The sequence below is a fragment of the Aquarana catesbeiana genome, linkage group LG01, assembly GCF_042186555.1.
Source record: "Aquarana catesbeiana isolate 2022-GZ linkage group LG01, ASM4218655v1, whole genome shotgun sequence".
In the NCBI taxonomy this organism is placed as follows: domain Eukaryota; kingdom Metazoa; phylum Chordata; class Amphibia; order Anura; family Ranidae; genus Aquarana; species Aquarana catesbeiana.
This window is the reverse complement of record NC_133324.1, coordinates 349,429,010-349,573,188: the sequence shown is the minus strand read 5'-3', so window position 1 is coordinate 349,573,188 and position 144,179 is coordinate 349,429,010. Positions and strand designations below refer to the sequence as shown.

General features: G+C 43.4%; 2 protein-coding genes across 4 annotated transcripts; both read right to left on the bottom strand.

Moving 5' to 3' along the window:
- Nucleotides 1–10,290: 10,290 nt before the first annotated feature.
- On the bottom strand, nt 10,291–44,936 carry HAUS4 (HAUS augmin like complex subunit 4). Its single transcript, XM_073632456.1, has 9 exons — nt 44,720–44,936; nt 23,551–23,690; nt 21,349–21,480; nt 21,125–21,259; nt 20,955–21,051; nt 19,144–19,289; nt 18,896–19,026; nt 18,713–18,781; nt 10,291–10,620 (listed from the first exon to the last, which is right to left on the bottom strand). The coding sequence occupies exons 1-9, from the start codon at nt 44,742–44,744 to the stop codon at nt 10,437–10,439; spliced, it is 1,059 nt and encodes a 352-aa protein (XP_073488557.1). The 5' UTR covers nt 44,745–44,936; the 3' UTR covers nt 10,291–10,436.
- Nucleotides 44,937–56,940: 12,004 nt separating this feature from the next.
- Nucleotides 56,941–131,601, bottom strand: LG01H14orf93 (linkage group 01 C14orf93 homolog). Of its 3 annotated transcripts, none has more exons than XM_073632438.1 (7): nt 131,462–131,601; nt 106,161–107,231; nt 98,963–99,295; nt 82,076–82,137; nt 81,750–81,853; nt 60,308–60,420; nt 56,941–57,547 (listed from the first exon to the last, which is right to left on the bottom strand). In XM_073632438.1, the coding sequence occupies exons 2-7, from the start codon at nt 106,698–106,700 to the stop codon at nt 57,146–57,148; spliced, it is 1,554 nt and encodes a 517-aa protein (XP_073488539.1). In that variant the 5' UTR covers nt 106,701–107,231; nt 131,462–131,601; the 3' UTR covers nt 56,941–57,145. The 3 variants fall into 3 exon arrangements, with proteins under 3 accessions (XP_073488539.1, XP_073488531.1, XP_073488546.1); XM_073632430.1 differs by having other exon boundaries at nt 131,385–131,539; XM_073632445.1 differs by lacking the exon at nt 131,462–131,601 and adding an exon at nt 130,731–130,848.
- Nucleotides 131,602–144,179: the final 12,578 nt, after the last annotated feature.

Below are 144,179 nucleotides of genomic sequence, written 5' to 3'. Positions count from 1 at the left end.
AGCAGGCACCTCCATGGCAGGATCACCGGGTATTATTGTAATGAGAGCAGCAGCTTTAGAAAGACTGAAGCTGACTTTCGAACTGACATTCACATCTATTGAAAAAGAGTACCTGTCACTACCTATTGCTATCATAGGGGATAGTTACATTCCCTGAGATAATAATAAAAATTATTAAAAAAAATGAAAGGAACAGTTTAAAGAAATAATAAAAAAGCAAAATAAATAATAATAAAAATAAAAAAAGCACCCCTTTCCCCCCAAGCTCACGCGCAAAGGCGAACGCAAGCGTTGGCCTGGTGTCATATGTAAACAGCAATTGCACCATGCATGTGAGATATCACTGCGAAGGTCAGATCGAGGGCAGTAATTTTAGCAGTAGACCTCCTCTGTAAATCTAAAGTGGTAACCTGTAAAAGCTTTTAAAAATGTATTTAGTTTGTCGCCACTGCACGTTTGTGCGCAATTTTAAAGCATGTCATGTTTGGTATCCATGTACTCGGCCTAAGATCATCTTTTTTATTTCATCAAACATTTGGGCAATATAGTGTGTTTTAGTGCATTCAAATTTTAAAAAGTGTGTTTTTTCCCCAAAAAATGAGTTTGAAAAATCGCTGCGCAAATACTGCGTGAAAAAAAAAATGAAACACCCACCATTTTAATCTGTAGGGCACTTGCTTTAAAAAAATATATATAATGTTTGGGGGTTCAAAGTAATTTTCTTGCAAAAAAAAATAATTTTTTCATGTAAACAAAAAGTGTCAGAAAGGGCTTTGTCTTCAAGTGGTTAGAAGAGTGGGTGATGTGTGACATAAGCCTCAAAATGTTGTGCATAACATGCCAGGACAGTTTAAACCCCCCCCAAATGACCCTATTTTGGAAAGTAGACACCCCAAGCTATTTGCTGAGAGGCATGTCAAGTCTATGGAATATTTTATATTGTGACATAAGTTGCAGGAAAAAGACACATTTTTTTTTTTACCCCAAAATGAGGTCATTTGGGGGGGGGGTTGTGCCATCTTGGCATTTTATGGCCTTCAAAACTGTCATAGGTAGTGTGGAGTGAAATAAAAAATTTACGCCCTTGAAAATCCTGAAGGCGGTGCTTGGTTTTCGGGGCCCCGTAAGCAGCTAGGCTCCCAAAAAGTCCCACACATGTGGTATCCCCGTACTCAGGAGAAGCAGCTGAATGTATTTTGGGGTGCAATTCCACATATAACCATGGCCTGTGTGAGCAATATATCATTTAGTGACAACTTTTTGTAATTTTTTTTTTTTGTCATTATTCAATCACTTGGGACAAAAAAAATTAATATTCAATGGGCTCAACATGCCTCTCAGCAATTTCCTTGGGGGGTCTACTTTCCAAAATGGGGTCATTTGGGGGGGTTTTGTACTGCCCTGCCATTTTAGCACCTCAAGAAATGACATAGGCAGTCAGAAACTAAAAGCTGTGTAAATTCCAGAAAATGTACCCTAGTTTGTAGACGCTATAAGTTTTGCACAAACCAATAAATATACGCTTATTGACATTTTTTTTTACCAAAGACATGTGGCCGAATACATTTTGGCCTAAATGTATGACTAAAATTGAGTTTATTGGATTTTTTTTATAACAAAAAGTAAAAAATATCATTTTTTTTCAAAATTTTCGGCCTTTTTCTGTTTATAGCGCAAAAAATAAAAACCGCAGAGGTGATCAAATACCATCAAAAGAAAGCTCTATTTGTGGGAAGAAAAGGACCCAAATTTCGTTTGGGTACAGCATTGCATGACCGTGCAATTAGCAGTTAAAGCGACGCAGTGCCAAATTGTAAAAAGTGCTCTGGTCAGGAAGGGGGTAAATCCTTCCGGGGCTGAAGTGGTTAAAACAGCTAATTTGCATGTTTGTTGTCAAAAAGTCCGATCGTGTGTATGGGCCTTGAGTTGTTAAGATCAGTCTATCCGGAGGTACCAAGGCTCCCATACCGCCTTACAAAACCTTACTTTCAAACCACAAAATTGCTTTCATTATTCAGTGACAAACTTTCTCGTGTACAATAAAATAAAACAAATGTGACAATCCCAGATGACTATAGTTCAATTAGTAGTGCTTTTCTTCTTTTAAATATTTTTTCCCTTTAAATGTGCTTCTCCTATCCCACAGTTTTTCCACCTTCACCCTTGTGGATTTTAGTTAATACAATTGTGCAGTGACTCCCACCACTGCGCTCACTTCCAGTTTACAGCTGCTTGCGCCCAGGTTCACACTATAGCGAACACAGACATCCCATGTGATTTGCACCCGCACTCCGGTGCCGATCACATGCAATGTCTGTGCAATGCGAGTTCAGCCATACAGTTGTATGGCTGAACTCGCATTGGATTCGCAGGAAAATAGTGCAGGGAATTTTTTTTTCCCTGCACTAGAATCGGATCACATTGGTGTTCTCACCTATACAATCTTATTCCTGTGCGAGTTCACCGTTCACACTGCGATCTGTGTAGCATTCTGGGGGTGTCATTAACATTGTATTGACACCCGCAGCGGTTCGCAGAGGGCAGTGTGAACTGCCTGCAAGGGAGATGCGATGCGGGAACTGGCTCTGGAATCGCTCTGGTTCCCGCATCGCGTATATGTGAACCTAGGCTCCAGGTCTAAAATCGCCTTCCCCTGCTCCGGCTAATTCCAGGCTCCTCAGCTGTTCAATCTCCTTCTACTCTCCTCACTGAGCTGGCTTTATATGGACTTCCTTTCCTCCATGTCCCCGCAGTATAAAATATACACTCCCATTGTGTAGTATAAAAAGGTTTCACATTTATTGCATAATATGCTCTTTCCAGTTCACACTGGAACTGGCTGCGGATCGCACAGGAGCGATGTGCATCCATTCCCCATTTCAGGGACAAATCTTTGCCTGAATTTGGCCCTGAAACGGAACCAAAGACGCACAGCGTTTCTGTGCAGTGCGCTCCGCAGCCGGAACGGAGATATGTGAATCGGCTCCAAAGGGAGCCAGTCACATTCTCCTGCTATGCAAATTGGATGCGGGGAAATCCGCATCCAATTCGCATAGGTGTGAACCTAGCCTAAAACTTAAGACAGTGCGCTTTAAAAGATCATCCAATGGGGCAGCAGCTGTAGGTATATGGAAGCTGTTGCCCCGTCGGATGATTTTTTTTTAAAGCGCACGGTCTTAAGTTTTAATCTAAGAGGTGGCAGTGATGGGTGGCACTAGTGGGCATTTATAGGTCAGACATCCCAAGTCTCCCACAAATTGTGGGAGTCTCCCGTATTTGACTGCGGGCTCCCGGACACCTGTGAGCGCCGGGCGATCTCCTGCTGGGCCTGTCAGTCAGCCACAGACAAAACACAGAGCGGCCGAATGGAGTATGGCCGCGGTGCCTGCTCTGTGTTCTGTCTGAGTGACAGGCAGAGGTGCTGTGAATGATTACCAATCATTTTGGCTGACTCAAGTATTCTCCTATGATCGAAAGATTTCAGTGGGAAGGAAAAGTCACAAGCCAGAGATATGAGCTATATATAGGCAAGCAAAATGTTGAATATGCATGTGTTAATCCATTTCTATTGTGCTGGATACTGTTGTTAGGGAGACAGAGAAGATAATTGTGAACATAATATAATTAGGAGTTTTAGGTGCACTCATCCAAAATGAGGTGGTCTGGCTACTCCTGACACATTCTTAATATAAAATAAATGAACAATCATAAAAGTAGAATGGGCTCCTGTCATAATGGCAGTGGTGCAGAAGAGCAGTCTGGTAAGGCTGCATTTTATTGGCACTGATCAGGCTGCATTTAATTGGCACTGATCAGGCTGCATTTAATTTAAAGCTCTATTTGTGGGTACAACGTTGCACGTTCACGCAATTGTCAGTTAAAGCAACGCACTGTCATAGCGCAAAAAATGGCCTGGTCAGGAAGCGGGTAAAAGCTTTCGGGGCTGAAGTGGTTAAGCATCTGTACAGGAAAAAAGCAAGCACATCTTTCACATTAAATAGATACGTTTTAATATTTACTCCATAATGCCAGCTCGCTGATCACACCAATTTTGTGAGATGTAGAGCTGGACATTATGTCAGTGGTTCCTCAAGATCTCAAACTTTTTGTTAAGAGTTCCTCCAAGGTAAAAATGTTGAGAAACCTTGCTCCAGATTGTACATATCAAATTCCTGAAGTCTTTCCTGATATATTTTATCCCTCAGACTTTTCACCAATTTGTTACCCATCTCTGGGCTTGTTCTATCTCATCAATATATTTTTGTAAGTGATTCTTAAAAAAAAAAAAAAAAAAAACAAGGATCTACATAGGTGAATCAGGAGCGTTTTCCTTCTGCTGGTGATCCATCTAGTGATATACCCTAGCATTCGGTTCACTTTTCCCACTGCCTGGCCACACTGCTTAATTTGCAAGCACTTGCAATATGTACTCCCAAATCTTTTTCCTCTGTAGTGTGGTCCAACACTGTACCCCCCCAATATTGTACTCTATTAAAATGGTTGTAAATCCTTACATACAGTGCATGCGGAAAGTATTCAGCGCTTCACCTTTTCCACATACAATAACCCATAATGACAACGTGAAAGATATTTGTTTAAAATCTGTGCAAATTTATTAAAAAGATAAAAAATCCAATGTACATAAGTATTCACAGCCTTTGCCATGACACTCAAAAATTGAGCCCAGGTGCATCCTGTGTCCACTGATCATCCTTGAGATGTTTCTACAAATTATTTGGAGTCCACCTGTGATAAATTTAGTTGATTGGACATGATTTGGAAAGGCATACACCTGTCTATATAAGGTCCCACAGTTAACAGTGCATGTCAGAGTACAAACCAAGCCATGAAGTCCAAGGAATTGTCTGTAGACCTCCGAGACAGGATTGTAACAAGGCACAGATCTGGGGAAGGGTACAGAAAAATGTCTGCAGCATTGAAGGTCCCAGTGAGCACTGAATAGCCTCCATCATTTGTAAATGGAAGAAGTTTGGAACCACCAGGACTCTTCCTAGAGCTGGCCGCCCAGCCAAACAGGGATCAGGGGAGAAGGGCCTTAGAACCAAGAACCCCATGGTCACTGACAGAGCTCCAGGGTTTCTCTGTGGAGAGAGGAGAACATTCAAGAAGAACAACCATCTCTGCAGCACTCCACCAATCAGGCCTGTATGGTAGAGTGGCCAGATGGAAGCCACTGCTCAGTAAAAGGCACATGACACCTGGAGGACTCAGACCATGAGAAACAAAATTCTCTGGTCTGATGAAACAAAGATTGAACTCTTTGGCCTGAATGGCAAGCGTTGTGTCTGGAGGAAACCAGGCACCGCTCATCACCTGGCCCATACCATCCCTACAGTAAAGCATGGTGGTGGCAGCATCATGCTGTGGGGATGTTTTTCAGGAGCAGGAACTGGAAAACTAGTCAGGGTCGAGGGAAAGATGAATGCAGCAATGTACAGAGACCTCCTTGATGAAAACCTGCTCCAGAGCGCTTTGGACCCCAGACTGGGGCAAAGGTTCATCTTCCAACAGGACAACGACCCAAAGCACACAGCCAAGATAATAAAGGAGTGGCTACAGGACAACACTGTGAATGTCTTTGAGTGACCCAGCCAGAGCCCAGACTTGAACATCTTTGGAGAGATCTGAAAATGGCTGTGCACCGATGCTCCCTATCCAACGTGATGGAGCTTGAGAGGTTCTGCAAAGAACGGGAGAAACTGCCCAAAAAAATGTGCCAAGCTTGTGGTATCATACTCAAAGACTTGAGACTGTAATTGGTGCTAAAGGTGCTTCAACAAAGTATTGAGCAAAGGTTGTGAATACTTATGTACAGGTGATTTTTTTCATTTTTTATTTTTAATAAATATTCAAAGATTTCACACAAACTTCTTTCACGTTGTCATTATGGAGTATTGTTTGTAGACTTTTGAGGAAAATAATGAATTTAATCCATTTTGGAATAAGTCTGTAACATAACAAAATGTAAGGCTTTGTGAATACTTTCCGGATACACTGTATACCCAGGGAAGTGGCTGGCCTCAGGTGATACCCAGAGATTAAAAAAAAATCCTCCTACATAAGTTGTACCTATTTATCTGCAGTCTTCTCTACATCTGTTCAAAGTGCAGAATTTACAGCTTGTCTGGGAGTTCCAAAAAAAAAAAAAAAGGGGGGATGGAGATCTAAGGTTTTCACTCTGCAGAGCTCAGTAAGGCGAGCTCTGAAAGCTGATTGGAGGAAGAGACACACAGCTCACAGGAACAGAGCTGAGGCTGTCCATCACCTGGGAGGTCCCTCCAGTCACCTTTTTTCTCTTAGTGTTAGGAAAAATTGTCAGAGGTGATTTATGCTAACAGAGGGATGAAGCAGCAGACTGATCCACTCAGTTTGATTGATTCTAAGTTAACCACTTCCGGACTGGCGCACGCCGATATATGTCCTAACTTTGACGGGGGATATCGTTGCTATGGCAGTAGCTAGCTGCCATAACTCTGGTTTCTGATAAGAGTGGTCTCTGCGGCAGATTCGCTGGGAGATCACTTTTATCGGCAGCAGGAGAGGGCCCCCCACTTACCGGAGCCATCGGCAGTGGCGGAGGGAATCGGATCTTCACCCTGGCTGGGCATGGAGACGAGTGAGGGGAAGATGGCCCCCACCCATCTCCATAAGAATTCAGGGCGGAAGCGACGTCAATACGTCACTTCCGCCCACAGCTCTTAAAGGGACATTTTTTAAATTCTTTTTTTAAATGACAATTTTTTTTTTATTGCATTTAAGTGTAAATATGAGATCTGAGGTCTTTTTGACCACAGATCTCATATTTAAGGGGTTCCATCATGCTTTTTTTCTATTACAAGGGATGTTTACATTCCTTATAATAGGAATAAAAGTGACGTTTTTGTTTTTTTTAAAAAAAAAAAACAGTGTAAAAATAAAAAAAGGTAAAATAAATAAGAAAATTTTTTTTTTTTTTTTAAACACGCCCCGTCCCGCCGAGCGGTGTTCCAACCACACGTGAGGTATCACTGCGATTGGTAGAGCGAGATCAATAATTCTTGCCCTAGACCTCCTCTAACTTAAAACATGCAACCTGTAGAATTTTTTAAACTTTGCCGATGGAGATTTTTAAGGGTAAAAGTTTGTCACCATTCCACGAGAATTTTGATCAAATCGCACATGAGATAATATCAAAGCGTGTGGCCATCATTAGGCTGACCATACAGTATATAATCGGATTGTACAATCTGCTTTAGATCATGATTGATGCTTGATCTGCTTTAGATCAAGCATCAACTATTTAGTAGAATAGCCTGCTTGACTGGATTTAAAGTGAATTGATTGTTTAGGTTTGTCTTCATAATATATAGATTCAGTACATCTAAAAGAGATTGTACAATTACATTGTATAGTGTATGGCCAGATTGGATGAAGAACTGGCACCCTATGACGCAAGCTACACAAATAGCAATCAATTTCACATCATTACACTGATATATGCCTGCTCTTTACAAGATGCAACTACATGCTACTTTTGTAGTTCACTCCATAGGGACCCATCTGCAATCATTTGTTATGCCCACAAATTACCGTATATATTGGCGTATTACACGCCCATTAATTTTAAGAGGGAAGTTTCAGGGGAAGAAAAAAAAAAAAAAAAAAAAAAAAACTTAAATTTTAAATAAGGAACTTTGAAGTAAAATAAGGATCAGTGCCCATCTGCAGCCTCACCATTGCCATGAATGCAGCAGCCTCACCATTGCCATCAATGCACCCTGATCAATGCCCATCTGCAGCCTAGATGGGACAGGGGGGGTGGGACGAGCGCAGACAGATTACATACAATGAGAATCTCCTATGATAGACAGAACAGTGCCCCAATGGTTTCCCAGGAGATGGGACTTCCTATTACAGAGGCCGCCAAGTAAACAGGAGATTCTCACTGTATGTGATCTGACGGTGCTCGTCCCGTCCCCTCCAAGGCAGCTAAAATTGAAGTATTGGTGTATAACACGCACACTATTTGCACCAGATTTTCAGGGTGAAAAAGTGTGTGCTATATGCCAATAAATACAGTAATCACTGGTGATTATAATAGCAGGTTACAGCTACTAAAACGTGTAGATCTAGCCAATTCAGGTGATTGCCAGCAAGTAGTTACATCTGTCAGTAGCAAGAGATTAAATCACCCATGTACCTCTAGTCTACCCTGCTGGACAGTTTAATACTATTATTACAGATATTAACCACATACAGCTACCAGAATATAATGTTTTTCTCTATAGTGCGCCTATAATCCTTATCACAAAACAGAGCGAGTGCATTCTAAACATCAAAAAGGATGTTCATACTCTCGTCTGCCAAGAGAAAATTATCAATGTGGTAAATAAATACAGAAATAAAAATAAAAAAAATTCCCCTTCCTGTTGGCATTTTTGGTCTATGCTTATTAGAAGGCTGATGTGATTAGTAAAGCAACCTTAGTTGAGCAGGCTTTTGAGAATTTGATTATAAACTAGATGTGTTGCTGGCTTGTGACATTGAGGAAAGTAGGAGGCAAGCTACTTAAAGTGTTAGTTCACCTTTAGACCCCCCCAGCTTACTTCTGGGGATGCGGCGTTGTCCATGTCCCCGATTTTAAATCCCTGCTCTTCTCCCTCTCCCTGCTCTTCTCCCTCTTCTCTGTGCAGCACTACTGGATGGACCAGTGCGATTCTGATTGGTCAGTGCCAGCCCAGAGCATCACTCTGGTTCATCCAGGAAGCGCTGCAGAGTTGAGGAAGAGTGGGGCTTTACAACATAAAATTTGGGTGCATTTTCTTGCTAGGGAGTCAGAGGTGCTGTTTATAGCCACCCACAGGAATCAATGGCTGTATACCAGTACTTTCTTAGACATGCACATGTTTACAGATATACGACTCTGAATGCAGACTGTCTGCATCCAGGGGCATCTGGCCGTATGCATGGGTGTGTTTATGCAATTACTGGAGTATACCCATGTACAGCCATTGATTTACATTGGCGACTGTACACAGCACCTGTAGCTCCCAAGAAAGAAAATATGCCCAAATTTTACAGCTGCAGGCGACCATATGCATGAGGCCTTACAAGTGCCTTGAGAAAAGTTACTAGTAGCTCTTAGGGTACTTTCACAGTGGGGCGCTTTTCAGACGTTTTAGCTCTAAAACAAGCACCTGTAAAGTGCCTCTCATGCCTCCCTAGTGTGAAAGCCCGAGTGCTTTCACACTGGGGCGGTGCGCTTGGAGGACGGGAAGAGAGTCCTTCAAGCAGCATCTTTGGGGCGGTGCAGGAGCGGTGTATACAGCGATCCCAAAACGCCCTGCCCATAGAAATGAATGTACAGAGCTGCCGAAGCGTCTGCAAAGCACTTTTAACCCTTTCTTCGGCCACTAGTGCGGGTTAAAAGCTTCCCACTAGCTGCCGAAAAGTGGTGCTAAAACTAGAGTGAAAATCCCCTTAGACACTGCACCTATAGTAGTGCCTTTAATTATAGCACCAAGAAATATGCTTTAACAGATAAGCTAGCACCTCTTACAAGAGAAACATGGAGCTTACCATGTCAGGCCTCCCCTTTTAAAAATGCAGGTTCCCTGGCTGTCATCTGGTTTCCTCCTGTTGCAATCCTGAGAAGCAGGAACTTTGAACGTTACAGAAAAATACTTTTTCCAGACTTTACTGATCTGCCTACTTATTCTAGGTTGGTGACTCAAAGTGCTGAAGCCTACCAAATAGCAGTTTCACAAGTAGGTCATACAAAGCAACCCTCTGTCAGCACAGTGGCTAAGTGGTTAGCATTTCCACCTAACAGCACTAGGGTAACTATAGAAATCCCAACCACGGCACTGCCTGCCTGGAGTTTGCATGTTCTCCCTGTGCCTGCTTGGGTTTGCTTCAAAGACATGCTGGTAGGTAACTTGGCCCTAGTATTTATGAACTTGAAGTTAAGGGCCCTAAAATGTAAGCTCCTTGAGGGCAAGGAATGATGTGAATGTACAATATATAGATGTAAAGCGCTGCATAAAATTGACAGCACAATACCAGGTACCTCGAATAACAGTAAATTAAGTTATTTAAAGCAAAATTTTATGTGCAGATTGTAACACAAAAAGATTTCTTTCATAGTTCTCCTTTTACTGGACCAAAATGTGAACAGACCCACCGTGGCCCCACCAAACAAATATAATAAACCATTGTGTAGACAACTCTTTTGTGCTGCCATTCTGTTAAAAGTTCCCAAAAAAAAAAAAAAAAAAAAAAAAAAAAAAAAAGGGAATACCATATTTTAATTTAGCTTCCACATTACATCACATGAAACAAGAATTTAATGCCAGCTCAGATATGCTCTATTAACAGAAGGAAAGCCTTGTAGATTTTTCTTCTACAGACAGTCCGCCCCCTCAACTTCATTTTGCTCAGGGTAACGTCTTGCTCAGCTCTTGAATTGCCCAACGATTATCTTTAATTTTATCCTTAAGGCGAGTATATTCCTGGACTAGCTCCTCAAACTTTGTGCCAAGGAACTCATATGAAGAAAGAATCTGCTTCGATGCAGCTAGTTCATTCTTTTCCGTCTTCACTGCAGCCTCTAAACTAGACCTGTAGAGAAGCAAAATCAGTTGTGAAGATAAAGCATCACTATCTTTTAGGCTGGGGTTGCACAAAGCGGCTCACAGCAGGGGTCCAGTGCGTCCCTGTTCAGCCAAAAATGTGGACTGAAAAGGTGAATTCGGACCTGAAATGGACCAGAAGATGCACAGGACTCCGGTGTGATTCGCTGTGTGATCCGGCTTCATTGAGAGCGGGTCACAATCTCCTGACATGCGAATTGGATGCAGGGAAACCCACATCCAATTTACAATAGTGTGAACCCAGCCTTAAAGTGTAAATCCTAACAATGAACTTCTTTTAAAAAAGGCAAATATACCATTAACGTTAGTTTGATATTTACATAAAAAAAAAAAAAAAAAGCTAAAAATAGGTGCATTTCTAACGCAGCATTCTACAGCTAAAGCTACTGGCGTTTGTGTAACGTGCAGTGTGCGTGAGTCCTAAAAGGGTAAGTTTAGCCTTACTGGCTCTCATCTTAAATTACAGAAGGGGAGTGGTTGTATAGTTTAGCAAAAGACACTGGGCAAGGCCGACACTACACAGTCTACAAAAAAAAAGAGAAAAAAACAAAAAACAAAAAAAAAACCCATGTGTTGTCAGTCTTTAACAGAAGTTTAAAGTGGAACTAAACCCATATTATATATTTATAATTTACATATTACATAGCTTGCATCTAACCCACTACCAATGTTTCCTTTGACTGCATTGATATTATGTCTTTGTACCCAATATCATTTACAAACGTTTTTATTAACATATTTGAGCAAGTACAAAAATATAAATTGCATGGAGAGTGAACATTCAAAGGCCAACCTATAATTGAACAGGTGAATAGCCCTCCAAAGATCGTTGGGTAAGAAAAATAAATGGATTTTTAAAACAGCTTACCTGTAAAATCCTTTTCTTGAAGTACACCACGGGACACAGAGCACCATAATAATGACTATGTGGGTTATACGCTTACCTTTAGGTGATTGGACACTGGCAACCAATAGTAAGACTGTTCCTCCCATATAACCCCTCCTATACCGGAAGCACCTCAGTTTTGTAGCAAGCAATGACGATCCCAGAAAGAGGGGAGGGACCTCTGTGTCCCGTGATGTACTTCAAGAAAGGGATTTTACAGGTAAGCGGTTTTAAAAATCCATTTTTCTTTATCGTACATCACGGGACACAGAGCACCATAATAATGACTATGTGGGATGTCCTAAAGCAATGCATCTGAGGGGACACACACATACACATTATCCCTAAGCCCAACGGGCCTGAGATTATAAAGCTGCCTGCAACACGCTGTGGCCAAAAACAGTCTCCCCTTGAGATCTCACATCCACCTGGTAAAACCTGGTGAACGTATGAACTGAAGACCAAGCGGCCGCTTTGCAAACCTGAGCCATAGACACCTGCTGGCGTACTGCCCATGATGCACTAATTCCTCTAGTGGAGTTTGCTTTTAAATCCCAAGGTGGAACCCTGCGCTTTAATCCATACGCCTGGATAACAGTCTGACGAATCCACCTGGATATAGCTGAACTAGTTGCCGGCTGTCCTTTTTTAGGACCCTCAGGCAAGACAAAAAACAAAAAAAACAAACAGTCAGTCAGTCTTCCGAAAGGGAGCTGACATTTTCTTTTTTTCCCCCCCTTTTTTTTTTCTCACATCAGCGAACACAGCTAGAGAGCAGAATCAGCTTAACGTTCATTAACCGTCGCCTTCGCAAATTCACATCATTGTGGTATATGCTTTTCCTCTTTTCCAATTGAAAAATCACTGTATGAAACTTTATTAAATGAGCTTATTAAAAACCCTACTTACTTATTCTCAAATGCCCAGTTTTAATCGAACTGAGAGCAATGAGACAAAAAAAACAAAAAAAAAAAACACCTTGACTCTTGCCAACTAAAGTGTCTGAGCTAATAATACAATAGGGATACAGCGAGCCACCCTATACAAGAAAAAAAAAGAAAAAAGAAAGGAAAAAGAAAAGACTGGACTAGTGGGCTCCCCACGCCCACCACCTAGTGGTAACGCCAGTGTTGTACATACCAGTAAAGGGACATAGTTACCCCCTTCCCTCCCTCTCCCCCCATCGCCCCCCCCCCCCCCACCTTCCCAAGCACCACTTAAGCTAAGTACATACCCAAGAACCGGAGCTGACATTTTCAAGTAAACTTTGATTGCCCTCACCACATCCAGTGAGTGAAGCGACCTTTCCTCCCTAGTCTTAGGGTTTGGAAAAAAGGAAGGTAAAATGATATCCTGATTCAAATGAAATTTGGAAACTACCTTCGGTAAAAAATCCGGACGAGTGCGCATGACCACTCTGTCCTGATGAAGAATCATAAAAGGTTCTTTGCAAGAAAGGGTGGCCAATTCTGACACCCTTCTAGCCGATGTTATAGCCACAAAAAAAAAAAAAAAAAAAAAAAAAATTTTCTGGTCAATAGGACAAAATGATTATGCCTAATAGGTTCAAATGGTTGGCTCTGTAAAGCTGACAGTACCAAATTTAGGTCCCAGGGACATAAAGGTGATTTAACCGGCGGCCTTAAGTGTGTTACTCCCTTGACAAAGGTTCGCACCAAAGAATGGGATGCAATTGGTCTTTGGAAAAAAAAACGATAAGGCCGAAATCTGTCCCTTAATTGTCCCTAAAGCGAGCTTCAAGTCTACTCCTGCTTGAAGAAAGGCCAGAACTCTTCCAAATCATATACCTACGAGGGTTCCATTTCCTCTCCTCACACCAAGAAATGTACGACTTCCAGACTCTATAATAGATAGCTCTAGAAACCGACTATCTAGCGTTTATCAAGGTAGACAAGACTGAATCCATAATACCACGGTCTTTCAACAGTCTGGTCTCAATAGCGAAGCCATCAAATTCAGCAACCGTAAAAGAAGGATGGAATATGGGACCTTGAGACAACAGGTCTGGACGGCATGGAAGGACTAATGGGTCCCCTACTGCCAACTTCACAATCTCCGACTAACAGGATCTCCAGGGCCACTAGGATCACTGGTTTTTGCTCCTCCTGTATTCTGCGTAATAAGTGCGGCAGAATTTGGATCGGGGGAAAAGCATATATCAGAGAATACTGATCCCAAGGAACTACTAATGCGTCTATCCCGACCGCAAGCGGATCCTTGGTCCTGGATAAGAACCTGTTCAGCTTGGCATTGAATCTGGATGCCAGTAGATCCACATCTGGGGTCCCCCAGTATTGGCAGATCTGTAGAAAAACCTCGGGGTGCAGGGACCATTCCCCTGGCAACAATTTCTGGCGACTTAGGAAACCTGCCTGCCAATTGTCCACCCCCGGGATAAACACTGCCGAAAGGAACGGCACATGTTTTTCTGCCCAAGTCAATATATGGTTCACCTCTCTCTGGGCTGCCCGACTCCTGGCACCTCCCTCGTGGTTGATATATGCCACCACCGTGGAGTTGTCGGACTGGACTCTGACAGGAAGCCCCCGCAATCTGGATGTCCAGAATCGCAGAGCCAGACGAGCTGCCCAAATCTCCAATAGATTGATGGGCAGGGTCCTTTCTGTCTGGGACCATATTCCCTGAACAGATGCCTCCTCTAGGACTGCTCCCCAGCCTAGAAGACTGGCGTCCGTAGTTACGACCTTCCAAGCTACTGGTGGAAAAGATTTCCCTTTTTTCAAATTGCTGGTTCTTAACCACCAAGAGAGGTTCCATAGTACCTGTGGAGATAGAACCATCGGCTGATCAAAGGTTCGAGCTGACTTGTCCCAGGCCGTTCGAATACTGTTCTGGAACTCTCTGGAGTGGAACTGTGCATATGGCACTGCGCTGAAGGATGACACCATCTTGCCCAGTAACCTCATGCACAGGCGAATAGAAGGTGTTAGTTCGCTCATCACCTTCTGGACAAGTTCCACTATGGAGACGACCTTTAAGGAGGGCAGAAACACCTTTTCTTGGGCGGTGTCCAAGACCAGACCCAGATACACCAATGCTTGGGTCGGACAAAGAGCTGACTTGTTCAAATTTAGAATCCAACCTAGTCTGTGGCCAGACTGAATGGTAGTGCCACGAATTGAAAAGGACTGCCTTCTACAGCAAAGCGTAGGAACCTTTGATGTGGACCGAAGATTGGCACATGAAGGTACGCGTCCTTGATATCTATGGACACTAAATAGTCTCCCTTCCTCAGGGATTTTACTATCGAATGAACAGACTCCATGCAGAAGGGTCGAACGTTTATAAAGACGTTGAGAGCTTTAAGGTCCAAAATGGGCCTTACTTCCCCATTTGACTTCGGCATAGTGAATAGGTTTGAATAAAACCCTCTGAACCTTTCCTCGTGCGGAACCTTTACAATTACTCCCCGCTTTAGCAGATGCTGTAAAGCTAGGAATAAGCATCTTCTTTTCTTTGGAATCCGATGGAACCCTTGAGTACAGATACCGATTTGGGGGGAATTCCCGAAACTCTATTCTGTAACCGTATTTTACAGTGGAAATGACCCATCTGTCTTGAACTAGTTCTTCCCAGGCATCCCGAAACAGCCGAAGCCTGCCCCCCCACCCGTGACAGCGGAGGCGCCCCTTCACAAGGTAGAATTGGAGTTGGGCTTGGGTGTCTTTTGGGTCCAGGGTTTCTTCTGACCCTGGGGTCTTTTAAACCCAGACGGCTGAGGCCGTCGATACCGCTTAGGGGAAGAACCACTAGGTCCTGGAGCATTGGGAATTTTATAAGAGGGTTGCTTCCCTTTCCTTTTTATTAGGGAGTAGGGCACTCTTTCCTCCAGAGATCTTTTGGATATATTTATCCAGATCCTCGCCAAACAAGCGCTCTCCATGGAAAGGAAAAGCTGCGAGTAGCCTTTTACATGGCGTCTCAGCAGACCAGTTCTTTAGCCACAAGACTGCGCATATGGATTGACAGTAACGCAAAACGAGACATCTGTTGGATTGAGTCCTTCAATGCGTCTACTGCAAAACATAAGGCATGAGGAATCTCCGATAACTCCTCGGCAGATTCCTCCTGGCAAGGTATGTTCTCTCCCAACCTTTTAAAAGCGATCCTTTAGGGATTGGCAAATCCCAATAGCTGCAACTGCTGGCTGAACTGCTGCACCAGCCACCGAAAAGGAGGCCTTTAATAAGGACTCTAGTTTTTTATCAGCCGGATCCTTGAATACCTGGGCATTATCCACTGGATAGGTTAAACTTTTATTCACAGAAGATATGGCAGCATCCACCAAAGGTGTGCCTCATTTCTTCCTGAACTTCTCCTCCATAAGATATAAGACAGAAAACCTTTTTGGAGGTAAGTATATCCTGTCAGGGTGCTCCCAGTCCACGTAAACCACCTGCTCCAGTAACGGATGCAAAGGGAACGCTTGGGAAATTTGCTGAGGTCGCAAAGATCCCAAAGTAGAACAGGAGAGTGCAGACTCCTGTAACTTAAACCCAATTCGTACCATCTCAATTTGAGATTGGATAAACAATTTTTGGGAATGGGAGGCTGAAATTGGCTCTTCAGAGCCAGAGTCCTCAGCCGAGGATCCGTCAGCCTCTCCTTCCTCTCGGTCTTTTATGACCACCTCTTCCAAATCCTCTGCCCATTCTGGTTCCAGATCACCTGGACCCATCTTGCTATAAGTCCTGGTGCTCCAGTGACTCTCCACTTGGCCCAGGCTCAGGGGAGGGAGATCTATTACGCTTCCTCCCCCCTGTATTACAGAGGCAATCACGCCAGCTATTTTGCCCTCAAGGCCCGCTAAGGCAGATGCCAAATCATCCTTTGTAACATAAGCCGAGGCAGGTATATTGGTAGTGGCCACTATGCCTGACAAATGCAAAGGCTCAGCAAGGCCAGATGCCGCAGGTCTTTCAGGAGAAACTGAGGCTGCATCAGCATGGGGTTGGTCTCCTGTTTTTAGAGGAGGTACTCTTACCCCTGTGCTAGCCTTGTTCCCTATACCTCGTTTTCTGGAAGACATTGCTTACACACGAGGAGAAAAGGAGTACTCCCCACAAACTACAACCAGCCTTCAACCTGTCACCACTGTGTCCAAGACCTCCAGACTCACGTGCCCAAATATTGCTCTGTGCTGACCACGCGCACGCCAGGAGCTCCATCCCTATAAAGCCTTAGCTTGAGAGTGAGCGTGCGCATCAGCGGCATACCCGCCGCACGTGCCGTCCTGACACTCGCGGCGCATCTGTGATGCGCACAGCAGCGGCGCACACACATGCCGGTGGCGAGCACGCAGCGCACACCCGATCAAAATGCGCGCCATACCAGCCATCTGTAAGACACAGGTTTCAAGGTTTACCAGCAGCTTTCAGAGGGAATATATATATATTCCCCAAGGAAGTACTCACCATCCCAAGCAGCAGGGCCTGTTTTACCAGGCCCAATCTTCCCCCATCACAAGGGATAGCGCCTTTAATGGACCTTCAGGGACCGGGTCCCCCATATTTTGGGGTCCACACCCCTGGACAGCACCCTTTCTGGTTTTACCTTGGGCAAGATTGACCAGGAATACCAATTTAACAAGGGTCCAGTGCCTATATAGGACACATTACAAGCAATACCTCAGTTCAAGAACGAGGTTCGGGTACCATTCACTTTAGCTTTTGTTATGCCACTTGAATGGATCCGATTATGACGTCCTCAGTGGGACATCTTTGAAGAAAATTGAAGAGCTTTAACAGCCATGACCATCACCTTCAAGACACTGGCGAAAAAAACTGAGGTGCTTCCGGTACAGGAGGGGTTATATGGGAGGAACCATCTTACTATTGGTTGCCAGTGTCCAATCACCTAAAGGTAAGCGTATAACCCACAGTCATTGTTATGGTGCTCTGTGTCCCGTGATGTACGATAAAGAAAATAAAACTTTCAGAATAGAAAATAATCTAAATAAAAGGTAACAAGGTAGTTTCTGCATTATAAGTAGACGGGGTACATAGAAGGTAAGCTCTAGACGGGAATCTTTCTACATACTCGGGGTTACCAGATCATCTGGAGAACTCAACTGGGGTAATAGGGAAACCCCCCTTTGTACCCAATATCATGTGGTTTACATATATGTAAATATTAAATCCATCATTTTAACGGTTTCCCAAAACATTAATATTCAAGGCATGCCGCCGTGAAGGAGAACTGTTACAATTGCTTATTCTCTCAATGGAACCGTCAAGCCATCAAATGTCTGTAGTCATAGCTGATCACATGTGTAGCATCATGGCAAATGCAGATCAGACATAGGCTAAGATGACAGCTTCCTTGGCTGTAAAGGATAGGAGTATTTAGATTCGCTTTACAAGTCAAATCCATTTCTGCCAAATCAACAAGCATTTTTACTTGAAGGCGCAGAACTTTACCCATAACAACTTGATAAAAATAATGTTTTTTTTTTTTAGCAAGGAACATACATCCCACATTACTAATTATGCTACCAAAATTAGTGTGTGCTGTAAATTGCCTGTTTCTTCTTGCAGGAGGCTGCCATTTTGCTGAAGCCCAGAGCCCCTGAACAGCAGTAAATCATAAAGTGGAACTAAACCCATAGATTTAACAGTTTCAAAAGCCAGTTACGTTCCTGGGATGTTGGGGTTGCTAACTGTCACATTTGCTTGTGTCCTCAACCAAACTGTCAAATCATGAAATGGTTGATGGTAGCTGATCACATGTGCAGCACCATGGCAGATGCAGATCAAACAGAAGCATCTTCCTTGGCTGTAAAGGATAGGAGGGTTTAATTCCATGTTAAGGCTGTCAGCAGATCGGCCTCTACAAATTCGGCAGTGCCTAAGAGAAAGCAACTGAGCATGTGCAGAGTACGGTGAGACAGAGCATTACTAGATTTTAAACAGTATAGGCACTTATTTTTAACGTTTTACATAGCTATACCTGCAAAAGGGGCCAGCCTGACATGATCTAGCAGGACGTAATTGTCTGACTAAAAGTTCCACTTTAAAAGTAATGAAACATGGGGAAATGTGCATGTATTGCAGAGGCCTACAACTTTTTTTTTTTTAATGTTGTTCTTTTTCCTTAACATATGCTTTAATATAAGCTTAATATCATGACCTACCTGATGTACTTATGAACATCAACTTTCTCAGGGGAGTAAGTGTCAGTGAGGACTTGCAGTTCTTCCACTCTGCATTTAAAAAAAAAAAAAAAAAAAAATTTACATAAAATGATGGTGCGTTAAAATGAAGTAAGATGTCTCAATCACCATGCAACGGCACAAAGTGGTCAGAGCACATCTTACCGGAGTTTTAAGAATAGCGCATTACTCTTGGCTTCCAAGTATTCGGCATTCATGCAATCAATTTCTGATTGTGCTTGCAGACGAAGATCAGAAGCAGCTTGTCTAAGGAGGGAAAGGCAGCGCAAGAGCACCTTAATATAAAAAGTAAAAAAATAAAAATTGAAAAAAAATAAGGGCATTTACATGTGTCTGCTGACATATATTGGTTCTTAAAGAAATATAAGCCAGGAAATACCCAATATACGCACATGAGGGTACATTTCCTGCTGCCTTTCCAGTAATGCTCCTATTTCTTGGTGCTTCTCCTCCTCCGTCTGCAACCTTCTCTTTTCGTCTTCCAATGTACTGGCCAAACGCAACGCTTTTGCAGCCCGAAGGACTTCACTCTCTTCATCTGAGGCAGAAAGACAATACAAATAAAACAGGATTGAATTTAGAAGCTTGGAACAAAACATTAGTTTCCTTTCTGGCCATATACAATGGAATTTGATCAGTAAGGAAACTGCTAAAGTAAAATTATACCCAGAGAAAAAAAATATGGGCTGTTATTGCGGTCCACTCCTGCTAAAAATGCTAGCTGCACAGTTGGTATAGTTACGCAACGTCTAATACTTTGCTATTCACTATGGAGGATAAAAACAAACAATTCTGAACCGTCGCAAACTCCTTTGCCATCTCTGCTTGTTCCAGTCCAAGGACTCAAAGTCATAAAGCTAGACACAGCCAGGCAACTAGCAAAATTCAGCAGGAGATCATAAATGGCAGAATTTGTATCTCTATGTCCATGTTTTCTTTGCATTCTCATGATCTGGCAGTCCACTCCTTAGAACAAGGTTTCCAAACCAGGTTTCCATGGAAGTTGAAGGTTCCTCCAGAGGTTGCTAGGGGTTCCTTGAGCAATTTCTGCCCCTTAGACAAGTTCCCACTGACACCATTAATCTTTAACTATCTGTAAGGGGCTAATTCTTCCCAATGACAAGTGTGAGGAGCATTCTTCCCACTGATCATCACACTAATGTGTCACGAGTTGTAGGTATAATTATTACCAGGGGTTTCCAGAGACTGGAAAGATATTTTAAGGATTCCTCTGTGTCGGAGAGGTTGAGAAAGGCTTTAAAAGTATATTCAATAATAATTAAATGTATGCATTAAAGTCTATCATGGGAGATGCCGTTTGTGACCTGTGCTTCAGATAATGCTAGTTGCCTGCCTGTCATCCCCTTGTTTCCTTGCTTTCAAGTCTGTGACACAGAACAAGTCAGCAGATAAGGACTTCTGGATTGAACACCGTGCCAATCCAGAGACTCAGAGGGGCTGATTTACTAAAACTGGAGAGCGCAAAATCTGGTGCAGTTGTGCAGAGAAACCAAACAGCTTCCATTTTTTTTGTCAAAACTTAAATTGAACAAGCTTATAGAAGCTGATTGACTACCATGCACAGCTGCACCAGATTTTGCGCCCTCCAGTTTTAGTAAATTTAGACAACTATTTTATTCTATTTTCTGAAGTCAGTCAGAATCGACAGTTTGTTTTTCCCATGACATTTGTACTTTAAGATATAATATATTTCAGCTTTAATTTTGAGCTTCCTGACAGGTTTAATTCACATGATGGATTGCAATCACTCAGTGAATTCATTGACATGACATCCCTTACCAGAATTCCCTATTCTACTCAATAGCAAAGTAATTTACGTAGTAGAAAAGATTTTACCAAAACTTCTTCTGCTCATCATTATTACAATGTCTTCCAGGACCAAACAACAACAAAGGGGCTAGGATGCTGCTTTGTGATAGCATGGTATTAGCACCCCGAAAGTGTAGCTCATAAGACCCGATGCTTTTATACAAAAAGGGACAAACAAGGATGTAAAGCTTTCCTGTGACCTAAATCAATGGCCACTTGGTACAGCTTATGTCACCTCTTCAACTTCATCTAAAGCAATATTCCATATTATGTTTATTTGAAATCACATTCACACCAAAACAGTAATTACTGGAATTTGATACCCAGCTGTGGCAAATTAAAAAGATTGCATAGGTAAAGAATGTGAGCACACCTGTCTCAGGCTGATGGAATGATAAGAAAGTGAAACATTTCTTCCGCAGAGCCTCCTCCAGCTGCTTATGTAGTCTCTCTCGTATCCAGAGAATATCCTAAACATACAGAGGGTGGTTAGTCATCAAAATATAAAATCCAATTTTGTCTAAGATTTTGAGAATATTATACCGTGTTTGAAGGTAGAAGGTTTAACAAATCTTGTTTCTCCAACCCAAGAAGAGCTATAGATCCTGCATCATTATTGGAAGGCAGGAGGCCTGAACACTGCGTGACCAATAAGCACTGTTGTAGCCCATCCAGAAACTGTACAAAGAAAGCAAGGGTGAGACATAAATTAAAAAATATTGAGACAAGAACAAAGATAAAACATGGAAAATGAAATTGAAAGCTACCTTGTTCTCCTCAACAGTTGTCTTGCCTTCCTGCTTCCTGACCAGTAAATCCAGTAACATCTCCTGTATCAGCCTGTGAAGGACTTCTGATCTCAACCACACCTTCCTCTGCAGCCGTAGCTCTCTTTGCACCTTAGTATAAAAAAAAAAAAAAAAAAAAATGTATACAAAAACATAGCAAAATTAAAATTCCTACTAAGGAAGTGGTTATTAAAAGATCACATCCTGTTCACAAAGTATGATGCACAGTTGCTATTCACGTATAAATTACATTAAGCCATTTCATCCATGACTCCATGACCAGTTATTATACAGGATATATATAGTGCCAACAGTTTGCGCAGCGCTTTAGAACATGAGGGCAGACAGTACAATGACTATACAATTTAATACAGGAGGAATCAAAGGGCCCTGCTGGTTAGAGCTTACAATCTAGGAGGGAGGGTCAAAAAAAAAAAAAAAAAAAAAAAAGTGTAAGTGTGTGTGTGTGGGGTGATGACCTGATGGAGAAAATAAAAGTACAGTTGTTAGGTGTGGGTAAGATAGGCTTCAGAGGAGGGTTTTCAGGGATCGTCTAAAAGCAAACTAGCAGATAAATCGGACAGATTGGGGTAGGGAGTTTGATAGGATGGAAGAGGCTCTTGAAAAGTCCTGGAGGCGAGCGAGCATGGGAGGAGGCGACGAGGGAGCAGGGGGTCTTGGGAGGAACAAAAAGAATGATTAGGTTGGTATTTTGAGACTAGGTTAGTAATGCAGGTGGCTGATTTTAAGTGTATATGTTACCCCAAAATTTCATATTCTTGATGTGTGCAAGTTCTATCCTATACTTGTGTTAAAGTATCCTGTTCAATTTTAAACTGACCATGCTAGGCATAAGAGCACATCTATCCAGTGTGGTCAGTTTTCTGGCTGGGCTAACAGCCTGCTTGCACTCCAATGGCTAAGACTTGTGCTGACCCCCTCTGCACAGCTCATCACTGGGGAAAAAAAAATAAAAAAATAAATCTGTGTTTGGCTCTCTCTGCCACTGAGAATAGGTATGTGCAAAAATACATATAACAAGCACTCCCCCCCCCCCTTAAAATCAGGGGAAAATCGTGTGCGCGTTATACGCCAAATCATTTATTTCATTTTGCGTTTGTGTCACATCTCACCAGTTAGTATGCTGGAAGTGTGTTATTTACATTTTATGGTGAAGGATTTTTTGAATTTATATGTTATTTCACTATCCATATAATAGTTTGTTGGAGCACTGTGCAGTATTAGAAAGTTGATATTCAGCGCATTATTAACCCTCACATTTATCACTATTTTGTGTTATTAGTACACAATTCAATAATTGCAGCTTTATCATTTGGTTATCTTTTAATATTTTATCACAAAATTTTATATATTCACTTCAGCGCTTTAGTAATAGCTACATTTTTTTATACGCCAAACAGCTGCCTCGGAGGGGAAGGAGGGAACGAGCGCTGCCAAAATAGACAGAGCTGAAACTCCTGTGTACTCGGCTCTGTTCGCAGTCACACCCAGTCCCGCCTCCTAGCATTGACATCCCGCCATTGGACCGGTGTTATGTCCATCATAAGAGCCGGGCCAAGGGGCGGGGCTGCGAGCAGAGTACACAGGGATCCAGGTCTGTTTATTTCGGCAATAAAAGGGCTGCAGATGGGTACTGATCATACTGCAAAGATGGGCAAGGCTGCAGATGGGCACTGATCAGACTGCAATGATGGGCACTAATCATGCTGCAATGATGGGCAAGGCTGCAGATGGGCACTAATCATGCTGCAATGATGGAAAAAAGGAAGAAGGATAGACAGACACATGTTTTGCCTTGCATTTCTATTTTAAACTGAATGGGTTGTTTTACAAGGTCCATATATATATATATATATATATATATATACACACCTCAATATCTAATCATTTGGGCTCAGTTTCCTGTGCCTTGTTCTTTCCATATAAATAGGGATATATTACACTGGATCTTTTATTTTAAGATTCCTCATAACAGGATAAACAGGTCACTACACCATGTCAAGCAGAGTAAGATTTAAAAGACTAACAGTATTCTTTACACTGATGGGCTAACGTTTTCTGACACCGGTAGCAAACAGTTTCCACGGTTTTTTTCCCCCATAGTAGAAAAACCATAAAAGTGGACAGCAAAAAAAAAAAAAAAGGAAGAAGATTAGTTACCTCTTCCAATTCACGACTTAAGGTGGTGCTTTCACCACTTGGCTCCAAAATCTGACATAGTTCCAACAAAAGCTTACTAAACTGTGGATTTTTCTCCAGATCCTCCTCCTCAAGCTGGAGCATTGGAAGACGACCGTTTACTGAAAAATACAAGTAGAATAAAAAAGGCAATTAACAGATAGAACCTGATATTTTCTCTTCGTTGAAAAACATTGGAAACAATTTTGAACGCACTGAGGACAGAGGCACACCCTTCTGGGACAAGATTGGGTTCACATACGAGTACGGAGCGGCTCACAGCAGGGGTCCGTTTAAGGTTCGATTTCAGCCCAAATTTTGGTCTGACTTTGGACCTGAAACTGATCAGAAGACGCATGGGCTCCTGTGCAAATAGCACTGGAGCCGCTGCAGAAATATGTGAACTGGCTCACAATCTCCTGCTGTGCGAATTGGATGCAGAAAAAATCCGTATCCAATTCGCATTAGTGTGAACCCAGCCTAAAGCTCGCCATACACAAATTTTGGCACTGCAGATTCCTCCACACACACTGTTTGGAGTACATGGGGAAATCCAGTAACTTCCTAATGCGTATCGCCAGCTTAAAGTAGAACTATAGACAAAACTTTTTCCTGGTGCATCCATGGGAGCATACTAGTGATATTAACTGTCCTGAGGGCAGAGCCTATCATAAAAAGAAAAGGTTAGTGACTCCATCATTCTCCTTTTTTTCACCTCATACCTCAGTGACATCGCGATAGTCCTTACCACTGCCTCAGGCAGCTTCCGTCTGGGTTCAGTCTCTCCCAGATGCAGTCCTCAGTCCTGGGCCTAGGCTGAGGAGTCCCTTCTGTGGGTCTTTTGGGACCACAGCGGCTTTCCTAGCCAGGAGCAATTTGCTGTTTTAAGAGTCAGACTGACCGGTGACTCTGCAAGTATCTGACTTTTTACCCTGGTGTTAGTTTCCCCTCCTTCTTCCTAATTTCTTTTCTCGCTGTTTTAAAGCTCCGCAGCACACACGCTGGATAACCCCCCCCCCCCCCCGAGTATAAGGCTCTGCTCCATTCTTTCCTTTTCAGCAGGAGCGTGAATTTCTTTGAGTGTATGACGCCGGCTTTTGTGAAGTTCCCCCTTGCCATCCGCACTGCGCGTGTGGCATCGAGTGGCGAGTTCAGTCGGAGCTCCATCTTGTACGCGCTGTGCGCATGCGCAATCCGCAGAGAGGCCGTGGCAGCCATCTTGGAAGGGGGCAATAAGCCTTGCCAGTGGGCGGTACTCTGCTAATCAGGGCCGCCCACTCCTGTACTAAAACGTGGAGGCAGGTTCATTAGGCAACCTTCTAACGGAGGGTTGCCCGAGTTAAGCGCCTGTCGGTGCTAGAACCTGCCTCTGTGCGGTAGGTTCTTGATGCCGATATCGCTTTAAAAAAAATAAACCAAAAAAAAAAAAAAAGGTGTGTGTGTGTGTTACATTTTCACTGGGACTCTTTTCTCCCTAGTCCCGTATGCCCGTGAATGTCCAAGATAAACTCCAGGCAGGATTCTAGAGACACCAGCCAAGACCGTCATGGTCACTCGTCCAGATGCCATTCATCTGGTGGTCACAAGTCCTCAGGGGGCCATCGCGCATTCCATTCAGTTGGCCACAAAAGATCTAGAAAGTACTGGGCATGCGGTGTAACCCCGCTGGCTGACAAGCTGGTCCATCAAAATTGCTTTAGAGACTATGCCGCAGACAGGGAGTCAGAGGGCCAGCAAGTATCCGATCTGCTGAAGAAGGTGGTTAAGGATTCGATCGCTGAGCTTATGGCTTCCCGGCCATCGCAGCAAGCTCCTCAACATGCGGAAAACGAAGGGGCCATCTACGGGCGGAACTACCTTACCAGCAGTAGATTCACCCACAAAAACCCCAGTGGACCAAGATCTTTCAGAGGATTCTTCTGATGAAGCGGACCCAACCGACTTCAGTTTCACCTTAGTACAACCCTACATACAGGCAGTTAAATAGGCAATTAGATGGGATGAGCCTGAGGAACCCCCTAAAAAAGCCAGAAGCCATTTTCCGTTTTTGAGAAAACCCTTGTCTTTCTTTCCTCAAGAAACAGAGTTTTCAAACAAGATAGGGATCCCAAGAAGAATTTGGGGAGCACACAAGCAACCTTTCTGAAAACAAACGGGTCCTTCCTAACCCTCAGGATTCCTCCAAGTCTTTTTAACTCTGACCTGTCCCAGGTCGGTGCCAGACTTTAACTGTTCTCCAAGATTTGGAAACGCCGATGCATGGACCCCTGGGTAGTCTCCGCAGTGCGCTTTGGCCACTTCTGGACCTTCACAGACCAGCCTCAAGACTTCTTCTCTCCAATGAGAATCCTGAATTCTTCTCCAAAGGCGGAAGCCCTGCGCAATTTCCTAGTTTCCCCTTCATGCTCAAAGTAGTGATCCCAGTTCCCTCGATAGAAAGGTTTTCCGGTTTTTTACTCCACGCTCTTCCTCGTCCCCAAAAAAAGATGGGGGCTGGAGACCGGTAATTGACCCGAAAAGACTAAACCAGTACATACATCTGGATTCCTTCAAGATGGAATCACTCCATAAGATCACACAGGCCGTTCAACCAGGAGACTGGATGATATCCATAGATCTCAAGGACGCAAACTTACATGTTCGGATTCTTCCAGATTTTCAGAAATATCTGAGATTTGCAGTGGGATAACTGCAACTTCAGTTCCGGAGCCTGCCTTTTGGGCTCTGCACCTCAGAGAGCATTTTCAAAAAAAGGTACCAATCTTGATACTTGCTCCCATAAGAGAAAGGGGTCTCAGTCTTACACGGTTTAGGACAACATTCTTCTATTAGCAAAGAACCCAACCCAGCTGTTGGGTCACAGGAAGATTCTCACATCAACCCGTTCGGACTTCGCATGGTTAAAAAAAAAAAAAAAAAGCCAGCTTACGCCTACTCAGGAGATGGTTTATAGCGGTGCCCTTTTCAATATGGTGCAGGGGACAGTTGCCTTACCCCGCCACAAGAGAATATTGATTACCTGGAAAATGAAATCACTCAGGTCAACCCATCTCTAAGCTTCTGTATGTCTGAGCTTGATCGGAACTATGGCAGTCTGCATCCCGATTGTGCCATTGGCACACTGGCACCTGAGGCACTTTCAGCTAGGCTTCCTGTCTCAGTGGAAGAAACGGTCTGTCACAAATGATATTTCTCACAGGCCTTATGCAGAGAAGCCTCCAGTGGTTGTCCAAAGTGGATGTGTCATCAAGACCATACCAGTTGGGATACACCTCAAAGATCATAATTACAACAGATGCCAGGATGAAGGGCTGGGGAGCACATTGCGGTCAGACCTCAGTACAAACAATATGGCCTTTTCCCACCAGTGGGATTGTATCGAACATTCTGGAGATTCGATCAGAATTCTTGGCACTGATAGCTATGGCAGCGCAGATAAAGAACAAGCCAGTGTTACTATGCATGGACAATCGGGCGGCTGTATCGTACATCCAACGCCAAGGGGGAACACACAGTCGGGCCTTATTGAGGGAAGTAGAACCCATCATGTTATGGGCAGAGAGAAACTTGCTGGACTTGAAGGCGGTTTATCTACCGGGTTGATTGAACCAAGAAGCCGATCACCTTTCGCAGAACTTCCAGGATGCCAACGAATGGTCTCTCCATCCCCTGGTCTTCAACTGGCTGGTGGATCTCTGGGGACTGCCAGAGCTAGACCTCTTTGCCTCGGCCACCAACACCAAATTACCCAGGTTCATCTCACATCTTCTTCATCCCCAAGCAGAAACAGTGGATGCACTACTGAGCCCATAGAGATGCACCCTGGCCTATGCATTCCCACCTTGCTCTCTTATTACGAGATTCCTCATGAGGTTACTAGTGGAACCAATAACTGTAGTCGCAGTCCTCCCATATTGGCCAAGACACCCATGGTTCCCCTTAGCCATGCATCTATCCAATCGGCCAGTCAAGATTCCAATCATGCCACACTTGCTCACTCAGGGAAACCTCTCACATCCCAATCCTCTCAGGTTGAATCTACAGGTCTGTATACTGAAAGGCGGAAGTTCCAGTCATTAGGGTGTTCATCAAGAGTAATTTCCACTCATGAAAGCCAGGAAACCACCAACAAATAACATGTACGCAAAGGTTTGGGACAAGTTCAAACCCTTTTCTGTCGGCAAGGGGGCGGACCATTCTTTTCCCATCTACCTTTTTACTTTTGGACTTTCTCCAAGCAGGCCTTGACTTAGGCCTAGGGCTTAGCACTCTTAAAGTCCAGGTTGCAGCAATTTCGGCTGCCACACACAAAAGATGGGTGGAAGACCCTCTTATAGTACAGTTCGTCAAAGCGGTAAGGAAAATACGCCCCAAGTGGGATCTGTCCCTTGTGTTGGAAGTATTATCAGAACAACCCTTTGCTCCATCTGAAGGGCCTCTGTGTAGAATTAGACTCTGAAACTAGCCTTCCTAATAGCAATAACTTCAGGCCGAAGAGACTCGGAATTGCTAGCCCTAGGGGCAGAAGAGGATATCGTCCTCTACCCAGATAGAGGAGAATTGCATACCATACGTGGTTTTGTACCAAAGGTTTCTACTCCTGCTTCCCTGGCGGTTCCATGGGCTTTACCAGTTTTTCCAGATTCTGCCTCAAACCCACTACATGAATTAGATGTGGTTCATGTTCCCAAATGGGATCTCAGCCTCACTTGCCCCTTTAGAAGATCTCCAAACCTGTTTGTACTCCCAGGAGGCAAGAACAAGGGTAAGGAAGCCTTAGCTAGGACGATCGCATCGTGGATAGTGAAGTTAATCCAAAGAGCTTACAGGGCCAAAAGGACTGGATTCTCCTTCCTCGGCCAGGGCCCACTCAACCAGGGCAGTCTCATCATCTTGGGCCACTAGAGCGAATGTCTCCCTGGATACAACCTGCAAAGCAGTGACGTGATCTTCTCAGCACACATTCATGAGACACTATAGGAGAGACCCAGAAGCTCTAACCACTGAACCTCTAGATTTTGGCAGGAGGACAATTGAATCTGCTTTTGTTCTGTCCAAATAAATCTCTCTTTTTCTAAGCATTACCCACCCATCTCAGCTAGTTATTTATCACTAGTATGCTGCCATGGATGCACCAGGAAAATGGAAAATTGTTTCATATTTACCGTTATTTTCCTTTCCTGGTACATATCCATGGCAGCATACGCACCCTCCCTCGGTATTCTATATTACGGAGAATGATGGGGGGGGGGGGGTCACTAACTTTTATTTGATGATATTCACTGTCCTGAGGCGGAGCCTATCACTAGTATGCTGCCATGGATATGCACCAGGTAAGTAAAACAATTTCCCCATTTTGGATAGATCAAGGAAAGGTTATAACCCGTCAGATTTTTTTTTCACCATCTTTGTTCCATTGCAGAAATTTCCCTTCTCTTCCTGTTCCAGCGCCAAAACAGAAAGTGAAAGGAAATCCCTTGGGGATCCCCAGGTCTCCAGAACTATCCCCTCTAATAATTTTCTGGGGACAACCCAAAATGTAGGATTTTCTTTTACTTTCACTTTTAATGATAATGGAAAACAGGACAAATAAAGACAAGGAATCTCCCAAACGGCAACACAGAGCAATAAAACCGGACAGGCGATCTAATCCATCTTCACTCTAGCCAAAACTGAATATATATAAAAAAAAAAAAAAAAAAAAAAAAAAAAAAAAAAAGGGGGGTTTTCCCTTTAGTTATACTTTAAGACTGGAACACTGAAGTGGCAGACCACAGGCATTTAAAACCTTTTTACACTAAGACCCCTTTCACACTGATAATGGGGTGCTTTGATGCTTAGCACTATATGGCCATACGGTGTGACCAAATCCCCATATTTCTGAATATGTTTAGGTGTGTTTTAACCCCCATTCCCGACCAGCCGCCGCAGTATGGCACTGCTGCGCGAGCCGTCGTAGCTGTACGTTGGCTCCTTAAGACGCTGTAGCAGGCGCGCGCCCACAGCATGTCCCCGGAGCCGATCGCTCCTGACACAGCGAGAATTGGGATCTGTGTGTAAACACATAAATCCCGGTTCTGTCAGTGGAGAGAGATTGTATGCAACTACTAAGGCTCCATTCACACTAATGCGTTTTTTGATGCATTTTGCATAAATGCATGGGAATTTTTTAACATGGGTTCCTATGGAACATGTTCACATCAATGCATTTTTGTGCCTCTGCGTTTTTGGAAAGGGTCAGGGACTTTTTTCATGCAAAATGCAGCGTTTTGCATGTAATAGAATTCAATGACCAGCATCAAAAACGCAAGTACAGCGTTGCTACGGCTTTTTTATTTTTAACACTGTATAAAAAAACAAAAACGCAAAACATGGCAAAAACGCTGTAAAAATGCTGCTCAAAAACGCGGCAAGCACCGCAAAAAACACTGCAGAAACGCTCAAAAGCAACATGCATAGATGTGAATCAAGCCTAAGTAGGAACAATGATCTCTCTCCTGCTCTAGTCAGCCACATTTCCCCCATAGTTAGAACACATCTAAGGAACACATTTAACCCCTTGATCGCCCCCTAGTGTTAACCTCTTCTCTGCCAGTGACATTTATACAGTATTCAGTGGCTATTTTTAGCTCTGATCGCTGTATAAATGTCACTGGTTCCAAAAAAGTATCAAAAGTGTCTGATGTGTCCGTCGCAATGCTGCAGTCCAGAGAAAAAAAAAAAGACATAAATTTTGTTTGGGTACAACGTCGCACGACTACGCAATTGACAGTTAAAGTGACGCAGCGCTGTATCACAAAAAAATGGCCTGTCAGGAAGCTGAAGTGGTTTAATAGCCTTGCAGGATTTAATGTAATTTTGTATACAAGTGCTGTAATCTATTGTTCGGTTCCATTTCACACTGATGCGGTTTTCAGGCTTTTTAGCGCTAGAAATAGCGCCTGAAAACCGCCTCCCATTCATTTCAGTGTGACAGGGGCGGTGCGCTTGCGGGACGTTAGGAAAAGTCCTGCAAGCAGCATCTTTGGGGTGGTTTAGAGCGCTGTATATAGCGCTCCCAAAAAAGCCCTGCCCATTGAAATGAATAGGAATCGCTTCCAACGTGATTCAGAAGCGCCGCAACACAGAGCTTTTAACCCCTTCTTTGGGGTTAGAAGCGCCCCGCTAGCGGCCAAAAAGCGCCGCTAAAACGAGCGGTGCTTTAATGCTAACACGGCCCCAGTGTGAAAGGGGTCCAAGAGTTTACATACAAGATACCTGCTGTTACCAATAAGCGCCATGAAAGGTTTGACTGGGTCGCTTTCTAATTTAGTTTCACTTGACTAGGGCAGAGCAGTGCCCGATTTCATAGCCTATAACTGTCACCTCTTTGTCCAATCAGAGTTATCTTCCGAGCAAGGGAGCAAGTCTCACTGGTTGAGGAACAGCAGCTGGTGGAGCTTCGAGAAAAGTCTGATATAATACAACCCCAGCAACAGAAGCAGAACCAAATAAGGATACAGTCAAAGCTACAAGCAACCAAATTCACTCAGTAAAAAAACTGATGGCGCTGGGCAGAAAGTTGTCAACTGAACAGCAGTTTTATCCAAATTATATGCAGCCACTGTTGGGGTATTTTGACAGTTGGTCAGGCTGGTTATCCACATACAGTAGCCACATTAGGAGATTCACCCATGCATGCTGTACAAGGTAGATGGATAAATCTGTCAAAAACCCCCGTTAGACTTATCGGTAACAGTATTTCCATGAATCTTCCAGGACAGCTACTTTAGAGATGATTGGCTCTGCCTTCTACAGGAATCAGACAATTAAAAAGGGCCCTCCCTCTCCTCTGACCCTCAGTTGTATGAAGATCAAGTAAACCACCAAAAGTGAACTCGGAAGAGGAATATTAGAAACTCACTAACACACGACCACCAGGTTAAAATTAAGGGGACCATTGAATAAAGAATAGGGTGGGAATATAGACACTGTCCTGGAAGATTCATGGAAACACCATTACCGGTAAGTCTAATGGGGGTTTTCCCCCCCCTTCATCTTCCAGGACAGCTACTTGAGAGGATAAGCAAGATTCTATACCTTAGGGAGGGATGACAGCCTGAAGCACTTTCCTTCCAAAGGAGAGGTCCTGGCTGGACAGCATCTGGACTCTATAATGCATGAGAGGACCAGACAGCAGCTTAGGAAATATCTTCCCATGATGCACCCGTTCTTTCTGCCCAAGATGCAGCTAGAGATCTAGAAGAGTGAGCCCTAACTCTGGTAGGAGGGGATTGCCCTGAAGATCTGTAAGCTTCACAAATAGCTTCTCTAATACATATGGCAATGGAACCCCAGGATGCTCTGGAACCCTTTTTGGGGCCACTAGAAGAAATCAGTAATTCGTAAGCTTTTCTTAACTCACTAGATACTTCTAAATAATGCAGAAGACATCTTCTCACATCTAAGAAACTACATCTTTCCTCCTCCGAATTCATGGGGGAGGAACAAAAGCTAGGAAGAACCACCTCCTGGGATCTGTGAAACTCAGACGAAACTTTGGGTAAATACAAAGGGTCAGGCCTAATCACTACCCTGTCTAAAATTCTTAGGAAAGGATCTTTACACGAGAGAGATTCTAAATCAGAAATCCTTCTCCCTGAAGTTATGGCCAAAGGAATAGCCATCTTTAAACCACTTTCTGCACGGCGGCCGTCATATGATGTCCTTGACTTTGTGCGGGTATATCTGAACGATGCCTGCAGCTACAGGCATCATTCAGATATCGGCTTTTTCAGCTGGAGATTCCTGACACCATAGGAGTGATAATAGCAGCTGTTCTGCCGCTTGATCTATCTTATGTGCGGCGAGAGGGGACGGCCCCCCCCTCCCGCCGCTTCTACCGGTGAATCAGAGACAGAATCTGCTGGACCGAATGTTTACCATAGAGATTTCCGGTGGACCAGATGGTTGCCGGAGTCTCTATGATCGTTCGGAGGCTGGGCGTGATGTTATGATGTCACACCCAGCCTCTGCATTCGAACAAACAGCGCAGCCTCAGCTGGGAAGCCGAGATCATTTTTTTATTTCACTCTTCCCAGCCTAGAGGTGAGATGTGGAGTCTTATTGACCCCATATCTCACTGTAAAGAGGACCGATCATGCCATGCCTTGTAATCTCCAGCTGAAAAATCTCCAGCTAAAAAAGCCAATGTTTACATCCCTGAACGCTGTCCACCTGTAGTGCTGTAATCCTAGCAGCACATCCCCAGCACCGTGACATACCGAGCCGGTCCTTTGAAAGGCTCGGCGACCGGAAGTGCATCACACAACTTCCGGTTCCATCTTGCCGCGTCACCGGAAATGCGACATCCGATGCCATCTTGATAACCCCAAAGGAGAAATACACAAGGAAGTGCTCCTCCACTCCCCCAGGTACTCAAGAAGCCGGACAGCCACGCAAATGGTTGCAAAGGTGTCCACAAAAGCAAGTAATGACAAAAGAGGGGGCCCTTCTCAGACTGCAAAAAGCAGCAAATACTGCAGACATGGCCACAACCAGTCTGAGTATTACTGAAAAAAGGGGGGTCCGCTAACCACGGTCACCAGACCTAAAGAAAAAAACAAACATAATGGTGCGTATTCCTGGAGGTCTGGAAACACAAAACAACTGAGGGTCAGAGGAGAGGGAGGGGCCTTTTAAATTGTGTCTGGTTTTTGTTTCCTGTAGAAGGCAGAGCAAATCAGCTCTCAAGTAGCTGTCCTGGAAGATGAAGGGGAAAACCCGTTAGACTTACCGGTAACGGTATTTCCAGGAACCTTCCAGGACAGCTACTTGAGAGATGATCGGCTCCGCCCTCTACAGGAAACACAAATTAAAAGGCCCCTCCCTTTCCTCTGACCCTCAGTTGTTTAGAAGATCAAGTAACCTCCACCGAAGGTGCACTCGGCAGAGGAAAAAAAAATAGACCATAAAACACACCACCAAGAAATCATGGTTGACCAGTGAAAAAAATAGAATATGGTGGGAATATAGACGCTGTCCTGGAAGGTTCCTGGAAATACCGTTACCGGTAAGTCTAACGGGGGTTTTCTCCCCTCACCTTCCAGGACAGCTACTTGAGAGGATAAGCAAGATATTATACCTTAGGGAGGGACGACAGCCTGAAGCACTTTCCTACCAAAGGAAAGGTCCTGGCTGGAAAGCATCTGAACTCTATAATGCTTGACAAATGCATGAGAGGAGGACCAGATGGCAGCTTTAGAGATATCTTCCCATGAAGCTCCCGCTCTTTCTGCCCATGATGTGGCCATGGATCTCGTTGAATGGGCCCTAAATCTAGAAGGAGGGGTGTGACCTGACGCTTTAAAAGCCTTTCCGCATTTTTGGGAGAGGTGCAGAAACTAGGGAGGACTACCTCCTGGGACCTATGAAAGTTGGAAGAAACTTTGGGTAAATAGAGTGGATCGGGTTTAATCACCACCCTGTCCTCTAAAATCCTCAGGAAGGGATCTTTACAGGAAAGAGACTCTAGATCAGAAATCCTTCGCCCTGACGTAATAGCCAAAAGGAAGGACAACTTCAAAGAAATCATTTTCAGGGAAGCCTCATGCAAAGGCTCAAAAGGAGCCCTTGTTAGTGCACTTAATACCAACGACAGATCCCAGGGAGGAACATGTTTGAGGATCCTGGGTGTATGCCTAGATCTGGCTAAAAGGAACCTCCTGACTAAGGGATCTACCGCTAGTCTTCTCTCTGAAAATAAAGATAGGGCAGCAACCTGAACCCTAACGGTGTTGACAGAGAGCCCCTTTTCCACTCCCTCCTGCAGAAAATCTAAATTGCAGGGAGTGGAAAAAGAATCTAAACCAGATTTCCTTTGCCAAGAAATAAAAGTTTTCCAAACTTTCCCATAGATTCTTCTTGTGACCAATTTACGGCTGTCCAGGACAGTCTGAATAACCCCCTCTGAACATCCATTTAACTGTAGGATACGCCGCTCAGCCTCCAGGCCATCAAATGGAAGGTCTGAGGGTTTGGATGCAATACCGGTCCCTGATGGAGTAGATCCTTTCGAACTGGAAGGGGCCAGGGAGGATACACAGATAGGGCCTTCAGAGAGGAGAACCAACTCCTCCTGGGCCACCAGAGGGCAATCAGAACGACTTCTGCTCTGTCCTGAATAATTTTCCGAACCACTAGGGGCAAAAGGGGAAAAGGAGGGAAGGAGGGAAGGCATAGGCCAGGCTGAAGTCCCAAGGGAAGGACAGTGCATCCGTCCCCAAGGACTCTGTTTCTCTCTCCAGAGAGAAGAACGCCGCTAGTTTCTAGTTGAGACTGGAGGCAAAAAGATCCACTGTGGGGAGACCCCATCTTAGCACCACCTCCTGGAATGTGCCTTGATGTAGTTCCCAACCATTGGAACTGAGGCTCACCCTGCTCAGAAAGTCCGCCAGCACATTTTCTGACCCCTTGATGTGAACTGCCCTTACTGAAGAGATATAGATCTCTGCCCAGGACAGAATCTGCTGCGTTAACAACAGAAGTGATTCTGAGCGAGTGCCCCCTTGCTTGTTCAAGTACGCCACTGTTGTGGCATTGTCTGAAAATATTAAAAGGTCCTTTGAATAGACCCTCTCTCCCAGAGACATAAGTGCTTTCCTCACAGCCAGAAGTTCTCTGAAATTCGAGGAGCGACCTGCTTCCTCTGGCAACCAGGCTCCTTGAGCCTGCCAACCCTGTGAGTGAGCACCCCAACCCCACAGACTGGCGTCTGTGGTAATCTTGACCGGGCAATTTTGTGCCCAATCCTTCCCCCTCTGCAGATGTTCTCGCTGCTCCCACCAGGCGAGATCTAGAAAAATTCCCTTCTGGTAGTTTTACCAGCTGATCCAGAGAATTTTTCCTGCGATCTCAATGGAGCAAAAGAAAAGCCGGAAGGGGTCTTGAGTGCAATTGAGCCCAAGGCACCCCTGGAATGGCTGCAGTCATTAGGCCCAGCAACTGCATGATTCGCCGAAGGGAGGTCTGAGGGAGCAGTTTGAAGATCCGCACAGAGAGAAGAATTTTCACAATTTTCTCTTTGGGAAGAAAAATCTGTAGGGCAACAGAGTCTATTAGATAACCCAGGAAAAGTATGCTCTGTGAGGGTACTAGGCAAGACTTCTGTTGGTTGACCTTCCACCCTAATTTTTGAAAGGTCCGCAAAACCAACTGTAGGTCTTGAATAAGGGACTCCTTGCCCTGAGAAAAAAAAAAAAAAAAAAAAAAAAAATCAAAAAATAGTCTAGATATGGGACGATTGATACACCTTGAATCTGAAAAAAGGCCATGATTTTTGTGAAAATCCTCGGTGCTGCCGAGAGACCAAAAGGAAGGGCACTGAACTGCCAATGAGACGGCTCGTTTCCCACGAGCACTGCAAACCTGAGGAACCTTCAGTGGCTCTGGCAGATTGGTACATGAAGATAAGCGTCCTGAAGGTCCAGGGTCACCATGAAGACCTCTGGTAACAACAGATTTCTTACTGAATAAATGTTCTCCATACGAAAACGTCTGTAAACAATGTATTGGTTCAGGACGCTTAAATTTACGACCATCCAAAAGCCGCTGGAAGCTTTCTTGACCAGAAAGACGTGAGAATAAAATCCCCGGAACTTCTGATCTTCTACGACAGGAGAACTAACTCCCTCTGTTTCCCACACAGAGATCAAATTTAACATGGCTTGCCGTCTCTCGGCAGGTGGGTAAGAAAAAACCTCGGGGGGGGATTTTTGAACTCCAATCTGTAACCCTTTACCAGTGTTTGAAGGATGAAGGAATTGGTGGAAATCTCTGCCCATTCCTTGATGAAATGGCACAATCTTCCCCCTACCCCTAACCTGGTGTCACTGGGTATTCTTGGAAGGGGCTGAAGGAGCAAAGGGAGTTCCCCCTTTGAGTTTGTCTTTGTTAAAAGACCATTTCTTTTTAGCCTGTTGGCTTTAAAATTAGCCTTGTTTTGGAAGCCACGAAAAGGCCTCTTATTCTGGGGCTTATTCCTTTGGGAAGAAGGGAATCATTTACCTTTCTCAGAGGAACGAGATAAGACTTCTTCCAAGGAAGAACCAAACAACAGTTTGCCTTCGAAATGAACACCACAGAGCTTATTCTTGGAGGTAAGGTCACCTTCCCAAGATTTAAGCCAGATAGCTCGCCTAGCTGAATTAATGAGAGCAGAAGCCCTAGCTGCGGATTTCACTGAATCTGCTGCTGCATCAGCTAAGAAGGCGACTGACTTGGCAATGAGTGGGAGGGATTCTCTAATCTCTTCCTTGGGGGTGTCAGATGCCAGAAGATCATCTAGACGCTGAACCCATACGTCTAAATTTCTAGCCACACAGGTAGATGCTACCGCTGGGCCTAAAGAAAAAGCTGAAGCATCCCAGGCCCTATGCAGTAATGAGTCGGCCTTCCTATCCATTTGATCCTTAAGGACCCCAGAATCCTCAAAAGAAAGATCTGATCTTTTGGACACCTGCGACATAGGGGCATCTAATCTAGGACACTTAAAGAAAACCTCCTCAAAGTCAGGCTGAAAAGGAAATCTTCTTTTGTGTCCTCTGGATTGGAACAACCTTTTTTCAGGTTCTTTCTATTCAGATAGAATCATGTCTCTAAGAGACTGATGTACCGGAAAGGTTCTAGATTTCCGCCCCTGAAGGCCCCTATACATTTTATCCTGTACAGATTGAGCATGCTGTGGCATCTCAATCTGCTCTGAGGTATAAATTGCTTTTAATAGTTCATCAATATCCTCAACTGGAAAAAGATACTTAGATGAGCTACCTGTATCTTCCTCTGATGCAGACTTTTCATCAGATGGAGACTGAATTCTCACCTTCCTCCAGATCAGAGGTATTGCGTGAACTAATAAGGGAAGGGACTTGGCAGAGGTTGAAGGATCTTGAGCTATGGGTCTAGAAGAGGGAGGGCCTATACTAGTAACCCTGTCATTCAGTGACCGAAAAGAATCCACTACCTTCTTCATAGAAGTCATTAACTCCTTAAAGGAGGAAGACTCTGAACTAGCTCTGGGTGGGATACAATCCTCACAAAATAGCTTTTTATAACTATCAGAGAGCCTGGCTCTACACAGTTCCCACATTTCTTCTTCACCGGTTTGGCCTGGAAGAGAGCAGAAACAAGGGCCATGAATAAAAAGGATCCATACAAAAGAAGACCCTTGCTGTAGCTATCCACAGACCAGGGCTTACCTTGGGGTAGGTATGGGACCCGGATGCTGCCGCTGGTTCAATACGAGCGGACGTTCCATCCTCAGATCTGTCCTCAGGCTCCATGAAGCAAGCGGAGAACGGTCGTAGAGAAGACTGCTGCTGTACCGCAAAAACTGCACCTAGAATGGCGTTTTTAGCAGGCCATTCCCCTGCAGCATGTCCTCAGTGTCTCCACACCATGCTCCTTATAAAAACTCGGCATCCGGAAGTGCGTCATGTGACTTCCGGTTCCGGCGCCATCTTGCTGCATCACCGGAAGTGCTCCTGACGCCATCTTGGTACACCGGAATGAAGCATTAGGAGGACACAGTTCCACACAGCAGTGCTGGGGAAAGGAAGGGAGTTGCCACCATTTACAAAGGCAAGTAACCCTTAGAAATAGGAAACCCTTCTGGTACAGACCATCATCCCAGACTTGGCCACAACTAGTCCTGGATGAAACCAGAGAAGGGGGGGGGTCCACCAACCACAGTTACCAGACCATAAGAAAACAAAAAACGTGTCGGTGCTCCTGGAGGGCCTGGAAACACAAAACAACTGAGGGTCAGAGGAAAGGGAGGGGCCTTTTAAAGTCTATCAGATTTGTGTTTCCTGTAGAGGGGGAGCCAATCATCTCTCGTAGCTGTCCTGGAAGGTGAGGGGGGAAAATCTGTGCTTATGGCCAGCATTAGTTGGGTTACAGAGACATAGCTGGGGGGGGGATCGACACTTCGCATTGGGGAGCATAGGCATCTGACACTTCTATAAGTGTCAGCTACCGAAGATTCCAGCGATGGCTGTAGCTCTCCAAGAGAAGAGACTGGACTCAAAGATTTGGTAATACCTGGTAAGCCGACCATACATGGATCAAAATTCAGGTGGTTCAGCAGGGACTGGGATCCTTTCCCCACTTGATCAGCGTTACAAGCTATAACCAGCAACTCTCAATGTATTCTTGAGCCCTGGTTCACATTGATGCGATTTGACATGTCAAATTGGCAGCAATTGCAGCGTCCGAATCGGTGCGACCCTGCACCGATTCCCAAAAGTAGTTTCTGTACTACTTTTGGGGATTTCAGGTGCGATTTCCATTGACATCTGTGCAGAAACCCACAGAGATATCTCTGAAATCACCCCCCGAAGTTGGGACCGCCATGTGGGAATGAAATTGTGCAAGTTCAGCTGAACGCACACAATTTCATTCTCAGTCAGTGTGAGCCAAGGCGAAGGCAGGGAAATCCTGTGCTATTAGACCACAATAGGTCAGCCGGTAGAATCCCCGCCCCCCCATCCACATTGAGTGTGTGGATGGGTGAAAACCTCTTTTTTTTTTCTATTCTGCTGGTTGAAAAAAAAAAAAAAAAAATATATGATCTGACTCTATCTATGGGCTACCTTGTATCCAAAAGACTGACTCTTTACATGTTTTTCTCTTAAGCCCTGGTTCTCATTGATGATACATTGAAATCACTTGAAGTAGCAGGTCAGCACGATTTCAGGTGCTACTTGGCTGACATCTGTGCCACTACATAAAGATGTCTATGCAAGTCGAACCTGAAAATCGCAAAAAGTAGAAAAGTAGTGCAGGATCCTTTTTTTAAAATATTTGTGTCTACACAAAAAAAAAAAAAAAACTCCATTCAGCCGATTGAGGACCTGAAGGGCATCCAAAAGTGCAGTACTGTGTATGTTTTCGCAACACACTGGAATTTACTAAAGAACGCACTGATGTGAACTAGGGCCAATGCAATCCATGTGCAACCCCCCCCTTATTTCTTAACCCTAAATAATTACATGTGTGTTCCAGTGCGTTTTTTGGTGCATTTTACACAGGGTGGATTTGATTTAAATCATCAGTAAAAAGGCTTGATTTAAATCATAATTTTTAAAGAGCAACTGTCATCTCTGACCCGCTGTTGACTCACTGACAGTCCCATTCACTTTAACCACTTGCCTACAGGGCACTTACACTCTCTTCCTGCATTTTTCAGCTCTGTCGCACTTTGAATGACAATTGCGTGGTCATGCTACACTGTACCCAAATTTTTTATAATTTTCTTCACGCAAATAGAGCTTTCTTTTGGTGGTATTTAATCACTGCTGGGTTTTTATTTTTTACAAAAAAAAAAAAAAAAAAAAAAACAAATTTTGAAAAAAAAAACTTTTTTTTTTACATTTTTTTCTGTCAGTAAATTTTGTAACCAAGTAATTTTTCACCTTCACTGATGTGCGCTGATAGGCTGAACTGGTGGGCATTGATGAGGTGGCTCTTATGGGCACTGATGAGGAGGCACTAATAGGTGGCACTGATGGGCACCGATAGACGGCACTGGTGGGCAGTACTGATGGGTGACACTTATGGGCATTGATTGACAGCAGTGATGGGCATTGACAGGCAGCACTGATTGCCAGCACTGACTGGCATCGCTAATGGGCACTGATTGGTGGCACTTGTGGGAAGTGGTGGGCACTGATAGCTGGCATTGGTGGGCAATTGCTGGCACTGATTGGTGACACTTTTTTCTTTATTGTAATCAGGGCACTGATGATCAGTGCCCGGATTACATTTCTACATATCCCCCTGTGAGGAGATGCCACTGATCGTCTCTCCTCACACTCTGTCAATGTGAGGCGAGGAGAGCCGATTACCGACACTTCATTGTTTACATGTGACCGGCTGTGATTGGACACAGCCGATCACATGAAAGACACATAGCGGAGGAGAGCAAAAAAAATCCCAAGAAATTCTTTAAGTATGTAAACAGTAAAAAAGGGAGGACAGACCATATTGGCCCCATAAAGAATGAGGAAGGACATCTGGTTACAAAGGATGGGGAGATGGCGAAGGTATTGAATTTATTCTTCTCCTCAGTCTTCACAAGGGAATCGGGGGCTTCAGTAACCAAAACTGCAGTGTTTATCCTCATGACACAACACAGGAAGCACCTCCATGGTTAACAGAGGACAGAATTAAAATTAGACTTCAGAAACGCAACATTAATAAATCACCGGGACCAGATGGCTTGCATCTGAGGGTACTTAGGGAACTCAGTCAAGTGATTGCCAGACCGTTGTTCCTAATTTTTACAGATAGTCTACTGACTGGAATGGTACCAGCTGATTGGAGAAAAGCCAATGTAGCACCAATATTTAAAAAGGGCCCAAAATACATCCCTGGGAATTCCAGACCAGTTAGCCTAATATCAATAGTATGTAAACTCTTGGAGGGGATGATAAGGGACTATATACAAGATTTTAGTAATAAGAACGATATCATTAGCAGTAATCAGCATGGATTCATGAAGAATCGTTCTTGCCAAACCAATTTATTAACATTCTATGAGGAGGTGAGTTGCCATCTAGATAAAGGAAGGCCCGTAGACGTGGTGTATCTGGATTTTGCAAAAGCATTTGACACAGTTCCCCATAAACGTTTACTGTACAAAATAAGGTCTGTTGGCATGGACCATAGGGTGAGTACATGGATTGAAAACTGGCTACAAGGGCGAGTTCAGAGGGTGGTGATAAATGGGGAGTACTCAGAATGGTCAGGGGTGAGTAGTGGGGTCCCCCAGGGTTCTATGCTGGGACCAATCCTATTTAATTTGTTCATAAACGACCTGGAGGATGGGATAAACAGTTCAATCTCTGTATTTGCAGACGATACTAAGCTAAGCAGGGCAATAACTTCTCCACAGGATGTGGAAACCTTGCAAAAAGACCTGAACAAATTAATGGGGTGGGCGACTACATGGCAAATGAGGTTCAATGTAGAAAAATGTAAAATAATGCATTTGGGTGGCAAAAATATGAATGCAATCTATACACTGGGGGGAGAACCTCTGGGGGAATCTAGGATGGAAAAGGACCTGGGAGTCCTAGTAGATGATAGGTTCAGCAATGGCATGCAATGCCAAGCTGCTGCTAATAAAGCAAACAGTATATTGGCATGCATTAAAAGGGGGATCAATGCAAGAGATAAAACGATAATTCTCCTGCTCTACAAGACTCTGGTCCGGCCTCACCTAGAGTATACTGTCCAGTTCTGGGCACCAGTCCTCAGGAAGGATGTACTGGAAATGGAGCGAGTACAAACAAGGGCAACAAAGCTAATAAAGGGTCTGGAGGATATTAGTTATAAGGAAAGGTTGCGAGCACTGAACTTATTTTCTCTGGAGAAGAGACGCTTGAGAGGGGATATGATTTCAATTTACAAATACTGTACTGGTGACCCCACAATAGGGATAAAACTTTTTCGCAGAAGAGAGTTTAATAAGACTCGTGGCCACTCACTGAAATTAGAAGAAAAGAGGTTTAACCTTAAACTACGTAGAGGGTTCTTTACTGTAAGAGCGGCAAGGATGTGGAATTCCCTTCCACAGGCGGTGGTCTCAGCGGGGAGCATTGATAGCTTCAAGAAACTATTAGATAATCACCTGAATGACCGCAACATACAGGGATATACAATGTAATACTGACACATAATCACACACATAGGTTGGACTTGATGCACTTGTGTCTTTTTTCAACCTCACCTACTATGTAACTATGTAACATGGTTAAAGAGCCGCGGACATTTACAGAGATCGTGGGTAACGCCGTGTCCTAGCAACACTGCGCGGCCGCAATCACCGCAGCCGCTCTGGAATGCTGTCATATGACGGTGGGCGGGCAGTTAATGGGACGCCTGGTGATGTGGCAGTGACATAAGGTAAGGGACGTGGTGGCAGCAGGTTAGTGGGTGTCCGCTAACAGGGCTGCCATGATGGATCTGATATGACAGGTGCTCTTTAAATATTTGCAAACAAAACAAAGGCTTCACATTTAGAATAATAAGCTGTCAGGTTAGTAGAACAGCAATAGCAGAACTGATTCAATCATACAGTTTGTAGTGTACATAGATTTGCAAAACAATGGGATAAAGGAATATTCCTGAACTTTTTTTTATCTCATGTTACTGTGAAATTGTGTGAATGCATCAATGCAGTGCATGTTATCTCATCTTGCAGAGCTTGGATTCATTGAATGAGTTTACCAAAAATGTAAATATTGCAGAGTATACAGCCTCAGGCTACATAACGAAGCTCCATTTCATGCAGAATAAACTATATTATTATTGTATCTTAAATAAAGAAAACTATCTTTAGATAGATTTTTTACTCCAAAAGCATTTTATTAAAATAAATTTTTTTTTTTTTTTTTTTAAATCAAAAGGATTTTTATCCACCCTGGTTTTACAGCATCCCAGTACAGGAAAAAATGCAGCATATTCTTTTTTTTTCTGGAAGTGGAACAGCCAGGGGCGTTGCTAGGTCTACAAAAGATCTGGGGCTAAAGCCCACAGCAGCGAAGTAAAGAAAGTCATACGCTTGGGCGGGCATACACGTGTGTGTGTGTGTGTGTGTGTGTGTGTGTGTGTGTGTGTGTGTGTGTGTGTGTGTGTGTGTGTGTGTGTGTGTATATATAACATATATTATCATTACATCAGGGTCCCCAGAGAACCTCCCCCCTTACATCAGGGTCCCCAGAGAACCTCCCCCCTTACATCAGGGTCCCCAGAGAACCTCCCCCCTTACATCAGGGTCCCCAGAGAACCTCCCCCCTTACATCAGGGTCCCCAGAGAACCTCCCCCCTTACATCAGGGTCCCCAGAGAGCCCCCCCCCCCTTACATCAGGGTCCCCAGAGAGCCCCCCCCCCTTACATCAGGGTCCCCAGAGAGCCCCCCCCCCTTACATCAGGGTCCCCAGAGAGCCCCCCCCCCTTACATCAGGGTCCCCAGAGAGCCCTCCCCCCTTACATCAGGGTCCCCAGAGAGCCCTCCTTACATCAGGGTCCCCACAAGAGCCCCCCTTACATCAGGGTCCCCAGAGAGCCCCCCTTACATCAGGGTCCCCAGAGAGCCCCCCTTACATCAGGGTCCCCAGAGAGCCCCCCTTACATCAGGGTCCCCAGAGAGCCCCCCTTACATCAGGGTCCCCAGAGAGCCCCCCTTACATCAGGGTCCCCAGAGAGCCCCCCTTACATCAGGGTCCCCAGAGAGCCCCCCTTACATCAGGGTCCCCAGAGAGCCCCCCTTACATCAGGGTCCCCAGAGAGCCCCCCTTACATCAGGGTCCCCAGAGAGCCCCCCTTACATCAGGGTCCCCAGAGAGCCCCCCTTACATCAGGGTCCCCAGAGAGCCCCCCTTACATCAGGGTCCCCAGAGAGCCCCTTCCTTACCTCTCTGTGTTCTCTCGCCCTCCCGGCTCTCCCGTACTGCCTGCCCGCTCTCTGGTGCTACCCGCCGCACTCGCGGCTCGGCTGCAGAGAGGCCACGACCACGGCCGTCTCTGAGAGACTCGGGGCTATGGGCCCCAGATTCAGGGCTATAGCCCCAAAAGCCACCCCCTAGCAACACCCCTGGGAACAGCCCACATTGGTGTGAACTACACCATTGGAAACCATATAACCTACTTTCCATGCGGTTTTGATGCAGGAAAAAAAAAAATAAACACACTGGACTGCATGCAGCGCAAACTGGCCCTAAAGGCAAATAGTCCGGGCATTTTGTAAATACATTTGCACTCCTTAGTAAATGTAAAAATACCCAATCAAATGCAAGGATATATAAAAAAAAAAAAAAAAAAAAAACAGCATTTTGCTTGCACATGATTGGTAGATGGAAGTCACCAGCAGTCTAGCTGTGTTTAGTAAACCTGCCCAGTGTAATGTGGATGTTGTGGTGTTGGAACTGCTTATGCATGGAATACAAGGATGGTGGGTGAGCTCTGAAGGTCTAGAACAAGGATGAGACGTGTATTCCTTTCTTATTGGAGAGTTTACCCCCCAGCGGAAGGAAAATAACCCATGACAGTTGTGTGGGAGCTTTCTGTGGATGTCTGATCGCTGTCTGAATGAGGTCAAAAAGTTCTCACCATACTGCACTGTCCGGGATGCCATGCTCACTGTGAAGTATACCGCCAGTTATCGGACGATGTGTAGGATCTATAGGGACTCCATGCCCGCCCGCTCCCATAACACTCGGTACACCCAGCACAGCTCCGATCGTTATTCCGCGGGAGATTTGTACGGCGGTGTCGCCCTTCTAGTGACGTCATCGGTAGGCGTGCTGGCTGTCAGGAAGTGAGCTGCGATCCGGACACTAGAGGGAGCCCTTCCCTTTATCTTCTACGGGAACACGGCCTCTACCTTGGAAGTGGAGTTCTCTGAGTAAATGATATTCACCAATAATAGACCGCCAGGAGTCAATGTTATCTACTTCTCTGAGCCCCCACGTTATCTTCACATGAGCTGCCAACGTTAAAGTGTATATAAAGCCCAAACTTTCTTGTGCTTGTCTTAGGACCCTTTCACACTGGGGCGGTGGGGGCGTCAGCGGTAAAACAGCGCTATTTTTAGCGCAGTTTTACCGTCGTTTTTGCGTCTGTATTCGGCCGCTAGCGGTGCGGTTTTAACCCCCGCTGGCGGCCGAAAAAGGGTTAAATCCGCTCGTACAGCACGGCTATAGCCGTGGTATTACCGTGGTATAGCCGCGCTGTCCCATTGATTTCAATGGGCAGGAGCGGTTTAGGAGGGGTGAATACACCGCTCCAAAGAAGCGGTTGGCAGGACTTTTTTTACCGTCCTGCCAGCGCACTGCTTCAGTGTGAAAGCCCTCGGGCTTTCACACTGAACAAACAGCGGAGGCTGTTTAGGGGCGGTTTGCAGGCGATATTTTTAGCGCAATACCGCCTGCAAACCGCCCCAGTGTGAAAGGGGCCTAGAGAGAGTGGTGAGGTGTTAAAAATCCTTTTAGGTCTTCATTTTTTTTTTCTTTTAACCGGTTCCCGACCGACTCGCGTAGATATACTGCGGCAGAATGGCTCTCCTGGGCGAAATCCTGTAGATATACGGCTTTACCAAGAGGGCACGAGCGCGGGAGGAGCCGATGCGTGTGGCCAGCGGGCGCGATCGTGTGCACGAGAGCCAGCATAGGGATTTGTGTGTGTAAACAAACAAATCCCTGTGCTGTCAGAAGGGAGGAGACAGATTGTGAGTTCCTACGAAGTAGGAACAGCGATCTGTCTCCTTTCCTAGTTAGTTCTATCCCCCTACAATTAGAACGCACTAAAGGAACACAGTTAACCCCTTGATCGCTCCCTAGTGTTAACCCTTTCCCTGCCAGTGACATTTATACAGTAATCAGTGCATTTTTATAGCACTGATCGCTCTATAAATGTCAATGGTCCCAAAAATGTGTCAAAAGTGTCCAATCTGTCCTCCGCAATGTTGCAATACCGCTAAAAATTGCAGATCACCGCCATTACTAGTAAAAATAATAAGCCACAAAAATGCCATGAATTGATCCCATAGTTTGTAGACGCTATATCTTTTGCACAAACCAATCAATAAACGCTTATTGCGATTTTTTTTTTTTTTTTACCAAAAATATGTAGAAAAATACACATTGGCCTAAACTGATGAATACATTTTTTTTTTAATTTGGGGGATATTTATTGTAGCAAAAAGTAAAAAAAATCTTTTTTTTTTTAATGAAAATTGTTGCTCTTTTTTTGTTTATAGCGCAAAAAATAAAAACCGTAGAGGTGATCAAATACCACCAAAAGAAAGCTTTATTTGTGGGGAAAAAAATGGATGCAAATTTTGTTTGGGTACAGCATCGCACGACTGCGCAATTGTCAGTTAAAGCGACGCAGTGCCAAATTGTAAAAAGTGCTCTGGTCAGGAAGGGGGGTAAAATCTTCCAGGGCTGAAGTGGTTAAGGCTTCACTCACACGAGCGTACTACAGAATATGTCCAGGTGAGAGGCACATTTTCCTGTTTAGGGATACACAGGTGTTCCATGCATCCCTATGGAGGCTTCCTGTTCATGTCATATGGGACTCATGAGGTGCACAGATACAGGTGCTGCTCCGAATGGCCCATTCACACCCGGTGCAGACACGTGTCCCTGTGCAGGGCCTTCTTTTACTAGCATGGGGATTGCACAGCTGTTGTATGAATCCCCATACTGGAGTCCCATTCATTTCTATTGAGACACGTGGCTGCGTGGGCACAGCTGCTGTGTCCTAATATTACATGCAAATGCAGGTCCCCAAATGTAACCTGTATGCGTTCAGGGACCTGCACACCCCCACACGCATGTTATATTAGGACACAGTGTCTGTACCCATGCAGCTGCATGTTCCATCAGAAATGAATGGAACGCAGGCACCAGGTAGGGTTGCCACCTGTCCGAGATTCACCCGGACAGTCCAGGTTTTAAATCGTGTCTGGGTTTCGTGTCAGGATGAAGAGCATAGAGATGTCTGGTGACCAGGTAGTCACCAGTCATCTCTATTACCATCGGAGACCTGGGAGCGACGTTATGACATCACGTTCGGGCCGCGAATGTAAATAAAGCTGAGATCTTGGCTGGAAAGCATCAGATCGTAAATTTTTTTTTTTTGGATCTCATGCTTTCCAGCCACACCTCTCTATAAAGAGGACCTGTCACGCACCATTCCTATTACAAGGGATGTTTACATTCCTTGTAATAGGAATAAAAGCGATCAAAAAAAAATGTAAAGAAAAAGTGTAAGAATAAAAAAATGAAAGTAAAATAAACAATAGTAATAAAAAAAAATGTAATACACCCACGTCCCTGTGTGCTTGCGCACAGAAGCAAACGCCCACGTAAGTCGCGCCGCCGCATATATAAACGCCATTCAAACCACACATGTGAGGTATCGCCACGTGTGTTAGAGCGAGAGCAATAATTCTAGCACTAGACCTCCTCTGTAACTCTAAACTGGTAATCTGTAAAAAAGACATTTATCGTGTTGCCTATGGAGATTTTTAAGTACCAAAGTTAGTTTTTTCGCAATTTTAAAGCGTGCCATGTTGGGTATCTATTTACTTGGCGTAACATCATCTTTCACATTATATAAAAAAATTGGGCTAACTTATTTGTTATTTTTTAATTCATGAAAGTTTTTTTCCCCAAAAAAAACGCGTTTGAAAAATTGTCACGCAAATACAGCGTGACATAAAAAGTTGCAACCATTTTATTCCCTAGACTGCTAAAAAAACACACACACACACACACACACATATATATATATATATATATATATATATATATATATATATATATATATATAGTTTGGGGGTTCTGAGTAATTTTCTAGCAAAAAAATGATGATTTTACATGTAGGAGAGGAGTGCCAGAATAGGCCCAACAGTGAAGTATGGTGGTGGCAGCATCATGCTGTGGGGGTGTTTTTCAGCTGCAGGGACAGGACGACTGGTTGCAATCGAGGGAAAGATGAATGCGGCCAAGTACAGGGATATCCTGGACGAAAACCTTCTCCAGAGTGCTAAGAACCTCAGACTGGGCCAAAGGTTTACTTTCCAACAAGACAATGACCCTAAGAACACAGCTAAAATAACAAAGGAGTGGCTTCACAACAACTCCGTGACTGTTCTTGAATGGCCCAGCCAGAGCCCTGACTTAAACCCAATTGAGCATCTCTGGAGAGATCTAAAAATGGCTGTCTACCAACGTTTACCATCCAACCTGACAGAACTGGAGAGGATCTGCAAGGAGAAATGGCAGAGGATCCCCAAATCCAGGTGTGAAAAACTTGTTGCATCTTTCCCAAAAAGACTCATGGCTGTATTAGATCAAAAGGGTGCTTCTACTAAATACTGAGCAAAGGGTCTGAATACTTAGGACCATGTGATATTTCAGTTTTTATTTTTTTAATAAATCTGCAAAAATGTCAACAATTCTGTGTTTTTCTGTCAATATGGGGTGCTGTGTGTACATTAACCACTTCAGTCCCGGAAGAATTTACCCCATTCCTGACCAGAGCACTTTTTGCAATTCGGCACTGCGTCGCTTTAACTGACAATTGTACGGTCGTGCGACCTTGCTCCCAAACAAAATTGACGTCCTTTTTTTCCCACAAATAGAGCTTTCTTTTGGTGGTATTTGATCGCCTCTGCAGTTTTTATTTTTTGCGCTATAAACAAAAATAGAGCGACGATTTTGAAAAAAACGCATTATTTTTTACTTTTTGCTATAATAAATATCCCCCAAAAATATATAAAAAAACAATTTTTTTCCTCAGTTTAGGCCGATACGTATTCTTCTACATATTTTTGGTAAAAAAAATCGCAATAAGTGATTATTGATCGGTTTGCCCAAAAGTTATAGCGTTTACAAAATAGGGGATAGTTTTATGGCATTTTTATTAATATATATATATTTTTTTAAATGGCGGTGATCAGCGCTTTTTATCGTGACTGCGACATTATGGCGGACACATCGGACATTTTTGACACATTTTTGGGACCATTGTCATTTATACAGCAATCAGTGCTATAAAAATGCACTGATTTCTGTGTAAATGACACTGGCAGTGAAGGGGTTAACCACTAGGGGGCGGGGAGGGGTTAAATCAGTACTAGGGAGTGTCTTATAACTGTCAGGGGGATGGGCTGTGTGTGTGACGTCACTGATCTCTGCTCCGATGACAGGGAGCAGAGATCGAGTGACGCTGTCACTAGGCAGAACGGGGAGATGCTGTTTACATCAGCATCTCCCCGTTCTTCCTCCCCGTGAGGCAATCGCGGGTATCCAGCAATCGAGTCTGCGGGACCCGCGATCCGACTCACGGAGTTTGCCGCGCGCCCACCCGCCTCTTAAAGGGCAACGTACAGGTACGTGATTTTGCCTGTACGAGCCCTTCTGCCGCAGTATATCTGCGTGAGGCGGTTGGCAAGCGGTTAATGAGGAAAAAAATGAACTTAAATGATTTTAGCAAATGGCTGCAATATAACAAAGAGCAAAAAATGTAAGGGGGTCTGAATACTTTCCGTCCCCACTGTGTGTATATATATATATATATATATATATATATATATATACATACATATGTGTATATATTTTTTTTTTTAGCAGAGGCCGTAGAGAATAAAATGGTCGTTGTTAAAATTTTTCATGTCAGAGTATTTGCACAGCTGTTTTTCAAACGCAATTTTTTTTTTTTATGCACTTTAATTAATTTTAATGCAGAAAAAAAAGATATAAAACTATAAAAACTATAAAAAGATAGAACTTAATTTTGGTATGGAATGGCAACAAACTACGATGCTTAACCACTTCAGCCCTGGAAGGATTTATCCCCTTAATGACCAGGCCACTTTTTGCGATACGGCACTGCGTTACTTTAACTGACAATTGCACAGACATGCGATGCTGTACCCAAATAAAACTGCTGTCCTTTATTTTCGTGGTATTTGATCACCTCTGCAGTTTTTATTTTTTGCGCTATAAACAAAAAAAAGGGACAATTTTGAAAAAAAAAAAATATATTTTTAACTTTTTGCTATAATACATATCCAATAAAGAAAATGTAAAAAAACAAATTTTTTTCATCAGTCTAGGCCAATATATATTCTTCTACATATTTTTGGTAAAAAAAATCCAAATAAGCGTATATTGATTGGTTTGCGCAAAAGTTATAGCGTCTACAAAATAGGGGAAAGATTTAGGGACTTTTTATTTATTTTTATTGTTTTGACTAGCAATGGAGGGGATCGGCGATTTTTAGCGGGACTGCGACATTGCAGCAGACAAATATGACCCTAAGTGACACTTTTTGGTGACCAGTGACACCAATACAGTGATCAGTACTATAAAAATGCACTGATCACTGTATAAATGGCACTGGCAGGGAAGGGGTTAACCATAGGGGTTGATCAAAGGTTTACGTGTTCCCTGGGAGGTGTTTCTAACTGTCAGGGGGACGGACTGACTAGGAGGAGAGAGAGAGCGCTGTTCCTGATCACTAGGAACAGCTGATCTCTCTCTCTCTCCTCCCCGTCAGAGTTCGATCGCGATCGCGGGTGGCCGGTGGACATCGAGTCTGCAGAAGCCGCGTGCGAGGTCCCATGGTGCGCGGCTGGTGCGCACCTGCAAAAGCCAGTGCACGAACCAACGTACCAGTACATCGATTCACGCAGCCGAGCCAGCTTGCCGCAGTATAATTGCAGCAGCTGGTCGGCAACTGGTTAATGTGTTTCCCGTCCAAAATGTTTGCACTAGGTATATGTGAAAAAACTAACAAAAAATTGATTCATTTATGTCCATTGAACGGTTTATCAGTCATTAGATGATGGCACTATTGTTTGCTCTCACGGCTGAATGTTCCTTTTTCGAAAATGGGTTAGAACGATTTTTCGTATAGCGTATGGTCAGCGCTACAAAAATACACTGTCACTGTATAAATGACACTGGCAGGGAAGGGGTTAAGTGTGCTCCTTGGGAATGGTATCTAACTGTGTGGGGGATAGACTGACTGGAGGAAGAGCGACATCTGTGTTCCTGATTAACAGGAACAGAACACAAGATCTCTCTTCCTCTCTGACAGAACGACGGCCTGCCTCTCCAGCGAACGAACAGCAGTTCCCGGCAGCTGTCGGATCCGCTCATTGGCTCCCGCTGTGTCCAATTACAGTGGAGAAAAAAGGGGGGAAAGGGGGGGTTTTGGGACTTTATATGAGGCAATGAGTGGGTAGGTTCATCTGCCTCCATCCCTGTTATGTCATAACAAAAAGAGAAGGTTTTTGGAACTTTATATGAAGCACAGCTAAAAGTATTGAATGAGCAATCACATGTTGATAGGTTCGAAACAATTTATACATAGAATCAGGGCTTTTTTCCGGCAGGAACTAGGGGGAACCCAGTTCCACCACCTCTGGCTCAGGTCTTCTGCTCCCTGCTCACCACTATCACTTGGTAACACTGAAGTCCAGCTTCTGCGTTTACAAGTTATAGCTTATCTCCAAGTAGCTCCCACAGGTCAGATCTCCTGCGCAGATCCCACTGAGTGCCGGACAGGGACAAGGGAGATACAGAACAGGTGCCCAGGGTTCAGTGCAGTCATGGGTGGGAGATGGTGCGTGGTAGGCTGCAACCTCTGTGGTCTCCATTTTTTCCCCTGGTGACCAGTTGTTGATGCTCCTACTGCATGATCTCCCTTGTAAGTGACTGTAGTATAGTATACTATGCTGGGAGGTACTACAGCCAGAAGGGTGCTTCAGCTTAATATTGCAACAAACATAAGGCATGTGGTAGATGGTAGAGCTTTTAAGGAGGGGGGGAAAGATAAGGGCGGTGGAGAGAGGGGTTGTTTGCAGAGGGAAGAGTTACTATTTTATGCCATTTGGCAGGTATGTGTGTGTGTGGCGTGCATGGTTGAGTTCCAGCACCTATTTTCTGAGAAAAAAAGCCCTGCATAGAATAATAAAATAACATGGTAAGAATAATATTTTCACAATTTATTGTCCATAATGACAACATGATTCACAGTATAATGATAGTAGTTTCATAAAACATCATTGTAATTCATCATCAACATAATTGATTTAATGGTGGCGATAAAATCCATAATTATCGATCTCAAAATCACGTGACTGCGATGGACTAGCATAAGGCTGGGGCTCTATGCGTTTCGTGGAGATATCCACTCATCAGGAGCAGTAGCAATATGTATTGATCTATATTGAAAAAAATTGCAGAGTAAACAGAGGGGGCATAAAGGGGAGACAGAGGAGGAAATAGTTGTCTGTGCCAACCATCTGTTCACTCTGCATTTTTTTTCAATATACCGTAGATCGATATATTGCTACTACTCCTGACGAGTGGATATCTCCACGAAACGCGTAGATCCACAGCCTTATGCTACACCATCACGTGATTTTGAGATCGATAATTATGGATTTTATCGCCACCATTAACTCAATTATGTTGATGATGAATTACAATGACGTTTTATGAAACTACTATAATTATACTGTGAATCATGTTGTCATTATGGACAATAAATTGTGAAGATATTATTCTTACCATATTATTTTATTATTCTATGTATAAATTGTTTTGAATCCATTAACATGTGATTATTATTACTTTTAGCTGTGCTTCATATAAAGTTCCAACAAACCTTCTCTTTTTGTTTTGACACCAGATCCCCGTACTGACTCTGTGAGACGCGATCGCGGGTGGCCGACGGACATTGCAGCCACCGGGCACGTGTATCGGCTGCTGTGCCGCACACACATCCTGTATCTATCAATAGCGCCGCCCTGCCACAGTATATGTGCGGTGGGCGGTCTTGAAGTGGTTAAAAATCTCCCAGATCTTTCCCCTACCCTTGAAAGCATAAAATAAAAAAAAAATTTAAATCATACGTTCCACAAAAAAAAACATTTGCACTTCTTGTTGCTTCCGGTCTCCTAGACCAGTGATGGCGAACCTTGGCACCCCAGATGTTTTGGAACTACATTTCCCATGATGCTCATGCACTCTGCAGTATAGTTGAGCATCATGGGAAATGTAGTTCCAAAACATCTGGGGTGCCAAGTTTCACAATCACTGTCCTAGACCATAGAGATGATCGGCTTCAGTTCTGGGCTTCCTGGTCATATAGGAAAGCTTGAAGAGGCACCGGTGGGGGACAACCCCTCCCGCTGCCTGTAAGTGATGCAACGGCTAATCATCCGCTAGCATCACTTTTACAGGGGGTAGAGAATCGCCAGCTGAAAATTTTAAACCAGGGTTATGGATGACAGCTGCAGCCATGTTACCTATATAACTACTTGAACATAATCACGTGTATATGTGTGTGTGTATATATATATGTGTGTGACTGTGCGGCAAGTGGTTGAAATGGAACTATGGTCAAAACTGAACATTATACGAGGTGTGTGTAAAAAGGGCCAGGTGCACGCACATGCACATGGCTATCCAGAGACACGGCAAGAAGCACCACCTAGCTTGGAGTGCACATAGCTGTCAGGGTAAACCTGCTGCAGGCAGTCGAACATAGTCAGTGTGAGAGGTAGGATCACAGGTAGGATTAGTGCAATGAAGCAACGAGTGAACATCAAGTTCTGCTACAAATTGGGGAAAATGGTGACGGTTTGTGCCAAACAGAAAGCAAAACGGACAGATACCTCTGGAGATTCAGTTACCATGTGTGACCAGGATCCATCCTTACTGCAAACCATCCTTACAGGGGATGAGACCAGTTCCATCTGGAATCAAAGTAGTAATTGATGGAATGGCACCTACGGACTTCTTTCTGTTTCCCTGCCTGAAGAGCGTCATGAAATTCGGATGTTTTGTGCATGTGGTGGCAATCCAAGAATGTGTGACAAGGGTTCTGTGATCGATTCCTAAAGAGGCCTTTGCTGATAGTTTCCAGGAGCTTTATGAATGTTGCCAAAAGTGTGTTTTGAAAGATGGTGATTATTTTGAAGGCCAATAAAGGTCATTTGTTTGTATCTTCTGTTTTTTTTTTGTGATGCCATTCACCAAAGTTTTCAGACACACCTTGTATATGCTGCATTAACACAGAGGTTTCTGTTATTCCAAGTCCTCATAGTCCAAGTCCAAGTTATGTAGTTTTATTACCAGTTGATCTGTTATTTTTCCCTTACCTTTAACAGGTCAAGTTGTCCAGCAAAAGTGATAGCTACAGGAGTTGGGACAACCATTATAACACTGACAGGTGTATTTACAATGATCAGGATTTTATTCCAATAGAAAAAAAATGTTCTGTACCTGCTTTCAAAGTATTATCTGGAGTTTGGATTTAAATTGTTTGTCATTTAAAACGAAAGGGTCTGTTTATGCTGCTTACAGTAGGATGGGACACTGGAAAAAAAAAAACTGTGGGTCAGGATGACCTCTCCTCTACCCAGCATGCCTCAGTTTGTAGCAAGTAGTGCCAAGAGCATGAACATAATCACAAAGGGATGCAACCAGTTTTCCCTCAATGGATTCCAAGAAAAGGATTTTTACTTAGAGCTTGAAGTAAAATCATATTTTTTTTTCTTGTCCATTGAGGGACACAGGAGTTCAGATACTGTTGATTCAAAAGCAGTCCAGTATGGCGTGGACAACACCGCAACTACCACTAACAGGCTCAATAAAGAGAACTGGGGACTACCTGCAGCCTAAGAGCCACCCGAAAGACCAATGTCCACATTTGAACTAAATGAAGTTGAGCCCCCAGCCAGACATTGGGAATCTGCCCACATGACCAGAGGGAGTGCATAGTGAATCAGCCTGATGCTCAAGACCTAAATAGAAAGGTCACCTCCAGAGGGAAAATACTCCACGTGAAAGGAGCCCTGAACTTGAACCAGCGAAAAGGTGATCAAACAAAAACCCATCACAAACCTAGACTGCTGAGATAGGAACAACCAGATAGCCATGATGGTGAAGCCTATTTATCCTTTTTGGCACACAAGAGGTGCTGTTGGGTCATTCTAGTAGGATACTGCTGAAAAACTACAAAGCTCATCTCTTACCTCAAGCTATAGGTCTAAGAACGATCCTGATTCCAGCAAAGATCCAGCAAAGCATCAACAGCTGTGTAGCAAAGGACAGAAGTCTTAACAGCACCACTACCAGTATATTAAGGGCAGACCAAGGGAATACATCCTAAAGAGACTGTGGTTTAGTCAAATAAGAAGGTGGACAAGTCCCACAAAGTCATTAAGACATACCCAGCTCCTGTTAAGGCATATCAGCAGCAGGAGATTAATGTGTTCTCCCTGTTGACCACCCAGGAAGGCACGGGGTCCTCCAGTGTCAACCTCCAACTGCCACACATTATCTGAGGTGCCACCAAGTGCGTGACCCACTTGTCCGTTTCCTGAGACTACCAGTTGGGAGGAACTGGTTCCAAAAGGATTATCCTTAGTATAATCAGTACTGAGACTTGCGGTAGTATCCAGAGTAGGAACCAGCCTACCTCTACTGTTGGAGGAAGGACTCCTACTTTATTGCGGTGAAGGCACCTAGATGGTGTCCAATGGAGTCCAAACCAGGAGACCTGTCCAAAGTGGGGTCTTACGATGGAAAATAAACCATTTGTTCGGGAAGGCCAGAAAATAGCCCCAGGAATAATTGTTCTCCAATGAGAAAAATATGGAGAGAACAATGATCTGAACAAAAAAGTCCATTCTCCTAGAACACTATTATAAAACCATGCCATATTGGGTAAAGGAAGGGTTATCTTGGAGCTAGCCTACAAATTTTTGTTGGTTAGTGCCAAATTCTCCTGTAGACAGCAATATAGCCCAACAGTATTAGAATTCCCGTGTCCCTTAAGGGACAAGAAATAGCTTTAAACCCGAAATTTGTTTTTTTTTATGTCATAATGTAGAATATAAGATTTCCTATCATTTGAGCCCAGTCTTGCCACACAGAGTTAATCCATCTCTGAGTAATCCTCTTTTATTGTTCAGTGAGATAAAACTTGACAAACAGAGAAAAACTTTGTCAAATCCTCCCCCTTACTGTGAGTGACAGGTGATTTACATATCTCGTGCACTAGCCTAAGACATGAATTTTTTTTTAATTACCACCCCCACGCCTTTCTTCAGCAGCTCTGCAAGGATTGGATGCTCCACACCTCAGCATGATTGGCATACTGAAGTCATGTGGTTACTTTCCTGTCTTTTCACTGGATGTTAGAGATCATAGCAGAAGTTCAGTGCAAGAAATACACAGGAGAAAATGCATATTGACAAGGGGAGTGTAGAGGTGGGCGGGGAGTCTACTGACATCACGACTCCACCCACCGAGCTCCCGACAACAGACCCACCCACAGAATCTGCAGTTTTTAGGGTCTCATAACAGACAGAGGGGAGACATTTGACAGGTAAAGATACATGCAGGAGGCATGTATATCCTTATAGATAACCCCTATGGCAGTAGTTTAGAAAGGATGACATTGGGTTTACATCCACTAAGTCAAAATAAACCAAAATGTTTTTTTAGAAGCCATTGACTCCTTTTCCCTGATCGATCCTTATCTAATATATAGGAGTGATGATGATCTTATTAAAGAACAGATTCTACAAATGAACAATGTCTGCAAAAAATTGAAGGAAATAGGATTATCTTGATCTGCTGAAGGGCTATTGCTTAGTACCCATGACCAGCATTAATTTCTATTCACTTATATTTATACTATGTCTAGGCATACAGCATGCAAATCTTGGTTACATATTTTACAACGAACCATTGCAGAAAAGAGATAAGCTTCTGCCAAACAAAATAAACACAACGTAAAAAATAACATTTTATTTATAACATCAAATCGAAACATTGCTGGACCCATGTCATGAACACAAATGGAGTTTTTATTAATATTTGCCATGGACATTAGCCCTTTCACATAGCTCACCTTCGCTGTTAATGCCTTCTTTCACAGTGTTGTATTGTGTAACCTCTGCTAAAAAGAAAAGTCTGTGTATTTATGGTTCATAACGTCTTATTCATCTTTTTCCACTTTTATCTGTATAAAGGAATTGAGATCGGGACAAAAGGATTTTCTTCCCCGTGCTCCTCCCGTCAGTTCCTCTTCATTCACCTCCCTTTCCCAGTCAGGATTATAAAGGTGAGGGGGCAATAGCTGAATCTCAGCAGAAGGCAGTCGGTCAGAGAGAGAACCGTAGACACGATTGGTTTTATTGCCATGTTTAGAATGCGAGTCAATGCTGTAACAGAGTCTTGAGAGCTCTGGTGATCGGAAACGAGGTGGTCGGGCTACCCATACCCCTGGCTCAGACAGACTGTCCTCTTCATCAGACATTAACTCTTCCGTAACACCCTCCCACAAGGCTTGGTCTTCAGGAGAAAATTGTTGCACACCCCATGATCTGTTTGCAAAAAGCTGTACAAATAAGAGATAAGACCATTGTTAGTATCTTATCTTTTAAGAAACATATTTACTACCTATTTTGCAGATGATCCTGCTGAACTGAAAAGAGAGATCACTTTGTGCTTTTCGGCTTTGCCTCATGACCTCTAAAATCTTGCCAGACTATAAAGTGTAACCAAATCCCAAAATGTAAACATAACACATTAAAGCTTACCAGTACATAGATGAAGTTGCTGCATATGTTTTCTTTTTTCAGGCATTTCTCCTCTTTATTTTTACTTGGTAATCCTACAAAGAATACACCTCGTGCAACTGGGTGGCTCTGCTCATTCCTCCATTGTATCTATGGAGGAAGCCATATTTCCCGCCCTCCCAATAGGCCAATGGGCATGTCTGCCTTTGTTCATCTCCATTACAAGGTGGTGATGAGATGAGTAGTTCACATAAATAGGGAAATAAAGTTTTATGCTTCCAAGTCAGCTTGCAGGAGGTGACCAGGACACTGTAGGATTTACTAAAACTAGAGAGTGCAAAATCTGGTGCAGCTGTGCATGTCAATCAGCTTCTAACTTCAGCTTCTTCAATTAAACAGGAAGTCTTATTTTTTAATTGTACCTACAGGTAAGCCTATAATAAGGCTTACCTGTAGGTACTGTGAATACCTCCTAAAATTGCACAGTTTAGGAGATATTCAGAGCGCATGCAGTCAAAGACATCAGCAGCACATGTGCTCTGAAGGTCCCGTGCGGAACCTTCAAGAGCCAGTGGCGTAAATGGCAGCTCCGGCCACTCACAGTGCTGGAGCCTGCAAACCCGGAAGAAACACTGTGGTAGATGTCAGCTGCCTCAGAGGTGTGCGGGCACCGCTGGAGCACTTCGTCCTAAGGTAAGCATTTTATAATGACATTATGCCTTTGTCTTACAGGGATTTATTTTTTATTTTTTAGTGATCGTAAAGGCAGAAGGTTTTTCATCTTAATACATTCTATGCATTAGGATAAAAAGCCTTCTGTGTGTGGCAGCCCCCCTCTCCCCGTGCCTAATACTTACCTGAGGTCCCTCTAGATCCAGTAATGTTGCAGGAGTGTCTCAGCTGCCCAGGACTCCCCTCCTCATTGGCTGAGACAGCAGCATGGCGACATTGGCTCCCATTGTTCTCAATCAAAGTCAGCCAGCCAATAAGGAGAGAAAGGGGGCCGGGCAGCGGCTCCGTGTCTAAATGGACACACAGAGCTGTGGCTCGGCTCAGGTGCCTCCATGACAAGCTGCTTGCTGTGGGGGCACTTAAGAGGGAGGGACCCGAGAAGAGGAGGATCTGGGATGCTCTGGGCAAAACGACTGCATAGGGCAGGCAAGTTTGTTATTTTTACCTAAAAAAAAAAAAAAAAAAAAAAAAAAAAAAAAAAATGATTTTACAATCCCTTTAAGCTTTGACAAAAAAAAAAAAATGGAAGCTGAGTCCTTTCTATGCAGAGGTGCACAGGATTTTGCACTCTCAAGTTTTAGTAAATCAACCCCTGTATTTCTGGCAAAATCAGGTATTTTTGTATTTGCTCAAATGTTCTACCAAATAAATAAAACAAATGCAGCCATCACATGTAATGAATGGTGTGCTGCAATATATTACATTTTTGCATTGGAATTTAAAATAGTTAGGCAATCATCGGTGTGGTTCTAGGGCTAAGCAATTAAGAAGGGATGGGGATGAGGATGGGGATGTTGCACAACACTGCTGACCATCACACATGATAGCAGAAGCAGACCAGGAAGCCAGTACTGTCTTAACAGTTTATCACTGTGACAAGCCGAGATGAGTTGCAATCAACATTTATTTGGCTGAGCTGGCTCTTTACATCAGAACAATTTTACACACATTGTAAATGTTTTGAGAAGGTCTTTCACATACTGTAACTTCTTCATTTTAAGTTTAATGGTCCTTTAAGTGGGTTGAAAATCTGCCCAGGCAGTTCTAAGCCTCTTGGTAAAGAACACATTTTAATTGTCCTTTAAGGTCAAATTCAGCTTGTAGTTCCAGTAATAGAAGTAGGCACGGTGACAAAGAGTGATGTATAAAGAGACTGTAATGACAGTGGAAAGAAAAGAGAGACAATGGGTCACTACTACTAGTGCATGCTAAAGAATTAAAGGATAATGCAAAAGACAGGGACTGCAGAATGTGGCAATGTTCTAGACAAATGTGCATTAGCTAGAAGAACAACTGTTATGGCATATTTAGCTTCATTTATCAGTCTGAAAGCATATTTGTCTGAGTTGCTCATAGTAACCCATTGCCAGTTTCCTTTTATTTGCTAAAATGGGGCATGTCATTTGTTGCAGTGAGTTACTCAGTTAGTTCTTTATGGGCTCCTTTGCATGTGCTGCATTGCTTGCTGCTCCTCTGTAAAACAATCTGCAGTGGAACGCTTTTAAGAGGCTTTTGACAGGTGGTGGGGTGGTGATATGTCACCTCCTCACTGCCTGCTTTAACTTTGCCAATGCTGACCTACCGCAACACAATCTTAACTCCAATCACTTGAATAGGCCATGTTTGGTGGAGGTACCCCCTTCCGAATGCAAAATGCCATTCGATTCTGGATCCAGCCCTGTGCAGCTGCATTACTGTGTTTAAGTGGACGGCCAGGGGTGCTAAAACCATGACTTAAACAGCTGCCCTTACCTGCCCGTCCCCTCAATTGCCCATGTGAATGAGCCCTAGTAAAGGTCAGTTATGTCACACAAAAAATAAATTGCAGAATTCTTTAGCTCCCTGACCCTGTATCGTCGGCTCCTCAGCTTCTTTTCTTCTTTCTCTCGCAGACTCTTAAACGGATTCATGGAGTTTCGATATTCTCTCCTTTTTGTCAAAAAGTAGGCAACACAGGCACCTGCAGGAATAGTACTGATCCATGAGCAGAGAAATAAATATGTACACTTGATTTATGACTATGACCAGATGTTAAAGCTGATGTTTAGGTATTGTTTTTTTTTTTTTCTAGCTTGGACCAATGTAAGTATGTATGTGACATACCAGGTGATCCCTGCAGAAGCTGGAAATCACTGTAGTAGGTAGGGCTGGGACATTTTCTTACAAAAAACTCGATTCACGATTTGAATCGAGTTTTTTTTTTTTTTTGTGGACACAGCGCCAGTCCCGAGGAACTGTGGGCAGGAGTTTTTAGGCGTAGTCCGCCTAAAAACTCCTGCCCGCAGTTCCTCGCAACCGGTGCGGTGTCAGCGCCGGTCCTGGGGAGCTGTGGGCAGGAGTTTTTAGGCGAGGCCGCGGCTTCGGTGTCTGGTCTCGCGGACTAGGGCAAAGCCGCGGCCTCGCCTAAAAACTCCTGCCCGCAGCTCCTCGGGACCGGTGCGGTGGAAAAAAGATCGAAAAAAAAAACAATTTGCTTAAATTTTGAATCGATTTGACCTCTCAACTCGATTCAAGATTTAATCGAGTAGGCACATGCATACTTACTATGCTGGACCAATATAACTATGCAAAAAAATAAAAAAACATACCTAAAAATGTTAGCTTTAAAGAAATCTTCACATTTCAGAAATTCGTTCAAAAACTACTAATACAATTGCACAGTTTATCGGTTCAATAATACATTTGGTGAGCGCTCCCAAACGTCTTACCAGCTTATGCTGTGTACATATTGCTCTAGGTTACGCTAGTCCCACTTGCTACAGTAACTTAGAAAAATCGATGCTAACCTGAATGTTGAGTGTTTACCTGACCCAGGTATTACTAAGAAACACTGTTTGTAAAGGGTATCAGTGATTCACTTCCTAATGTGCCACATCCCTACATTAAACAATGGAAAACGGACAAACCCTCTAAAGTGGGACTTTATAGGCACTTGACTCATAGTACCACTAAGCAAGTAAGAAAATAATTTTATTATAAACACTTATTTCATAAAAACAGATAACATGGAATGTACATAGTCTGAGCAATAAAAATATACGTCAACTGAAGAAAATTATGTTATCGAGTGATATATACCCCCCAACGCGTTTCAGAGTTTTCTCTCCTTCATTAGGGGTAAGGGAGATATCAACATATAATTGCTCCAGTGATCTACATATGAACATTCCAATAATAAAAGAAAACAGTCTCAAGGAGTTCCTGCTCTGTTCGCCCCCATTGCAGTTTCTGCATGTTGTAAACGGGATGGGAGAAGACCAGTATTTTAGAGGAGCATGTAATAATGCTCCTTTGGACAAGGGAAACCAGGACACGCTGAGGTCTGAAAAACGGAGTCCTGCATTGATAGGCTTGCTCAGTAACTATAAAAACTCCTGATCACGAATATTCCAGGAGTGTGCTAGATGTTAGTTAGATCTTGTGTATGTAATGGCTTCCATGAGGGCGGTGTGCTGCTGGATGGTCTTCTTCCATCCAGTTTACAACATACAGAAACTGCAATGGGGGCAGGAACTCCTTGAGACTGTTTTCTTTTATTATTGGAATTTTCATATGTACATCACTGGAGCAATTATATGTTGTTATCTCCCTTACCGTTGATGAAGGAGAGAAAACCCTGAAACGCGTTGGGTAGAGCATATCACTCAATAACATCATTTTCTTCAGTTGACGTGTATTTTTACTGCTCAGACTATGTATATTCCATGTTATCTGTTTTTCTAAAATAAGTGTTTATAATAAAATGATTTTCTTACTTAGTGGTACTATGAGTCAAGTGCCTATAAAGTCCCAATTTAGGGGTTTGTCCACTTTCCATTAAAGGGTTTGTTAACCCATCTATCTATACAAGTCTATGCCAGCCCCTATATTAGAGGCTGGCATAGTACACTGTAATAAAATTGTTTGGTTAAAAAAAGAGAAACATGGCACTCCAGTATTTATTCAGATGTGAGAGCTTCTTACCTAAACCATTGCTAGAAATAAAAAATAGTTCCTGCTATAGGCAGCCTGTTATTTGACCTTAAAGGGTAACTCCACTTTCGTGGGGAAAAAAAAAAAAAAACACAAATAAACCTCCCCCTTCAAAAAAAAAATAAAAAAATAAAAAATATTAGCATATAAAAAAGGTCACACAAGTCATATTGTAATTTTAATCTTATTAAAAATGAACTTTCCTTTTTAATCTGCAGTGCTGGAGGCATTCTGTACACAGATGGTGTACATTACGCCCCCTGGAAATATCAGTTCCTGCTTCTGTTATTGGCTCACTGATTTTCCCAGAAGTCTACACTAAGATACAAGTCGTATTTCAGGCATCCCCTGCAACAAAAATGTCATTTTTGGTGATATACTCCCAAAGGGAATCACATCTAAAAAGGGATGCAGACTCTGCCCCTTTCCTCAGAGCCCTGCAGGTGCAGCAGCTGACTCCCATGCACATTCATTTTGCACATGAACACAGACAAACAGCTATTTTTTCAGAATAACAAAAAGGTAGGAATCCAACAAAATGTAATAAAATCCCTGCAATGTCCATAGATCACCCAGAGGGGAATGTTTTTCTCAATAAAAGTGGAGTTACTCTTTAGGTTCTATGCAGGCTTCATAGAAAAATTACAGGAAGGCAGGACATGGATTCTGGAAATGCTGCCTACAACTTTAAAGCATATCTAAACCTAAAAATGAAAAATATATATTGCAGCTTACCAGTCCTTAGCTTCAGTGGCTACATTTGTTTTCTTTTTTTCAGGATAAGAATAATATTTTAACCACTTGCCACCGGGGCAAATTCTGACATTTCTTACATACATGCAAAAATCTGCATTTTTTTGCTAAAATAGAAACCCCTAACATTATATATTTTCTAAAAGCAGAGGCCCTGGAGAATAAAATGGTGGGTGTTGCAATTTTGTATGTTGCACAATATTTGCATAGCGATTCATTAAATGCCAATTTTGAGGGAAAAAATAAATTTTAATGAATGTTAGTGAACACAAACACAATATAATACTCACATTTTGGTAAAATAAAAAATGATGTTATACCAAGTAAATAGATACTCAACATGACATGCTTTAAATTGTGCATGCCTGCGGAATGGCGAAATACTGTACAATAATTATCCATAAGCGGCGCTTTAAAAGCCTTTACAGGTTACCAGTTTAAATTAAACAGGAGGTCTGGTGCTAGAATTATTGCGCTTACTCTGACGTTCCCGGCGATGCCTCACATGTGTGATGTGATCACCGTTTACATATGCGTGCAGGACCTATGTGAATGCATGTGAGCACAGAGGCGCTTTCGTTTTTTCTTTTATTATTTATTTTAATACATTTTTTACACTGTCTCTGTTTTTTTTTTTATTGAACTTTATTGCTATCACAGGTATGAGCAACACCCCTTGTGATGGGCTGTGACAGGTTCTCTTTATGGAGAGATCTGGGGTCTAGTAGACCCCAGGTCTCTCCTCTGCCTTCCAAAGCAGTCGGTCAAACTGAAATTAGTTTGATCAGCAACTTTACAAGCCGGTAACAGCTTGTAAACAAACAACCCCAAACCAGGAGTGACAATGGCCTCATAGTTCCTAGTTTCACAGAGAAAGAGGAATAACGGAAGTCCCTCTACAGTGCATCCAATGTGACAGGTCGTATTGGTCCAGGGTTCTCCCATCCCACCGGGGCCCTCTTCTGCTACATGTAAAAGTGATTGGGCGTCAGTTGGGCTGCTCTAATCACTTTTACCCTTTGCCTGCTCTAAAGAATGATACCAGGATCATGGCTGCAGCAGGACTGTTAAGCTGCGATAATACACATTTTGTTCTTGGGTTTAGATACACTTTATATACTGTTGCTATGGCTGCAAAGATAAGAAATATATATTCTTTGGCAACTATAGAATCTCACAGCTGGTTGTAGATTAACCACTTGACCTCGGAAGGTTTTAAGCCCTTCATGACCAGACCATTTTTTGCTATTCAGCACTGTGCTATTTTACCTGGCAATTGCCCAGATGTATGCATATGAAATTGATATCACTTATTTTATACAAATAGAGCTCTCTTTTGGTGTCATTTTACCGCTTGACGACCGTATACAGCGGCAAGGTGGCTCTTCTGCACAGGATCATGTACTTAGTATGTTATCCTGCACTTCCAAGTCTGGGGCATGCATGTGTGCTTCCGGCGACCCACTCTCATGTGATTATACACAGTGGGAGCTGATCAGCAGACACCGTGGACTCGATGTCCGCCGGTACCTGCCGATCATTAGGCAGAGAGCCAGAATGGCGATCTGCCTATGTAAACAAGGCAGGTCACCATTCTGTGAGTAGGGAAGGCATGGATCCTGTGTTCCTGTAAAACAAGGCCTTCCCCTAGTCAAAGCACCTCCCACACAGTACACAAGCACTGTCTAGGCACACAGTTAACCCCTTGATTGTCCCTGATGTTAATTCCTTGCTTGCCAGTGTCATTAGTACAGTGACAGTGCATATTTTTTAACACTGGTCACTGTGGATCCGACTTCAATGATATTGATGGGCTGAAAACAGACCAAAGTTGGACCAAAGTAGTGCAGGAACCTTTTCTAAAGTCGGACTGACTTAGGTTAAGACGGCTCTCATAGGGAACCATTGATTTGTACAGGTCATGTAACATGTGCTCCCGAAGTTGGAGCATATGTCGCACCAGTGCGAACTGGGCCTTAGTGTCGCTAGTCGTCAAAAGTGTCAGTTAGTGTCCAATTTGTCTGCTGCAATATTGCAGTCCCGCTATAGGACGCTGCTCGCCATCATTACTAGTATAAAATAAATAAATAAAAATTCCATAAATATATCCCATAGTTTGCACAAAGCAATCAATATACGCTTATTGGGATTTCTTTAACCAAAAATATGTAGCAGAATTCATATTGGCCTAAATGGATGAAGAAATTAGATTTTTTTAACATTTTTATTGGATATGTTTTATAGCAGAATGTAAAAAAATAGTATTTTTTTTTTCAAAATTGTTGCTCTTTTTTTTTGTTTATAGCGCAAAAAAATAAAAAATGCAGAGGTGATCAAATACCACCAAAAGAAAGCTCTATTTGTGGGAAAAAAAGGACGTCAACTTTATTTGGGTACAGCATGGCACGACCGCGCAATTGTCAGTTAAAGTGACGCAGTGTGGTATCGCAAAAAATGGCCTAGTTATGAGGGGGGGGGGTAAATCTTCCGGAGGTCAAGTGGTTAATCACCACGGTTTTTTTTTTTTTGCTATATAAATGAAAAACCATAAATTTTGAGAAAAAAAAAACAAAACAAAAAAAAAAACCAGGGCTTCCATTCATGACAGTTTTGCTTACATGTAATCGCTATGATTGGTCACCGGTTGGTCACCGGTCAGGTACCCGAGCACTGTGAGGTGGACACAGTGGACCCGTGATCATGCCACTGCGTGCCCCAGGGGACGTGCCAGTGATGTACCAGTATGTGGTCTAGCCCGCCCACAGTAAATGTACTTTGGGAACGGAAAGTGTTTAAAACGAAAAAATATTGTTAAAGCGGGGGTCCACCTATCGTTTTTTTTTTTTTTTTTTGAGTTCATTCACAAACTTTTCTTCTCAGCATTACATACTCACATATTGTGTGTAATGTGTCCGCCTGTGTCAGATTTTGTTGGAAAGAATAACTTATATTATTCACTGCAGGCGGTTTCCATCTTCATTGTGGGCATTTGAAGCCCACAAGCATTTATTTCCTGGATGTGGTGAATGCTGTGCTCCCAGCATTCACCACTCATTCCCGCACATGCTCAGTGGCATCTTGGGAAGCCTGAGACTAGCTCCCAGGAGTCTGGGAGAGGCTAGAAACACGCCTACTCCCACGGGAGGAGAACCAGGAAGTGCAAAGAAGAATAGAAAAATAAAAGGTAATTACGGCGATTAAAATTTTTTTAAACGGCATGTCAGCATCTAGGCAAGGAAGAGAATACATACAGATATTGTTCAAAATTTGGGTGGAACCCCGCTTTAATATTAAATTACAAAATAGCATCTTTAATATGTATACATGTTGTGTGATATCCTTAAACAAAGCAGGGTTTTCCATTAATACGGTTTTCTGTATGTGGGGGGCAGACCGGTGTATTTGTGACTCATCTTATTTATTGTATCTGTGTCTTTGCTATCATTATGTAACAGACATACTTTATTTTCAAAGGCTTTTAGAACTGCACTGCCACCTGGCTACTCAATAAAGCATCATAATAAAAATTAAGACCTACAGCTATTTATCGATTACTCCGTTTAGTGCAAATCTAATGTTTCTTTCAATTAGCTCATCATATTAAACATCTGTACTCAGTTAAATATATTTCGGTGATGCAGAAATTCCTTAATTTTCAGTATGTGAAGGATTATTATGTGCAAACAATAAGCTGTTATGGACACCTCTAGCATGTCCTCTGTTCCTACCAATGTCATTTTAATACCATTCTGACTCCCATTTCTAGTATGCTTTAAGAGATGAATTCTGCCAGCAGCTGGATCGCTGACAAAGGCATACAATCATTTTCCAAGCACCCCCAACCACAAAGTGTTTACTATTTCACTTAGTACACACTTGTCATTTCACTGTTTTACAAGGTGTTTGACAGGTGTCAGAAAAGCGTGCCCAACTCCTTAAAACTGCCAAAGAAGAAAAAAAAAAAAAAAAAAAAAAAAAACACAATTTGAACAAACCTATAAAAAAAAAAAAAAATCTAAAAAAAATCAAAAAAAAAAAAATTCACAAACACAACCGATTTCATATTATATTCTGCTACAATCCTTAAAGCTGAACTACAGGCACAAAGATTTACATTTTAATTTATTCCTCTGTAGACACAAAGGTTATAAATCATATTTGTATTCACCAAATGCCTTTGTAAACCTAGTTATAACCTTGTAAAAATTGTAGTGACCTCATCACTGTGCTGTACTAAGCCCATGCAAAGCTGTGGGAGGGACCCAGCAGGTTCCATCCACCACAAGCTGCCTGTAGAAATCTACAAGAAAGGGGAGACAAGACCAGACACTCCACACAAGTAGAGAGAGCAGCAGTGACCGGTCTTTATTACAGGAAGATCCTGCACAGAGGCAAAGTTTTATGCTGAATTATTACACAGATCTGAAAGGAATAAACAATGATTCAAATAAAAATACATATAGCTCTTCTAGTTAGACAATATTTGTTTATCTCTGAGTTCAGTTTTAAATTACAATTTCATTTAACCACTTGCCAACCGCCTCACGACAATATACGTCGGCAGAATGGCACGGGCAGGCAGAATCACGTACCTGTACGTGATCTGCCTCCCGCGGGCGGGGGGTCCGATCGGACCCCCCCCCGGTGCCCGAGGCGGTCGGCATTTCTCCCCCGGCGATCGGAGGTGAGGGGGAGGCCATCCATTTGTGGCCCCCCCTCGCGATCGCTCCTGGCCAATGAGATCATTCCTCTGCTGCTGTATAGTAAACAGCAGCAGAGGAAGTGATGTAATCTCTCCTCGGCTCGGTATTTTCCGTTCGGGCGCCAAGGAGGGAAGACATCAATGTGAGTGTAAAACACAACACACACACAGTAGAACATGCCAGGTACACATTACACACCCCGATCACCCCTCCCCCCCCGTCACACTGACACCAAGCAGTTTTATTTTTCTGATTACTGCATTGGTGTCAGTTTGTGACAGTTAGTGTGGTAGGGCAGTTAGTGTTAGCCCCCTTTAGGTCTAGGGTACCCCCCTAACCCCCCCTAAGTTTTAACCCCTTGATCACCCCCTGTCGCCAGTGTCACTAAGCGATCATTTTTCTGATCGCTGTATTAGTGTCACTGGTGACGCTAGTTAGGGAGGTAAATATATAGGTTCGCCATCAGCGTTTTATAGCGTCAGGGACCCCCATATACTACCTAATAAAGGTTTTAACCCCTTGATTGCCCCCTAGTTAACCCTTTCACCAGTGATCACCGTATAACTGTTACGGGTGACGCTGGTTAGTTTGTTTATTTTTTATAGTGTCAGGGCACCCGCCGTTTATTACCTAATAAAGGTTTAGCCCCCTGATCGCCTGGCGGTGATATGCGTCGCCCCAGGCAGCGTCAGGTTAGCACCAGAACCGCTAACACCCACGCACGCAGCATACGCCTCCCTTAGTGGTATAGTATCTGAACGGATCAATATCTGATCCGATCAGATCTATACTAGCGTCCCCAGCAGTTTAGGGTTCCCAAAAACGCAGCGTTAGCGGGATCAGCCCAGATACCTGCTAGCACCTGCATTTTTCCCCTCCGCCCGGCCCACCCCACCCAAGTACAGTATCGATCGATCACTGTCACTTACAAAACACTAAACGCATAACTGCAACGTTCGCAGAGTCAGGCCTGATCCCTGCGATCGCTAACAGTTTTTTTGGTAGCATTTTGGTGAACTGGCAAGCACCAGCCCAGGCAGCGTCAGGTTAGCGCCAGTACCGCTAACACCCACGCACGCACCGTACACCTCCCTTAGTGGTATAGTATCTGAACGAATCAATATCTGATCCGATCAGATCTATACTAGCGTCCCCAGCAGTTTAGGGTTCCCAAAAACGCAGTGTTAGCGGGATCAGCCCAGATACCTGCTAGCATCTGCGTTTTTCCCCTCCGCCCGGCCCAGCCCACCCAAGTACAGTATCGATCGATCACTGTCACTTACAAAACACTAAACGCATAACTGCAGCGTTCGCAGAGTCAGGCCTGATCCCTGCGATCGCTAACAGTTTTTTTGGTAGCATTTTGGTGAACTGGCAAGCACCAGCCCCAGGCAGCGTCAGGTTAGCGCTAGTACCGCTAACACCCACGCACGCACCGTACGCCTCCCTTAGTGGTATAGTATCTGTACAGATCAATATCTGATCCGATCAGATCTATACTAGCGTCCCCAGCAGTTTAGGGTTCCCAAAAAGGCAGTGTTAGCGGGATCAGCCCAGATACCTGCTAGCACCTGCATTTTTCCCCTCCGCCCGGCCCACCCCACCCAAGTGCAGTATCGATCGATCACTGTCACTTACAAAACACTAAACGCATAACTGCAGCATTCGCAGAGTCAGGCCTGATCCCTGCGATCGCTAACAGTTTTTTTGGTAGCGTTTTGGTGAACTGGCAAGCACCGAGGGCCTAGTACAAACCGGTCATTGTCAAACCAGCACTGCAGTAACACATGGCGACGTGGCGAGTCCCATAAGTGCAGTTCAAGCTGGTGAGGTGGCAAGCACAAGTAGTGTCCCGCTGCCACCAAAAAGACAAACACAGGCCCGTCGTGCCCATAGTACACTTCATGCTGCATTTGCCAATCCTAATTGGGAACCCACTGCTTCTGCAGCGCCCGTACTTCCCCCATTCACATCCCCAACCAAATGCAGTCGGCTGCATGAGAGGCATTTTTATGTCCTCCCGAGTACCCCTACCCAACGAACCCCCCCAAAAAACATGTCGTGTCTGCAGCAAGTGCGGATATAGGCGTGACACCCGCTATTATTGTCCCTCCTGTCCTGACAATCCTGGTCTTTGCATTGGTGAATGTTTTGAATGCTACCATTCACTAGTTGAGTATTAGCGTAGGGTACAGCATTGCACAGACTAGGCACACTTTCACAGGGTCTCCCAAGATGTCATCGCATTTTGAGAGACCCGAACCTGGAACCGGTTACAGTTATAAAAAAAAATAGAAAAAAAAAAAATAAATAAATAAATAAATAATAATAATAATAATAATAATAATAATAATAATAATAATATATATAAAATAAAAAAAAATAGTTGTCATTTCATTGTTCTCTCTCTCTATTGTTCTGTTCTTTTTTACTGTATTCTATTCTGCAATGTTTTATTGTTATTATGTTTTATCATGTTTGCTTTTCAGGTATGCAATTTTTTATACTTTACCGTTTACTGTGTTTTATTGTTAACCATTTTTTTGTCTTCAGGTACACCATTCACGACTTTGAGTGGTTATACCAGAATGATTAAAATATTATCTGATCCAATATATCCTAAAATCCAACGCACCTTCTCCTAGATATATCAGAGCAAATAAGAGGCGCTCATATCCCTAGTGCTAGAAATCGCATGTGCTGCAATTTCATCAAAAATAAAGGTTGAAAATATCTTAAGTGTGCAAATTAATGCATGAAACTTAACGGTGTTTACCAATACTAATCAAACCATGCGAAAGTACATCCAAAGTGCACGTGAAAAAAGCTGTGACAGCAAAATAATAAATAAATGGCTAAAAATCCCCAGTTATTGTGTTTCATAAATTAAAGTGCAGAAAAAATTGTAATTGATTATATAATTATATTACAAACAAATTAATTGGTTAAAGCATGAAAAATCAGTCCTTTACAATCTTGTGACAAATAACGTGATTAAATTTGTGACAGAAAAGTGCATAAAAATCGCATAAAAATCGCACAAATCTTCTAAGGTGCAGTGATCTTGAAAATGCTGAATTCCACGTGTCCTTCACCTCACCACCGTGATACGTGACTCCACTCCCAAAGGAATCTCACTCACCGAATAATTTTGCCAGCACTCTCATGCACGGCAAAAAACGCTTAGTAGCCACACTCCAGAGAACTCCAGCAAGCAGCAGCAGCAATGCCACAGTGTGTAGAATCAATCCACATGTAAAAAAATTGAGGAACTCACATAGCGTAAACCAGCACGGCAAGTTTATTTAAAACCACTACAATCTTCAATGGAAACACTCACATTTTAAAGATAAAAATCAGCAGTAAAACCAATGTGATTCACAGCAAGCTTCAATCATTAGTGGATACACTCAGAACAACAAATGGTCACGGCGGACCCGAGGTGTGTTGATGCTCAGACTCACGGTCTTTCTCACCCCCCTCCGTGGTGCGCCGTGCAATGACAGACTCTCCTTCGTATAGTGCGGCTCTCAGCGTTGCTTGTCACATCTCATAGCCACGCCCCCGACATGTTTCGTCATCGATCAGACTTATTCATGGGATTGGCTAACTAAGCCGTCCCTCAACCCTTATATCTCCTCCTCCCTGGTCTCCCATAGGTTGGTGAGTCCGCATGCGCACATCTCGTGTCCCCGCTCCTATAATAGACAAGAGACTACGGCGCGCCGCTGTACAGGGATGCGGTTAGCCTATATTTAACTGTGGACTGATTGCAGCAAATACCTTAGATGGATAGCTCAGCCATCATACATTCTGCATACCAGTGTGAACGGTCACAGTATTACTACCATGCTCACATCTGAAGCAAACCTAATTAACACTTACTGTATACCTGTATAAGTGATCATAGCGTTGCCCCCATGGTCACGTCTGAGGCATACTTAATCTAGATATTTCGCACACCAATATAAGTAACCATAACATTACTGCTACGGCCACATTTAGAACGACCTAATTTTATATTTATCCAACAACATCTCATCATAAACATATCGGTCTATAATTTGCTAAATCAGAGGTTTACACTTTGATCACTGAAATATTCACCATTGGATGGACCTATACCCACAGGTAATTACATGTTGGATACAATTCAAATAAAGTGCGAGTGATAAATAATCCTTGAATAACCCTACGATTGTCCCAAATATTAGCAACATGGTGAGAATCTAATTAAATAAATACCTTAAAATAAAACTCCATATCAAATAATACATGAATAATTACACAGTCACAATTTAGTATTTACACTTATATGACGAAGCTATAGCTCATGACAAGCTGTTGAACTCCTATCAATTACTCCCCTACTGTGAGGGTTTAGTGATGAGACCCACATCTGGTACCTCACTCACCCCCCCTCTTAATGTTTAGGGCTGCTTCGCCAATAAGCCTTTAAATTGACCAAAATGAAGCATATTACGATATACACATGCAAAACCTATATCTGGAATACTTAAAATAATATCTATCTCCATTAAAAAATATATATATATCACATCCAAACCCTCATAATCCAGGGTCTCTAAATAAGAAAAAATGACCAGATAATCATAACAGGGTCACACACTTCAGAATCTCCTACTAAAGTGTTCAACCAGACCGCAGCACATCAAATTTAACTACCCTCAATCAAAAATTATTTATGAAGCAGTTTAAATCTAGTTCTATATTTAACCCCTTAGGGGCTAAACTTTTCAATAAAAAGATCCAGCGAGTCTCCCTCTGCGATAGATCCCTGACCCTGTTGGAACCCCTCCAAGAAGGATGGACCACGTCGATTCCACAGAATTGTAAAAGTGAGGGATCCTTTTGATGTTTTTGTTTGAAATGCAAGGAGACACTATGATACTTATAACCGTTCTTAATATTGGTTAAATGCTCCGAGATTCTGATCCTTAGTAGTCTTTTTGTTCTGCCCACATAAAGTAGGCCACAAGGGCACCACATTAAGTATACAACAAAAGAGGAGTTACAAGTGCTGAATTCCTTAATTTCGAAGGATTCACCTTCCCTGTTTGTTATGCTTGTCACTCCTCTGTGGCTAACTTTCACGGTCCTGCAGCAAATGCATCTTCTGCAACAGTAAAAGCCCTTAAGGTCGATTCTGAGATCATTATGTCCAGGTGGGTCCAAGATTTTCCTTACTACATGATCGCCAAAACTTGGAGCCCTCCTGTAAATGAATCTCGGTTGATTCGGTAGGATCTCTCCCAACTGCCTATCTTTCCGTAAGATGTGCCAATGCTTTTTGAATATCCTCTCAATGTCTTTATATTGACAGTGATATCCTGATATGAACCCCAACTGATGTTGGCCTTCCATCGTCTGGGGAACATTCCTTTTCTCAAAGCAATTCTCCCTCGGGGTTTGTGCCACCTCCTGAATAATCTTATTCAATACATCCGTATCATATCCTTTCTGTATGAATTTATTTTTGAGGATACCCGCCTGTTCATAAAAATCATCTAACAAAGTGCAATTACGTCGAACTCGTACCATTTGCCCCTTCGGAATATTTTTTATCCATCCGGGATGGTGGCCACTTCTTATAGACAAATAGCTGTTACGGTCTGTCGGTTTAAAAAACACTTTAGTCCTTAATGTGTCCATATATCTTTCGATGGTCACATCTAGGAAGTTAACCCTAACACTACTAATCTGATATTCCAATCTAATATTATTATTGTTATTATTCAGTTCCTGTAAGAACTCAATTGCCGACTCCTCCGTGCCTTCCCATATAAATAGGAGGTCATCAATGAATCTCCGGTAAAATAAAAGCTGGGGTCTTCTGACATTAAAAACCTTCCTGTCCTCCCACTCCGCCATAAAGGGCTTTTACTGTTGCAGAAGATGCATTTGCTGCAGGACCGTGAAAGTTAGCCACAGAGGAGTGACAAGCATAACAAACAGGGAAGGTGAATCCTTCGAAATTAAGGAATTCAGCACTTGTAACTCCTCTTTTGTTGTATACTTAATGTGGTGCCCTTGTGGCCTACTTTATGTGGGCAGAACAAAAAGACTACTAAGGATCAGAATCTCGGAGCATTTAACCAATATTAAGAACGGTTATAAGTATCATAGTGTCTCCTTGCATTTCAAACAAAAACATCAAAAGGATCCCTCACTTTTACAATTCTGTGGAATCGACGTGGTCCATCCTTCTTGGAGGGGTTCCAACAGGGTCAGGGATCTATCGCAGAGGGAGACTCGCTGGATCTTTTTATTGAAAAGTTTAGCCCCTAAGGGGTTAAATATAGAACTAGATTTAAACTGCTTCATAAATAATTTTTGATTGAGGGTAGTTAAATTTGATGTGCTGCGGTCTGGTTGAACACTTTAGTAGGAGATTCTGAAGTGTGTGACCCTGTTATGATTATCTGGTCATTTTTTCTTATTTAGAGACCCTGGATTATGAGGGTTTGGATGTGATATATATATATTTTTTAATGGAGATAGATATTATTTTAAGTATTCCAGATATAGGTTTTGCATGTGTATATCGTAATATGCTTCATTTTGGTCAATTTAAAGGCTTATTGGCGAAGCAGCCCTAAACATTAAGAGGGGGGGTGAGTGAGGTACCAGATGTGGGTCTCATCACTAAACCCTCACAGTAGGGGAGTAATTGATAGGAGTTCAACAGCTTGTCATGAGCTATAGCTTCGTCATATAAGTGTAAATACTAAATTGTGACTGTGTAATTATTCATGTATTATTTGATATGGAGTTTTATTTTAAGGTATTTATTTAATTAGATTCTCACCATGTTGCTAATATTTGGGACAATCGTAGGGTTATTCAAGGATTATTTATCACTCGCACTTTATTTGAATTGTATCCAACATGTAATTACCTGTGGGTATAGGTCCATCCAATGGTGAATATTTCAGTGATCAAAGTGTAAACCTCTGATTTAGCAAATTATAGACCGATATGTTTATGATGAGATGTTGTTGGATAAATATAAAATTAGGTCGTTCTAAATGTGGCCGTAGCAGTAATGTTATGGTTACTTATATTGGTGTGCGAAATATCTAGATTAAGTATGCCTCAGACGTGACCATGGGGGCAACGCTATGATCACTTATACAGGTATACAGTAAGTGTTAATTAGGTTTGCTTCAGATGTGAGCATGGTAGTAATACTGTGACCGTTCACACTGGTATGCAGAATGTATGATGGCTGAGCTATCCATCTAAGGTATTTGCTGCAATCAGTCCACAGTTAAATATAGGCTAACCGCATCCCTGTACAGCGGCGCGCCGTAGTCTCTTGTCTATTATAGGAGCGGGGACACGAGATGTGCGCATGCGGACTCACCAACCTATGGGAGACCAGGGAGGAGGAGATATAAGGGTTGAGGGACGGCTTAGTTAGCCAATCCCATGAATAAGTCTGATCGATGACGAAACATGTCGGGGGCGTGGCTATGAGATGTGACAAGCAACGCTGAGAGCCGCACTATACGAAGGAGAGTCTGTCATTGCACGGCGCACCACGGAGGGGGGTGAGAAAGACCGTGAGTCTGAGCATCAACACACCTCGGGTCCGCCGTGACCATTTGTTGTTCTGAGTGTATCCACTAATGATTGAAGCTTGCTGTGAATCACATTGGTTTTACTGCTGATTTTTATCTTTAAAATGTGAGTGTTTCCATTGAAGATTGTAGTGGTTTTAAATAAACTTGCCGTGCTGGTTTACGCTATGTGAGTTCCTCAATTTTTTTACATGTGGATTGATTCTACACACTGTGGCATTGCTGCTGCTGCTTGCTGGAGTTCTCTGGAGTGTGGCTACTAAGCGTTTTTTGCCGTGCATGAGAGTGCTGGCAAAATTATTCGGTGAGTGAGATTCCTTTGCGAGTGGAGTCACGTATCACGGTGGTGAGGTGAAGGACACGTGGAATTCAGCATTTTCAAGATCACTGCACCTTAGAAGATTTGTGCGATTTTTATGCGATTTTTATGCACTTTTCTGTCACAAATTTAATCACGTTATTTGTCACAAGATTGTAAAGGACTGATTTTTCATGCTTTAACCAATTAATTTGTTTGTAATATAATTATATAATCAATTACAATTTTTTCTGCACTTTAATTTATGAAACACAATAACTGGGGATTTTTAGCCATTTATTTATTATTTTGCTGTCACAGCTTTTTTCACGTGCACTTTGGATGTACTTTCGCATGGTTTGATTAGTATTGGTAAACACCGTTAAGTTTCATGCATTAATTTGCACACTTAAGATATTTTCAACCTTTATTTTTGATGAAATTGCAGCACATGCGATTTCTAGCACTAGGGATATGAGCGCCTCTTATTTGCTCTGATATATCTAGGAGAAGGTGCGTTGGATTTTAGGATATATTGGATCAGATAATATTTTAGTTTGATAGCTTCTTAAAGGGGCAGCTCTCTTTTTTCACTTTTCATTTAGTGAGTTATATATGGTTACACATATTTTGTTATACACCAAATGAGCCATTCACTGGATCTTATTTCTGTTTGTTGCAAATTCTATTCATTGGCGCAGTGGGGGTTGTTTTGAATTGAGGGCGGCTCACCATTCTGACTACCCATTTTTTTATTATACCAGAATGATGCCTGCAGGTTTAGGATTCATCTTGGTATCATTCTTTTTAGCCAGCGGTTGGCTTTCATGTAAAAGCAATCCTAGCGGCTAATTAGCCTCTAGACTGCTTCGGTGTTTTTCTCCGGGCTCTCCTGTCTCAACAGGGAACCTGAGAATGCAGCTGGTGATTATTTTTATTAGCTATTTGCTGAGAGGTATAGTGAGTATTTTACAGACCTCACTTTTCATCACAAAGTTTAAAAAATTTAAAAAAAGAAAAAAAAAAAAATTTTTTTCTTGACTTTCTTCATTTTCAAAAACAAATGAGAGCTGCAAAATACTCACCATGCCTCTCAGCAAATAGCTTGGGGTGTCTACTTTCCAAAATGGGGTCATTTGGGGGGTTTTGTGCCATCTGGGCATTTTATGGCCTTCAAAACTGTGATAGGTAGTGAGGTGTGAAATCAAAAATTTACGCCCTTAGAAATCCTGAAGGCAGTGATTGGTTTTCGGGGCCCCGTACGCGGCTAGGCTCCCAAAAAGTCTCACACATGTGGTATCCCCGTACTCAGGAGAAGCAGCTGAATGTATTTTGGGGTGCAATTCCACATATGCCCATGGCCTGTGTGAGCAATATATCATTTAGTGACAACTTTTTGTAATTTTTTTTTGTCATTATTTAATCACTTGGGACAAAAAATAAATATTCAATGGGCTCAACATGCCTCTAAGCAATTTCCTTGGGGTTTCTACTTTCCAAAATGGGGTCATTTGGGGGAGTTTTGTACTGCCCTGCTATTTTAGCACCTCAAGAAATGACATAGGCAGTCATAAACTAAAAGCTGTCTAAATTCCAGAAAATGTACCCTAGTTTGTAGACGCTATAACTTTTGCGCAAACCAATAAATATACGCTTATTGACATTTTTTTTTACCAAAGACATGTGGCTGAATACATTTTGGCCTAAATGTATGACTAAAATTGAGTTTATTGGATTTTTTTAAACAAAAAGTAGAAAATATAATTTTTTTTCAAAATTTTCGGTCTTTTTCCGTTTATAGCGCAAAAAATAAAAATCGCAGAGGTGATCAAATACCAACAAAAGAAAGCTCTATTTGTGGGAAGAAAAGGATGCAAATTTCGTTTGGGTACAGCATTGCATGATCGCGCAATTACCAGTTAAAGCGACGCAGTGCCAAATTGTAAAAGTGCTCTGGTCAGGAAGGGGGTAAATCCTTCCGGGGCTGAATTGGTTAAAGGACTCTAAGGCTGGGTTCACACCGCAGCATGGAGCAGCTCACAGCGGGGGTCCGGTGCATCCCCCATTAACCGTTTCAGACCAGAAGACGCACAGGACACCTGTGCAATTCACACCAGGGCCGCTCTGGAGATGTGTGAACCGGCTCCAAAGAAAGCCGGTCACCATCTCCTGACATGCGAATAGGATGCAGGATAACCTGCAACCAATTCACACTAATGTGAACCCAGCCTAAGTGTTTGTGAAATTTTTATATTTGGTTTATGTATTTGTTATGTATAAGGTCAGGGTATAACACAAAAGAAATTAACCACCTAGGGGTTGATTTACTAAAAGTGGAAAGTGCAAAATCTCATGCAGCTGTACATAGAAACCAATCAGTTTCCAGGAATTTTGCCACGGCTTAATTAAACAAGCTGAAGTTAGAAGCCGATTGGCTACCATGCACAGCCCCACCAGATTTTGCACTCTCTAGTTTTAGTAAACCAACCCCACTGTGTCTATACGTTTAGAAAACATATCCATGAACATCCATGGTTCACGTTTGTTCCACTCACATGTGCTAACCACAAAAACATTGTCCAATTCTTTTAGTCCATGAAAAGTTACAAAGCTTTCCCATATTACAAACTTGCATATTCAAATTAAAACCTATGTACAACCAAAATTTTTTTATTTTACTTTTATATAGAATAGGGTCAGAGTAAGGGTTAAAGTGTATGTTACCCCAATATTTCATATTCCCCGGTCTCTTGTACCATGCACTTGTGTTAGGAAGTATCCTGTTCATCTTTGCATTGCTACCTTTTTGTGAAATACCTGGTGATCCTGCCATTTCATCTGCTTTTCTATTTCAAACTGACCATGCCAGGCATGGTAACACATCCATCCCAGTGTGGTCAATTTTCTTCCTTGCATTCCACTTGTGAGCACAGCCCAAACTGACAAGCCCACCTGCACCAATCACTGGGAAGATCATTCTACTGCTGTTTCTCTGCCTCCTGCTGACCTGCCCCTCTGGAGTCTCCACCCCCGACTCTCTAATGGGGTACACACTATAAGAAAATTGGGCAAACGATTGTCCGGTTCTGATTAGCTGTGAAACAATTAGGAAAATCAATAAAAGATAATTTGTACGAAAATTCTCATATGACAAAGGCTTTTTTTTTTTTGTTTATTGTGTATAGTTTGTAAGTGCTATAACTTTCACGCAAACCAATAAATATACGTATAAGTATCAAAAACATGCACCAGAATACATTTGGGCTGAAATTTATGAAGAAATTTGTTTTTTTTTTTAATTTTCTACTGGATAATTTTTATAGCAGAAAGTAAAAAAATGTTTTTGTTTTTTTTTTTTCAAAATTTTCAGTCTTTATTTATATGGGACAAAATAAAAAAAAAAACAGTGGTGATTAAATACCACCAAAAATGCTCTATTTGTGTAAAAAAAATTATCCAAATTTTGTTTAGGTACAGCGTTGCATGACTGCGCAGTTACCAATTAAAATAGCGCAGTGCTAAATAGCAAAAAAAGGCCTGGTCATGAAAGGGGTAAAATTTCCTAGAGCTCAAGTGGTAATGTCTCGGTGACAAAGGTCATCAGGGCAAGTAAAGGAGTGAATCTCCCTTGGAGGACACAGCAACAATAAAAACTAATCCAATCCTCCTATACAAAACTCAAGATTTTTTTTTTCCTTTACATGCACTTTAAAAGCTGAGATTATACAACCACACAGCAGTGCAGACTAGGCTTGTGTATTTTACAATTTTTTCAACACTAGAGGGAGTCTCCTGCATGTGAATAACTACCTTATTTCATACAGCTACAATGTCCTAGTGACCAATAGACTGGGCTAATTCTTAAAAATACTTGCGGAGTCATATTTATTTTTGCAAGAATGTTAGTATCATTATGTATCTATATCTACAACCAATGTTAATCATTATATATGTGAATTTTCATTTTCAGGGTAATTGATGTCTGCCTACAAACTGTCATTTAAAAAAAACATTTGTGTAGCTTGGTGTATGTTTGATTGCATGCTAAAGATTTTTTTTTTTTAATTACAGGTATTTGTATAGCACCGTCAATTTACGCAGCGCTTTACATATTTATTATACATTCACATCATAGGCCTAGAAAGGCACATTACCCTTTCATGACTAAGCCTATTTTTGAAATTTGGTGTTTACAAGTTAAAATCCGTATTTTCTGCTAGAAAATTACTTAGAGTTCCCAAACATTATATATATTTTTTTAGCAGAGAATCTAGAGAATAAAATGGCGATTGTTGCAATATTTTTTATCACACGGTATTTGTGCAGCGGTGTTTTAAACGCAAATTTTTGGAAAAGTGACACTTTCATGAATTTTAAAAAATCCAAACAGTAAAGTTACCCCAATTTTTTTGTATAATGTGAAAGATGATGTTACGCCGAGTAAATAGATACCAAACATGTCACCCTTTATAATTGCACGCACTCGTGGAATGGCGACAAACTACGGTACCTATGAATTTCCATAGGCGACGCTTTAAAATTTTTTTACGGTTACCAGGTTTGAGCTACAGAGGAGGTCTAGGGCTAGAATTATTGCTCTCGCTCTGACGATCGCGGCGATACCTCACATGTGTGGTTTGAACACCGTTTACATATGCGGGCGCGACTTCCGTATGCGTTTTCTTCGCTGCGCGAGCTTGCGGGGACAGGGGCACTTAAAAAATTTTTTTTATTTATTTTATTTATTTTTTTACTTTAAAATTGTGTTTAAAAAAAATTTTTTTTTTTTTTTTACTTTTATTGCTGTCACAAGGAATGTAAACATCCCTTGTGACAGTAATAGGTGGTGACAGGTACTCTTTATGGAGTAATGGGGGGTCTAAAAGACCCCCCATCCCTCCTTTACACTTCAAAGTATTCAGATCGCCGAAAACGGCGATTCTGAATACTGTGTACTTTTTTAAATTCGGCGCCATTGGCAGCGAGTAAACGGGAAGTGACGTCATGACGTCGCTTCCGCGTTTACAACAAGGAGGCTGGAACGAAGCCGCTCACAGCTTCGTTCCAGCCCGCCCCCAACCGCCGAAGATTCCCGATTGGACACCGGGCCTCCCGATCGCACGGGAGGCCCGGTAACAGCGGCGGGAGGGGGGAGATGTCCCCTCCCGCTCCTCCGGTATAACAACCGAGCGGCTTTTAGCCGCATCGGTTGTTATACACGGGTAGCCGATCGCCCACTGGAAACAACGGTACCGGGATGATGCCTGCAGCTGCGGGCATCATCCCGGTATAACCCCGGAAAGCCGAGTACGCATATCTGCGTACGGTCGGCGGGAAGGGGTTAACAGAGAAGTATGGGAATCTGATTTTTCCCAGGATCATACTTACCTGACCCCCGGCATCTCTGCACTGAGAACCAAGCGATCGAACATCGCCGATGGCTCGGTTCTCACAGCTCCCCGAGCAGAGAGCTGCTGACTGTCAATCAGCATCTCTCCGCTCTGCTCCTCCACGCTCACTGAAGCGCTGTTCTGTGGAGGGGCGGGAAGCAGACGTCTCAGGCTCTCAGCGGTTCTAAGAGGCTGAGACAGGTGTCAGTCCAGGCACCTGGCAGATCCAGACTTTGTCGGGATGACGCGGTGCCTGGACTGATTCCTGTGACATCAGCAGAGAGCGGACTTCAGTCTGCTCTCTGCTGAAAACGGGTCACAGGAGTGCAAAACGAATTGCACTCCTGTGATCCCATAGGAGAAGTCCAGCCAAACAAGCTTAGGCTGGACTTCCCCTTCAAATCCCAGGTGGGTCAACTATCTTTCTATGAAAATTTTGTGAAAATAAATATTTTTTTATTCAAACAAGGACATTAACAGTTTAAAAAGCCTGGTTGTGACATTTAAATGTTTGGGCTGTGAATCTTACAAAAGCAGTGTATACATATGCTGAATGGTAGCTGCATTACCTTTGAGTTCCTTGTCGGTGTAATGATTGGCACTGGACACCAGCTCTTGTTTCAGTTTTTCCACCAAGAATTTTAAAACCGAAATATTCCATGATGACTTGATGCTGCAATGGAATATAACACAGTGATCAAAACATGTATAAGCCAAATTATCAATTGATCAGTTTTAGATTTACATACCTGTGGCCTGCAGACACATACTTTCCCAGAGACACAGTGAAAAGACCAATTTCTAAATGTTGGCACTTGGCACAGGCATGCATGTTTACTACTAAATTGTCTACTGCAAATTATATTAGACATCGGACACACAAAGTTATCCTCACCTTTCTGAGCCATTGAAGCGCCTGTTATTAGAAATGTGGTTGTGAATGTTATGCACCAGTTTCTAAAAAAGAAATAATAAGTACAGTTAATATGAAGTGTAATGACAAACAATCAACGGTTCTCTTATAGCAGAGCTTAAAGTGTTACAAAACCCAGGACCCTGCATTTACTATATCTGGTCTCCCACAGTACACAGACCATAGAAATGCAATAGTTTTAGTAAATATAAACTGCTAAATACCTTTTCTCATTAGCAGTGCATAGCAGTCTTGTGACTTCTATTTGTGTCTGGTTTTAGGAGTTTTCATTCCCCTCTGACTGTCCTATGAAGATACTGGACCTCTGACCCTCTGTCTGGATAGTCTGATTGGCTCTGTGCCAATCACATGCACTCTCCCAAGAAAAAACTCTCTAGCAATACACACCAAACTGAGCATGTGCAGCTTGTCCCCTAGCTTTTGTTCTATCAGGAGATGGTTTGGGGACTGTGGAAGAAGGGAAGGATCAGAAAAGACAGGATTAACTCCTTAGGTCCCACAGTGAGTATAACATACAGACTGATTTTACTGTTGTGGGTTTAGGCCCCTTTCACACTGCCGTGACTTGAAAGTCGCGCAATATTACGGCTGGAATTTTGATGCAATTTTGATGCGATTTCAGGGAATGCCTGTGTAAACTTGAGGTCTATGGACCTCAACTAGCATCAAAGTCAAACCAAAGTAGTACAGGGACAACTTGAAGTTGCACAGATATGAATGGTTATCATTGGAAATCATGGGGTCGACTTGTCGCACAAGTCTGAAAGGTGCCTTAGTAACACTTTAAGAAAAAAACAGCCAAATACACTGATGAAATATATACATTGTAACAAGTTGAGGAATTTGTAGCTCATTGGTCACACCAAATAGTGCATTTAGTCTACGACAGAAGTAAGTTTCAGGGCTTTTTCTGCCCACTTTTAGCTAAAACAAAGCAAAAAAAAAAAACCCACAAAAGTTCACATGATATCTTCTCACGCAGGGGTTCTCATCATCAATGCGATAAACATCTTTTTTGCAGCTACACTGCTCAGGCCTCTTGCCTTGGTCCTCCAGACCCTCAAACACACAGTCCCAGTGCTTGTGCACAAAACATTGTACCTTTGTGAACTTGGTTTCTCCTGCAGCTCCCAGCTGCTACATCCTCACAGGCTCGGCCTTTGTCTGTCCTGACCTGGACAGTATTAGGCGATGTGCCCCTCGCAGCTCCCTTTATACACTGACCCCATTGGGAGGGTGAGGCCACTCACCTCTACCTCTGGCTCCTACATAAACCCAGCACACAGCTGCATCATTAGTGTGCTTGTTTCCTAGAAAATCTGGCCTAGAGCGCCATTTTAGGCAGTGGTACGGACCCTACCTGCCACAACATGTAAACTGCTTTATCTGCCACATTCAGAACTTTTGAAAGCCAGTCTTGTGATCCAGACACCCCACTCATGCTATATAAAAACACCTTCATTTTCTATTTCGGCTTATGTTATCTGCATGCTTCCATTTTTGGGGTACCTGGAAGGTTACTTTGTATGCTTCTATGACCTCACCTTTAGAAGTATTTAGAGAGTGGTGTATTTATGTTTCTATAGGAATGACACTTTTTTTTCTGGTCTGGTAAAAATTAGATAAGTTGGGAAGTGAATGGGACATCATCACTCATGTTTGATTACAAGTGCCATGTAAGCAGTAATTGCTTTTTAATGTGAGATTTCTTTACACTGGTGTATTTGTTAAATAAAAACTAGTACACTGTACAAGTTTGTTTTATGCATCTTTTTCTCCTAAATGGCTGATATAATAAAACCACTTGAGAATAAAGGAAGACTGTGATAGATATACACTGAAAGGACATATCTTCCTGCATAAGGGTATATATTAGTATATAATAGAGGGATGGTGAGTTTTTTGGCTTTCAAGAGAAGCACTTGTGAGTGATTTGAGCAGAGATTCATCTGTTCATTTATATACGGAGGCTTTGCACGGCACATTATTGAGCAGATTACTTAAAGTTGATATCCAGGGTAAGAAAGTATTGTCTAAATTCAAGAATCCTGTGTATTCTTCCTTGAATCTTGGTGTGCTTTGTGTATTTCTTCCAGATCTGTTCAGTAATTCTGTGTGAAACTTCACTTATGTGCAGGAGATTCCTGTAATAAAGACCCGTCACTGATGCTCTCTCTCTTTGTGCTGGGTGACTGGTCTTGTCTCCACCCCTTCCTGCAGTTTTTTGCAGGACACATGTAGTGGGTTGGGCCTAATGGGCCCCTCCCACAGCTCTGCTCTCTGCGCAAGCTATGTACAGCACAGTAATTATGTCATGACTAGTTTTAGAATGGCATTTGTTGCACACAAAGTGGATTTATATCTTTTTTTTTTTTTGTGCCTGGAGTTTAGCTTTAAAGCTGATGCACAGTGGCCAAGTGGTTATGTCTGCCTAGCAGCACTAGGATCATTGGTTCGAATTCCAACCATGGCACTACCTGCCTGGAGTTTTCATGTTCTCCCTGTGCTTGCATGGGTGTTCTCCGGGTACTCCTGTTTACTCCCACACTCCAAAGACATACTGGTAGATTAATTGGCTCCTGTTTAAATTGGCCCTAGTATGTGTATGTATGAATGCAAATTAGGGACCTTAGATTGTAAGCTCCATGAGAGTAGAGACTAATGTGAAAGCGCTGCGTAAATTGACAGTGTTATATAAGTACCTGTAGTAATAATAATAATAATAATAATATTAGTTATCAGGTCTGTTTCTGGACACTGGCACTGGTTTAAGTACATGAGCACACAGTTAAGCTGGATGAGAAGCAGTTCAATCTTAAACTGTGCAGGGTCTTTTTACTGTTAGGACAGTAAGGATGTGGAACTCCCTTCCACAGTTGGTGGTGCCAGCGGAGAGTGTGGCTAAGTTCAAAAAACATTTAGATGTATTTCTTGGCGAACACAATTTACAGGGATATAGAAAACAATAGTCACACACCCACACAGGTTGAACTGGATGGGCTGGTGCATTTATTCAACCTTACAAACTATGTAAGTAAATGTTTATAATATTTATATTTGTAATATTAATGTATTAGTAGTGCTTAGTATTTTAGCACTGTATGTAATCAAGTTTTGACAATTTAAAATGATTCTATATTCAATTACAGCTACTTAGAAATGTGGGATTGTATTACATTTTTTCTTATTTTAGATGAAGTTACTGTGCAGGCGGAAAGCATTGGCTTAGTATATAAAAACACTGCTGTGAGTAAGACTTTGGTTTATTGGGTCATGCTGCTTCAAAAAAAATTTAAACTGGTATTTTTGTGTTACTAAAGCGAAGAACAGAGTGCAAAACTACAGACTCCCACAGTACTGTACAACAATAAATTACAAATTGTCTTTAACCGGTCTGGCTCCTCCACACTATTGATTGTGGCATTTGTTTAGCTGTGTACTTGACTAAATCATTTCTTTTTATTTGTGGCACTTTTATGAAATACAACAGCAAGCTCTATTTAGTTACCACACAGAGGATATAGATACTGACTGAAAAAAAAAATGTTTTTTCTTTTTCCTTGATAACCTGTGGTATCTTTATTAGAGCAAAGGAAGACAAGCTGTGGCTATCCTGCTGTTGTGAAATCACTATGTTCCTCCATATCCTACCTTGATTCCTTTACAAATCAGTCTACAATATAACATCACATGCTATTACGGAGCTATTTTTTTTAATGGAAACATATCCAGACCAGTAAGCAATTAACCTTTTACTTACATTTAGCAACAAAGCCAAATACACAGCAGAAACACACATATATGAACCATTGCTGAATGATTGGTAAAGTAATGCAGGTTCAATTCTGCCCCAATCATTACAACTCTTCTAGCATAGCAAGGCATTACAAAGGCTATGACATGCTTCAAAACCTGCAATTCTGTAGACTTGGTGCCACTAGTCTATATTAGGGCTCATGTAAATGGGTGTTTTTTGCCAAATGCTGCTTTTGCATTTGAACATATCATAGCTGAAATGCATGCAATTAAATGCAAAATTCAGCAAAAGCCGTATCTTCTGCACTGCAAATGCATCCTAATAGGATCATCTGCTGCGTTCAAAAAACACAACCCGATGTAGGTCAAATACATTCCCAGACCACTAGCGTCCTCTACTTTTTATATGTTTGAGATAATATCTGTGAATCCATCTAGCATGGTACTTATTGCTCTGGTTAGCCTAAAGGAGTCATCCAATTACTATGTACCTGAACTATGAATAAATATGTATCACTTTATTCATTCATTCAGTCCTTTTGGGGCTGCAAGGGTAGAAGGGAGACGAGTTTGAATATGGGGGGGACAAGGGAAGGGTCGGGGGGTGGGGGGTTTGTTTGTTAGGATGGACTGTTTTGTAGATAGTAGGTCTCTGTTTTCTAGAACACCTACCACTTGTTGTTTTGTTGCAAACTTAAAGCGTTTGTTAACCCAAAAAAATAAAACAAAGATCCTGTTCCTTTAAAGCATGTTATACAGCACAGTGCTTGTGCTCTTTCATTTGGCCCCCTCTATCACCTGAAATACCTGGCTGATCTTGCCAGTTTCTACCTTCCCCCTGTATTTTGACTCCTGATACATCAGGGCTGCTGAGCCCTGACACCGTTGTCGGTGTACGTGCCTCTGTCATACGCTGCTATCTGCAGCTCTCGTGTCTCCTCTGTCTACCCTCCCTGCCTGTCATTTCCCAATATCGCTGATCTGCTCCTCTCCCCACTGCTTCAAAACTAACTGATCTGTATATCATCCCCTCTGTCAGATAAAAAGCTGTGTCCTACTGCCTGTGCTTTATTAAAAAAAAGATTTCTACCTGATTTAACAGTATCTTCCAGCGATCACATGACTCCAGGCTCTCTTCTCCTGTCCTCTCTGCCTCCCTGGCTGACATCAGCAGGGGAATCTCGGCCCCGCTCACTGGAGATATCACACGGGGAGAGCCGAGAGCCTGGAGTCAACTTATTGCTGCAAGACATTGTTAAAACAGGTAGAAATCTTTTTTTTTTTAAAAAGCACAGGCACTAGGATGCAGCTTTTTATCTGACAGGGGAGATGATATAAAGATGAGATAGTGGCTTAACAACCACTTTAAGGTGTCACCAAACCCAGGACCCCGCATTCACTATATCTGTTCTCCCACAGAACATGGAAATGCAATAGTTGTAGTAAATATAAACTGCTAAATATAAACTGCTAAATAGCCTTTCTCATCAGCAGTTAGAGCAGCCTTGTGACTTTTATCACTGTCTGCTTAAGGCTTGTAGGAGGAGTTTTCATTTTCCCATGACCCTCTGTCTGGATAATGCTGATTGGCCCTGTGCTGATCATATGCGCTCTCCAGGATCAGGATCACAGCGAGTATAACAAGCATGCTTTATTGCATATACAGACTGATTTTACTGTTGTGGGTTTAGTAACGCTTTAAGGTGACCTTTTCTTTTTTTGTTGCCACTTTTTGCTGCTCTGTCAAAATAAATAATACTCGATAAAAATAATAAAAAAATAAAAGATAATACATCTTCAGGACAGTCATACACCCTACACCACTGAAGTAACTTAATTTAGAATCTGCATTTAATGTGTTCTTCAAACACACAGCACATGTAAGAAAACAAGGCCTATACGCATGTACCCAAAGATAGCAAATGTAAAACACATGAATTAGCTCCGCCCCTTCCCTCCAATTCAATAAGCTTTGCTTGCAAACACTCCCGCAGTAACATAAATGGAAATCTGCGCTTACCCTACAGTATGTGTTCAAATCAAAAGCTATAAACTCATAAATAAAAATTCATATATCCGATACACACTGTGCAAAAGAAATCCGTGCAACAAAGCTCATATATCCCATATATATGGGACATACTGTATATTATTTGTGTATAAAAAAGTCTGTGCTGAAAAGTGCAAACAAAATACAATTGCAAAAAAGCTAATGAACAGTGCATTCCATTGGTTCCAAAGTGCAGTTGTGCAAGAAAGGTGCCACAAAACTTCACAATAAGATGACTTGTGCTCTGTGCCTGTAACTCCAAAAGATTCCTCCAGCTCCTGCCACCATCAGTGTCCCCACCTGGGACAAAACTCACCGATAGCAGTTAACCCTCTGAGTGTATACTAAAGAAGGTCAACATGTGCTTAATGCCTCTGATCAGCTGTAAAATCATGCACTATCCAGGAAACGGTGCTTTCTATATCAACAGCATACATGAAAAAGGAAGCCAAAAACCTTCATAGCATAACACTGTTTATTATAAAATCCTGTGTGAATACCGTGTTTAGGAATGCCACTGCTCTGATCCTAACTGGAGCCAGTGTGTGTTCCAAAGAGCAAAAGTGATGCAATCCTGGAAGTTCCAGCGCCTGCACGTTTCGTCACATCCAGGGCATCATCAGAAAGCACATATGTAATTCGAATGCACTTTCTAGCACAGACTTTTCTATACACATACTATATATGTCCCATATTGTGTGGCATATATGGACTTTGTAGCATGGATTTCTTTTTCAAAGTGTATAAGTATGGGATATATGTACCGTATTTATGAGCTTATAGCTTTAGATTTGACACATAGGGTAAGCGCAGCGTGCCATTTATGTAACTTGTGTATGGTGTGTAAGATTGCAGACCAAATAGAGAAGCAGGTACCCACATTTTTATACACACAGATTTATAAATATAAATAAAATAAATTCAAAAAATAAATACATTTATAAATATAATATAAATATAATTCACTCCCACAGTAAGCCTGATTTAGCTATTATGTGGCATAGCAGTATGAGATTTTGAATAAATACAGCCGCAGAATTAAAAAGGTTAAATTAATTTAGAGGGAATACATTGACAGATCATGTTTATTTATATATTTGTCCTGAAATGACTGAATTTATTACAGTATACCTAGCATCAGATATATTTTTTAATGGCAAGCCCACGCATGCAAGTGTAATGCCCTGTACACACGGTCGGATTTTCCGACGGAAGATGTGTAATAGGACCTTGTTGGCGGAAATTTCGACCGTATGTGGGCTCCATCACACATTTTCCATCGGATTTTCCGACATACAAAGTTTGGGAGCTTGCTATAAAATTTTCCGACAACAAAATCCGTTGTCGGAAATTCCGATCGTGTGTACACAAATCCGACGCACAAAGTGCCACGCATGCTCAGAATAAATAAAGAGATGAAAGCTATTGGCTACTGCCCCGTTTATAGTCCCGACGTACGTGTTTTACGTCACGGCGTTCAGAATGATCGGATTTTCTGACAACTTTGTGTGACCGTGTGTATGCAAGACAAGTTTGAGCCAGGGGATTTTGTTGTCGGAATGTCGGATCAATGTCCGACCGTGTGTACGGGGCATAACGCTTACAGGTATTTTCTATCTTTCGCAGACAACAATACTCCCCCAAACACCTTCATCTTGAGTTGAGTTGCACCTTGATATAGCGCGGTCATTTACCCCGTAGGGTCCCGACGCGCTTACAAACACATACAAATACATACTAGGGCCAATTTGATAGACCGGATAGGATTAACCTACCAGCATGTCTTTGGAGTGTGGGAGGAAACCCACACAGGCACAGGGAGAAAATGCAAACTCCAGGCAGATGGAGCCGTTGTCGGGATTGAACCAGCCACCCTATTGCTGCTAGGTGAAAGTGCTAGCTACTACACCACTGTGCTGCCCATCTTCTTTTCTCTCCACAAGGGCGGCGCTTATTTGTTTAGGTATTACGAAGAGTATTTCATTCTTACACTGAGATGCTGGCTTAAAGAGGTTCTAAAGCCTCAAGGTTTTTTTTACCTTAAAGCATTTGCTACCCTAACACTTAATATTCCTGATAGGGGCCTGCTGTACCATGTACTTGTATGATAAACTATCCTGTTCTCTTTGTATTGCTTCCTTTATGTGAAATCCCCAGTGTTCCGGTCTTCTCTACTATTAAAAACTGACCACACTAAGCAGGAGAGAATACTGTGGTCAGTTTTCTAGCTATGCTGGGAACTCAGCCTGCTCTCCTCCAATGAACATACTTCAATAGAGGCAGACTAAGAGGCTGGAAGCAAGCATGCACAGGTGCCCCCAGTGATTTTTCCCAGGGAAAGCCAGATCGGGGCTTTGGTTTTGTACAGAGCAGGTAAGTATGACATGTTTGTTATTTTAGTTTTAAAAAGAAAATAAGGTTTAATATCACTTTAACCACTTAACAACCAGCCCATAGCCAAATGAAGGCTACAGGGCGGTTGGTCAACTCTGGGAGGGCATACATCGACGTCCTCCCAGGATTCCGCTCTCGCGCGCCCCCTGGGGCGCGCACCCGACAGCATCCGTGACCCCGGTAAATGGCCGTTAATCGTGGGCGTTTACCATGTGATCGCTCCGTCCAATGACGGAGCGATCACATGTAAACAAACCGGCGTCATCTCATGATGCCGGTTCCTCTCTCCCCTCTCTGTACCGATCGGAACACTGTGAGCGGAGAGGGGGAGGGATCGGATGGCAGCAGCGCTGTGGGCTGCATCTGTAGTGCCCACAGCGCTGCTCAGTGACAACTGCCATCCATCCATGCTCAGCCATCCCTCAATGCACAGTGCAATACCCCGCAATACAGTGCAATACTCTGCCATACCCCGCAATACTCTGCCATACCCCGCAATACTCTGCAATACTCGGTGATACCCAGCCATACTCTGCCATATCCAGCCATGCTCAGCCATACTCTGCAATACCCCGCCATACTCTGCAATACTCTGCCATACCCCACAATACCCCGCCATACCCCACAATACCCTGCCATACTCAGCCATACTCTGCAATACTCGGTGATACCCAGCCATACTCTGCCATACCCAGTCATACTCGGCGATACCCTGCAATACCCTGCCATACTCAGCCATACCCAGCCATGCTCGGCTGTACTCGGCCTCTGTATGTGGCCAGGCTGTGAAAGTCTCACACATGTGGTATCGCCGTACTCAGGAGGAGTAAGAGAATCTATTTTGGGGTGTCATTTTTGGTATGTACATGCTATGTGTTAGAAATATTGTATAAATGGATAACTTTGTGTTAAAAAAAAAAAATGCGTTTTAACCACTTCCCGCCCGCCGTCATACGACGTCCTTGACTTTGTGCGGGGATATCTGAATGATGGGTGCAGCTACAGGCATCATTCAGATATCAGCTTTTTCAGCCGGCGATTCCCTACACCATAAGAATGATCATAGCGACTCACCGCTACGATCGACGCCAGGATCTGTTTTTTTTTTTAGGCTTCCCAGCCTAGAGGTGAGATGTGGGGTCTTATTGACCCCATATCTCACTGTAAAGAGGACCTGCCATGCCATATTCCTATTACAAGGGATGTTTACATTCCTTGTAATAGGAATAAAAGTGCTAAAAAAAATTTTTGGGGGGGGAAAAAGCGTCAAACTAAAATAAAGTAAAATGAACTATAAAAAAAAAAAAAAAAAAAAAAAAATTTAAAGCGCCCCTGTCCCCGTGTGCTCGCAGGCAGAAGCAAACGCATACGTAAGTCCCATCCACATATGAAAACTGTGTTCAAACCATACATGTGAGGTATCGCTGCGATCGGTAGAGCGAGAGCAATAATTTTGGCCCTAGACCTCCTCTGTAATTCAAAACATGTAACCAGTAAAAAATTTTAAAGCGTCGCCTATGGGGATTTTTAAGTAGCGAAGTTTGGCGCCATTCCACAAGCGTGTGCAATTTTAAAAGGTGACATGTTGGGTATCTATTTACTCGGCGTAACTTCATCTTTCACATTATGCAAAAACATTGGGCTAACTATACTGTTTTGTTTTTTTTTTAAAGCACAAAACTGTTTTTTTTCCCAAAAAAACGGGTTCGAAAAATTGCTGCGCAAATACCGTGCGAGATAAAAAGTTGCAATGACCGCCATTGTATTCTCTAGGGTCTTTGCTAAAAAAAACTATTATAATGTTTTGGGGTTCTATGTAATTTTCTAGCAAATAAATGATGATTTTTACATGTAGGAGAGAAATGTCAGAATTGGCATGGGTGCTCCAGAACGCCTGAAGGTGCTCCCTGCATGTTGGGTCTCCGTATGTGGCCACGCTGTGTAAAAGTCTCACACATGTGGTATCGCCATACTCGGCAGTAATAGCAGAATTACTAGAAATAACCTGCCTGACAATTTTGTGAAAAAAAAAAAAAAAAAATAGAAAAAAAAACAAAAACTTGATTTTGCAAAGAATTGTGGGAAAAAATAACAGTGTCAAAAAACTCACCATGCATCTTTCTAAATACCTTGGAATGTCTTCTTTCCAAAAAGGGGTCATTTGGGGGGTATTTGTACTTTTCTGGCATGTTAGGGTCTCAAGAAATTAGGTCGTCAGTAATTCAGGTGTGATCAATTTTCAGATATTGGCATCATAGCTTTTGGACTCTATAAGTTTCACAAAGACCAAATAATATACACCGATTTGGGTTATTTTTACCAAAGATATGTAGCGGTATAAATTTTGGCCAAAATATTTGAAGAAAAATTACTAATTTGCAAAATTTTATAACAGAAACAAAGAAAAATGCATTTTTTTACAGATTTTTCGGTCTTTTTTAGCGCAAAAAATAAAGAACCCAGCGGTGATTAAATACCACCAAAAGAAAGCTCTATTTGTGTGAAAAAAAGGACAAAAATTTCATAAAGATACAGTGTTGCATGAGTGAGTAATTGTCATTCAAAATGTGAGAGCACCAAAAGCTGAAAATTGGTCTGGTTATTAAGGGGGTTTAAGTGCCCAGTGGTCAAGTGGTTAAAGATGAAACACCCAATTAAAATTGTATTCTCAAATCAACAGACCGTATCCTGCTGCAGCCATTTACTTCCTGACTTACTACAATTTTATGAAGTCTGATAAATGGTGGAGAGAAGAGAGAGGAAATGCTTCGTCCTGCCTGCAGCAATCTGACATCACCTCAGTCTAGGCACAGCCTGGAGCGCAAAGGCTGCTTTCTTATGATTAAAAAACGAAAAAAAAAAAAAAATACTGTTGCTGTACATTGTGACATGCCAGGAATGTATTTATGTACACTTGTAAGATTGCTGAAAGGTCCACTTTAAAGATCTTACATAGAATAAAATGACCGTTTACAGTTAAAGTGTTTGTTAAGCCACTATAATCTATTCATCCCATCCCCTTTGTTATATAACAATGTGTGTCCCAGTGTCTGATCTATATTAAAAAAAAAAATGCAGATTAGACCTATTCAAGCCAACATTGGGCCATCAAAAGGATAATTAGAAAACATTGGTCTGTCATTAAAAACGATCGAATTTTGGGCCCCCTTTTGTCGGATAAACCGCAAATTTTATTTAGGGGAGCCACCAGTTTTAGACATCTGCTAGCACCGAATATTCCTGTTCCACCTAAACGCCCTATGTTTTTTGGTGATTTAAAAGGGTTCTCCCCTTGCAGGAGATGTAATGTTTGCAGTATCAACTCACTAAGAGATAGAAGAATAACGGAGTTTACATCTAGCGGTACAGGTGCCACATACCCCATTAGATCACTTATTACATGCACAACCAAATGTGTTGTGTATTTACTCAGGTGCCCATGCGGGTTGGAGTATGTTGGGCGTACGATTAGGAAACTTAACGTGAGGTTGGCAGAACATATTACCAATATCAAGCAGGGCTTCGATAAACACAGTGTCTCTAGGCACTATGATGCAGTACATGACAGGAATCCTAAGGGAACTGTGTTTATCGGTATTGAGAAGTATGTTCCCCATTGGCGGGGCAGTAATGGAAAAAGAACCATCTCCAGGTCCGAAACAAGCTGGATCTATAAACTTGGTTCTCATGCCCCCAATGGGTTGAACATAGAATGGGATATCAATTGTTTTATTAACAATAGTTGAAAGAAATTCCCGTGATGATGATTTTGAAATAAATATATATTCCTTTTTTAGATATACGTTTTTACATATTTGGGCAAATAAAAGTGTCCTCACTTTGGATACACACTATCACTATCTTTTTTACATATTGTAAGTATGTTTGTATCCACAATTTTTATTTTATTTAAATTTGTGACAGGTCTTGGCTGATGGAGAACTTAAATTCACCTGTATTTTTAATGTACCTCCCTTTATGCACTTTAATGGGCCCCATATTGGTGATTGCTTCTTCTTTCCAGCCATCAGATGGTAGTGTGTAATACACACTTCCGTTTTATAGGAATACTTGTTTGTCTACACATTTAACGAGTATTCATTTCATTTTGGAATACGTTTTGGTTCCGCCCTTTTTCAACCCCTAGATGGCAGTGTAATACATGGTCCTGCCCCATGTGAATATTCCTTTATCTACATTAAGGAGGAGGTATGCATGTGTGGGCGGTCTCACTGTGCTGGAGTGATTGACAGCACCGGATTGATGTCCGCCCTTGTTCCCCCTCAGCCAATGAATGAGCTATGGCGCTGCAGCGCTTGTGTATTTATAGCGCATGCGCGAGCGTGGCCACGTACCCCTGATGACGTCAGTTGTGACGAAACGGCCGTAGGGTCACAACGTGAGCTCGTGTCGCGCAATGCGCGATTTGATTTTAAACGGCGGTGGAGTTCGTTTTTGTTACTATTCCCTGTCAGAAGCTTAGTTTTTAGATTTATTTGTTGGTATCATTTTTAAATAAAGTAGTAAGATTGGTCTGCACTATCGGAGTCCTCTTTTTCTTTTTGGGGCACCTGCTGACAATTATTGCTGTACTTTGCCTGGAAACCCCTCGGTTTGCCATGAGAGGAACACCCTTGGAGAGTACCCGGTGACCACAAGCAATATCTTCCTGTGCAATTGGCAGAATGTCTATGGAGCCCTTCTAGGAGATATCCACTGGACCCATACATCTCTACTGAGCCTGTTTAGACCCCCCTGAATAAGGGTGGTCGCAGGCTGTCCGGTAAGCCTCCAGCTGTATTCTCTTGGTGGTGGGCTACAGTTGCAGTGGAACACTGAATCGGAATATATGTTGAAATTTCACCAAGTTTGGGACTCTACACCTATTTGCAGTATATGAACTTTTTGGGTTGGTCCTAATTCATCCATTCATTCCATTTATTTCTCACCATGTCTGGGAATTTTTATTTATAGCATATGATTCTTTTGTGTCCGTTTAACTAACAATTTCAATATTGTTGAGTATCATAAGTTCTTTGGAATAATCAACGTCAATTGGCTGACATATTTTCTTGATTATACACTGCCAATCATCACGGCATTGACCTTTGTTGTTTATGTTGATATTTGGCTCACATAATTTATCCACATTATATATACGTATATGTTCACATTATTCACGGTTCTCAAACACACATAGGTTTATTTGAACACTTCCTAGAGTCACTTATGATCTTTACACATGTGTGCTTGATCACTTCAGAATAGTGATACACAGTCTTCATCATTTACTCACTTCTAAATTTCACGGGTTTTGGTATATTCGCATATATTATTATATGCGCTTTCTTTTATAATCCAGCGCTACACTGTTTTTTTATATAGATTATACCTTATATCAGAGCGTCTCAACGCTCACGTGACTCCTCGACTCCCTCCTCTCCCTGGCTGACAGCTATAGCGGGCGGGGCCAAGAATTCCCGCTGACATCAGGAGGAGGGGAGTAGAGAGGAGAGAGAGAGCCGAGGAGACGATCTGATATAAGGTATAATCAGCATTTTTTTTATATATAGATCAGACACTGGGACACATATTGTTATATAACAGAGAGGATGAGATGAATAGATTATAATTTATAGAAAAAACGTATGCGCTGCTATGCAATTATACTTTAAACTGTGAATTATATTAAAGTGAACAAGAACAGCTGCTACCATTTAGTAAGTGAACTCACACTCATAATTAGTAAATAAGCAAATAATGGTGCGCTTATTCAACACTGTAAACCAGGGGTGCCCAACCTTTTGAAGAGTGAGGGCCACTGAAGCGACTTGGTAACCGGTCGCAGGCCAAAATGAGTGGAATGGGTGGATGATGGGTCTGTCTCCACGCTACATATGCTGAACAGACACAGGCACAGCCCATGCTACTCTATGGGCCCTCCAATTCAATCCGCCCAGATGGAAGGGGACAGATCCCCTTCTGTTTTTTTTTAGCGGATTGGATTGGAGGCAAGCGGGGGTAAATGGACATAGAGGTGAATGGAGGGTCCGATTGGGTCCTAAGGCTGCTTTCACACTGATGCACCACATGCACCTGTGGCTTTCCTGCAGGTTAGCTGCACTTTGCCATAGACTTCTATTATATCCTGCAGGTGTGGTGCAATTTCTGAAAGCGCACCAAACCCACAGGTAATAAACAGAAGTCTATGGCTCAGTGCAGGTAACCTGCAGGTGCACTGCACCTGCGGATTCGTTTGAAAGCAGCCTAGTAACCACTGCAAAACAGATATGCCCATATATACACTGTGATTACCTTTAATAACAGTCTTCTATTCAGTTTTCCCCGGCTGTTGCTGTCCCATGCAGAGTGCATTTGGTATCGATTGTGACAGGAGCTGGTGCTATACAGGAAGCATTGGCTTATGTGGCTCTTCAGCTTCTTGCTTTCTCTACCGCCGGCCTCATTCACAACACTGATGCTCTGGGATGGCGGGTCGGCAACCTGCGCAAGAGGGCCATCATCACCACCATCCCAGAGCAAGAGGGCGCGAGCCACATCAGAGGGCCACATGTTGGGCACCCATGCTGTAAACTATATAACACTGAAAACTGTATATTATCTCCACAGCTTAAGTGAATATAAATAATGTGTAAAAATAAAACATAAAAAAATCTAAAAAGCAGATATCCTTCTCACTTGCAGGTAAAAATGCAATTTGTGCTTTAACATAAATGTGCAATCACCACCACCATCCACCTTTGAGTGAATTGGCCGCTCACCTCAAAGAAAGACCCACCAGGGTCTATTCAAGCCTTGTTTAAAAGTGTAGGAAGATCCTCGATAGTCAAGGAAATCAACTCCGATAATAAAGTACACACGCTCTCTTTGGAAAACGGTTTCTCGAAATGTTGCTCAAACAGTGCGACAAATGCAGCTTCTGATGAAGTGCTTTGATTGTTGAGAACTACGATTACTGAGTTCACTTTAGTTTTACCAGTCTCCTGTACTTTCTAGTTTTCTGGATGAACGCCATTTGGGAATGTTCTGGATTCTGTTCTGGATGGTGGTGGTAAATAAACATTTAAGTTAAAGCATAAATTACATTTTTACCTGCAAGGGAGAAGGATATCTGCTCACTTCAGAATCATCACAATTTTAGGACTTTCTTTGCATACTTTGACTTTTATTGTTTTTTTTATATTTTTTTTGTGGTTTTTCAATGTTGCACTTTATTTATATTCACTTAAGCTGTGGAGATAATATACAGTTTTCAGGGTTATATAGTTTACAGTGTTGAATAAGCGCACCATTATTTGCATATTTACTATTTATGAATAGATTATAGTTTTTAAAGCAGCAGGGGGGAGGGGCAGGCAGTGTCTTGAGCTGACAGGCAGGAAGGGAGGGGGGAGAAGAGGACAGAGAAGGACAGCGCAGGGCTGCGGATGACGGAGCCACGTAAACTGACCACGGTGTCAGGGTTCAGCAGCCATGATAAACTGTGGTCAGTTTACAGGGGGGAGGGCAGAACCAAGCAGGATCAGCCAGGTTTTTTTAGGTTATACAGGGGGCCAAATGACACAGCACAAGCACTGTGCTGTTTAACATGCTTTAACCACTTCAGCTCCGGAAGGTTTTACCCACTTCCTGACCAGACCATTTTGCGATACGGCACTGCGTTGCTTTAACTGACAATTGCGCGGTCGTGCGACGCTGCGCCCAAATAAAATGAATGTCCCTTTTCCCACAAATAGCGCTTTCTTTTGGTGGTATTTGATCACCTCTGTGTTTTTTATTTTTTGCGCTATAAACAAAAAAGACCAACAGTTTTGAATAAAAACAATATTTTTTACTTTCTGCTATAAAACATTCCCAATGAAAAAACGTAAAAAATCTAAATTTCTTCATCAATTTACGACAATATGTATTCTGCTACATGTTTTTGGTAAAAAAAAAAAAAAAAAAAAAAAAAAAAACAATAAGCGTATATTGATTGGTTTGCGCAAACCTTATAGCGTCTACAACTATGGGATAGATTTAGGAACTTTTTAATTTTTTTTACTAGTAATGGCGGCAATCAACAATTTTTAGCGGGAAAGCGACAATGCGGCGGACAAATTGGACACTAAGTGACACTTTTTGGGGACCAGTGCTAAATAAAATGCATGGCCACAATATAAATGACACTGGCAGGGAAGGGGTTAACACCAAAGGTGATCAAGGGGTTAAATGTGTCCCTGGGAGGTGCTTACTAACTGTGTGGGGGGACGCATACACTGGAGAAAAAGAGAGATCTGTGTTTCAGCTTAATTGAAACACAAGATCTCTTTTGCTCCCTGACAGATCAGCGGTTTGCCTTGTTCACAAAGGCACACCGCTTCTCCGTCTCTCCACTGAACGATCGGTCGCCGGACCCGCTGATTGGCTCCCGCTGTGTCCAATCACAGCGGGAGCAGCGCTCTGTGAGCGAGCGCCCCCTACACCGCGTGCACAAAACCGCCGCAGTGTATATGCGGTGGGCGGTCCGGAAGCGATTAAGGGAACAGGATTTATTTTTATTTTTTTAGGGTAACAAACACTTTAATGTATTTTTTTTACTCAGTAAGACAAATGTGATTTCCTAGACATACACTATACATACTTACAGACAAAACTAGGTCTCGTTTTCTTCTAGAACATTTCTGGCCATGGCTTCGTTGGCGCGAGCTTGTTCCAGTATAATACGCCACAAATGGTGGCGACACGGGAGGCCTCATCTCATCTGAAGAAGTCTCTGCCATAATCAAGCCACCAGGACTAACGGAGCCATCCTTCTGTATTCGAAGATGGGAATGCGCTGGCTTCAAAATTGGAGGAGTTGCTTCATTTAGAACGTCCACTGTGTCCCTATGAGGATGTGAATCAGTCACTGGCTTTACAAAGTTGGGTGGCAAAATCCTTTGAGCTGTTGATTCTGGAGTTAAAAAATCATCTATAGCCTGAAAGAATAATATCATTGTTGTAATGCAGATATACACAATATCCAGTTTAAAACTATCTCTATAGGGAATAATAAAAAAAATTAATAAAAATAAAACTTTTAATGGCAGCTACTGTGTTAATATACAGATAGATGACGGGTGGTGAGGAAACATAGGCACTGAGCATGCACACAACAGATGGTATGAAGATAATACACCTGCCAGAATTACTGCAAACAGAAGCTGTCCCTATTAAAAGTGACAGACTGCGTCTCCCACTGGAATGAAGTTGAATGGAGACTAAGCATACACAGGCTGTGAGTTGATATATTATGTACACATACACATGGCAGGCAGCAAAGGGGGCATTAAGCCAAAGGAATACGAGGCCACTGAGCAAAGCGCTAAAACCTATACTTCATTATACTGGGTTTTGGTTAACTGCTGCAAGTGTAAAAGTATCACAGCCAGCCCTGTTTACACTCCCATTAAAACTGTCACGCCAAGCCATCAATGGTGTCAGGAAAATATTTAGGTAACATTTCACTCTGGTAAGTAAGCACACATTTCGTAAAATACATTTGATCATACTTTCTTCTATAACATATGTTTGACGGCAATTTGGTTACCTTGGTAAAATTGTATGTAAACTTTAACAATAGTTTTCTTCTATTTGCTTCGTCATGGTCTGTTAAAGTGTTTGTTAAGCCAAAGAAAAAAAAATATAGCTCCTAGTCCCTTAAAGCAGATTAAACAGCACAGTGCTTGTGCTGTGTAATCTGTCCACCTCTAAAATGTAAAAAACCTGGCTGATCCTGCCACTTCTTGTATCCCCTCTCTGCGCTGACCACGATAATAAGGGGTGCTAAGCCCAGACCACCGTGGTCAGCGTACGTCCCTCTGTCATCCGCACCCTGCTCTCCTCTCTCCTCCTTGCCTGTCAGGTCCCTGTTCTTTGCCTCTGTCACCGCCCCCCTCCCCCCCACAGCTATTAGTACAAATTAAAAAATTATAAACGGTCACTGCCACCCCCTCTATTATAGTCAGGCATATCACACTGTATTAGTCTTTTATAAAAACAAGGCATGTAAATATTTTTTTAGAGCGATCTTCAGGCCGGTCACGTGACTCTCAGTCGGTTTCCAGGGCTACTGCAGGAGGGGCTGAGCGGCCATGTGATCTCCCCAGCTGACGTCAGGGAGATCTCGGCCCCTCCTGCAGAAGCCATGTATCGGAGATGTAAAGCAGCCGCAAGTCACGTGACCGGCCTAAAGATCGTTCTAAAAAGGTATTTACATGCCTCGTTTTTATAAAAGACATGCACAGTGTGCTATGCCTATGGTTAATAAGCACTTTGAATAAAATATTGGAAACGTTTCATTATATCCGCTCAAAAAAAAAAGTAGTTGTTCATCCAGCCAGAAATCTTGTGAACTAGTAACTTCCTGTACTTTCTGCGTCTGGACTGTTATCTGTTAGCATTGCTGCCTGCTATGCCCGCGGGTCCCGGGAACTCGATGTTCGCCGGCGGCTCGCGATTGCGGTGTGGAGAGGTAGAACGGTGGAGATACCTATGTAAACAAGCATTTCCCCGTTCTGCCTAGTGACATGACAGGGATTTACTGCTCCCTGTCATCGGGAGCAGTGATCACTGTCATGTCAGTGGAAGCCCATCCCCCCCACAGTTAGAACACCTCCCTAGGACACACTTAACCCCTTGATCGCCCCTTAGTGTGTAACCCCTTCCCTACCACTGTCATTTACACAGTAATCAGTGAATTTTTATAGCACCGATTGCTGTATAAATGACAATGGTCCCAAAATGGTGTCAAAAGTGTCCGCCATACATAATGTTGCAGTCACGATAAAGATCGCTTACTAATAAAAAAAAATAATAACAAAAATGCTATAAATCTATCCCCTATTTTGTAGGCGCTATAACTTTTGCGCAAACCAATCAATATACACTTATTGCGATTTTTTTTACCAAAAATATGTAGAAGGATATATATCGGCCTAAACTGAGAAAAAAATGTGTTTTTTTATATATTTTTGGGGGATATTTATTATAGCAAAAAGTAAAAAATATTGCTTTTTATTTTTTTCAAAATTGTCGCTCTTTTTTTGTTTATAGCGCAAAAAATAAAAACTGCAGAGATCAAATACCACCAAAAGAAAGCTCTATTTGTGGGAAAAAAAGAACGTCAATTCTGTTTGGGGGCAACGTCGCACGACCGCGCAATTGTCAGTTAAAGCGACGCAGTGCCGAATCGCAAAAAGTACTCTGGCCATTAAGGGGTAAATCCTTCCGGAACTGAAGTGGTTAAAGTGTTACTAAACCCACAACAGTAAAATCTATCTGTATATGCAGCATAGCATGCTTATTATACTCAATGTGGAACTTAAGGGGTTAATCCTCTGCATTGTGTAAAAAGGCTGTTTTATCCTGTATGCACAGATCCTTCCCTTCTGCACTGTCTATTTGGGGAAAGCCAGCTAACACAGGCAGGGTAGCCAACCTGCACATGCTCAGTTGTGTCTTTTATGCTGAAGAGAACATTTACTTGTTCTCAGAGCTAGCCAGGTCACATGATATTGACATCACATATGTGGGCGTGTATACAGGCTGTAGTGGAAATCTCCTCCTACCTGAACCCTCAGCACTGGAGAAACTGTGCAGTTTATCTCTGACCGTGGTATACAGATCAACCAAAAAGGTATATAGTGGCAATATTTTAATGTAAAAAGAAGATTAATAAGCTGTGGGCGCTGTGAGCACTGGGGGGGGGGGCAGATGAACTATTTTCATATTACTGGGTTTAGTAACACTGTAACGTAAAAAACGTTTTCAGTTTCTCTGTGCCCCCCTTCCCCTGTGTGAAGGAGAAGAGAGGGGAGAAGAGATCAGCGCTGTGCACAGCTGCATCTATTCTCCTCTCTTTTCCTCTTTACACAGCATTCGAGCAGCAGCAGGAGTCATTGGCTCTTGCTGCTGTCAATCAGATGCAGTGAATAGGATGTGGGGGGGCGGGCCTAAGTCCCGCTGTGTAAGTCTATGGAGCGCGGCTCCCTAGACACATGGGTCGGGACGCAAAGACTATGCTCTCCCCATAGCCAGTGGCTGGCTATGGTAGTCCGTCAAAAGAAGAGGAGGAGCTAAGATTGCCACCTTGGACCCCAGAAGAAGAGGATCGGGGCAACTCTGTGCAATACCACTGCACTGAGCAGGTAAGTATAACATGTTTGTTATTTTATTAAAAATAAAATATTTGATATTAGTAACACTTTAAGGCTGTATTCACACTTCAGCGTCTTGAATCGTGGACAGATTTGCCACGAATCTGCCCACGATTTGAAATCGCTAATATGTGAACGGCAAATCGCGTGACTCGCATCTGACATGCAATTCACTTGAAGGACACCTCAAATTGTGGCGCGGGTCTGCCGGGATTGTCGTGCGATAAATCGCGGCAACACGCATCGCGGGAAGTATGTCGCCCCAAAGGTAGTTCCTGAACTTTTTTGGGGCGTCATGCTTCCCGCGATGTGTGTTGCCGCGATTGCAGTGCGATTTATGGTGCGACAAATGCAGAAGACCTGTTCTGCGATTTGAGGTGTCATTAAAATGAATGGCATGTCAAATGCGAGTCCGGCAATTTTCCATTCACACATCAGCGCTTTCAATCCGTGGTATATGTGTATCTTAAAATCAATATACATCAGTGGACTAATTATTTCCTAACAAATGACAGATATGCAGTAGATAATGGTAGACCACTTATGTTTCACCTATTAATTATAGTCATCACCCCAATAAAAAGAAGCCAGTATTTGGTAAAAAAAAAAAAAAAAAACAACACACAACAATGTTCATGCATCCCCCTTAAAATTCACATTATTTCTTCTGTCATGTGAAGATTTGTCATTCTGTCAATGCCCTTGACATGCTTTCACTTTAAGGATACAAGGATTTCAGACATTTGCTTCCAGCCATTCCTAGTTTAGGTCATAAGACTAGAAGCTACTTGTGTAATCAAGTATGTTGGCACAAGCTTTTGACAAGCATTGTAGGAAACTTCCTGTAAGGTCTACAACCTATAAGGAACTAAATGTGCTAGGTAAAGGCAGTATTAAAGAATCAAGAAGGCAAATGACAATGATCTGATAGGATGATGAAATTACTACACTTTTCCCCAAAGCTATCCAAGTAAAGCTTTGCATTACAATGCGCACACATACTGCAGTGTCTTAAAAACAGTCCGTTAAAAAAGCAGTTTCTAGTTATTTGAGGTTTGGGGTCGATTTACTAAAGGCAAATAGTTTTCTTACTTTGCAAATTAATTTTCACAAAGAAAAAGAAAAATTAGGTGCATAGTAAATAAAAACAGTATTTTTGCTTGCATAACGATGATGGAAATCAGCAGAGCTTCACCTCATTCATTAAGTAAGGGAAAATTTAAATGGAAGTGAACAGACTATTTGCCCTTAGTAAATCAACCGTTTTGAATGCATGGACTTCACTGGCACCACGAACTTCACCCGGTATTTTAAAAATCAAAAGTCTGCAGCTACAAATACTGTAGCTGCAGACTTTAACTACTTCAATAACGGGTACTTTCACCCCCTCTTTCCCAGGCCAATTTTCAGCGCTGTCGCACTTTGAATGACAATTGCGCGGGCATGCAACACTGTACCCAAATTAAGTTTTTATCATTTTTGAGACAGATAGAGCTTTTTTATGATGGTATTTAATCACTACTGGGTTTTTTATTTCTTGCTAAACAAACAAAAAAAGACCGACAATTTTAAAGAATGCTTTTCTTAGTTTCTGGTATAAAATTTGTAAATAAGTACGTTTTTTTCTTCAATGATGTGTGCTGATGAGGCTGCACTGTACCTTGTAACTTCCTAACTACATCACATGCATAAGATTGTGTGGCACAGGTAGACTGGTCCTGCAGCCTCCTGGGATGTATGATGTGTCTCAGGAGGCTGCAGGCCAGGCAGGAAGGGGGGGGGGGGGGGGGGGGCAGGACAAGGTAAAGTTATCCTCACCTTAGCAAGGACTGAGGAAGTCAGATCCGGTACCGATAAAAAATGCACCTCAGTTACAGGCTGGGGCAAGGAGTGAATGAGCAGTAGTTCTGCTTTAATTCCACTGTTGCACATGCTGACTTATAAACCACAATTCAGACTAAAGCCTCGTACACATGATCAGATTTTCGGCAGACTTTTGTCTGAAGGGTGTGTGCCAGGAATTTGTCTTGCATACAACCGGTACACAATTGTCGGCCAACAAACACGAACGTAGTGACGTACTAAGAGGAATTTCAGCTCTTGAGTGCCACCCTTTGGGCACCTTCTGCTAATGTCGTGTTTGGTGAGCATTGATTCTGAGCATGCGTGTTTGTACTTTGGACTTGTGTGACAGACTTGTGTACACACGATACGAAAATATGACAACAGACCGTTGTCCACCGAAAATTTACTAGCCTGTCATCCAACATTTGTTGGCGGAAAGTTGGACAACAATTGTCTGATGGATCTTACTAACGGTCGGATTTTAGGCAAACAGTCTGTCACCACACAATTCCCTGCCTAAAATCTGATCGTGTGTACGAGGCTTTACTCACAAATACTCAAACACAATGGAATTTAGGCAGATTTTAGGAGCAAATGAAAGAGGCATCTTAATAAGAGATGTGTTACAACTTCGCATAGTTCTGACAATACAGCATACATGTGCTAAATTTATGATAACCACTGTAGATATTTTACCTTTAAATGGGAGTACTAGTGGTGGATGTGGTCAAGGGATGTTTTAATCAAGAAACAAAATGCAAGACTTATGTATGAAAAGTGTTTTTATTGTCCATAGAAGCCAATTACCTTCCAACTGTTACTTCTTCCATGTAGAGTTTAAAATAAAAAAAAAAAGGATTCTGATTGGTTGCAGTGGGCTACAGGAAATTCTCTTGTGAGAACAATTTCTACGTATAATCGCCAACCTTTGACCAATAGTGATGAGGGTGTGAAATATGCTTACTGCGTCTGTTTGTGTGCTGCTATGATTGCTCACTATCCCTTACTAGCTGGACATTTTCCTTGTTTTAAAGTTTATCTAAAGACCAATCAAGCATCGTATAGGTGCCCCCCACCCCCCCCTTCACCAATTACAGGGCATAGGTAGGGCCCTGTTACTTATGATGCCCCTCTTACAGTTTGAGATTGGGGGAATTGGGGATGTATGCACCCCTTACTCTGCCCTAAGCCCCAATTTCTTACAACTGGCCCTTTCACTGACATTTTAGACCTTCTGTAAATTATACATCTCCCACCCACATAAACCTTTGGTCCCAAGTATCACCAAAACATGTACCAATGCTATAAAACCCCAATCCACTTTATCTGAACTCCTATAGGACACCTCAAGTTAATAAACAATTATATAGGCCCAATGTCAATGTTCAGATCAAACCATATTACTGCACGGTATACTGTACTGTGTGAAAACTCATGCTGCCGGAATGAGGGATTCAAGATTATATAATAAAATGTTTTAGGGATCTATGTACACTGCTTTTTGTTTCCTTGTTTTTCATTTGATACCATAATTTAAAAAAAATACAAAACTATTTCAAATTAAAAAATAAAAATCTGCAACCCATGCGTGTCCCTCAAACCCGTTCTCTTACCAATTTGGTTGATCTACTCTTCCTCTTGTAATGAGTTGAGATTAACTTGTATTCAAACTACTTTATTCAAATCCAGTCTGTACATTTTCTGTGGACTGGTTTGAAGACTAATGGCACAAATCCAACTCAGGTGGACCTAAACATATGTATTGTAATGCATCTCTTAATGGATGAATGTCTTCACTTACCGGCATATGAATGGGACTTAGAAGTGATTGCGTCTCATTTGGAGGACACGTAGGCAAGCAAATTTCTTTTGTCCTTTCCAGGGTTGGTGGATGAAGTCCAGGAACTAATGATGCAGATGCTGCACCCAGCTGTCTGAGCTCCTCTATGACAACCTGCACTCCTCTGATCTCTTCAACTTCTTCCTCTTCTGACAACTTACATCTTGCAGTGTTATCAGGTGACTTTGGTCTCTCTGACCTTTCATGCATAATATTCCTTAAACTGCTCACTTCATCCTGTAGTTGGCTCAGTAGACTACTGTTTGCTTTGGCCACATTAAGAGCAGCTTCTGCAAGTCCAACTGCTTTCTCCACACGCTGATAGATAAGATGCAGAAGCTGATCACATCCTTGTACCGAAACTCCTTGTCCAGTAACTGTAACTGGAGTTGGTCCATCAACAATCACAGAGCCACCTTGAGTACTTTCAGTTTTGCATCCACATTTGGCATCGTTTTGCCCTGCCGGAGGTGTGAAGAGGATGGTGGCACTAAAGGACATATTCTCAAACAGCGCAAATGTTCGCCTCACTGTAAAACTGCACTGCTTGTACCCCAAACTAACCAAAGTTAGTAATGGTTACTTTGGCTATAGCATGAGAATCTGAAGCAAAACAAATATTTGAGAAACACACAATCTAGAAACCCTCCATTATTAGGTTTTCTGTGACTGCATATGAAATGGAATATTACAACTAAATAATTCAAGTCCAAGTAAGGCGCTACTATGGTTTATCATCTGTCTCTGTGATGTATTATTTAATATGTTCTTAATATGTTTTTTATGATTGTCACAGTTTCTTCTGGGAATATTTGTTACTCATACTCTCAAGCTAGAAAAACACCCCACAAGATTTATCTTTTGCCCAAACAGAATTTCTTTTCTAAATCCCAGCTCCTTTATTTAGAAGTATTGGAAGTCTTGAAGGAATTATGCTGCTGCTTTCATTTACACTTGTTGCCTTCTTGTGGAAGAATTGGTGGCATGATGAATTATTGAAATGTTCAGATGGCTGAAGTTTCTGGGAGAAATCTGTGATGGCAGGTTAAGAAAACATTGGTAAATCAACTTAAGAGAACAACAGTTTAGGCACACAAAATTAAATTGTTATTACTTTTTGGAATATTATTTGAATATCATAATCCATAAAAGCAACTCAGTGCAGATCAGCATATCATTCCCAAAACAATAACTCAGGTGTTGCTTTTGTCAAGAGAAAATTGCAGGCAACAGGTTTGAAAATCTACATTCATATATGTACTCCTGCTATAAATGATAAGAAAATTTGGATTTCATCAGAGTTTGGTGGTCCTATAAATACAAGGCTTTCAATCTTGCATATATAAAAGTATAAGGCGCCATTCACATCCAGTGATGCAAGAACAGTGCGTTTTTTTTTTTTTGCACGGTTTTTGGAGCGACACCAGTGAATTGAGGGGGCACCGCTCCCAAAATCTGCCAAATTAGCTCCTTTACCCTTTTTTGGAGTTGACTTTGGTACATTTTTCGCCAATTTTTATAGCACATTTGTGGTGCCATTAGGAATGTTGTGCGTTTTGCTGCAATTTTAGAGCGATCCAGAATTACAGGATGCATCACTCAGAGGGCCCAAGGGCTGATTCACATCGGATTGCACAGGAATGTGTTCCATGTTCCTGTGCGATTCCCGCATGCACACGTTAATTTTAATGGGCTGCAAATTACACTGGAACGCAAAATAGTGGCGCATGCGCTACTTTTAACCACTTTAAGACCGGGCCTCTTTTTCAGACTCTGTGTTTACAAGTTAAAAACACTTTTTTTGCTAGAAAATTACTTAGAACCCCCAAACAATAACACCCTAGAGAATAAAATGGCGGTCATTGCAATACTTTTTGTCACACCATATTTGCGCAGCGGTCTTACAAGCGCACTTTTTTTTGAAAAAATTCACTTTTTTTGAATAAAAAAATAAGACAGCAGTAAAGTTAGTTCAATTTTTTTTTATATTGTGAAAGATAATGTTACGCCGAGTAAATTGATACCCAACATGTCACGCTTCAAAATTGCGCCCGCTCGTGGAACGGCATCAAACTTTTACCCTTAAAAATCTCTATAGGCAATGTTTAAAAAATTCTACAGGTTGCATGTCTTGAGTTACAGAGGAGGTCTAGGACTAGAATTATTGCTCTCACTCTAACGATCGCGGCAATACCTCACATGTGTGGTTTGACCATCGTTTTCATATGCGGGCGTTACTCACGTAAGCGTTCACTTCTGCGCGTAAGCTCGTTGGGACGGGGCGATTTAAAAAAAAAATTTTTTTCTTATTTATTTTATTTATTTTTACACTGTTTAAAAAAAAAATTGGGTCACTTTTATTCCTATTACAAGGAATGTAAACATCCCTTGTAATAGAAAAAAACATGGCAGGTCCTCTTAACTATGAGATCTGGGGTCAAAAAGTCCTCAGATCTCATATTTGAACTTAAACGCAATAAAAGAAAAAACAAAAAAACAAAAACAAATTTTGTCATTTGAAAAAAATGACAACAGAAAAATGTGCCTTTAAGACCTATGGGCAGAAGTGACGTTTTGACGTCACTTCCGCCCTGCTATGGTATGGAGACGGGTGGGGGCCATCTTAGCCTCACTCGTCTCCATACCCAGTCACGGACAGGTCCCGATCGCCTCCGCCGCTGCTGACGGCTCCGGTAAGCGACAGAGGGTGCGGGAGAGCAGCGGGAGGGGGGGCCCCTCTCCCGCCGCCGATAACAGTAATTTTGTGGCGATTCCGCCACAGAGACCACCATTATCGTTAACCGAACCGCCGCCTGAAGAGATGTGGCAGCAGCTGCTGCCATTACCGAGATATCCCTCTTCAAAGTCAGGACGTATATAGTCGTGCGGCGGTCGGTAAGTGGTTAATACATGCTGCACCAAGTTACATAGTACTGTGGCACCATGAGATTTGGTGCCCACAAATGCACTGCGCACGTGTGGGGTGCCATTAAAATTACATTGACACCTGCAGCAGATTGCAAGGGCATTGTGTTTGAGAGCAGTGCGAGAAATGCGCATGTAATGTGCCTTTCCACATTCTAGTGTGAACAGGCCCTAAAGGTTATTAAGTGAATCCTTGAGCGCTTAAAGCTAAACTCCAGGCACAAACACATTTAAGGCCAATTCACATCTATGAGTTGCGGCAATGTGCACATCACTGTGACTCAGAACAAAGCACTATGCTTGTGTTAGTGCTATGCGGTACCATTCATTTTCAATAGCAACCCAACACACTAAATTAATGCATCAATGTAACAGAGCACCATAATGCCCAGTAATGCACTACCATGTGTTATAATGGAAAAAATGGTGCAGGTTTGATTTTCAGTGTTGTAACAGCCCATTAAAATAAATGGGCTGGGCTGCTTTAAGAGAGCACACATCAACATTTAACATAACATACGTTTGCAACAATTTGAATAGGCTCTTAAATATATTTCTCAATAACAACAAAATTTAAATATAAACTATAAAACCTTAAATATAAATCTACTTTGTGTTCACTGAATGACTTTGAAAACCCAGATATTATCTCGTCAGAACTGTAATGATAGGATCACAGTGCTTCACATAGCCTGTGCGGACAGCAGAGCCATGGATGGGACCAGTGGTTAAACCCATTACAAACTGCCTGAAGAAAACTAAAAAGAGCTAATTAAATTTGCCAGTCACTGAAAAAACTGGCTTCTTACAGTGCCTTGAAAAAGTATTCATACCCCTTGAAATTTTCCACATTTTGTCTTGTTACAACCAAAAATTTATAAATGTGATAGACCAACACAAAATGGCACATAATTGTAAAGTGGAAGGAAAATGATCAATAGTTTAACATTTTTTACAAATAAATATGTGAAAAATGTGGGGTGCATTTGTTTCCGGACCCCCTGAGACAATACTTTGTAGAACCACCTTTTGCTGCAATGACAGCTGCAAGTCTTTTTGGGGGATGTCTCTACCAGCTTTGCACATCTAGAGAGTGAAATTTTTGCCCATTCTTCTTTGCAAAATAGCTCAAGTTCTGTCATATTGGATGGAGAGCGTCTGTGAACAGCAATTTTCAAGTCTTGCCACAGATTCTCAATTGGATTTAAGTCTGGACTTTGACTGGGCCATTCTAACACATAAATATGCTTTCATCTAAAACCATTCCATTGTAGCTCTGGCTGTATGTTTAGGGTCGTTGTCCTTTTGGAAGGTGAACCTCCACCCAAGTCTCAAGTCTTTTGCAGACTCGAACAGGTTTTCTTCTAAGGTTGCCCTGTATTTGGCTCCATCCATCTTCCCATCAACTCTGACCAGCTTCCCTGTCCCCGCTGAGGAAAAGTATTCCCACAACATGATGCTGCCACCACCGTGTTTCACGGTGGAGATGGGTGTTCAGGGTGATGTGCAGTGTTAGATTTTTGCTTTTAGGCCAAAAAGTTAAAATTTGTGTCTCATCTGACCAGAGCACCTTCTTCCACATGTTTGCTGTGTCCCCCCACATGTCTTCTCGCAAACTGCAAACGGGACTTCTTATGACTTTCTTTCAACAATGGCCTTCTTCTTGCCACTCTTCCATGAAGGCCAGATTTGTGAAGTGCACGACTAATAATTGTCCCGTGGACAGATTCTCCCACCTTAGCTGTGGATCTCTGCAGCTCCTCCAGTTACCATGGGCCTCTTGGCTGCTTCTCTGATTAATGCTCTCCTTGCCTGGCCTGTCAGTTTCGGTGGAGGGCCATGTCTTGGTAGGTTTGCAGTTGTGCCACACTCTTTCAATTTTCGGATAATGGATTGAACTGTGCTCCATGAGATGTTCAAAGCTTGGGATATTTTTTTAATAACCTAACCCTGCTTTAAACGTCCCCACAACTTTATCCCTGACCCATCTGGTGTGTTCCTTCCTTGGCCTTCATGGTGCTATTTTCTTCACCAAGGTTCTCTAACAAACCTTCACAGAACAGTTGCATTTATACTTAGATTAAATTACACACAAGTGGACTCTATTTACTCATTAGGTGACTTCTGAAGGCAATTGGTTCCACTAGATTTTAGTTAGGGGTATCAGAGTAAAGGGGGCTGAATACAAATGCACACCACACTTTTCACATATTTGTAAAAAACGTTGAAAATCATTTATCATTTTCCTTCCACTTCACAATTATGTGCTACTTTGTATTGGTCCATCACATAAAATCTCAATAATATACATTTACGTTTTTGGTTGTAACATGACAAAATGTGGAAAATTTCAAGGTGTATGAATACTTTTTCAAGGCACTGTAGATGTCTTCAGCAGGAAGATCCTCCTGCCATAGTTCCTGACCCTATTCCTGATTACATTTGCATGTTGCTGTTGCATGTTTCTGTTGCATGTTTCCTCAACTATTACTACTAGGCTACAGAAATAATAAAAAAGAATCCTCAACTCAGCTCCTAATCCTCAATTACAGAAATTATAAAAATAGTAAGTTATGTGAATACATATATATGTATTCACATAATTTACTTTTTGACATTTCTGTAGTTGAGGATTAAGCATTGAGATGTAGATTCTAAGTCTCTTTTTGCATGTATTTTATGTAATTTTTATATAATTTGTGGCTCAGCTAGGCGTTGTTGTCCCATGGTGACGCTCACATAAATTGCGGCTCTTGTCCATCGTTCTTCTGGCTTTACACATACAGTGATAAGCATTATAAGAAGTAGACTTCCTAGCTTTTAGCATTGCAGGAGTGACTGAATCACAGATGCCCCTGTCCTTCAGAACATGGGCTTCAACAGCCATGCTATTAAAGCCAGCAACCATTAGGCAAGATGGTAAACCAGTCCTTGAGACAGAAGATTTTTGAGATTTGTATGACCTGCCAGTGAGAGCAAAATTCTAGAGAGGCCTCCAATCACTTGTCGATCAGGTCCTTAAAGACAAGTGCATCCTCCACTGGAATGGTGGTCGTTTTGTTAAGATGGGACATGGTGGATCCACAGAGGGGGCACACCACTTTTTAACAAAGTGCTCCCCAAATGGTTACAGGGCTAGTAAATGCTTGTAGGGGAAACACACATCCTGTCTCAACATTTCTGGTCTCCATGAACAAAGACTTGGAACAGTGGGTGCACCTAGAAGGTACTGGCGATCTTAGAGAGATGCATACCGCATTAATAAGAGCCCAAATATTGTCTGCTAAATGGCAGGAAGGAGAGCATGGATCACACACGAAACACCCCACTGGATGTGTGGATGACACCAGAGCTCAGTCCCTCAGCATTAACCCCTTCCACAGTTTACTGACAGAAAGCGGAAATTTCAAAGGCACCCAGCAGTAAAACAACAACGTCGCTCCTGATGCTCAGCCAGAGTGGCCTACTTACTGAGTGATACTCTTGAGACAGGGCAAATGCTAAAGTAGGAGTAGGCAACCTTTTGAGCACAGTGTGCCGAAAAATGTTTTCAAAGAAATTGAGCGTGCCGATTTTATAACAGAAAAATGTCAACTTCACACCCTCAATCACGAAAAGGATTTTTTTTTAAATAAATGCTGTAAACTACTTAAGTAGTGAGACATTAACATTCTGCACTCTCACGCCTCAGATCAGCCCCAATTCCTGCAACTCCACACCTCAGATCACTATCCTCCCTGCAAATCTGTTTCACCATTGTACCCCCCTGCTCATCTGCACCACCACTGTAACCCCCTGCTCATCTGCCCCACCACTGTAATCCCCCTGCACATCTGTCCAACCACTGTAACCCCCTGCTCATCTGCCCAACCACTGTAACCCCTTTTTCATCTGACCCACCAATGTACCCCCATTCTCATCTGCCCCACAACTGTAACCCCCTGCACATCTGCCCCACCACTGTACCACCCTGCTCTTCTGTCCCACCACTGTAACCCCCTGCTTATCTGCCCCAGAAGAGCATGGGGATACAGCGGTGGAGCAAATGTGCAGGGAGGTACAGTGGTGAGGCAGATGAGGGGGGGGGGGGGGTTACAGTGGTAGGACAGAAGAGCAAGGGAGTACAGTGGTGGGGCAGATGTGCAGGAGGTACAGTGGTGGGAGGGATGAGAAGAGGGTTCAGCGGTGGGACAGAAAAGCAGGGGGGTGTGTTCAGTGTTGGGCCAGATGAGAAGAGGATTACAGTGGTAGGAAAGATGAGCAGGGGGGTTTTAGGGTTGGGGCAGAGGATGAAGGAGGTACATTGGTGGGACAGATAAACAGGGGGTTACGGCAGTGGGGCAGAGGAGCAGGGGGGTACAGAGGTGGGGCAGATGTGCAGTGGGGTACAGAGGAGAAAGGAGGTACATCGGTGGATCACATGAGCAGAGGGTTACAGTGGTGGGGCAGAAGAGCAGGGGGAACAGAGGTGCAGGAGGTACAGTGGTAGGGCAGATGAGCAGGGTGTTACAGCAGTGGGGCAGATGTACAGGAGGACTCCTGTTTGGACTTTTTCATTTTGTTTAATAAAACTGGGCCAACAAGCCCTTAAATGGCACAACTGGCGTGGACTCACTGGTAAGCTCTACACTAAGCTAAATTAACCCCAAACATTACAATAGTTTGAATTTTGACATTTCTCAGAACTGATCCTAGCCAATATGTTTATCAATGGCATCTACATGCAAAAAGAGCACCGTGGCAAATTGATTTAAGCAACTGGTTGTGTTTAGCCCTACCTGTCAGTTAGCACAGCGGTATATCATCTGTCTCACTTCTTGCCTCCCAGCCATTTTATTCCAACTGTGCTTTGTCTGTGTTACTTGGAGAAAGATGAGAGATCACAACCTGCCCACCTCCCAGCTCCACCAGTGTTCTCTGGCTCTTTTTCATACTGGAAGGTGTGACAGACGCCACTGGAAAAGCAGTCAGCAGTGTGTCCCTGCTGTCCCGTTACTACTTGGTATTGTGTGATGCTAAGAGCAGTAGATGGTGGTCCCCAAGGATGTCTGTAAAATGGGAAAGATGGCTTGACCTTGAAGTGAGCTGAAGGCATCAAGAAAAATTTCAGTAACAAACATAACAGAGGAATGACTTCCAAAAAATGGTATCTGCATCTCACAGTTCCAAAAAAGGACACATGCTTTCAGGGCCAGTTCACACAACATGCAGTCCAGTGCGTTTTTGTTCTGCATCAAAAACGCATGGAAAGTAGGTGATATGGTTTCCAATGGCATAGTTTACACCAGTGCTTGCAGTTCCAGAAAAAAAAAGTAGAACATGCTGCATTTTTCCTGGACTGTACTTGAACGCACCAAAAACACACATGTCCTTATTTAGGGCCAGTTAACACCATAGAAACATAGTCCGAATGCGTTCCAGGTGCATGCGTGTTTTGGTGCGCTTTTGATGCAGTCCAGTGCTCTTTTTTTCCCTCCTTCTTTTATTCTTAACCTTAAATAAGGACATGTTTGTCCCAGTGCGTTTTTGGTGCATTTAGGTGCATTCCAGTGCATTTTACAGCGTTCTAGTGCAGAAAAATGCAAAATGTTCTACTTTTTTTTTCCCCTGGAACTGCAAGCACTGATGTGAACTATGCCATTGAAAACCATATAACCTACTTTTCATGCGTTTTTGATGCAGAAAAATAAACCGCACTGTACTGCATGTGGTGTGAACTGGCCCTTAAGGTTAAGAAAAAAGGGGAGGGGGAATTGCACCGTACTGCATCAAAAACGCACTGGAACGCATAAAAAACACGCATGCAGAAAAGCATCTGGAACGCATCCAGACTGCATTTCTATGGTGTGAACTGGCCCTCAAAGTTGAAAAAAAACTGAAAAAATTAAAAAGAACAAAGTGTCCATTTCAATTCAAGACCGGTGGCAATCCTAAACCCCTGTGCCATGAGAGCATGAGAACTAGGAACTTGTACAAGTTCTTTGTTCTCAGACTCCACAGTCAATGGTGATCATTGTGACAGACCTAGCCGGGAGTCTCATTCGTAAACTCTTAAAGCGGTAATAAATCCAAAAGCAAACACTTATTATATTGCCACTTATCAATTCTTTAATGTGATGGCTGCATTAGTTTTTCTTTCTTATTTTTTCTTTCCTTCATTCTCATCTGGTGATCTGGCCTGTAAGTGGGTTATTTTTCAAAAGAACAAGCCCTCTTCCAGAATTATCAGTTTACAGGGATGAGACAAACCATTTACAACTGGCAGGGGTGCTTGCTACGATCACTGTTTTATTTGTAAAAATTTTATCCCAAAAGGAAAAAAAACAAAAACGTTTGCTATAACTAATTTATAAAGTGTGAGCTGGAGTTTGGCTTCAATTTGTTTAGTGTGTTTGAATCTGTTAGTCCATTTAACATTACCCTCCCCAAGACTGGCAATTCTGCTGTCTGTTGTGCTCCCTGCACTCATTGATTCAGAATGGGGGCACTCTAATACAGGAGGTGTGCTACTGGCCAGATCATCAGGTGAAAAGAAGAGGGGTGGGGGACTACTGCAGCCACCACAGCTAATGATTGGTAAGCTGCAATATATTACATTTTTGGTTTGGGGTTTAATACCGCTTTAAGCCTGCAGATAGCAGTGTGCCTCTGATTATTATTGTACTTGCCAGATATAATAATAATAATAATAATAATAATAATAATAAAATGAATAATTTCTTAAAAAAAAAAAAAAAAAAAAAAAAAAAGGCAGGCAAATACTAAGAGGTAAAGTGATATTGAAGCTTTGTTTTAAAGAAAACAAAAAAAAACATGTAATACTTACCTGCTCTGTGCAGTGGTTTTGTAAAGAGCAGCTCTGATGCTTTTCTTTTGGGGTCCCCCCGCCGGCACTCCTGGCTCCTCCCCCTCGAGCTGTGCCCCCAGAGAAAGCCGCTTATACTGGGGACCCCTCTCTCCTCATTGGCTGTGACTGACAGCAGTGGGAGCCAAAGGGCTCCCACTGCTGTCTCAGCCAATGAGGAAGGAGAGTCCCCATACAGCCAAGGCTACTGTGAATATCGCTGGATTGGAGGAGGCTTAGGTAAGGATTGGGGGGACCCGCAGCACACAGAAGGTTTTTAACCTTCATTCATAGAATGCATAAAGGTAAAAATCCTTCAGTCTTTAAAACCACTTTAATGGAAACTGCTGAATGTCTATCAACAGCTGCTGTGCAATCTAGTCACTAAGGTTCCAATCACATGTGGCGCTTTGGGATCCCAGGCAGAATCGCTGCGATTCTGCCTGCGGTCTCAAACTGCACTACAATCACAAATTGCAGATTCTGCTGCTATTCATTTTCAATGGCCCCTAAAACAGTGTGATTTTGCAGGGATAAATCGTGCAGCAAACTGCAAAGCTTGTTGACTAAAAGAAGCTCCTGCTCATTTTTGGGTGACAAGCTTCGCACGTTGCGGTTTGCTGCGATAATCGTGGCAAAACTGCACTGCATTGTAAGTGCCACGTGTAAAAATGAATGGCACCTGAGCCTGCGATTTGCGATTGCAGTGTGATCTGAGATCGCAGGATGAATCACTGAAATCCCAAAACGCCAATGTGAATGGAGCCTAATATTTTGCAGAATTTGGGACAAATGAGTATAGGGCCTCATTCACGCGGGCGTAGTGTTCTGTACAAGTCATGTTTACCTGCATTGAAGGCACAGGTGTTCTGAGACATGCTTTGGCCCTGCACAGATGTACACTCAGGGATGTGCTTGGAGATCCGTGCAGCTGTCCACCAACCATTGGTTTTAAGAGGCTGCCTGCACATTGCTGCATGGAACACCTGTATCTCTCATGTAGGTAAACATGGCCGTTTGCGCAGGTGTACAGAACAGTACCCCAGTATGAAAGACTGAAAGGTGGGTGGGGGTATATAAGTGTAATTGTACCTTCACTTTAACCACTTGTCTGCTGGGGGCAATTATTTCTTTTTTTTTGCACACATTAAAATCTGCATTGCTTGCTAGAGATTACTATAAACCCCCCAAAAATAGGATTTTTATAACAGCTTACCTGTAAAATATATATAACTATATAACCCCTCCCATACCGGGAGTATCTCAGTTTTTGTAGCAAAGCAGTATATACACATATCCCAATAAGAGGGGAGGGACCTTTGGTTCCCGGCCGGGATGTACTCCAAGAAAAGGATTTTACAGGTAAGCTGTTATAAAAATCCTATTTTCTTTATCGTACATCACGGGACACAGAGCCATAGTAATAACTATATGGGATGTCCCAAAGCAATTCCACCTGAGGGGAGGGAGACACAGGCTCAGGTGCCATTCATTTTTACACGTGGCACTTACAATGCAGTGCAGTTTTGCCACGATTATCGCAGCAAACCGCAACGTGCGAAGCTTGTCACCCAAAAATGAGCAGGAGCTTCTTTTAGTCAACAAGCTTTGCAGTTTGCTGCACGATTTATCTCTGCAAAATCACACTGTTTTAGGGGCCATTGAAAATGAATAGCAGCAGAATCTGCAATTTGTGATTGTAGTGCAGTTTGAGACCGCAGGCAGAATCGCAGCGATTCTGCCTGGGATCCCAAAGCGCCACATGTGATTGGAACCTTAGTGACTAGATTGCACAGCAGCTGTTGATAGACATTTAGCAGTTTCCATTAAAGTGGTTTTAAAGACTGAAGGATTTTTACCTTTATGCATTCTATGAATGAAGGTTAAAAACCTTCTGTGTGCTGCGGGTCCCCCCAATCCTTACCTAAGCCTCCTCCAATCCAGCGATATTCACAGTAGCCAAGGCCGAAATCTGACCCTTGATTGTAGTCAAGGCCAGCTTCATTTCTACTCCTAATTGTAGAAAGGCCAGAATTCTTCCTATGACATACTTACGAGGATGCCAACCCTTGGTTTCACACCAAGTGACGTAGGCCTTCCAGACCCTGTAATAAATGGTCCTGGAGGCCGGCTTTCTGGCATTAATCAGGGTGGTTACTACCGAACCTGAAAGCCCCCAATTTTTTAGAATGTTGGCTTCAATAGCCACACCATTAAATTTAGCGTTTGTAAGGCAGGATGGAATACCGGTCCCTGCGACAGCAGGTCCAGACGAACAGGAAGAGTCAAAGATTCCCCTACTGCCATTCTCACGATCCCTGCACACCAGGGTCTTCTGGGCCATGCCGGGGCCACTAGGATTACCAGCTTCCCTTCTTCCCTGATCCTGTCAAGCAGCCGTGGTAGCAGCTAAACTGGAGGGAATGCATAAATCAGTGAAAACTGATTCCACGGGATCACTAAAGCATCTATTCCGAGTGCAAGTGGATCCCTTGTTCTCGCCACAAAGTTGTCCAACTTCTTGTTGAACCTGGACGTCAATATATCTACGTACGGAGTACCCTGTCTTTGGCATATGGCCAAAAAGACATCAGGATGTAGAGACCATTCTCCCGGCAACAACTGTTGATGGCACAGAAAATCTGCCTACCAATTTTCCACTCCTGGAATGTAAACTGCAGATAGGCAAGGAACATGTTTCTCTGCCCAAGACAGAATATGATCCACCTCCCTTTGGGCAGCGTGGCTTCTGATGCCTCCTTGGTGATAGATATAGGCCACTGCTGTGGCATTGTCGGATTGTATCCTGACAGCAGCATTCCGCAACCTGGACGTCCAGGCTATTAGAGCCAGACGTACTGCCCGAAACTCTAGGATATTGGTGGGCAAGGTCTTCTCGGACTCTGACCACTTCCCTTGAACCGTGGTCTCTTCTAGAACTGCTCCCCAGCCCCATAGGCTGGCATCCGTAATTACTACTTTCCAGGAGACTGGAATGAAGGATTTCCCCTTCTGTAAATTCCTGATTATCAACCACCAGTTGAGACTCTGGCATACTTTTGGAGCCAGATTCATTGGATAATCCAAGCCTTGGATCGGTTTGTTTCAAGCAGACAGAATACTGTGTTGCAACAGTCTTGAATGGAACTGGGCATTGGGAACTGCTTCGAAAGAAGCTACCATCTTCCCTAGTAATCTCATGCAAAGGCAAATGGAAGGAACCTTCTTTGCCTTGACCGTCTGGACCAGCTCTTTTAGAGCGTTGCACTTTGCCTGAGGCAAGAACACCCTTTCCTGGGTTGTGTCTATGACCAGGCCCAAATACTGCAGCCTTCTTTCTCCAAGAATGATTTCTCTAGATTGAGAATCCAACCCAGGTGTCTCAGATAACTGAATGTTTTGGAGACCCCTTGATTTACCCTGCTATATTGACTGATCTACCAGTAGCAGGTCGTCTAGGTATGCTATTACTGATATACCCTGGCCCCTTAGTCTTGCTAGTACTAGGGCTAACACTTTTGTAAACAGTCGGGGAGCAGTGACCAACCCGAAAGGCAAGGCCACAAACTGAAAGTGGCGCTGCTCTACCGCAAACCGCAGAAACTTCTGGTGAGTGGGAAATATTGGCACATGTAGATGCGCATCCTTGATATCTATGGATGCTGGAACCTCTCCTCCCCGTAGGGTGGAAATAGCTGACCGAATCGACTCCATTCGAAAGGAGCGGATGTTTAGGAAGTGATTCAGATTCCTGAGATCTAGAATGGGTCGGACATCTCCATTTGGTTTTGGTACCATAAAGAGATTTGAATATAAACCACATGTTCCCTCTCTTCTGAGGGAACCTCTTTTATCACTGACTGATACAGTAATCGGTCCAGTTCCAGAAATAAGGACTTTTTCTTTACTGGGTCCTTAGGAATGTTTGATCTTAGAAAACGCGATGGTGGAAACTCTTGGAACTCTAGTTTGTAGCCTAGGGCTACAACAGAGAGGACCCATTTGTCTTGGATTTCCTCTTGCCAAGTTTCTGAAAACCACCACAGTCTTCCCCCCACTCGATCGAGCGGGGGCACCCTTCACAAGGAAGCCTTGGGACTCTGTTTTGTGGGCTTCTGACTCCAGGGCTTTTTGTAGCCCTGTGTCTGGTTATGAGGCTTATCCTTTGCCCCTGACGGTGGAGGCCGTCGAGACTGCCTGGAGGCTGTTGCCCCAGACATCTAAGGAGAAGGTTACAACCTTTCTCCAAGAGCTTCTTGCATGGTAACTCGGCTAACCAGCTGCTTAGCCACAGAATCCTGCACATATGTATCAACATGAGCGCAAGGCGAGATGCCTGATGGATAAAATCCTTGATAGTGTCCACTGCAAAGTATAGGGCCCTAGATAGCTCAGCTAGACCTTTGGCCTCTTCAGTTTGAGCAGGAACTTTTTTTTTTTTAAAAACCCGCTTGAATTCATCCCGAAGGGATTGACAGATGCCTATTGCTGCCACTGCAGCTTGTACTACCGCACCAGCTACAGCAAATGAGGCCTTAAGTAGAGATTCCAACTTCTTATCAGCTGGATCACTAAATACTTGTACATTGTCCACTTAGACAAGTTAAACTCCTGTTCACAGAGGAGATAGCCGCATCTACTGCTGGCAAATCCCATCTCTTTTAGAACTTTTTCTCCATAGGATAAAGAATTGAAAATCTTTTAGGAGGAGAAAACTGCTTATCTGGGTGATCCCAATCAGCATAAATCAGTTGCTCCAGTAACGGGTGCATAGGGAAAGCATGAGAACCCTTGGGTTTTAGCGAACCCAAAGAGGGGAGGGAAATATCCTCCACCTCTGCAAGAGGCAACTTATATCCAGAATGAACCAAGTCTGTAAGGGACTGGATTAGCAATTTCTGTGATTGTAAAATTGAGAAAGGTTCTTTAGATGCTGAATCCTCCGAAGAGGAGTCACCTGAACCTCCTTTTCTCAAAGATACCCCAATATCATCTGGCCATTGTTGCTCCAATGCTGGAAGGTCGAGGGCAGGAAAAGGCCTGCTGCGTTTTCTCACCTCCGGGGAGGAAAACGCTAACATCTCGGCTATTTTCCCTTCCAAACCAGCCATATCCAAAGCCAAATCGTCCTTAGTGAGGTATGCAGAGGCTGGGACGTTGGAGGTAGCCACCATGCCTGTGAGACAAAATGGCTCAGATTCGCCAGATGCTCCAGGTCTCTCAGGGGAGGATGGAACTGCGGGCGTGGAACTAGGAGCCTCAGGCTTTGACCGCAATGACTTTGCACTCCCCCCCCCTGATGAAATACCCCTCCTGCGGAAAGACATAGTCCTAAGCACAAAAAAAGCAGGGGTACTAAACAAAGTGCATCTACTGCCGAGCTTTAGTCTAGCAATTACATAACATGCTGCTATAAACGCTCAATCTCAATGCTGAGTAAAACGCGCCCCTTAAAAATGCCTGTATCCACACACCCATACTGCTTACATACCACTTGTGTGCTCTGTGTCCCTCTGTTAACCAACCAGACACTTCCAGAGTGTAAAGCTTTTAAGCAGTGAGCCCTGTGCTCCATATGCACGCTGGCGGCATTAAGCCACATCCTCTGCGTGCCCTTAGGCCCCGCCCCCTTCTTTAAAAGGATCCCTTTCCCACGCTCAGCGTGGAGATAGCCGGCCCTGTAGTGAGGGCAGATCGAAGGGGGGGGGTCTTCAGCAGGGGGGAACCTGACCTCTCTGATGGTAGATAGTCCCCCCAAACCCCTACTGATGGCTGGCAGAGCAGGAGAAATAGCAATGCTGCCGAAGGAAGCCTTTGCTAACACATGAGCACATCACAGGGGAAGTATGGAATGCTGGAAGGCAGGTGTGTAGCTTTTACACCCTCTAGTGGCAAAACACAGGCAAGGCATCGCATACTCACACCAGAAAGATCAAGTGAATTATATATATATATATATATATATATATATATATATATATATATATATATATATATATATATATATATATATATATATATACACACACACATTCCCTGTCTTTCTGACTTACCTGATTCCCGCAGGACTGCTGGAAATTATCACAGACAGATCCAGCATTCACCCATCACGGCGGCCCGTGTCATGCCAGACCTTCAAGGACCAGGTCCCCTTTCACGGGTCCACTCCCTTGGACCTGTACAGCACCACTGCCGGAAACGGTTTGGCTGTATTAACATGACCAAGGTGCCGGATCCCAGGGTCCAGCTCTCAAAAGAGAAGCATTACAGGCAAAAACCTTGTTTCTTCTTGTACGAGGCCCGGGTACCATCCATTTGGCTTTCAAGCACCTTAGATGGATCCGTTTGCACAGCCCCTTGATCCCATCAGGGATTACTTAGCGGAGCTCTCTTAGCACTTCAACAACCGTGACCAACACCTTAGACACTGGCGAAAACACTGAGATACTCCCGGTATGGGAGGGGTTATATTATACCAGTGTCCATTCACCTAAAGGTAGCCTATAACCCATATAGTTATTACTATGGTGCTCTGTGTCCCGTGATGTACGATAAAGAAAATAACATAACATTTCTGAAAGCAGAGACCCAGGAGACCCATCAGCTTATGTGGCTCCTGCTCCCTCTGCGGCCACCTGCTTCCTCCACTGCCGGCGCCAGCTTGACGCACTCTGATGCTCTGGGATAGTGAGTCAACAAGTCCAGATTGCCATCAACGGGTTGCCAACCTTGGGCATTTGGGGTGCCAGTAACAAATTATTGGCACCAGCACGTCTCGCAAGGGAAGCGCGTTCCTGTGCAGTGAACACACACACAGAACGCGCCTTTCCTGCACTGTGTTCTATCCGACTCTTAGGCAAGACTCTATGGCAAGAAACTATTTTTGATTATACTTTTGCCACCTATGTTCGGTTTCTGCAACAACTAAAAACAGGATGCAAAAGGACCCTGTGCATGGACTCTAAGGCCCCATTCACACTTGAGCTTAGCGGGAACTTGTGTTGCCACTTACGTTTTTTACATGTTAAAGAGGAGTTCCACCCAGGGGGGCCGTCAAAAAAAAATAAAAAATTAAAAGTCAGCAGCTACAAATACTGCAGCTGCTGACTTTTAATTGGACACTTACCTGTCCCTGGGTCCAGCGATGCAGGGGATCGAAGCCCCGCTTGTCCCCCCCCTCCGCTCGTCGGCGCCAGCATTTCAACTGTGGGCGCCGGGCTGTGGCTTCACAGCCTGGCACCCACTGCGCATGCGCGAGCGGCGCCGCGCGCCGTGATTGGCCGCTCAATCACCTGGGACCTGTAATGGGTCCCAGATGATTGACAGGAGGGAGGGAGCAGAGCGGAGCCCTTCCTGTGCCGAGGGGGAAGTGATGTCACCAGCCCAGGCAAAGGAACAGGCAGACTACGAGGGACCCCCTAGCAACAGGCATTTAGAGGTAAGTGAAAAAAAAAAAATATCCAAATGTTTTTTTGTTTTTTTTTTTTTAGAATTTTTCCAGGTATTTTTGTTTTTTGGGTGGAACCCCACTTTAATGTGCGTTGTGCCTAGTCACTTTAAGACAAGGCCTTTTCTGGAAATTTTTCTTTACATGTACAACTTCTTGAACGTCTGGTCTACAACCGACTGAGTGATTATCTGAGAAGAAACTTCTTGATCCCCTTCAGTCTGGATTTCACCCTCAACACTCCATGGAAACTGCTCTCCTTAAACTCACAAACGACCTACTAACGGCTAAAAACCAAAGGACACTATTCTGTATATTCCTGCTGGACTTCTCTGCTGCCTTTGACACAGTGGACACCCCCGCTCCTCCTCACTCCTTTGCCCTCCGTGACTGTACTCTTCGCTGGTTCTCATCCTACCTATCCCACCGCTCCTTCAGTGTCACTTACAATATTCCTCCTCTCCCTTTCTCCATCCCCCAAAGTTCTATTCTTGGACCTCCTCCTATTCTCAATCTACAGCTCCTCCCTGGGTCAGCTGATTGCCTCTAGTGGCTTTTAATACCATCTATACGCTGATGAAGCCCAAATCTATCTCTCTACCCCCTCAGCTCACTCCATCAGTCTCCTCACGCATCACCAATTTACTAACAGACATATCAGTCTGGATGTCACACCACTTCCCCCAATACCAAGGTCCTAGGTGTAATCCTGGACTCTGACCTATGCAAACCCCACTTCAGTCCACCTTGAATGCTGCTGCCAAACTCATCCACCTTACAAACCGCTCAGGGTCTGCTACCCCTCTCTGCCAATCCCTCCACTGGCTTCTGCTTACCCAACTAATTAAATTCAAGATACTAACAATAGCTTACAAAGCAATCCACAACTCAACCCCCAGCTACATCACAGCCTGGTCTCAAAATACCTACCAAAAAACATTTTTGACACTTGGGGGTCAATTCACTAAGGACACTTTCATACTGGGGCGGGGGGTTCAGTGGTAAAGTGCCGCTATTTTTGCGAGCGTACTTAGCCCCCGCTAGCGGACGATGAAGGGGTTGACGGCACCCGCAAAGCGCCGCTGCCGAATCGCTTTGCAGGCACCTCGGTGGCGCTACCCATTGATTTCAATGGGCAGAGCGCTTTAGGAGCGGTGTATACACCGTTCCTAAAGTGCCCCAAAGATGCTGCTTGCAGGACTTTTTTTTAAATGTCCTGCCAGCCCACCGCTCCAGTGTGAAAGCTTTGAGCCAAGGGGGCTCTGCACAAGGGCCTTATCCCCAAAATGGTGGCCAGTGGTTGTGGGGGTTTGCGGGCAGGAAGCTAATCGGAATCTGAAAGCCCCCTTTAAGAAGGGGGGCCCCCAGATTCCAGTTTTCGGTCCAGATTCCAATTAACCCCCCTGGCAGCAACTAGCTGCAATAACCCCTGTGCTTTTTTTGTTTTTGCTATGGCCAATTCTCCTTAGATTAAAAAAGTGGTCCCGCGGACTCGCCGCAGGATCACTTTTTAATAGCGGTGAGAGGGGTGCCCTCCCCCTCTGGCTGTTCCCTGGCTTACCTACCTTTTTTTTTTTTTTTGCTTTTTTTGACCTGTTATCCTTATTTCTTTTACAAGGGATGTTTACATTCCTTGTAATGGGAATAAAAGTGATCAAAAAAATTTAAAGGGACAGTGTAAAAATAAATAAAAAAAAAGAAAAATTTAAAGTGCCTCCATCCCTCCGTGCTCGCATGTAGAAGTGAACGCATACGTAAGTCATGTGCGCATATGCAAATGGTGTTTAAACCACACGTGAGGTATCGCCGCAATAATCCTAGTGCAAGACCTCCGCTAACACTAAGGCCCCTTTCACACTTGTGCGACTTGGGACTGCAAAGTTGAATGACAAGTTGTACCCCTTGATTTGCAATGAGTACCAGCAGGGCTTTTTTTCTCAGAAAATAGGTGCAGGGACTCACCCTCCCTGCCCAAATCCCCGCCTCCAACCACGCCCAAACCCCACCCCCAGACACACCTTCCTTAGAGGAGAGAAGTACAGCAGCGCCAAATAATTGTAATAAGTAAAGGCTTAGAACTGTGTATCACACAAGCCGCATGGTTCATGAATGTGTATTGTGCAGTTGTGAGCACCAGCATATCACACAAGGCGCAGAAAAAAAAAAAAAACAGCCAACAGGATAGTACTTACATTCAATGCGAAGCTTCCCTTGTTCTCAGAAATATGGCTCATATAGACCAGTGTACAGAGGGCAGGGGTCAGCAATATATAACATACAGCCCAGCACAAAGAGAACAGTGGTAAAGCATATGTCATATGCAGTCCAGCATACAAAGTGCAGGAGTATGTACCGCAAAACCCATTGTACAGAGTACAGCATTAATAAGAAGTACCATACATTACATACTCTTAGTCATTAACTCTGTATGCTTTACTGTCCCCCGGCATATATCCCTGGTCTTCCCCCTGAAGTATTACCACCATCAAATACTCACTTCTGCTTATCTCTTTGCTTACTTCTGTGTCCCCCATCCACATCTAACCTCTGCATAGTTGCCAACATTGTAAAAAAAAAATGTGGGACACTTTTGTGGCTGTAGGCGGAGCCGTACAATAATTAGGGGGCGGGGCATTCGTTTGTAGGTGTGGCTTAGTAAAAATATACAAGTGCGGCACGCGAATGGGCGTGGTTTACGCGTCATAGCGGGCGTGGCTTAAATGGGCGTGGCTCAAGAGGGTGTGGTTAGAGTCTGAGATGAATGAGGGATGGAGAGGGAAAGGGGGAGAGGGAGAGGGGGAGAGGGAAATGACGGGACAGCAGCCCCAGATCCTACACAATAAAAATATGTGTATTCTAGAAAGTTTAACAATCAGCAGATAAAGATACTCCAAACACCTGGTGTTAGCACTTCAATCATCCCGGCACCATGGTTGTTATGGTGTCAGGATGATTGAAGTGCAGTATTTCTATTATTACATTGTAATATAAAATTAAATCATTCAACTCACCATAATGCCGAATCAGTGGGAGCCCCGAGTGTGTCACCTGCCACGTCGCCTGCCACCAGCCGTCCGTCCTTGCATCAGGTGCCCCCAGCAAAGCCCCCCCTCACACCAGGAGTCCCCAGCAAAGCCCCCCCTCACACCAGGAGTCCCCGGCGGAGCCCACCCTCACACCAGGAGTCCCCGGCGGAGCCCACCCTCACACCAGGAGTCCCCGGCGGAGCCCACCCTCACACCAGGAGTCCCCGGCGGAGCCCACCCTCACACCAGGAGTCCCCGGCGGAGCCCACCCTCACACCAGGAGTCCCCGGCGGAGCCCCCCCTCACACCAGGTGCCCCCGGCGGAGCCCCCCCTCACACCAGGTGCCCCCGGCGGAGCCCCCCCTCACACCAGGTGCCCCCGGCGGAGCCCCCCCTCACACCAGGTGCCCCCGGCGGAGCCCCCTCACATCAGGTGTCCCCGGCGGAGCCCCCCCTCACATCAGGTGTCCCCGGCGGAGCCCCCCCTCACATCAGGTGTCCCCGGCAGAGCCCCCTCTCACATCAGGTGTCCCTGGCAGAGCCCCCCCTCACATCAGGTGTCCCCCAGTGGAGCTCCCCTTACATCAGGTGTGTCCCCAGTGGAGCCCCCCTTACAAATTCCCACAGCGGTGCGCCCCCCCTCCCCTACCTCAGAGGTGTCCGCCGGTCTTTTCGAATACCGCATGGCAAAACCCCCGCCCCTTTCCCTGGCAGCGGGGCGGGGGTAGGCGGAGTGAGGCGGGGCGGAGGGTGGGTGGAGTGAGGCGGGGCGGAGGGTGGGCGGCGACGGAGAAGCTCCGTCTAGCCCCCCCCCCAGCCGTCTTCCTGAGCTTCTTCAAGGTGGCAGACCTCTAGCGGTGGCGGTGGGCGGGAAAAATAAAAAAACGGATTTTTCGGGACATTTCCCGGGACACAAAAAATTCGGGAATGGAGTGTAAGTCCCGGGAAATCCGGGACAGTTGGCAACTATGCCTCTGCAACCCTCATCCACAGCTCACCTCTTCTTTTCCATGTCCAAAGATCCACTCTGCACCCCCATCCATATTATCTCTGCTCCCCTTCTGCACACCCATCTAAAGCTTACCCCAATCCACAGCTCTCACCTTTGCCACCTCTCATGTTTCACCTCTGCACCTCCAGCTTCCCCTACAGCTCTCACCACTGCACAGCCTGCTCCATTCTCTCCAGCTCTCATTTTGCACAACCTGTCTTCTGCCCTCTGCAGCTCTTACCTCTGTACAAAGCTCCCTTCTTCCCAGTTCTTCTCTCTGGACAAATTTCCTCCCCCTCCACTTTCCCAGCTCCCACTCTGCACCAATTTTCCCCCACTCTCCTCTCCAAACAAATCCTCCCCACCACTTTCCCAGGCCTCCTCTCCACACAAATCCCCCCACCACTTTCCTAGGCCTCCTCTCCATACAACCCCCCCCCCCCCACACACACACACACACACACACACACACACACACACACACACACACACACACTTTCCCAGCCCTCCTCTCTGCACAAATCCCCTCCACCTTGCCAGCCCTCTCTGCACAAATCCCCCCCCACTTTCCCAGCCCTCCTCTCTGCACAAATCCCCTCCACCTTGCCAGCCCTCTCTGCACAAATCCCCCCCCACTTTCCCAGCCCTCCTCTCTGCACAAATCCCCCCACTTTCCCAGCCCTCCTCTCGGCACAAATCCCCCCCCACTTTCCCAGCCCTCCTCTCTGCACAAATCCCGCTCACTTTCCCAGCCCTCCTCTCTGCACAAATCCCACTCACTTTCCCAGCCCTCCTCTCTGCACAAATCCCCCCCACTTTCCCAGCCCTCCTCTCTGCACAAATCCCCCCCACTTTCCCAGCCCTCCTCTCTGCACAAATCCCCCCCACTTTCCCAGCCCTCCTCTCTGCACAAATCCCCCCCACTTTCCCAGCCCTCCTCTCTGCACAAATCCCCCCCCACTTTCCCAGCCCTCCTCTCTGCACAAATCCCCCCCACTTTCCCAGCCCTCCTCTCTGCACAAATCCCCCCCACTTTCCCAGCCCTCCTCTCTGCACAAATCCCCCCCACTTTCCCAGCCCTCCTCTCTGCACAAATCCCCCCCACTTTCCCAGCCCTCCTCTCTGCACAAATCCCCCCCACTTTCCCAGCCCTTCTCTCTGCACAAATCCCCCCCACTTTCCCAGCCCTTCTCTCTGCACAAATCCCCCCCACTTTCCCAGCCCTTCTCTCTGCACAAATCCCCCCCACTTTCCCAGCCCTTCTCTCTGCACAAATCCCCCCCCACTTTCCCAGCCCTTCTCTCTGCACAAATCCCCCCCACTTTCCCAGTCCTTCTCTCTGCACAAATCCCCCCACTTTCCCAGCCCTTCTCTCTGCACAAATCCCCCCCACTTTCCCAGCCCTTCTCTCTGCACAAATCTCCCCCACTTTCCCAGCCCTTCTCTCTGCACAAATCCCCCCCACTTTCCCAGCATTTCTGTCTGCACAAATCCCCCCACTTTCCCAGCCCTTCTCTCTGCACAAATCCCCCCCACTTTCCCAGCCCTTCTCTCTGCACAAATCCCCCCCACTTTCCCAGCCCTTCTCTCTGCACAAATCCCCCCCACTTTCCCAGCCCTTCTCTCTGCACAAATCCCCCCACTTTCCCAGCCCTTCTCTCTGCACAAATCCCCCCACTTTGTCAGCCCTTCTCTCTGCAAAAATAACCCCCACTTTCCCAGACCTTCTCTCTGCCTCTCCACACATACATTTTCCCAGTGCTTCTCCATGCTCAAATCTGCCCACATTCTTTCACAGTTCAGTCTCTGAGGAGCGCGCTCTCTCTCTCTCTCTCCTCTCCCTCCCGTCCCCCGTTTCTCATTCCCAGCTCCCTTACCTCTTCCACCGCCAGTGCCCCAGACCATATGGTACGCGCTGGCTTTTTTTGCAGGTGGTCGAGGAGCTGTAGCTGGGGCGGAGTTTCAGGGCTCCTCCGTGCTACATTGTGAGTAGAGGCAGGGACGGAAGCTGCCTCCTGCATCAAAACAGGCAGCGGTACGCTGCCGTGCTGGGACCCGAAGAATGCGAGGTCGTATAGTGCGCTAGTGTGTCATGACAGGTTGGAGTAAAGAGGGCTGTCATAGGTGGCGGAACACCGTTCCGCCGCGTCCCGGCAGAAAAAAAGCCCTGAGTACCAGTCATATCTGTGCGACTTCCTTAGACCTCAAGATTACAGAGGCATTGCTTCAAGTGAGTCAAAATTGTGTCAGTCGCGGCAAAATCGTGAGTAGCACCCGCATATGAGGTATCGCCGCGATCGGTAGAGAGAGAGCAATGATTCTAGCCCTAGACCTCCTCTGTAACTTAAAACATGCAACCCGTAGAATTTTTTAAACGTCCCCTATGGAGGTTTTTAAGGGTAAAAGTTGGTCGCCATTCCACGAGTGGGCGCAATTTTGAAGAGTGACATGTTGGGTATCAATTTACTCGTTGTAACATTATCTTTCACAATATTAAAAAATTGGGCTAACTTTACTGTTGTCTTATTTTTTTAAATCAAAAAATTTATTTTTTTTCAAAAAAAAGTGCGCTTGTAAGACCGCTGCACAAATACGGTGTGACAGAAAGTACTGCAACGACAGCCATTTTATTCTCTAGGGTGATAGAAAAAAAAAGACTGTATAATGTTTGGGGGTTCTAAGTAATTTTCTAGCAAAAAAAAAGTTTTTAACTTGTAAACAACACATCTAAAAAAAAGGCTTGGTCCTTAAGCGGTTAAACTGTTAAACAAAAAGTTCCAGAACAGGCCTAGTCTCCAAGTGGTTAACAATGAATGGCACAAGTGCAGGTTAATAAAATGTTGGGTATTTCAGTAAACCATAGCTCCCAACTGGCCCTGATTTGGAGCAATGTCCCTCTGCCCCCCTCATTCTGGTCTGATCTATATAGTTGTATATAAAATAGCCTTTTTATCTTTCAAAGTGTTTCCCAGAGCTAAACATTTCATCCAAATTATAAATTGCTGCATTTGTACATTTTGAAAGCCAATATAAAGGAATAGTAGTGGCAGAAAAAAAGTCCCTTGTGGATTTAACCTTTTTTTTGGTTAATTCTCCTTTAAGGGGGTGTGGCAGGGGCGTGTCCTATGCCTACATATATTAGCTAGTAGGTTTCCCTCATTCCCATCTCAAAATGTTGGGAGGTATGAGTAAACCACTATACTCGTATAAATAGGCCTGTCTAGGTCACACATTTCACTTTGCTATCCTATTCATACGCGTGTTGCGCACTACAATTCTCCCTCCTACAAGCCCTTACCCTACAGACAAGCTTCGCTATCTAATTCTCCCGCGCATCCAAACTTCACGGCAGAAGGCGTGGTCAGTACACGCTAACTACCACACCATGTGACCTCCAGGGTGTACGCGACTTACTAAGAGCCGTGTACATCGCGCTCACACAGAGCTTCCGATTGGCCGCACGTAAGCGCTCTGCGATTCGCTAAATCTTGCCGTCAATAACAGCTACGTCCAATCAGACTCCACCGGTGTAGTTACGTCGTAAGCGATGCTGCTTCTGGTCCCAGCTACGTGTTAACCCCTCGTTTGCCAGTAATGCTGGAAAACCTGCAGAAACTGGCTAGGCGTCTGAACTCATGGGACAAGCAGCAAATAAGAGCAGGAAGATGAAGAGTAGCGGGAAGCGCCTCAGTCAGCCTACGGCGTAGTTATTGTGAGGGGAGGAGAGCACAGCTCGTCTAAGCGCCGCAATAACCCTGCTCTCCTCACAGTCTATAGAAAGTTACACGGCGGCACCTGTACACCGTGCCGTTCACAGCTTCCCCCTATGAGCCCTGCGAGCGTGAAGCAAACGCAGCAACACCTGAGCCGGCCCACTCCCACCCACACACACCACAGCACACACTGTACCAGCAGGGTACAGGAATACAGCACACAAGAAATGGCAAAATACCTCAGAACACACGAGGTGAGGTGACCCTAGAAGAAATCCTCAATCAGCTGGAATAGCTGGCTTCTAGGAAAGGATACATGAAGGTCAGCGTGTCCCCTTTGTATTCTTGGAGCTGTGTGTGCACAGACGAGTGCACAGTTTGTACACGCCTCTTCTGGCTGAGGAGTGAGGGAGGAGGTGGGGGCACACTGCACTGTGTACAGGGGGCCCTTCAGGGGACATGCACAAAACACTGCATACTTACATACATTTTTACATGTTTTTTAGAAAAGTGTAAACATGGTGGTAAATACATGTACATAAAAACCTCATGAAGGCTTTTAATTTTTATTAGACATGCGGTTGTGGGGACGGCAAAAATGCACAGTTGTGCTGCGTTTTTGCCCCCCTCCCCCTTAAGCTGCAATAGGCAGCAGATAGGTGTGTTTATACGCTGCGGTGATGTCCGCGGTAAAGTTTACCTGATATGTAGCAATTTCTGCCTGCTGAACACTACACACTCAAGCAAAAGCGCCACAAACGCTCCACAACATGGTGCAATGTGCGTTTGACAGCAAAATGAAGGTTATAACAGGAGGTGAGGAGGCATTTCATCGCTTCCTCACCGCCTGTCAGTAGCCACCGAAGCGTAATAAGAACACAGATCGAGCTTCAGAGGATAGGGAGACTTAGCCGCACGCCTAAAACCAGTAGCAGCTGGTGGTATATTTTGGGGGGACCCCCCCCTGCACTTACCCCATCTAGGTCGCGGGCTTCCTCCGGGCAGCAGCTTCACCCTGCTTCTCCTCCCTGGATCGCTTCTCCTCTCAGCCAATCGAGTCTCGGGACCCACTTCCTGAGCCAGGATTGGCCGGGAGGAGAATTAGGAAGACAATAGAGAATATTAATTCGCTATTGTCGCACAACTGGGTGGGCTCGGGGCGCAGTGCTCTGCGCCCTGAGCCCACCCTTTTTTTAAGCCAATTAAAGCCTACGGCTCTAATCACGTGCTTCTAAAAAAATAAAAACCCATTGGAATCCATGCGTCCAATGCCCTGCATGTAAATTAGGGGCTGGGCACATGGATTAGGGGGGCGGATCATATGGACAGCCCGCCGCTGTCTAAATCTAACCTAAGGGTTTATTTAAGCATGCAGTGCCCTCTGAAGAACAATCTGTGGTGGACTGCTTTTCAGGGGGCATTTGACAGGCGGTCGGGGGTGCCTGCATTGCAACCATGTGTATTGTACATGGTTGTGCTGCAGCCCCATTCACTTGAATAGGTTGTGTTCGGCTGGCAGTACTGAACAAGACGAGGGAGATCATTTCTGCTGTGTCAAGTATATACCCTCTATGGCTGCCCTGGCCCACATGCTTACCTAGCCACAATTGTAAGCTACACTGATGTTAATACCATTGATCTTGTTTTCTCCCACCTACACTATATTGCCAAAAGTATTGGGGCACCTGCCTTTGCACGCACATTAACTTTAATGGCATCCCAGTCTTAGTCCTTAGAGTTCAATAATGAGTTGGCCCACCCTTTGGGCTGTCCACAAGGTTTAGGAGTGTATCTGTGGGAATGTTTGACCATTCTTACAGAAGCACAAGTCAGGCACTGATGTTGGACAAGAAGTTCTGGCAGTTTCAGCTCTAATTCATCCCAAAGGTGTTCTATCAGGTTGAGGTCAGGACTCTGCAGGCCAGTCAAGTTCCTCCACCCCAAACTCACTCATCCATGTCTTTATGGACCTTGCTTTGTGCACTGATCCAAAGCATTTGGCAAAGGGGGGGGGGGGGGGTTATGGTGTGGGGTTGTTTTTCAGGGATTGGGCATGGCCTTTTAGTTCCAGTGAAGGGAACTCTTAATGCGTCAGCATATCAAAACATTTTGGACAATTTCATGCTCCCAACTTTTGTGGAAACAGTTTGGGGATGGCCCCTTCCTGTTCCAACATGACTGTGCATAAAGAAAGAGCAGAGACTGTGAGCCAGGCCTTCTCGTCCAACATCAGTGCCTGACCTCTCCAAATGCGCTTCTGGAAAAATGGTCAAACATTCCTATAGACACACTTCAAAACCCTGTGGACAGCCTTCTAGAGGAGTTGAAGCTGTTATGCAAAGGGTGGGCTAACTCAATATTGAACTCTATGGACTAAGACTGTGTGTATATAAAGGCAGGTGTCACAATACTTTTGGCAATATAGCGTATACTCCATGCAACCTCTCCAACAATCCTTTCCCTCTCTCTGACCACTACCTTTATTAGTTTCACTCTCCCTCTCTTCCTCCAACTGCCTAACAATTAGCTGTAGAAACCTTCACCACCTCAACCCTTCTCTCCTCCACTACTGACCACCACTATGACAAAATCTCATCCCTGTTCTGCCCCAACTTAGCCACTTCTGTCTACAACAGCTCACTGTCATTCTCCCTGGATACACTGGCCCCCCTCGCTACACACAAAATCAGGCCCTGACCCCTACAACCATGGCAAACTGATGACACCAGAAGTCTTAAAAAACATAGCCGTGCTCTTGAGCAGCTAAAGTCTCGTACACACGGTACGATTGTTGGCCAAATAATTGCTGTTTGGATGACATCATCCCCGCGCCGGGTTATGCCCCACCTCCGAGACCGAACGGAACCGAAAGCTGTGGGAGTAGGCCGCGCTGGCTTTTCCCACTTCCTGCCTCCCACTGACGTCATCCTCTGCTGCCCTGCATCGATGACTAATTCCAGTGCTGAGTGTGCTCTGCTGTGTTCAAATCATTCCTGATTTCTGGTGAATGATTTGAACACAGCAGAGCACACTCGGCACTGGAATTACTTTCAATACAGAAAAGATTTATTTTAATCAAATCACAGATTTATATATATATATTTCAGGGCTATATTTGTTCACTACTTAATAAGACTCTTTTGTAAATTTATCACCGCAAAGCACTGCACACAATTTTTTGTTTTATTGTCCTATCTGCATGCTTACTGTGTAGAGGTGGGGGGGGGCAGAGGACTGTGTGGATGCTGGTCGAGAAGGATGGGAATTGGTCCGTGGTGACACTGGGCAGGGAAGCGCTATGGTAACAGTATTATATGGTGACAGGTTAGTGGTGAGGGGGGCGGGGTATTGGTCAGCTTGGATAGGACAGTCTGGCACCTCTCTTACCACGTCCAGCAGGTCTGCTGTCTCTGACCATCTCCTGTATCATGTCTGCAGTCTCTGACCATCTCCTGTAGCATGTCTGCAGTCTCTGACCATCTCCTGTATCATGTCTGCAGTCTCTGACCATCTCCTGTATCATGTCTGCAGTCTCTTACCATCTCCTGTATCATGTCTGCAGTCTCTGACCATCTCCTGTATCATGTCTGCTGTCTCTGACCATCTCCTGTAGCATGTCTGCAGTCTCTGACCATCTCCTGTAGCATGTCTGCAGTCTCTTACCATCTCCTGTATCATGTCTGCAGTCTCTGACCATCTCCTGTATCATGTCTGCAGTCTCTTACCATCTCCTGTATCATGTCTGCAGTCTCTGACCATCTCCTGTATCATGTCTGCAGTCTCTGACCATCTCCTGTAGCATGTCTGCAGTCTCTGACCATCTCCTGTAGCATGTCTGCAGTCTCTGACCATATCCTGTACTATTTATGCAGTCTCTGACCATCTCCTGTATCATGTCTGCAGTCTCTGACCATCTCCTGTATCATGTCTGCAGTCTCTGACCATCTCCTGTATCATGTCTGCAGTCTCTGACCATCTCCTGTATCATGTCTGCAGTCTCTGACCATCTTCTGTATCATGTCTGCAGTCTCTGACTATCTTCTGTATCATGTCTGCAGTCTCTTATCATCTTCTGTAGTCATTTGGGGGCAGTCTGGATCTCCTCTTTAAGTTGTCTGCTGTGTTTACACTTTGCTACATGCAGGGAGTGTTGTCCTTTTTTTTTAAGAACAGATAAAATTTTAAAAATGGAGTTCTTCTGACTACTTAAATTTTTTGGATGAAAACCGTGCGCAGTAATCGTGATGCATCACGGAATCGAAACGAATCGTGGACCGGATAATCGTAATTGAATCGTGAGGCCAGTGAAGATGTGCACCCCTACTGACCATACAAAAATCTGACGTCAACGGTTTGACGTTGTCTGCCGAAAATGTACAGACTGCCTGTCATCCAACATTTGTTGGCCGAAAGTTGGACAACAGTTGTCAAAAGGAGCATGCTAACGGTAAGATTTTAGGACAACAGTCTGTCAACAGACAACCCCCTGCCAACAATCGTACCGTGTGTACGGGGCTTTAGTCTCAGGAAGATTTTAACAAATATAAATCTGCCCTCCAGAAATACAATTCCTGCCTCTTCACTGCTAAGTAGACCTATTTTATCACTCTCATTAACAACTTATAATCCCATCCCCGTCATCTCTTCTCTACCTTTAACTCTCTACTTCGTCCTCCACTGCCTCCACCCACTAACTCACTCGCTGCCCAGGAGATGACCAGTCACTTCAAATACAATGGCGTGTACACATGAGTGGACTTTTCGCTCGGACTGGTCCGACAGGAAAAAATCCGTCGGACAATCCGACCGTGTGTGGGTTTCATCGGACCTTCAGCGGACCTTTTCTGAAGAAAATTAGACGGACTTTAGATTTGGAACATGTTTCAAATCTTTCCGCCGGAACTCCGCTGGACCCAGTTCCTATCGAGAAATCCGCTAGTCTGTATGCCGGTCCGACGGACGAAAAACGAAGCAAGTACGAGACGGAAGTGCTCGGTCTGGTAAAACTAGTGTTCATATTGGAGCTAGCGCATTCCTCATGCTGCAAATTCTGTGATCGTTTAATGCAGCGCATTATTGTCTTCTTTATAATGCTAGAAGAACGACGTTGTTTTGCTGCTCATATTCACACAGAGTTCTCACAAACAGATTTCTGGATTATTTCTCCTGATCTCATGAATGATATTGTATTTTTTAAAAGCCCGATCTCCATAATAATGTTTACAAATTTATTTTTTGAGTCATCTTTTATTATTTTTGATTTCATCAAGATCTTTTTTTATGATTATTTATAAATTATTTTCTAGTGATCTCCATATATATTTTTTTTTGTGTCAAGTTACCACAATAACATTAATAATGTTTTTTTTTTTTTGTGTCAAGTTAACACAGGAGCATTATTAATGTTTTATTTTTGTGTGTGTCAAGTTAACACAATAACATTATTAATGTTTTAATTTTTTGTGTCAAGTTAACACAATAACATTAATAATTTTTTTGTGTGTGTCAAGTTACCACAATAACATTAATGTTTTTTTGTGTGTCAAGTTAACACAGTAACATTATTAATGTTTTAATTTTTTTGTGTCAAGTTAACACAATAACATTAATAATGTTTTTTTTTGTGTGTCACGTTAACACAATGACATTATTAATGTTTTACTTTTTTGTGTGTCAAGTTACCACAATAACATTAATAATGTTTTTTTTTGTGTGTCAAGTTAACACAGTTAACACAGTAACATTATTAATGTTTTATTTTTTGTGTGTCAAGTTAACACAATAACATTATTAATGTTTTATTTTTTTTGTGTGTCAAGTTACCACAATAACATTATATTTTTGTTTTTTTTGGAACCTCAAGGAGGTTGGTTTCCCTTGTTAATTTGACATTGTCTTTTAGAAATGTATTTGAATAAAAACACATAGGCAAGTATTTTCAGAAAATAAAATATCCATTTATTCTGGTTACCAAAATAAAGATGAAGGCAACGCTGGATAAACTTTAGGAATTTGTGAAGCCTTTTGGCCCCAGGTCTTTGGAAAAGAAAATTGGGATCTTGAGGAGTCCATATAATAGGGAGCACAATCTGGTCCAGGAAATCCCAGAGATCAGGACCAGCAGCAGATGACATATATGTCCCCAGGCTGTGGTACTACACCAGCCTGCGTCTTCTGTCAGACCAGACTGAACCCAGGTCATCACATTCTCTTCGCTGCAGCCTTCCCTCCACCCTTCCCTGCAGCCTTCCTTGGAGGCTGTGGCTCTGGTGGTGGACTTGTGGCAGGAGGAGGATGAGTGAGATCATATATTTTGCTGTTGGCAGTTAACTCGCCCTTCAGCCCCTTGTGAAGGGCATCACTAATAATTTGTTCACAGAGGAGGCGTTGGCCCGTCTCACATTAGAACAACCTGGTCGCTATATAGCATCAATAGGCCTCTTCAACATCGAGTGGACTCCTCAGAACCTTTGTAGCTTCTCTAATGAGGCGCAGTGATGCCTCCTCTGTTATCGTCCCCTTCTTGGGCCTTTGGTTTGCATGCGGAGGGGAGGCACCCGCGATTGGGTGAGGCTTCTACTGGGCCCGCCCACCTCCTGGCTGACACTGGGCCCGCCAACCTCCTGGCTGTCACTGGGTCTGGCCTCCTCCTGCCTGCCACTTTCCAGAACTTACTCCTTGCTGAGCTCTTCCTGTGTATAGAAAAGGGACATAGTTTTAGTTTTTGGTTCATCAATCACACATAATTTTGAGCTCATGACTTGCAAATTCAATGTTAATACATATAAAAGAGTATCATTCTGACCCCAGCATTTTTTCAAGCTGGTGACAAACATTTTTGGCCACTACTGTCAATTGATATGTATACATAATTTTTTAGATAAAATCCTTAATAGTTAATAAATTATAACATCTAGTTAACATCATTAATATTAGGACACTAAATGTGTCTAAAAATAATATACCTGGCTCCAGCTGGGCGCATCCGGTTCTTCCAGGATGGAAGGCCCAGGTTGTTCCTCATCAGCCTCTGCTGGGGTGGAGGGAAGGGTCGAAAGAGATTCCCTGGCTTCAGTCTGGTCGTCAAGAAAACACAGTTTTCCGAAGTACCACAGCTTGGGTACATACACATCATCTGCTGATGCTCCTGATCTCAGGGAAGCCTGGCTCTTGTTATGCTCCCTCCTGTACATATTCCTCAAGATCCCAATTTTACGTTCCAAAATCTCCATGGTTGCTTCTGGGATCAAAGTCTGCACAAATGCCAGAAGTCTCTCCAGCGTTGCCTTCCTTACTGGTTTGTTGTAATATGCACTGTGCTTGACCTCCCACAGATTCCTCTTCTCCCTGTACTTGTCAATAAATTGTGACATGAATTCAGGGTCCTTAAACTTATTATTAATTTTTTTCTGTAAGACAATACACAAGACAAAAACACTAATGTTAGCCTAAATTCTCATAATCTTATCCCAATATAGGCCTCAATCTATAAGGAGTATAGGCCACTGATGTTCGAAAATTTGTATAAAAATTACCTTTGTTTCGGTTGCTCGCAACTTCCGTTCCGATTTCCTCCATGCACGTACGGCACTTGTGTGTCAGTTTTTTATACAGTGCGCATGCGTGAAACTCCGCCTGCGTCGCCCGCCCCTGACGTTTTTTTTCTCAAATATTCCCTGCCCCTTCTCTCTACGCATAGAACGTACGTACGTACGGCACTTGCGTGTCAGCTTTATATACAGTACGCATGCGTGAAACTCCGCCTGCATCGCCCGCCCCTGATGTTCTTTTTCACGAATATTCCCTGCCCCTTCTCTCTACGGTGCGCAGTAGGAGCAACATGGTGGAGACACAGCAGGTGTGTGGTAATTCTTCTAGTAATGAGGAAAGCCCGGAGCCCAAAACGTCCCGATCCGGGAAGAGGAGATTTAAGGCCTCCAATATGGCCTTTGAAGAGATGGTGTACATCTTGCGGAGGAACGATTATGATGGGAAGCATGGACCGTACACCCAGCCAAATTTGCACAAGGCCAAAATCATGTCCAAAGTAGTGAAGACCCTGCATCAGAATTTTGGGGTACGATGCTCTAAAGACCAATTAAGGAAACGCTGGTCCGAACTTTATATTGGAGCCGGATCAGTACAGAAGAATAAAGAAAGTTCTTCAACAAAGTAAGTACCTGTCATGTGCTCCTATTCTGATTATTAACTTGCATGCTGCTCCATGTGCTTTTCTTTACTGTTGTACAGTTTTAAATGGCTACTTTCATGTTTGTGTACACACGAATCGTTCGTAGGAAACATCGTTTGAAAATATATACAGTGTATTTAGTTGATACAGGGTTTAAACAACATTTTGGTCTTGGTAATTTGTCTTATTAAAAGAAGTTTAGGAACTTGTTGTCTAGATGTCTTTGAAACTAGAATGAATAGCAAACTTCATTCAGTGGAATGTAAGGAGAGGACACTCAGCAGCTGTTTACACATCTGGACTCAGGAGCACTAGTGTGGGACACCAGAGAACATTTTTTAGGGTAACCCACACAGGGGCTCCAGGGGATACTTGAGGCGTCTCCATCTGTGAAACTTGGCCAAAAAAGATAAGTATTGCAGTTTGTTTAAAAGGGAATTTTAATCATGTCTTCAACTTGGATCTCTTCCCAAACAGATAATTGTACACCACTTCTAAGCAATGTTTCATATTCCTATTTCTGGACTCAGATATCTGTGCTAAGTATACCTTTTGTTTAATTCTCATAGGGGAGAAAAGACTCAGACAGCAGGATCCCAGGGACCCCCGACCTCGCCGGCCTGAATGGGAAATTAGCCCTACCCCCCTGAGGATGTTGAGGAAGGATGGGTGGAGGAAGTGGGCAACATGGGCACCCCACCAGGTGAGTGTCTGACACCCCAGCTTCAGGTAATCTACGTATGCCTGCATATTTCTAAATACATGTTTTTTCATCAATTTTAGGTGATGCTATGGTTGTGGAAGGGGAAGCGGCGGAACCATTTCCAAGCGCCAGCGCCCCCCCCCCCCCCCGAGGATGTGGAGGAAGGAGAGGTGGAGGAAGTGGGTGAGATGTGCACCCCACCATGTGAGTGTCTGACACCCAGCTTCAGGTAATCTTTGTATGCCTGCATATTTCTAAATACATGTTTTTTCATCAATTTTAGGTGATGTGCTGGTTGTGGAAGGAGAAGCATTTACAACGGACAGCGCCCAAAGACTGATTGGCCAGATCATGGCCTGGAATGGGGACATTGATGCCATACGCAATAGCCTGGACATCATGCACAATCGGCTGGACAATATGCAGCAGGAAATGAAGAACATGATCAATGTTTTGGGGAGAATCTAATCCCTTTTTCCCAAAAAAAAACATTGATCATGTTCTTCATTTTCTTTTTTCCTGACCACATTTTGGGCTTTTAATTTTTAAAAATGTTAAAAGCCAAATTTTGTAAAAAAGCCTGTTTGTAAAAAAAAAAAAATATGCCTGTTTGTAAAAAAAAACAAAACATACCTGTTTGTAAAAAAAAAAGTTTTTTAAAACAAAAAAAAATATATTGTTAAAAAAAACATATTTTCTAAAAATTTTTTATAAACGCACATGTGAATGTGCACAGATTAAAAAGTTTGCGAATCAACAATGTGTGGCTTCTTCTTTCAGTGCTCAATACCAGTTTTGTAAATTATTTGGTGTTTACAGTGACAATGGGGCTTATTTATTAAAGGAAAATACACTTGGCACTACAAGTGCACTAGGAGAACCTAGGAGACAGCCAAAAAGAAAGGCAAGCAATAAATACATTTCTAGATTTTATGTGATCGTTATTTTTTATTCATAAAAATTAGACATTGTCTGGCATTGCAATGGCCCCCCACCCGTAAAAAAATTAACATATTTATCCCGAATTTCACGGGTGCTTTGGGGGGCCAAGCCAGAACGGCCAGTATCCAGGCCCGTCAGAGGATTCTCTGTAAGTCTGGCCTCAGGCCCAACTGATGCAAGATAATTTTTGCATAAAAAATTGTGCAGGATGCAGCATGCTAGGACAATGTGATTAAGTTTGTAGTCCGCCATGTGGATTGCTGTCTGAAACAGGCGGAACCGGCTGGCCATTATCCCGAAGGCATTCTCCACAACTCTTCTCACTCTGGCCAGCCGGTAGTTAAAAACCCTCCTCTCCGGGGTGAGGGTCCTTTGGGGGGGAATGGCCTCATCAGGTACTCGCCCAGACCGAAGGCTTCATCTGCAATGAAGAAAAAGGGGAGTCCTTCCACATTATCCGCATCAGGTGGCAATCCCAGGCCACCACTCTGAAGACGCTGGTAGAACTCCGTCTGGGCGAAGACTCCTCCATCCGACATCCGGCCATTCTTCTCCACGTCCACATACAGAAATTCATATTGTGCCGACACCACCGCCATTAACACAATACTATGAAACCCCTTATAGTTAAAATAGTATGACCCCGAATGGGGTGGTGGCACGATGTGGATGTGCTTCCCATCTATAGCCCCTCCACAGTTGGGAAAGTCCCAACAGGTGGCAAAATGGGATGCCACAGTCTGCCATTCCTGTGGCGTTGAAGGAAACTGGGGGAGTCAAACAAGAAAAAAAAAAAAAGTACTTTTGCACATAACATTGCAAGCACATTACACAAAAAATATTCTTGCCCAACATCAGTATAACATTTATTTTAAGTATTATTTAAAGACTAAAATATAAGGCCCACTTTCCTCACCCCCTCTGATGGCCCATTGATAAAATTTAAGGGGAGGCTTATAAATTAATTTAAGGACACAGACCATTTGGACACATTTGGGGGGGGGGGGGGGGCTTATAAATTAATTTAAGGACACACAGACCATTTGGGCACATTTTAGGGGGAGGGCTTAGAAATTAATTTAAGGACACACAGACCATTTGGACACATTTTTGGGGGGGGGCTTATAAATTAATTTAAGGACCCATTTTGGCACATTTTAGGGGGGGCTTATAAATTAATTTAAGGACACACACACCATTTGGACACATTTTAGGGGGGGGGCATATAAATTAATTTAAGGACACACAGACCATTTGGACACATTTTAGGGGGGGCTTATAAATTAATTTAAAGACACACAGACCATTTGGACACATTTTAGGGGGGGGGGGGCTTATAAAATAATTTAAGGACACACAGACCACATTTGGACACATTTTAGGGGGAGGGGGCTTATAATTTAATTTAAGGACACAGACCATTTGGACACATTTTAAGGGGGTGTTTAGGCAAAAGCACTACAATGGAGGTGACAAAATACATTGTTAAGTGACTAGACTAGGTGGATATGGGCCCAGCATAGCATGCTGGGGAGGTTAGTGAAGGCAAATATGCTTGAAGGACAAAAGGAGCATTAAAAGCTTCCAGCATGCATGAGGACAAAGGGGACATTTGCAGCATATTGCAATCATGGTAATTAGGGATTGAGGAAAAAAATACAATACATTAGCAAACATTAAATACAATAAAATGTGATGTTAAAAGATAAATCTTACCTTAATATAGTCCTTCTGCACGATCTGAATGATGGCAGAACAGGTCTCTGGGATAATGATCCCCAGAGCCTGGGGGGATATGCCTGTCGAGAACTTGAGGTCCTGCAGGCTTCTCCCAATCGCCAAGTACCGCAAAGTGGCGACTAGCCTCTGCTCCGGAGTGATGGCTTGCCTCATGCAGGTATCCTGCCTGCTAATATAAGGGGTCAGCAAAGCCAACAAACGGTGAAAAACGAGGTCAGTCATCCTGAGAAAGTTCCTGAAATCGTTAGGATTATTCTCACGGATCTTACGAAGCAAAGGCGTATGGGAGAATTGGTCACGCTGGAGCAACCAATTCTTCATCCAGGAACTCCTCCCCACCCTGTTCATGGACTAGACTTGGGTTGAAGAATGAGCCCCAATACCAAGCACAAGCAAAGCACGAACTCTACGACGAGTACGTACACGCAACATGGCTTCAAAACGGTCGGCTGGTCAGAACGAACTTAACAGAACGCACTGAAGAACAGTAAGGCCTGTGAAGAGCGAGCTGAAAATCAGCAACGAGCGGACAAGAATACACTGAATAAACTAATGCGAACTCACTACATGCACTGAAAAGCAGATACAAACCTCACCAGCACAAACTGAACAACAGTTAAACGATCTGAAAAACACGAGTCTGAGAAGCGCGAATTGTCTCTCACCAAACTTCTACTAACACGAGGTAAACATTAAATTAGCAGAAGGGGCCCAAAGGGTGGCGCACGAGCTATTGCACTTCCTTTTTATAGTCTCGCCGGACCTGGTGTACGTCACCGCGTACTAGACGGTCGGACTTTGGTGTGTATGTGTGTAGGCAAGTCCGTTTCAGTGGAACTCCGTCGTAAGTCCGTTGAAAAGTCCGACATGATTCAGTCCGTCGAAAATCTGCTTGTGTGTACACAGCATAAGATTGATACAATTTGTGAGGAGATCTCTACTGTACAGATATCTTCTCCACCTAACACCCCATGCCCACAGGTACAATCATTACTTCCTTCATTCAATCCCGCCACTATAGACAAGGTTGCTAAACTTTTCACTAACCTCCACCTGCCCCCTGGACCCTGTTCCCTTGCAAATACTACGTTCACCCTCTGGCCCTATTCTATACTCTCTAACTCACATCTTCAATCTTTCCCTCACTTCTGGCATCTTCCCCAACTCTCTAAAACTCACACTAGTCACCCCCATACTTAAAAGCCCTCACTTGACCGCACCAATCTTAACAACCTATGCCCCATCTCCTTGCTCCCCTTTTTATTCAAACTCCTTGAATGTCTGGTCTGAGAGTCCACCTTGCCAAGAATAACCTTCTTATTCCCCTTCAGTCTGGATTCCGCCCTCAACACTCCACAGAAGCTGCTCTCCTAAAACTCAAACGATCTGCTAACAGCTAAATCCAATGGACATTATCTGTACTACTCCTGGACCTCTCTGCTGCCTTTGACACAGTGG

Excerpts from the sequence above, each read along its gene's own strand:
- LG01H14orf93 (XM_073632438.1), bottom strand. The coding sequence starts at position 106,700 with ATGTCCTTTAGTGCCACCATCCTCTTCACACCTCCGGCAGGGCAAAAC. Across the intron at positions 99,296-106,160 it reads TAAGTCCCATTCATATGCCG|GCTATAGATGATTTTTTAAC; the intron begins GTAAGTGAAGAC and ends TTATTCTTTCAG. Across the intron at positions 60,421-81,749 it reads CACCGACAAGGAACTCAAAG|GTGCCTGTGTTGCCTACTTT; the intron begins GTAATGCAGCTA and ends CTATTCCTGCAG.
- HAUS4 (XM_073632456.1), bottom strand. The coding sequence starts at position 44,744 with ATGGCATCCCGGACAGTGCAGTATG. Across the intron at positions 23,691-44,719 it reads ATCCCGGACAGTGCAGTATG|TAAACGGTCGTCTTCCAATG; the intron begins GTGAGAACTTTT and ends TGTATTTTTCAG. Across the intron at positions 21,260-21,348 it reads CAACTGTTGAGGAGAACAAG|TTTCTGGATGGGCTACAACA; the intron begins GTAGCTTTCAAT and ends TTCTTTGTACAG.